Raw genomic sequence first — 144,179 nt, forward strand, 5'->3', positions numbered from 1 at the left:
TCCAGATCTCTTAGTCCAGTGACTTACCCACCAGAACGCCATTCCTCTCTATAGTCTGTGTCTAGACTACACCTCTCTGTTGACAGAGAGGTGTAGATTAGGCACGTCGAAATTACTAATGAAGCAGGGATTTAAATATCCCACATTTCATTAGCATAAACATGGCTGCCGCTTTTTTCGAATAAGCTCTGTTCCTCAAAAAATGAGGTTTACAGGATCTGTCGAAAAAAGGTTTATTTTCAACAGATCCACGTCTAGACTGCCATTTTTTTCGAAAAAGCTCCATTTAGAAAAAAAGTGGTGGCCATGTTTATGCTAATGAAGCATGAGATATTTAAATCCTGGCTTTGTTAGTAACTTTGACATGCCTAATCTACGTCTCTCTGTTGATAGAGAGGTGTAGTCTAGACACAGCCACAGTGAGGGTTACAGGCAATAGATTAAGAAGCCCTTTATTTCTAATTTATTTCAAAATAACGTGTAGATGCACACTACAATATTTCAGAATCACTGTCATTATTCCAAAATAATGCTGCTGTGTAAACATAGCCTTGCACACAACACTCCTGCTAATACATCCCAGAATGATATTTGCTTTTTTTTTTTTCAATATTGCCTTATATTTAGCTTGTGATCCCTATGACCTCCAGATCCCTTTCTGCAGTATTCCTTCCTAGGCAGTCACTTCCCAGATCTCCACAGAACTGAATCATATTTGTGGGGGTAGTGGGGCAGAAAGAGAATCCTCGAGATAGGAAAGATTCTTCCGCCGGGCAAAGAAGTGTGGTTGGATAGGTTGACAATGTTGCTAGGTGAGTTGAAGATACTGGGATTGAAATATCCTGAGGCATGTAGGAGTTTGGACAGTTTATTGTCCTTTTTTTTCTGAAGGGAGAGGAAGTAAGCATTGTAGGTGGCTTGTTGGGTTTCAGTAAAGTCCAGCCAAGGGGAAGTGTGTGTGGAAACTTGTTTTTTTATGAAGGTATCTCTACACTAGCACCCTAGTTCGAACTAGGGTGGCTAATGTAGGCATTCGAACTTGCAAATGAAGCCCAGGATTTAAATATCTCGGGCTTCATTTGCATGTTCCCAGGTGGGCGCCATTTTTAAATCCCCTTAGTTCGAACTGACTGCCCGTGGATACCCACGGCAGTCAGAAATTAATCCGAACTAAGTCCTTAGCCCGGATTAACTGTTACTTCTCCTACAATAAGGTGTAACAGTTAATCCAAACTAAGGACTTAGTTCGGATTAACTTCTGACTGCCGGGTGTAGCCGCGGGCAGTCAGTTCGAATTAAGGGGATTTAAAAATGGCGCCCGCCCAGGAACTTGCAAATGAAGCCTGTGATATTTAAATCCCGGGCTTCATTTGCAAGTTCGAATGCCTACATTAGCCACCCTAGTTCGAACTAGGAGGGCTAGTGTTGACATACCCTGACAATCTGTGGAGATCTGGAAGCCTGTTTTTGCCGCCTCTGTCTAAAGGAATATTTCCAACACACCAATGAACAACATACTGACCCTCCAGGTCCCTTCCTCCCTCCCTGGGCAAAACCCACAATAGGAAGGTATCCATGTGGACCCCTCCTGATGGACATAACAAGAGTCTTGACTTGTACATCAATTGCTTCCGCAAACGTGCACAGGCTGACATTGTCAGCAAACAACATGAAACATATCACCTCAGTCATACAGAACTCAATGCTATACACAGCCTCAATAACAATTCTATCATCATAATCAAAGAGGCTGACAAGGGGGTGCAGTAGTCATCATGAACAGAACAGATTATGAACAGGAGGTTGCCAGAAAACTCACCAACATCAGATTCTACAGGCTTCTTTCCTCTGATCCCACTAAAGAATAGCAAAAAAATCCTAAACCGTCTGCTCATGAAACTTCCTGCTACAACTCAGGACCAAATCTATACAAATGCAACCTCAAATCCCCAACCAGGACTTTTCTATCTGCCACCCAAGATACACAAACCTGAAAATCCCGGATGACCCATCATCTCAGGTATTGGCTCACTTACAACAAGTTTATCTGGTTATATTGACTCTCTCCTCAGACCCTATGCTACCAGCACTCCTAGCTATCTTTGAGATGCCACCAACTTTCTGAGGAAACTACGTATCATCAGTAATCTTCCTGAAAATACCATCCTGTCCACCATGGATGCTGAAGCTCTTTACACCAACATTCCACACCATGATGGATTACTGGCTGTCAGGAACACTTGCGCAAAAAGAAACCACAGAAAATATGCTAATGATGTCACAATTCATGCTAATGAGTCCCTCGTTAGCATATTTTCTGCCAAAAAAACTCGTAGTGTAGACATAGCCTAAGTGACAATATTCCCCCCCCCCCCCTTTTTTCCTTCTTTTTCCTTTTTTTTCCTTTTTTTTCTCCGCTATTTATTTGGAAACTAGACCCTTTAACTCCATTCATCTGAAGAAGTGGGTTGTGCCCATGAAAGCTCATGATACCATCTACATTTTTTTTAATGTCTCTAAGGTGCTGCAAAGCCATTGGGGTTTTTTTTAACTTTTTTAAAGTCAAAATAGCTTATTTCAGCTTTTGGGCCTGTCTACACAACAAGAAGTCTGAATAAGAGCAGTCTTCCTCTGACTTCCCTTACTCCTTGAAAAATGAGGTTTACAGGAGACAGAATAAGAAGTCCTCCAGTTCAACATTATTTCATCATGATGTTGAAATAACTGCTTGCAGTGTAGATGCAGACTATGTTATTTCAAAATAACTCCAGTTATTCCACAGTAACGCCGCTGTGTAGACATAGCCTCAATGTCCTTGCAGTTTGACTTTCTCATATCCTTTATATGGATAATTTGAACTGGTTTAAAATGAACAAAAATAATTAATAGCTATGCATATATTGAAGAAAGACTCTGAAACCTCTGTGTAGTAAGGAAATGTGCAATAGCATTTGTTTTCATGCACAGATGAGGTAATTGCGGGCCTAACAATCTGAGCTTCATATACAGTGATCTCTCATTTGCTTTAAATAATTAGCTGTGGTTCCTTCTGTATTTCTTACTTTGTCATGCTTACTCATGGAATTTCCAAGAATATGGTAAACAAAGAGGCAAAACAACTAGGTTATCTAAAACACATAGGAAGTTGGGTCATTTTTAAAGACTGACTGCTTATACATGCGACCCTTTGTAGATGACCCTTTGTAGATGACTAAATGACATGGTTAAATGACTTTTGTTGTTGTTGTTTGAATTTGTTTCTGTCTAGGAAGGAGTACGGCAGAAAGAGATTTGGTGGTCATAGTGGACCACAAGCTAAATATGAGTCAACATTGTAAAACTGTTTCAAAAAAAAATCTGGGTTGTGTTAGGAGTGTGGTAAGCAAGACATGAGAAATAATTCTTCTGCCCTACTCTGTGTTGATTAGGCCTCAGCTGGAGTATTGTTTCCAGTTCTGAATACCACATTTCAGGAAGGATGTGGACAAATTAGAGAAAGTCCAGAGAAGAGCAACAAAAATGATTAAATGTCTAGACAACATGACCCATGAGGAAAGAATGGGAAAAAAAATCTGGGTTTCTTTTGTCTGGAGAAGAGAAGACTGAGAGGGGACATTTTATGTATTTTTAAATCATTATCAAGGAAGAGGGAGAAAAATGTTCTTCTTAACCTTTGAAGATTAGACAAGAAACAATGGGCTTAAACTGCAACAAGGGAGGTTTAGGTTGGACATTAGGAAAAATTTTGTGTCAGGATGGTAAAGTACTGGAATAAATTGCCTTGAGGTTGTGGAATCTCCATCACTGGAGATTTTTAAAACTAAGTTTGACAAACACCTGTCAGAGATGTTCTAGTTAATACTTAATCCTGACTTTTGTACTAGACTAAAAGACTTCTCAAGGTTATTTCCTGTTCTATGATTTTATGATTCTATGTGAATGCAAAGTTTTATATATGGGTGTCTGCAAATTCTCCAACCTCATTCCGTCAAGCAGGCTGAAATTTTAGCCCCTTTACCTCTAGCATCCACTATCATCAAAGCTGCTAGTGTAATAGCCAACAAAACCATTCCAATAAAATACCATAACAAGCACAGCTTTTTCTCTCTCTGCTATGTTAGCATGGTTGGCTTTATTACCAGTAGTGAATGTCTGACTCTGATCTAGCAGCAGGATCTAACATATATTTTAAAATAAATATTAGAAGACCACAGCCAAAAATCTCAGCAGTAGCAGGAGCTCCAGTTGTTCGACCTGTCTAGCTCTGGGGATTACAACAGCTAATCCAATGCCCCCTAAAGTCAATGGAAGGACTCCCCATGGGACTCAGGGTGAAAATGAACAATCTATTTAAGCAGATTTTTGACTCTGCTTAGAGAAGAGACACTCCTTTGACTTTGTAGTGAGGTAGACTGTATATATGATGAATCTACATTGAATAAGTGAGTTAGCAGGACTCTCTTGTGACAGGCTCTTTGGTATTAGGGATGGCATTTTCAAAACTCAGAGGTGACAATGAAACCAATGCAGAGCATTTTGAAAACCCCATCCTCAAACACCATGCCCTACACCCGGAGAAAAATTTTCTGACTGAACACTATTCTGTTCCCATAGTCTGATTTAACAAAAGAGAATGGATTCTGGCAACATTTTCCACATATTGTTATTGAAATGATTCATTATTTTCAGCTTTTTCATTTTGACTTTTGTTATTAATCATCCTTTTAATAATAAAAAAGTCAAAACATTTGTTAACAAGAGGTAAAATAATAACATGAGCTGTTTTAGTACTGTCGAAATGACATATTGTTTCAGATTTTGCAAAAGGAACTTCATTTCATGGGCACTTCAATATCTTTTTCCACCCAGAAATGGGGTGGGGGAAGAAAATATCATAGAATTTTAGCAGAACGGAAATTCTGGCCTTCCACCAGCCTTACAACACATCCTTCCACCTTTCCCTTCAGTCCTGGAGAGCTGAGGGCTGACATCCCATTGGTTAGTCATTCCTCCAGTAGTTGTAAACAATCTGTGCTTCTCTACTTATTCTGTATAGTACATGTATGCCGCCAAAGATGGTAGCATGTTTGAGGCTTTCAACCCAAAATGTTTACAGCTTATAATGAAAACCATAAGTTTCTTCATTTACCCAAATCTGTATACATTCCTTTGACCCACAGGCAAATAGGAGACCAAGGGGGGAGTTCATAGTGATTAATCATTTTGTTTTTCTGACAGTTTAATGAGCTTCTAGAAGTGCCATATTGGCCAGACAAATACAAATGCAGCTTTTTCTTTTTATCTTCTTCTTTTCACCCAATCTAGCAATAGCTTTACATAGCTCTGGAAGTAAAATAGATCCTCAAGTATTATCGATGTGACTGAATGCAACTGTACTTCTTTATTTTGCAGGCTGGGTGATTGTTTCAGCCTTATCAAGGAATATGCAAAGAAACAAAACATTTAATATTTTCTCAGTAACCTAGATGTCATTATGTTTAGGAAGGGGAAAAGTTTATTTCTCTTAGGCTGTATTAATCTTCTTGGAAAGCCCAGCCCAGAGGTAATGAGGAGCAACAGAAATAATACTCCTCTATGTGAAAGAGAACATGCAGCCAAATCTACTTGCTTACAGACAGATGGCAACTACAGCCAATGTTCTGAAACTACAGCTGTGCGTCTACGATCTTTCAGATCTATGTGTGTGATCAGTAAAGATTTTTAAATTATCTAATACAGCACAGTCTCTTCGAGATTTGGTTCTCCAGACTTTTTTTTTTTTTTTGGTTGTTTTTCTTTTCGCAGGACCACATAAGACTCGCCCAGAATGCAGTCAAAAAGAAAACAGCTTGCAAGCTTTTTTTTTTTAAAGTATTGTGTGTGTGCACACCAACACAGAAATGGTCTTCATTTTCTCCCATGAAGAGCAATTTGCACACACTCCCTGCCTCACAGGGATAGCTGGGAATTCACCCACTGGGAGGAAGGCAGGAGACAGAGTAAACCATTGCTATGGCTTGGAGGGCACCTTCTGGGGTATCTCCATCCTTCTTTCTCCTCAGAAGGGTGCAGAGGATGGATGAGGATTCCCTCAGTACAGCAAGGGTTAAGCATAGCATATACCATTGTACCCACACCCCAGGGGCGGATTTCCCACAATTTAAGCACAAGCCAATGCAGAGCTGCATCCATAGGACAGTGCACGGTGGTCACCCCAAGCCCCGTGCCTGGGAGGATCCCCGTAGCAGCCACCTCTGCCATCCTATGGACAGGACCCATGGGGTCCAAGGCAGCCTGGGAGATTATGTGGGGGGCCTGGCACAATCCAGCAGCCACCTCCCATGGTGCTCCTCTCCACCCGGTTCCAGCCCCAGGGTGCTCCTCATCCCATTTGCCACAGTGAAGCAGAGCACCATGGGTTGGAAGAAGGGCCGTGGAATGGAGCAGAGCAGGCTGCCCGGTTGCTATGGCTCCCACCACCATGGTGAGTGCAGGAGGGAGGGCCGAACCCAGCTTCCATCCTGCCCTAGCCCCGCCCCCAGTAATCCCTTGGCTCACGTCACTCAGAGGAGGGGGCTTCGGGCAAAGGGGGTGGGAGGGGTGGAGCAGATACTGGAAGAGGCAGGGTGGGGGCAGAGCAGGGGCAGGGCTTAGTGGAAGGGGTGGAGTTGGGCCGAGAGTGGAGTAGAAGCAGGGAAGGGCCTGTGGATTGCCCCTGGCTCCGCGCCTAGGCACTGGAGGGGGGTTGCCTTGGGCTCTGTGCCCCCTTTGGGATGACCCTGCACAAATGCACACATCCATTTGCATGTGCCAAGACTATACATGGAAATACCCAACGTGCATGTGCAAATTGGGTTTTTGTGGGCCCAGATGGCCAGATCGATGCCTCGTTAGTCATGTACAAATGCCAAGCCTTCACCTGTGCAGGTAGATGGTGTATTTGCAATGCCTGCACGGTGCAGCTATTTGCCAATTGCACCTGTGGCTTTCACAATGCGGCCCTTTATTATTTTGCAGTGACAAATGTTGAATGGCATCTCTCTTGATTTTGTTGGGTGGGAGATAGTGAGATTTGGAGAGGGGCATGGATGAGACTGACTCTTCCTTCATACCTTCCTTGCTCCTCTGCCCCTGGAGGTCCCCTGCCCTTCCCTGGCATGTTCCATGTAACCTCTTTGGGCTGGAGAACATGGGATAAAGCTCCATTCCCATCTCTGCCTCACAGTGTCTCTCACTCAAAATATCACTGGGTCAACCTCATCCTTCTGTTCCCTGAGGCAGATGGTCCCATGCAGAGTAGATGGGCTGTCAGTTGCCCATTGTCACATAGAAGTTGTGTATCCAGGGGCCCTATCTCAGCAAGATAGGGACTGACAAAGTACCATGAGGCCTTGTCTTCACTTACCGGGAGATCGTCGCTACGGAGATCAATCTACCAGGGTTCAATTTAGTGGGTCTAGTACGGACCTGCTAAATCGACTTCTGATTGTGACCCTGTTGAATCTAGTCCTCCCCTGGGTCATGAGGAGTTAGGGAAGTTAAAAGGAGAGTTACTCTCACTGACTCCTTGCAGTGGAGATGCCATGGTAATTCAAACTCAGGACATTCGAATTCATTTCACTGGAGTTGTGTATCTTAGTTTGACTTTGTCCCCTCGTGTAGGCCTGGCCTGAGACACTGCACATACCACCCTCCATTACTGGCTAAACACAAATTATGTCAACTATATGCAAATATACATCATCTCAAAGGAAGGAATTCCAGCTGAAGGTGCAAAAGCATTAGGGGTAGATTTTGAACTGAGTTGAGACCAACACTCAGTTGGGGGGAGGAGGGGAGAGAAGAGGGAAACAATTTGTGCCCAACTTGCCCTTAAACAATTAATTGTGGATGCAAATGCAAGTAGCTGTGTCACACTGCAACTCATATTCTTCATAATGATATGATGATGACATGATGATAGCATAATTATGGTGTATTTTATGCAAGACAGGTTGAGTACAATGTCTTTGGAAAAGTTATTATTTGCAGCATATAATTATCCTATTTGGACTTATGTATTATTTTTATATCTTAAGTTATACATAATGACTATGTAGTTGCACTTAGTTTCACCTGGGCAATCCCCATTAGACAAGACGTTTTCAGTCTAGATAGCTGGTTGGGAGGGGCCTATTCAAGGTAGTGGGCCATTAGGGACACCTTAAAAAAAAAAGGTTATCTCTCACTTTGCGAACCTTCCCAAGAATACTCTAGACAGGTTATAGCTGCTATGACCCTACAGCTATATCTACACTGCAGTTTTTTTGTGGAAGAGGATATGCAAATGGCATGCTCATTTGCATATTTTCTTTTGATTCTTTTTGCAGAAGAGGTTTTGCCACTAAAAAGCCCTGTGTAGATGTGACCATTTGTCGGGAAAAAAACGCTTTTTCGCAAGATCCTGTAAACCTCGATTTTAGAGGAATAAGGGATCTTGCGAAAAAAAGGGGTTTTCCCAACAAATGGCCAAGTCTACACGGGGCTTTTTAGTGGCAAAACCTCTTCCGCAAAAAGAATCAGAAGAAGATATGCAAATGAGCATGCCATTTGCATATCCTCTTCCGTAAAAAAACCGCCACAGTGTAGACAAGGCCTACAAGGCCATGGGACCAGGTCACATGATTCTGGACTCCATCTTGAGGTATGAATATTTTTCCACTGACCAGTCTGGGAGCCAATTTTAAAACAAAAGTTTCCCATCATATGCTAAGGCTATACAAGACAGAGAGTGACGGTCATTGGTTGGTCTCTCCCCACACAGGATGACTCCTGAAAACACCCGAGGAGCAAAGATTGAACTGAGGGAAGTGCTGGATCCAGGCAAAAGGGATTTCTAGCGTGTATATGAAAGACCTGGGGATTCCAAGCTGCAAAGCAAGTGCAGGGTGAGAGATTAATTCAAATCCTATCTTTTTTTACGCTTAGATTGCGGTTTTGTTTATTTACTCGGTAATCTGCTTTGATCTGTTTGCTGTCACTTAGAAGCACTTAAAATCTATCTTTTATTGTTAATGGAGGTACATTATGCTTTCGTCTAAACTAGTGAGATTGGAGCGAGGTGTGGGGGAATCTTAGCTCAGAGGGGCTGTTGCATTTCCTCTCCACACTGAGGGGAGGTGAAGTGGATAATAAATTCATACTGGCTGGGATCTGGACCAGTGCAGGATGGTACCTCTCTGGGGTTCTAGACTGGAAAGTTGGGGGCTCTTTTGGCTCCAGAATTTCTATTGTTGGTTCATGCCATGGCTAGTCAGAGAGCCTGCAGACAGGTGTGTCCTACCTGTGTGTATCCTGCTATAAGGCCGGGAGTGGGACTGCAGCTTGTCACAGCAGCAGTGTGAAAGGGAACCCAGGCCGATGGGTCAAAACGTTCAGTGATGCCCCAGGTTTAAGTGACCCCTAGGGGAAGCCTGTCACAGGTTGCTACTCCCATTACCTGATTTCTACAGTTAGGCGTTTGGAGAGAAATGGAATCAGATGGCAGGCCTACATCTCACAGGGAGAAAATACACCTGCAAAAGAGAGAACAGAGACAGTAATGAGTTAACTGAACATAGGAATGGCCATACTGGGTCAGATGAAAGGTCCTTCTAGCCCAGTATCCTGTCTGCTGACAGTGGCCAGTGCCAGGTGCCAAAGAGGGAGTGAACAGAAAAGGGAATCATCAAATGATCCCTCTCCTGTCATCCATTTCCAGACTCAGACAAACACAGGCTAGGGACACCATTCCTACCCATACTGGCTAATAACTATTGATGGACATAACCTCCATGAATTCATCTAGGGTTGTTTTTTTTTAACCCTGTTGAAGTCCTGGTCTTCACAACATCCTCTGGCAAGGCGTTCCACAGGTTGACTGTGTATTGCATGAAGAAAAACTTCCTTTCATTTGAGTGGAAAAACTGGATCTGGGATTCACTTGGACATAGTGCAACACCGACAGGAGGAACTGAACGTGGGCCTTCTGGAGCTTAGTGCATGAGTCTCTACAGCTTGAGCTAAAAGCCAGCTGCCTCCCAGCTAAGGCTGTGAAGGACACTCATTCTTCCTTTCTGTAAGTGGTCTCAGTGCCACTACATGGGACAGACACCTGCACCCCATAGGTGTGTAAATGACACTAGCACACTTTGTTCTCTACAGGCTCATTCCTTCAGCCTGAAAAAAATAAGGGGGTCCCTTTGCAAAAGACCCTCTGCCGTTTGAGCAATGTAATTCCCATTAAGTCTGTGTAGAACACTGGCATCTTCTAGACTGACAGATAGAAAAAAAGTAGGCTATATATAGAACACATCCGGTGATGACAAAGGATTCCAGCCAACGCCACACAGCTAACAGCTTTGGAAAGAAGTTAACAGGGAAAGGTTCGTTTGGTTTTTGGAAATAGAAGAGACTACCAGAAAAATAAGAGCTTTGCAATCTATACCTAGAGTGAGTGTTTGATCAAACTCCTGGGTGTGCAGCTGGAAAACCCTGCTTATTTAGAAAGTTCCGTCTGCAGTTTCAGAGTGACACATCATTCCATCGCTTGTCTCTGGAGAATTTCTCAGTCTTGTCAAGCTCTAGAAGTTCCCGCTGGAAGGCAGGCCACATAAACTGCTTTGTATACAAAGTTTAGGCAAGTCGGAAATCCCAAACAATTCATGTCATTATTTTCCTCGACAAAGCATGCAGGAGCATACGAAAGATACAGCCGATGTGAAGAGAGGGCAGGCGGATGCTGGCTTCATGAAGCAGTGACCAACTCCAGTAAATTAAATGCCCAGGGCCTCGGAGGCTTCATCTGGTCTTAATTTTCAATCGGCTGTAAAATGATACATTTTTTTTCACTTTCATTGTAGCTTGTTTTCATCTAGTTTATGTTCCAAGACGTCCTGTTTTTCAAGCCCTGATCTGTCACATTAAACAAAAAATGGACTTAAAAATGTATACTAGCGACCTAGTGGCACCAGTGAGGCAGCCGCGCGCTTGATTTCCTGGCCTGCTGTGGAATTTCTGCTCTCCAAGCCAATGGAAATCAGGAGCAAGAGGAGATGAAAGGCTTGTCTCTGTGTGTGAGTATGGAAGGGCCCTGGCTTCTCTGCTTCTTGCAAAGCTCCCTTTTTAATCCACCGTCGGATTAGAGAGAAGAGCCCACAAGAGAGAAGCGAGGCCTTTGGTGGTGGCTTGGGGAATGCTATTTACGCAGCAACACTGGGTAGATAGCAGGGTCGGACATTATCTTTTTTCCCTTCACGTAAAAAGGGGTTGCAAACACCACCGCACTGTGAATCCCTGCGGGGCCCAGCTGCCTCAATGCTTGCTTCCCACGAGCACCTACCCCTGCCTGCCACTCATCTGAATAGCACAGCACTTTGTTATGAATTGCAGGGTGCTCAGACCCGATTCTATGCTGCATTACATGTGAAGGAGCTACCCTAAAAGGCATCAGAAGGCAGCTAGACATTCTCTAGTGGGGGCAGCCTCCCGCTGACCTTCTTAGCTCTCTGTTCCATGGACCACTGGAAGGTGACCTGACTCTGCAGGGTTTTGAGAGAAGAAGTCTCCAGCTCCTGGAGCCAGGAAATTGCTCTGCAGGCTCGCCCAAGCCTGCTTCAACACAGGGCTACAAGGGACACCGCCCTGCTAGCTGGGGAAAAGGTTCCGCGGGGGGGAACCTGTTGGAGGAGAAAGATGAGAAATGAGGGGAAAGACCTGGTATGTTATGTCACAGACAGACAATTCCCTAAAAGCCCCACTTGGGGTGTGTCTGCAGTTAAAAACTCAGGGCTGGCATATACCGGCTGATTTGGACTTGTAGGGCGTGGGTTAAGGGCTGTTTGATTTGGGCTGTAGGACCCTACAAGGTGGGAGAATCCCAGAGCTTTGGCTACGGCCAGAGACTGAACATCTCCACTGCAGTTGGCTCAATCCCTAGGAGCCCAAGTCAGCTGGCACGTGCCAACTGTGGATGTGGAAAAGCAGTGCAGGCATACCCATGGACAACTCCTGGCCCGGCTCTGCTTCCACAGCCAAGAGCAGGGGCGGGGAACCTTTTCTGGGTCAGGGCCGCTGACCCACTGAAAAATCAGTCGGGGCCACACCCAAATGAGAAGCCCTTGAGTGAGAAGGAGAAAGACACTCCACACATTCCCGTCGAACAGCAGAGCCTAGCAGGGGGCCCTGGCTAGTAGATTTTGTGTGCTCCAATCCTGTGGGTGGGTGGCTGGAGCACCAGCACTGGCACCCCAATGCTAAGCCTCAGGGGCCAGATCCAGGCAAGCCTAGGCCACATCTGGCCCCTGGGCCTGAGTTTCCCCACCCCTGGCCTAGAGCTTCTCACAATGCTGTGATCTCTTCAGAGCCGCTGGCTGCAGGTGTGAGTCTGCTGGGTCCCACACACTACCATATTACCCCACCACCTCTCATCCTCAAACCTCTCCCCAGCCAACTAGAGAGGCCATAGTTAGAGCATGCCCGATGCTCAATGGCACAGTCAGACATGGAGACCACATGTGACAAAGCTCACAGCCAGCTGCAGGGCGCTGGAGACCTCTAGACCCTCCATCTGGGAAGAGGTAAGAGGAGGGACTGAGAGGAAAAGGAAGAGGAGTTCCCTTCCTTCCCCAGCTCTGCAGGAGCAGTGCAGGGGGAAATGTAGCTTGCCAGCAAACTGCACGGCCACAGCAGATGGAAGCGTGGAAGGCGAGGTCCGGGGAAGGCTGCTCCACCCAGAACTGACTGGAGGATGACAGCTCCATATCATGGCAACTTTCCAGGTGGTTAAGTTTGCTTTTGCTTCTCGTTGGAAAGAGAACAAAATATTTTTGGAGCAACAGAATGGCCATTTTCTGATCCAAACCTGCCATTTCCCTCTGTCTTGGTAGGCCATGAGCCTGGGCTAGAGGGATCCAGGTCCAAATCCCTATTCGGTCTGATGCAAAGCAGAGACTCTTCCATCCCAGATCGCTCAGAATCAGACTGAGCAAGGACTTCACCAGGGTGTCTCACCCCAAAGGCCAGTGATCTCCCTGCTAGTGTTCAGAATGGGAGAAAGTCTGTCCCACGCCTCAGTGAGATCCACGTCAAACATCTCCACAGTATGTCTGGGCTTCCACAAACCAGGAAATTTTACTTTAGTTGAAACTGTTCTGCCCATCTCTAGATCATAGAATTGCAGGACTAGAAGGGACTTTGAGAGGTCATCAAGTCTAGTCCCCTGCCCTCACAGCAGGGCTAAGTATTATCCACATTCTCCACCCAGCAAACAGATGTGAAATCATTCTTCCTTCCATATGTAGTAATCCTGACCAGCCGCAGACTTCCAGCAGACCCAGGGGATCCTCTGGGCATGGTAGAAAGGAGTTATTACTGCTCATCATGTCAGGTAGCATAGGACTAGTATCTAACCCATTGTCTTCAATCAGAAGACTAGCACACATCTGAAGACAGCAGTGAGACACTAAGCCGAGATTTTCATCGACACCTAGGGGATTTAGACATAGTCATCTGGGGGATTTAGACACACAATCCTCATTCATTTTAGTGGGAATTGTACCATTAAATCCCCTTAGGCAGCTTGGAAATTATTAGCCCTTGCATCTCTCATCTCCTAGTAAAAGCAAAACAAAACCCCAGGAAACCGCCCATGGAAGTATCAATCTCCATGCAACTGAAAAAAGCAGAATGTGACAGGGAGTGAAAAGGCAAAACAATCAACTAACTAATGGAATGGTAACGAGTCCACAAGTGCAACGAATCCTGCAAATGTGCCTCAGCTAGCCTTACACAACACAGGGCACGGACATTCACACAAAAGCCTTTGCTACTGTCAAATCCTCCAAAAGAACCTCAAGGGACTTTGCCAAAGCTCCACCTATGCCACTATCCGAGCATCAGTTCATTACCCAGCAGACATCCTCGTTGGATGAGAACCCATTTCGACTGGGTCCAGGGAGCGCTACGGCTTTGCCGCAGGGTGAGCCATCGCTGGATGCGAGCTTCACAAGTGTGCTTGCAAAAAAAAAAAATTGTAATTGAAAAGAAGGCATTTGAGAGAACCAGAGTTGGAGGGGAAATGTCAGAACTTTTCAGGAGCTCTAGATATGTATTCCCAAATGTTAGCTCAAATGTTGAACCATTAGAAGAGGGGACATGCCTTGTCGTATCCCTCCCACCACCACTCTCCTGATGCCAAATTGCTCCGAAAGCAATTTTTAAAAAAAACAGTCTTTCCCTAATGAAATAAATGAGCTTAACTTCACCGCCTGTGGTCTTGAAAAATAAATAAATAAAGCGAGTGGCTTGCAGCCCCTTGGTCGGAGGGATCTCCTGGGATTGAGTTCCTTGGCAGTGTTTTTTAACCTTGGTTCTCACCCTCTTCGTGGATTACTCCCCCGCTCCATGCTTGGGTTGCCCATGCTGCCGATTGACTTCCTCTGCCAAGGTCCCTTCCCCCGCCTCTTTTCTCCCGGTCCGTATTCTGTGCAGGCAGGATCACCTCACTGCCTTTCTGGCGTGCCCGATCCTGGGGACAAATTCTCCGTGGGTGCAAATCCGGGGGTGTTTTATTGATCGCAGTAAGGTATGTGGGCCATGCCTCTCTCCCTGCTTCAGACCGTTCCTCATCCCGGCCTTCCCAGCCTCATTTCACAGGCCCGTCTCCCTCGGTCCCCACCCCTCTACAAAAAAAAAACCCCTCATCTCAAAACATGTTTTCCTCACTCAGGCTGGGTTCATCCTATGCCTGCGGAAGTCCAGAGCACCCCCACACTTTTATCCCCTGGGATTCTTAAGGGCCCAACTCTCAGTTCTTTTTCCCTGGTGGCTCAGATGCTCCCTTAGCCACCAGAGCACATGAACTAGAATGAAAACGATGCCCCCCAGTAGAATGGGGGCACCGTTTTCCTTCTGAAATGTCAGTTGTTTTGATACTTGTCAACGTCTGCTAACGGCCCACAGGAGACCAGCAGAGAGAACAAAGACACAGAGGCACTGGGGCATACCACAGCCTCCCTTGAGACATTTTTGAGAGATGGAGCCGTTCACCTCGCAAAGGACGTTCCGTTTCTATAGGCACCTCGGCTGCCATTCCCAAAGGGACTGGAGCCATTTTAATGGGAGTTGGGTAGCTGCCTCAGCTAGGCCTGTGGGAGAATACCAGGCTTAGCTTCCCATATCCTCACCCAACCTCAGCATATCTAAAGTCCTGCTGCTGTAAGCAACCTGTGACTAAAGTGAATGGCAAAAGTTCCATTGACACATCCATCCCTGTGAGGGTATGTCTACACTGCACTCTAAACTGGAAATAAGATACGCAATTTGCGCTACTCCAATTGCGTATCATTTCAATTTTATTTCACAATAGGCTATTTCTAAATTTGGCATGCCTACACGGCGCCAAATTTTGAAATAAAGTGCTATTTCAAGCTAGCCCTTATCCCTCATGCAACAAGGTCTACAGGGATGGTGAAATAGTGCATCCGTTATTTCGAAAAATATTTCGAAATAGCGGGCACATTGCTTGGACATGGGGTAGCTATTTTGGGATACCTCCGGTATCCCAAAATCACCTTGCAGTGCAGACGTACCCTGAGAGACAGAGACCTAGGCGTTGGAACAAAGGGGTGCAGGGTGGAGGGAAGAGAGGAGGCTGCAGCACCCCCTGGCTTGCAATGGTTCCCATTATTAACAGGATTTACAGTTTGATTCCATAGATCACAACATCCCCACTATCCAAATTGTTCCGGCACCTCAAGAGAAAGAAAGTGTTGCTTGAGGGTTTGAGGCTTTCAGGCTCAGGATAAGATGGCAGGCAAAGAGGGAGGAGAATGGTGTATTCTTCTACAATTCTGTGCTTCTTTAGACATACCTTAACAATGCTCACATTGGCTAAGCCTACCATGCATATTCCCAAGTCACATCTACTTCCGGGGCTACCCTGCGTATCTTTTGAAGAATGTACATAGCACAGCCTCGGCCCAGCTGTAGTCTTCCTCTCTAGAGTACAGTCCACAAACGGGCGAATATAAGGGAGGGAAAGGGGGAGGGGAAGCATTCCACACCATGATCACTTGGCAGTGTATATTGGTTTCTTTCAAAGGGCATTACAATACATTTCTCTCACTTGGGGAACTTCAAGAGAGGATAATTATTCTTGTCTGCCTTGTCATATATATTAAAAAATGTTCAAATGTGGCTTTCCAGGGAATTCTGCCAAATATTTTTAGGCACCAGACCCAGCTTTACTTAATTGTATATTGCCTTCTTAGTCTATTATAAAATATCCTCCCATGCCATTTGAATTTGGTATAAAGGCTGAAACGTACTCGTTTCTATTAGGAACATAAAAATGCTGCTTTCCTGGAAATGAAGAGTTTGAACTCCGAATGTGAGCACTGTTCAAATGGACACTGATTAAAGCATCTACATGAAACTTAATGCCCACCAAGGCAAACTCACGGCCACAACAAAACAAACACAAATATCCAGCTCTCTTCCAGGAAAAGCAATGTACCAAAAGCAGAAGGGAGATTTAAATATTTGGTTTTATTAGCATTTTACTAATAGTACAACAGTAGCTCCTAGAGACCCCAAAGAAGCAGACTTTTAGTTCTGTGTTTGTACAGTGCCTAGCAGAGTGGGGGTCCTTCTTGAGAATTGTGGCCCCTCAGCAGTACCACAACCAAATAATTAAGAACTTACCATCTATATGGGCAAAGGGCAGGAAGGAAAACAGAGGCAAAGAGCAGAAAGAGAACCAGAGGGAAGCAAAGGGACTTGCCCAAGACCACATGCAGTTGCAGAGGCAGGACTAGAACTCTGACCAGTGGATTCCCCATTTACTATCTACCCACTAGTCTCCACTGCTTCTCTTTGTAGAGCTTGATTATGGTCTATATACTGGTATACAAGACAATGTAACGTTATTGACTTCAGTAGAATCCGTCCTGATTTACTCCAGTCTGAGAGAGTTCAGAATAAAACCCTCCAATGTTCTAGCTGCGTGTTTCCTGGATATTTTGGTCTTTAAGAGCTAACTTCAGAAACTGTAGATAATTATCACACAAAAGTCTCTGTGAAATGTTGTATTTGTGCGAGTGTTTATTTTGGCCCCCTTCAAGAGGCTGATGTCCAACTCTTTTGCTCAGCCCCACCTTAGTTATATTTGTCCTGTGATGTAGCACAAACTTGGAGCGACACTTAAATCTGAAGCCTGTGGAAACTGTATTCCTGCTATCGCTTTATCATTAACGCACATGTTAACTCCCTTCGCAAGTGACCCAAAGGCCGACTGTTTGACATTGCAATTTTTAAGGGGCAGGTTTCACAGCAATGTTGTTTTCCTTTTTTCCGTGGCAATCCAAAGGAAGTGAGCCCAGACGGCCTGCTGAAAACTGAAGCCACTCAAAGGGCTCCTCCTCCTGCCTCTCTCTCTAGTGTTTTCATCTTTTATGGTGGTGGGCAGCTCCGAGCCAGACTCTGTAACTAGAATTTCTTATATCCTTCAGTCACTTGGCTGTTCTTTCCCATAGCCAGGCCAACAGCAGATTAATGTCAAAACGGCCTGAGCCAAATGTATGGATCTAAGTGGAGACCTTTTAATCTAACAAGAATGCTGCTGGACAGTTGCTGCTTTTACCCTGAGAGAATGGACTGACTCTGATTTCACATGGGGGTAAATCAGAAGTAATTCCATTGCCATCTTGTTACACCAGTGTAAGCGACGTCAAATTCAGGTCCTATACACAATGCAGACATATTAAAAATGCTTTGGGTGTGCATGGGAAAACATCCTATTTCAAGAGCAGCTGTAGGCACTGTCCTGGTGATTAAACAGGCCTAACATTGCACAAATTCACAGCAAGCGACTTAATTGCCCCCGACTTAATTGCCAGCCCAGCGAAATGGGGCACTTCTCCTGGGCCTGCTGATTCAAAGGGGTCTACTGTGGTGGGCTCTGTACAGTGCTGAGGGCTGGGGAGGGCTCAGCGCTGTGCGCTGAGCAGCATGGAGGGCTGGCTACCTTGGTCCTGTCCCTTCCACACAGGCTCCGCCCCTTCTGGGAGTACAGGCAGTCCCCGGGTTACATACAAGATAGGGACTGTAGGTTTGTTCTTAAGTTGAATTTGTATGTAAGTCGGAACTGGCTCCAGATTCAGCCACTGCTGCTGAAACTGACCAGGGGCTGACTACAGGAAGCTGGAGGCAGAATTGCTCTGCTCCCAGCTTCCTGGAATCAGCCACTGATCAGTTTCAACAGCAGCTGAATCTCGAGCCTGGGACAGAACAGCGGGGCTGCCAGGTAGGTCCCTGCAGGACCAACCCGGCAGCACCCCAGCTGCTCTACCCCAGGGTCCACAACAAAAGCCTGGTCTGCTGGGGGGGGCACACTAGCTGCGCCCCCCCCTCCCCAACAGACCAGGGACACAGGGAGCAAAGCCGCAGCAGCGGCAGAGTCCCGCGCCTCCCCGGCTTTGCCACAGCAAAGCCTCAGAGGCGCGGGACCCCTCCGCCTCCCCGGCTTTGCTCCAGGTGTCCCTGGTCTGCTGGAGATGGTCCCCAGCAGACCAGGGGCACCCGGAGCAGCTTTTCTCGCCCCGGAGGTCGAGGTGGCGGGACCGCTGCGCTCTGGGCGGTCCCGCTGCCTGCGAGCTCTGGGGCGAGAAACCCCCGTTCGTAAGTGCGGATCCGCCTCTTATCCCCTTTGAGTGCCCACTTACTGCCTGACCATTGGCCAATGAGGACCAGCGGAAGGGGCCTTGGTTCCGCTCCTCCAACTCACTGTCCCTCTGAATTAAAGGGAGGGAAGAAACATTTTACTTTGGCATAGCCAACTGCAGGTTAGACCCATGGGGTCCAAGGGCTGGAAGAAAGAGAAGGGAAACCAGGAGGGTCATTCTGGCTCTTTGATCGATGATTCCTTTCCTAAGGCAGCACACCAATGTACCACCTCTTACTGACCAGGCATGATACAAACTGGCCTTACACATCCATGGCTCTCTACCACCCAAATCAAAAGCAATTCCCAAATTAATCAAGACTGGAGGGGATTTGTTATTCTGTGGCATTCTGATGCTCTTCGCCATCATCTGGTGTTCGATGCGGTACAGCACAGCGTTTCGATTCAAATGCTAGACTAACATAAAATTAACATGGCCTATATTAAATGGGCTACTTGAAAGGTCTCAAAAAGCAATTGCAAATGGGGAATCGTTGTCGAGTTGGGTGTGCTTCTAGTGGGGTTGTGCAGGGACCAGGTCTTTGCCCAGTGCTGTTAGGCATTTTTATCAATGACCAGGAGGAAAACATAAAATCTGCACTGATAAGTTTGTAAGTGACACAAAAACCAGAGGAATGGCAAACAATGAAAAAGTCAGATCACTGAATCAGAGATCAAGCTTGTTTTGTAAGCTGAGTACAAGCAAACAACGTATGTTTTAATATGGCTGACTGTGAACGTACACATGCAAGAGCAAAGACTGTAGATCACACTCAGGGCTGTCCTTATCCATATGCAGAATATACAGCTGTGTAGGGCATTCAAAAATTTGGGCCCCCACTGGGTCTTAATGCCCACTACCCACCTCTTCTCTCTTTTCTGTGGCTGCTGCAACCTGGCGAGTGTAACTCTGGAGAGGATGTTTCTAAAAGCTCTGCTCTGGGAATTATTTGGGGAGACACTGCATGGATCTGGGTTGCATGGGAGGTCAGGCTAGCCAATCATAGTGGTCCGTTCTGGCGTTGGAATCTATTCACCATGGAGCCAATTTGCAATGACCAGAAAATGTGTCTGGTCTAAGTTGTCCATTCCAAGTCCTCTTGTGTGTTGCACAAACACAAGTCTGCTGTAGTGTTATTCCCCCTCCCCTATGCAAACAGAAGCAGATGCTTCAGAGAAATGTTTGCCAACTTTTATTTTTAAAAGTCCTTTCTTTTAGAAGGAAATAGAGTTCCATTAAAGACAAACACTCTGAGGGTTATGATAACTTAGGACGTGAGTAACAGCCTTTTACTCTAGATTAAAGATTGGTCTCAAATCAGATCCCTAATATGAACAGCCCAAATGTTGGGGAAGTCAAATGTCCAAAGGCAAACACCTCCAAACTTAGGAGAGTGCACATCTAGATCCAGACTTTCCTACTCAGACTTTAGATACTCCAGACTGCCTCTTGGATTCCAGACCAGGTTGGTCACAACTGATTGACTGGCCATCTAACAGCTGTTCCATGACCTAATTGGCATGGGTTGGAGTTTTGGGTTAGATTGCATAAAACGGGTGCCTACATCTCAGAAACTACCATCACACATGACACTCGTTGGCATCCTCGTTAGCAGTCTCACCGTGAATGAGCCTGCTGACCAAATTATCTTCAACATCATGAAGGAGGTTACAACAGACAGAGGCACACATTGAGATAGCTTGGCAGATAGAAATGAACATCTAAACAGCAATGATTGGTGAGCATAGGGGAGAGAAAATGGAGCTGTTGATGAGTACAACTTATTTTTGAATTTATCAGCGGCTGTTGTTTCTCAAGGTTTAAAAACCATTAAACTGATATTTAAAGTTTAACTTTAAACTGCAAACACCCCAGAAAGCATTTTTATAGACCTACAGGAGCACTGAACACCAGTGTTTTACAATTTATAATATTAGACCCTTAAAGAGAAGCCTTTATCTAGAGGCAGGAAGTTTAGCCTATTGCCCAGTGCATACTGTTTGCCTACTGCATTATTTGGGGCTATTTTCATTTTTCACACAATAAAGAGGAAATTCTAAGAACATTTCATTGCCTTTCTGTATTTGATGAGCAGCAAAGGTTTGCAGTTTGTTGACCATGAGACTGCTTTCCTAGTTTGGGCATTCAATTTCACTTCACCTACATCTGGTGGAGGATAAAATATTTGTTCTTTCTAAAAATGTTTTTTTTCCCTTTCCCATTCCATTCGAGTCCTGTTCCTAACCTCATCTTTCATTATTTCACTAAAATTGTCTAACTGCAAATAAAAATAGCAAGCTGATCCCCCTCCCCCAGTTTATTTGTCGTCTTAATTAAACTGTTCAGGTTAGAGACTGAGGAGAGAGGCACATACACCACACAACTACCTCCCCTCATAGAAGCTCTTCGGGTTTTTTTAGTAGAACAGGGACCATTTTGTGCAACAGCCATCAGTAGATACAGTGCTCACCTACTTTCATTGAACAGTACGATTGTTGATTCTGAACATCAGATGTTTAAACCAGGCCAGACACTGCATCTCAGTCACTGAGCATTAAACTTTTGTTGTCTGTATAATGTGGGTCTGTGCAGCTGAGATAAAGGAAAGAACTGGGATGCATCTACATTCATTCACTCTTTCAACACTTCACGTGGCTCTCCAAAATGGTTTTGCCCCATGTTTTCCCCTTTAGTTTAAAAAAAAATAAATACACAAATAAAGCTCTATTCCCCATAAAACAGGGTGGTTGTTTTTTTAAAAGCATTAAGCATTTTGATATTTATTGGAACCAGCATCTGAGTGTTCAAAAATGGATGATGCTGGCTGCCAATTGCTCTCTCCTGCCAACTATATACTGTGTGCAACTGGCTGGGGAGAGTCCTGTTCTTTCTCTGTGCTCATCATGCCTTACTCTACGTGTCCCACACACTGTGTGCCAACGTACATTTATTTTTATATTACAGGCTCAGCATATGTATATTAGATCAAGGCTTTGGGGACATTTTTATTGCTCAACATCAGCTACTCGGGTGATAAACAGACACATATGACTCAAGATCATCTCATCTGAAGAAGTGAGTTTTGTCCATGAAAGCTCATGATACTTCAGGTTGAACCTCTCTAGTCTGGTATTCTTGGGACCTGACTAGTTCTGAACCAGAGAATTTTCCGGACCATGGGAGGTCAATATTGTCTAGCAGCATTACCAACACTTCCACTGCTTACGGGGCTGTTTAAGGATATTTAGGGGTAAATTAGAGCTAAATAACAGCACAAAACACTGAGCCGCTAAATAACAGCACAAAACCGTACCTCGAAATAAGCTACGCAATTTGCGCTATGCAAATTGCATAGCTTATTTTGAGGAAATTTCAAAATAGCTTATTTCAAAATTTGGCGCTGTCTACACAGTGCCAAATTCTGAAATAAAGCGCTATTCTGAAATGTCCTTTAACCCTCATGGAATGAGGGCTACAGGGACACTGGAATAGCGTGCCCGTTATTTTGAAATCTATTTCGAAATAATGGACTGCTTTAAAGACACGGAATAGCTATTTCGGGATACTTCCAGTGTAAACAGTGCCACAGTGTAAACATAACCTGAGAGCTAGGACTGGTAGCTGTAAACAAACTTTATGGGACTGTGGGAAACTTGGCCATACCAATGAAAAGTGGACATCCTGCAAACTAAAATTATTGTGGACCATGGATGTTGCCAAACCAGAGTGTTCTGGACTAGAGAGGTTTCATATCTATAACATATATATATATATATATGTTAGCCTCTACGGCGATGGCTACACTACCAGGATATTTCAAAATAAGTAGTATTTTAAAATAATAAGTCCCGAAATAACTACAGGCAGTCCCCGGGTTACATACAAGATAGGGACTGTAGGTTTGTTCTTAAGTTGAATTTGTATGTAAGTTGGAACTGGTACATATTGTAAGGGAAACTCTAGCCAAACATTTCTCCAGAGCTCAGTTTTATTCTCCCACACCTCACTTCCCTCAGTCCTTTATTCTCAAGCTGAGGTGTCTGCTGAGAAAAGCTGCTCCGCGTCTCCCTGGTCTGCTGGGGGGGGGGGGGGCGCTAGCTTCGCGTCTCCCTGGTCTGCTGGGGGGAAGTAACTAGTACGGGGTTGCCTCACCCCGTTTGTAAGTAGGGATCCGATGTAAGTCGGATCCATGTAACCCGGGGACTGCCTGTATTTCAAAATAAGCAGGAGTTGTTATTTTGAAATAACAAGCCCATTATTTCAAAATATCAGATTTGGTAGTGTGGACACTCACCTTGTTATTTTGAAATAAAGGCTGTCATTTAGAAATAATTCCCCAGTGTAGACATGCTCTAAGTTGCCACAGGACTACTTGTTTATACACACGTAAGTATCCAGACAGGCATATATGTATCTAGGCCCCAGGGAAAGTCCCCAGTTGACTAAGGAGAGTGTTAGATCAGGTCCGGGTATAGCATGAGATATGGGATTAGTCTCCAGTCAACTTTAAAACTGCTTTAAAATTGACAAAACTGTGGACTGTTTCTCCATTCTGTGATACTGGGTCTCCATCAATGTAACTCCACTGACTCCCACAGAGCAGAAAACCTGCATAAAGGGGCAAAGAATCAGGCCTGTATGATTTATATTTTTTAAGTATTTTCTTAGCCTGCATGCTAACCACTTTTGCTTATGATCCCTGAGCTACCATCATTGCAAGGAACTCTGCACATCGGACCCAACGACATTAATGTGACTTTTTCTATGGCGTTAACACAGACTTTGGTCACGAGACATCTGGGAAAGAGACATTGCAGTTTAGTACTATGAGGACAAGAAGGAACTAATGAGTCGGTGGAGGAGACCATCGGCTTTTACTTAACTTGGAGATCATCTCTAAAAAAGTTCATTTTAAAATGAGTCAAACTTCTCTGATCATACTATTCCCCCTTGCAGAGGGAGGGAGGGAGGGGGAGTTTAATCACCATTCTGGATGGACTAGAGATACATTTTCCAGACTAAATAGTTTTGCTTACATCTTGTGCCATAAGGGAAAAAAAAGGGAACGTACATATGTTGCGCCCACCTTCTTTTCTGAATACGTAGCCCGTGGTGAATTCCCTGGTGGTGCTGTTTGGCTTTGGTTTATTCTCTTTTCTAGGTTCCCTCCCTAGCAGACGTGCCAGAGTCACATTCTCTCAGCTTCTGCCTCTGCACCTGTTTTCCCCTTTCTCAGGGGCTATTGGTCATCTCTCTCCTGGCAGTCTCCTGTCACTCCCTGCCCGCCTCTACGCCCCAGGTTCCCACAGTCTCAATAGCTCATGCTAGAGCACAGACAGTAATTGCTTTCATACTAGTTTCCCACAATGCTATTTTTTCTCATTCACTCATCCTGGATTTAGGATTCTCACAGGCCAGCCTCTGAATTCCTGGCTCAGTTCAGGCTCCGCCATCACTAACATTTGCAAGAATCATAGAATCATAGAACACTAGAACTGGAAGGGACCTCGAGAGGTCATCGAGTCCAGTCCCCTGCCCTCCCGGCAGGACCTAATACTGTCTAAACCATCCATGATAAATGTCTATCTAACCTGCTCTGAAATATCTCCACAGATGGGGATTCCACAACCTTCCTAGACAACTTATTCCAGTGTTTCACCATCCTGACAGTTAGAAATTTTTATCCAAGTAAGGACTGGATAACAGCTTCAACCAAGTAAGGACTGCAGGAGTCCCCCCTCCAAGGATAAGATGACCCAGTAAGCAGGGCCCGAGCTTAGGACTTGAATAGTCCAAGCTCAGTTCCAGCTCTACCAAGAATTCTGTGTCCAATCTCAGCCATGTGACTACAATTCACCATCTGCAGAATGGGACCACAGGACATCCCTACCTCATAGCAGTGCCATGAAGAGACATTCCATTAAGGATTGCGACCCTTCCAGTACAACAGTACTGGGATCCATCCACCTATAGATAGCTAGACATCATGCACTAAGGCTTCTGGCAAAATTCCCAGCCACTTCTCCAATCCTTGCGCCACGGTTTTAGAACATAATGTTTTCTGACGGAATGCAAGCTAATGAGGCAACTGTAAATGATACAAAATACAGGACTATGTAGCACTTTAAAGACTAACAAGATGGTTTATTAGGTGATGAGCTTTCGTGGGCCAGACCCACTTCCTCAGATCACATAGTGGAAGAAAATTGTTACTACCTGTGACGGCACGTTGGGGGTCCCCCGTCTCCTGCACCCCTGAAATGGCACGAACAGACTCCACCAGCCAGTAGAATAGAGGTGGTTTATTGCTTCCCCAGTATACAGCACAGCACAGATGTCATCAGGTTACAGGGCAGGCCTAGGATGCCTCAGCCCCCCTTGATATGGGGCAGGGGTCTCGGCTTCTAAACCCCCCAGCCTTTGCTGAGGCTGCTTCCTCCATGCTCCCAGACAGAAAACTAACTCACTCTCCTGCAGCCCTGCCCCCCAGCCAGGGTAGCATCCACCTTCCTTTGTTCCTCTCCATGGGGGATGGCTGGTCAGACAGGTTGACACACCCTTTGCATAATGACTCATCCTGTTTTGCTGGGCCGTGGTACCAACTGCAGCCAGTGGGGGTTACCCCAGAGCCAGCAGCATAGAAACCAGCCAGGTACCCCCACTACGGCACACTACCATATATACCAAAGGATACAATTTAAAAAAATGAACACATATGAAAAGGACAAATCAAATTTCAGAACAGAAGGGGGATGGAGGGGGGGAAGGTAAATGTCTGTGAGCTAATGATATTAGAGGTGATAATTGGGGAAACTATCTTTGTAATGGGTAAGATAATTAGATCCTTTATTCAGACTCAGGTGTAAAGTGTCGAATTTTAGCATGAATAACAGTTCAGAGGAGTCTCTTTCAAGTGCAGTCTTAAAAGGCTTTTGAAGCAGGATGCAGGTAATTAAGTTGTTGAGACAATGTCCTTTCTGGTTGAAATGGCAAGAAACTGTTTTTTCTTTGTGATCCTGTCTAATATCTGTTTATGTAAATGATACAATTATGGTGTTCAAACGCAGACAGGAAGATTCGTCTTCAGGTTGAGAGACCTGACTGGGATTCAGAAAATCTGGGATCAGTTTCTGGCTGAGCTACAAACTTCCTGTTTGACCTCAGGCAAGTCATGTAATTCCTCTGTTTCCCATTTCCTTGCCTGTCCCATGAGAATCACCACCTTCCCTTTTGCAGCCTTCTCTAGAACACACCTGGGACTGGCAGCTTTTTGCAACGTGGCGTACTTAGCATAGTGGGTATAGGTTGCAGCCTGGAGGGGCTACCGCAATTCAAATAATTTAAAATAAGAATAAAGGATCTGAGCATTGTAACTATTACTAATCTACCCAATCCCTATTTGCACAAATAGTCCAATTGACCCCTATGCACTTTTAAAATTTCACATTACCCCAAAGCGGTCAATCCAAACATATGGATACGGGGATGATACAGGATACAAGCCAGGGGTTATCTTCAGCAAGCAACTGCTGCAACATAATGGCATTGGACACAATTCCACTGTTCCCTATTCCAAGCATGGGAAGAAACTGTGATATTGCAGATACTGCAGGGTGGCGAGAGTTGGTAAACGGTGATTGTAGTCTCTCAACTTCTGTTCTGTACCTTGTGTCCGCAAAGTAAGCAGAAGTTTGCATTGACTGAGGACTCAGTCCCGTAACCTTATTCACATGAGCAGTCCTTAGTCACGCAAGCCGTCATAGGAGCATCAGGACCGGAACCCTGTGATGCTCAGCAGCTATTTGTATGACAGGGGGACTCATTGGTGGCCTGGCCAAGACATGTGATGGGATGTACAGAATCAAAACCTGTGAGCTCTGGCAGTCTTTCAGAGTCCTGCGCTTGTTCATTCAGTACAGTATGGGCACAAACAACGAGGAGTCCTGTGGCTCCTTAGGGTATGTCTACACTACAAAGTTAATTCAAACTAACAGCTGTTAGTTCGAATTAACTTTCATAGGAGCTACACATACAAACTGCTAGTTCAAATTTAAATCAAACTAGCGGAGCGCTTAATTCAAACTAGGTAAACCTCATTCTACGAGGACTAACACCTAGTTTGAATTAAGCAATTCGAATTAAGGGCTGTGTAGCCACTTAATTCGAGCTAGTTGGAGGCTAGCTTGTCCCAGGTTGCCTTGGTGGCCACTCTGGGCCAAACCAGGGAAACTCTTCTGCCCCCCTCCCAGCCCCAGAGTCCTTAAAGGGGCACGGTCTGGCTACAGTGCCCGTGCCAGTTGCAAGCCTGCCAGCACCCAGCCAGCAGACTCTGCACCTGGCATGGCATGAGCCAGTCACCCACTACCACCCAGCCCTCTGCCACTTCCCAGGACCAGGCTGCCTCCCCGGGGCCACAAGAGGCAGGCGCCCACCTGGTCTAGTGCGGACATCGTGGATCTCATCGAGGTTTGGGGGGAGGTCTCCAAAGTCCACGATCTCTGCACTAGCCACAGGAACGCAGCCATCTACAGCCGCATGGCTGACAGCCTGGCCACCAGAGGCCACATGCAGACCCAGGAGTAGGTCCGCTGCAAGCTCAAGGACCTGCGGCAGGCCTACTCCAGGGCCTCCCAGCCAGGGGCCCACCCGGAGCCATGCCCTCATTATGAAGTCCTGGACCGCATCCTGGGGGCTCACGCAGTCCGTGCCCCCCGGGTGGTGATCAACCCCGGGGCAGAGGGACCCGTCCCTGACATGTAGGAGGAGGTGGAGGACGTCGAGAGCCAGGAGCCTGCAGAGAGCCTGCCCAGGACCCAGGACCCCCGAGGCATCCCACAGAGCACATTGCCTGTGTCGTCCGAAGCCGGGGAGGCTCCACATGTGAGTGCCATCATGCTCCCCTTATGGGTATAGGAGATGTGGGGGGAGAGGGAGCCCAGGGACCGTGCATTTGGGCCTTGCCCACCATGGAGCAGCAGCTGGGTGTCATGCACGGGCCCTGGCCCGTTCCCCACACGCTGACCTCGCCTTGCAGAGGGGGCTGGGTTTCCTCCACTCCGTCCCCAGGGAGAACTGACCACTGCTCTTGTTTCACCACAGCCACAGCACCTGGGACTGCAGGGTGCACCACACCACCTGCAACAGCCACCTGCACCCGGGCCAGCAGGCGCACCCGCAACCTGGAGGACTACCAGCAGTGGCACCTGTGGCTACCGGAGCACCAGCTCCCCATCCAGGACCACTGGGTCCAGGAGGAGCTGTGGCTGCGGCAGCAGATCTTGGAGGTGCTGGAGGCACAGAGCCGTGCCCTCAGAGGTCACCTCCAGATCTTGGTAGACAGGTTCCTGCCTTCTCCTGCTCCAGCCCCTGCGGCCACCCCAACTCTCGCTCCTCGTCCCACCCCTGCTCCCCCTCCCGCTTCTTCCGCACCCCCCATCCCTCCTGCCCCACCCTCCACACCCACTCCCCTCCGAAGCCCCCGCACCCACAGTGCTGTGAGACGGGAGAGCCAGCAGGACCCCCAACCCTGAGCTTTCCCTTTCCTTCCTCCCCCTTCCAGCTCCCTCCTCCCAGGTTTTCCCCCTCCCCTCTTCCACCCTAACTCCTCCCTCCCCCCACCCCAGTTATGTAAAATAAAAAGAGATTTTTGTTGGCAAAACAGGTGTCTTTATTTGACATTAGGAAGGAGGGTTAGGGAGGGGAAACAGAAAGGAGGGGAGGATGGAAGAAGGCCCCAATGGGGCATGCAGGGAGAGTTCAGTCCTCCACATGGAAGCTCTCCCGCAGGGCTTCCCGGATCCGTACAGCCCCCCACTGGGCCTCCCGGACAGCGGCGGTGCGGGGCTGCATGTGCTGGCCAGCCATGTGCTCAGCCTCAGCCATCCAGGCTGGCAGGAAAGCCTCCCCCTTCCTTTCACATAAATTGTGCAGCACGCAACATGCTGCCCCACGGGAGGGATATTGTGCTCGGCGAGGCCGAGGCGGGTGAGGAGGCACCTAAATCTGGCTTTCAGGAGTATGGACCCTGGTCAGCCTGGCATTGAAGGTCTGCTGGGAGGGGTTGAGGTGCCCTGTGTATGGCTTCATGAGCCAGGGCTGTAGGGGATAGGCCGCATCCCCCACCAGGCACACGGGCATGTCAGGAGGGTAATGTAGGCAACCAGAGTTGCAAATGAAGCCCGGGATTTGAATTTCCCAGGCTTCATTTGCATAAAGCCGGGCGCCGCCATTTTTAAATGTCCGCTAGTGCGGACTTCGTGCCGCGCGGCTACACGCGGCATGGACTAGGTAGTTCGGACTAGGCTTCCTATTCCGAACTACCGTTACTCCTCGTTTCACTAGGAAGCCTAGTCCGAACTACCTAGTCCGTGCCGCACAGTCCGCACTAGCGGACATTTAAAAATGGCAGCAACCGGCGAGATGCAAATGAAGCCCAGGAAATTCAAATCCCAGGCTTCATTTGCAACTCTGGTTGCCTACATTACCACCCTAGTTCGAACTAGGGTGGTAGTGTAGACATACCCTTATTTCTTCCGGAATAGCTTATTCTGAAATAAGTATAGGGATAGGGATGCTAATGTAGTGTACCAAAATTGCTAATGAAGTGCGGGATTTAAATATCCTGTACTTAATTAGCCTAAATGTGTCTGGGCACCATTTCGAAATTGCATTATTGCGAAATAATGCAAAACCTTTCTCTCGAAATAACTGTTACTCCTCATTGCATGAGGAGCAATGAGGAGTAACAGTTATTTCGAGAGAAGGGTTTTCTCTCAAAATAACGCTGCTACAAGGGGCTTTTTATTTCGCAATAACACGATTTCAAAATGGTGCCCAGACACGATTATGCTAATTAAGCACGGGATATTTAAATTCCACGCTTCATTAGCAATTTCAGTACACTACATTTGCATCCCTATCTCGAGTTAGGGAGCAAGTGTAGAGACTAACAGATTTATTAGAGATCGGGGAGAGAACAGGCCCGGGCAGGCTGGGGGAGGTGGGGGGTAGGGGGGAAGACCAGTCTTCTGGTTCCCACCCTCTTGCATCCCCCCACCACACACACACACACACACACACACACACATTCCCAAGGCCATGCCCTGACAGACCCGGGCAATGCCAAGTAAGTCTGCTCATGGCCCAAAAAACAAAAAACCAACTGTAACAAGGAGAAAAGAAAAGAAAATATCACCTCAGGATAAAAAGTATGAGTCTGTGGCATATTATCACACTGTGGACATTGTGGTTAGGCCACTGCTGTATTCACAGAAGATTACAAGTTGTGTTATTCTCAGGTACTTGACTGAACTGTCAGGGCAGGATGTGTTATGATTAGGTGATGGTTTCTCTTCACATTTCTGTTGTGACTTTGGTTTCCTTTCTTTGCCCACTTCCTCTTTTTCCTGCATATGAAGGGCTGGACATCTTGGCACATGAAACATTGGAGGTTACACAGACAGGTGCACTATTCCACATAACTATGCTTCCCTTCAGCACAGTAGCCGGAATCCATTTCTGCAGGATCAAGGCATTTTTGCTTCCTTTTGCTGTGTCATGCTGGAGGGAATCTAAAAGCCTACTTTGTCCGGAAGCAGTACACTTCTCCTTTTATTTCTCTGCATATTCCTGCAACCATGCTATCATTTCCTATGGACATTGTAGGTTGCAGTAACGTTGATCATGTTGATCTTGCAAGAAGTACTGCAGGATATTTTGAGTATTGAAAAGTTATCATTGGTATATGAATGAATGCTGATATTCGTGAAAGGAAAGGATAACCCATGAGTGTCTATTGACATGATATTTTTAAGTCCTTTCTTATTGTACGAAGGTGGACAAAGGCTCTCAGAGAAATAAATCAAGGATTATATCTACAAAGATCTTATTTTGGATTCTGCTTATGCAAAAGAAGCTGATTTACCTGGTGTTGCTCGGGTCCTTCAATCAATTCATTAATTTTTTTGGGGGGGGGAATATACATGTTTTATAGAAATTATTATATTTTTCAAAAATGAAGTGTTATTTTTATGAAATTAATTGTAGTAATTTTTAAAAATGGGAATTCCATCAAATGTATTTTTTCCTTCATCCCTATAAACTCTTACCATTCACTAATGAAAAAGGGCTATACAGCCGGTCCTCAAGTTGCGAACAGTCGAGTTACGACCGAAGCGGTCGTAAATACAGTCCCCGAGTTACGAACGCGATCCGTGCTTACAAACAGCATGGTCGCCATGTAACTCAATGGGGTCCAAGTTGTGAACACTTTGAGTTACGGCCAAGTGTTTGGTCTGTAACTCATTCGTAACTCGGGGAAAGGCTGTAATCAATTTGGTTCCCAATAACATTGTCTTCAGTTTTTCAAACCTTAAGCATTGATTGAGCTGTGCCTAAACAGAGCACTGTGCCACATGTCTCCATTTTATCTCTTTTCTGTAAGGTTTATTGTGAAGCAATACTATTGCAGGTTCAAGCCAGTCAGGGTCCCCTGTCAGAGGCTCCAGGATCTACCAGTAGATCCCGACCTACTGGTTAGGGACTACTGGTCTGCATCCTATTACAGGTGAGAGATAGTGGTGCTGAGAAAGCACAGCACAGGGCAAGCAGATGTCACAGAAGAAATCTCAGCTGTCCTTCAGAAGGGATGGTAGAGCCAGCTCAGGTATAGAAGAGAGTCTGTGGAGAAGACATGAAGCAAAGAGTGAGAAAGTCTGGTCTGGACGTGGGCACTAGGCCTAGAGATTATGATGCCTCGTAGCAAAAATCTCTATCCCCACGTCTGGCCTGGCCATTCCTCCATCTCCACGACACCCTTCCTCTTCTGCCCCCTTTGTCTGCAAATCTGCCTCAACCCAGAAACCCTTCCACCCTCACCTATTTCCGTGGCTTCTGGGGACCTCTGCTGTGCTTGCAGATGGAACAACTGACTAAGCACAGGAAACAATGCTCTGGCTTAAGGGCCTGTATACATGTATGCAACCATATATGCGAGCTGTAGATACAGTACAGCCGTATACGATCTCTAGATTGAATGCTGCCTGCCTGTGGTTGGAGGTTAGAAAGAGAAAGACACCTTGAAAACAGAAAGGTTTTGCAGAACTGTTTGAAAGTTTGTTAGCCAAAGGGATAAAAAGCAAAGGGAGGGGCAGAAAGCAAAGAGTGAATTGTAATTATTTGCAATTAATTTAATTTGGAGGGTTGGAAAAATAATGCTGGAAGTGTATTTTTGCTGCCCTATAAGGGCACATGTTGTTTAAAATGTATTTACGGTGATCCTGACCTGATCACTTCTCCTGTGTGTGTGTGTACTCCCACCTGTACTTTCATTGACTTCATGGCAGCAAGGCATGGGGTAAGCAGACACATGGGAGTGTTTGTGCGTCACAAATCACTGTCCGTGTATTCCAGTCTTTCCTAGACTTCAGCTAGATAAGTCTCTCTCTCCATTCCCAACCACCCCCCTTTGGAAAATGAAACCAGTTACATCCACTTCCATTCTGCTTTGTTAGCAGGACAGCACGAGAAAACGTGTATTGCTGCTGCACTATATCCCAGCCATCCTTCCCACCCGCTTAGAAGGGGGTCCACCATCACTTTGGGAAATGCAAATTCCAAATTTCAGCCAGGTTTCATTCGAAGCAGCTGAGATGGGTGGCGGTAAAAGAAATGGTAAGTCTTGCTCCAGTGCATGCCACTTTACAAGCCTCGTTTTTTGAGGAGTACAGGATCTTTTGAGAAAGGGTTTTTTTGTTTGTTTGTTTTTTTTAAAGTACCCCGTCTAGACAGCGGTTTCACTTTCAAAAGACCTGTTTTTGAAAAAACATGCAGCCACCATTATGCAAATGAAGCACGGGAAATTCAAATCCTCACTTCATTTGCAATTTCAAGCTGTCTAATTTACATCCCTCTTTCAAAAGAGTGATGTAGTTTAGACATGCCCTACTGTAATGTTAGGGAAGGGGTATTCATAGGAATAATTTTGGAGAAATTTTAATGAATGAATAGTGGTGAAAAGGAAGCTGTTTTTCTTCTTTTTATGAGCCATTTGCAAACAGAACTATCCACCTAGGCTTAGTAATTCACACTTTCCTCTGGACATGTTACAAATGTTCTGCTGCTTTTAATTCAATTTTACACAATAATAGGGAAACATGAATTCCAAGAATAACTAGCTTTAGAAGAAGAGACAAATGATTCAATTTCCCATGAATAATAAAACCCCGTGTAATGCTTGACAACAGAAATATAATCAGAAAACAAGAAATGGAAAGTATTTGCATAACGAACAGGTGCTGAAAGGCATGCTTAGCTGAAACTGAGTAAAAGTAACATTTTATTTTTGACTTTGAATATAGTAATGTGTAGATGGGGCCAGGCTACTCTAGATTTTATTCTAAGTAAGCTGGGCACAGTATCAACATTGAAAGAGTTACAGTCACAGCTCCTAGAAGCTTACATCACAGAAGATAAGCATCACATGAAGAGAGAATGATGAAACTTACAAGGATTTTTTTACCCTTCCTTCTCTCCCTTTGCCTTTCTCCTCAGTCACTGTTTGGCTTTCTAATTTATTGCAGACTTCACTGAATAGGTGGGTTGCAAAGACAAGGGGGTTGAGGCATATGTTAAAATTGAAGCACCCGCCTAACTACTCTTTAAAAGGAGAGTACAGGTTTAAGCTCTCTAGTCCAGCATTCTCTGGTCCAGCAACATCCATGGTCCGGCATGATTTTAGTTAGTCGGATGTCTACTTATCATTAGCGTGGGCAAGTTTCCTGCGGTCCCATAAAGTTTGCTGACAGCTACCAGTCCTGGCTCTCAGTGTTCTGTGCTGTTATTCCACCCTAATGTGCCCCTAAATGTCTTCTACGAGCTTAGGAAGCAGTGGAAGTGTTGGTAATATTGCTTCTTAAAAGTGTTCCTTAAACTGTGCTCCATGGAACACCCGTGTGCCACGAGGCAGTCAGAGGTGTGCTGCGGAGAACAACAGAGTTCAACCTTTTTTTTTTTTTTTTGCTCAATAACTTCCCCTAGACCACCTTTTTTTTATTTATTTATTTTACTTTTTTCCACCTCCTCTCCCCTTTTGTTTTTTGTTTTTGCTTAACAAAAAATCCTTGGTGTTCCTCATTAAAAAAAAATTATTATTTGGTGTTCCTCGGTCTTAAAAAGTTTAAGAAACACTGTGCTAGATAATATTGACCTCCCACGGGCCAGCAAATTCTCTGGTTCAGCAGCAGCCAAGTCCCAAGGGTGCCGGACTAGAGAGGTTCAACTTGCAGGAAAATTCAATTCAACCTCAGCACATTGGGATCCACGAGAATATTTCCAATCCACTACTTGGATGAAGAATTCTCTGCAAGGGATTCCTCTGGCTAAGGCATTGCCAGCCGTCGAGTAGTGCCAGTGTCTCATAATGCCCAGACCTGGTACCCAACAGTAAGACATCATGCAAGCCTGCCATGCTCCTGGCTGTTTGCAACCGTCAGCTCCTCTCGCTAACTCAATCCACATGCCTATGGAATTGAATGTGTAGTAAAGTGACGTTTCAGGAGCAAGTTTCAGATCACCAGCCCCATTTCCTATAAGTTCAGATTAGAACTGAACAGCCCTTGACCTGACAGTCCTGAAATGTACTCATTAAACCACATCACTCCCTATTTCCTGACTAATAATCCATAAAGCTTCACAACTGGTTAACTCTGCAGGCAACCTTTAATCTTGTTTAGACTTGGGAGGCAGTCGTCATAAATTTTCCCTCCTAAAGTGTGACCAGACCTTTACCTCACTTGAGATATTCCGAATCCAAAATATCCATCTTGCTGAGGCGATTTCCTCATTATATCAAAGACTTTGGGAAGCAATTTTTTTTTCTTTCAGGAAGAACAAGGGCTGGTCTCCAAAAATGGCGCACGCTAGCTAGCTTCCTGGTTGGTGGAGATAATGATATCTGTAAGCTCTGGTGTTTTATTTATTCTGTTCTTTTGCCATGATGAAAGTACCCTTTATTTGTGAGAGGGAGTTTTAGTACTTGTTTGTCACGAGATTTTTTTTCTCTCTCTTGAGCTAACTTCTTGCCAATTAGGGCAATGAGCAAACATTTGTAGCCTGGCACAATACTGAGAGAATGTTCACACCAGACTTTACAAATGTGTCAATTACCTGGAGCTGATTGGCAACCAATTAACCCGAGTAAAAACATTTCATGCAGACAAACCAAGAGAGGGACAACTGGACATTCTCAGGGCCTGGGACTGAATGGTATTGAGCAATCACACCCGTTGCCAGCCAAAAAACTGGAATTTCCAGGTCATGAGGAATGTTGATCTTTCAGAATGTGATTTCTCACCTCTTCCCCAAACAAAATACATTTGGCGCAACCAACATTTGGTATTCCTGGAGTGAAATATGCTCCTCTACCCAGGACCCACTGTCACTGTCTGAAATAGACTTTCTCATTGGTTTCACTTGGTAATTGGAATGTCAAATTTGATCAAAAGCTCCCGGCACTTCCAGAGTCTGCAGTTCTGGCAGGGTCTGTCCAGGGGCAAGGTAGTTTAGTGCTTCCAGAGTCCTAGGCCAGCTGGCTCACTGGGCTGCCCAGGAGCAAGCAGCTAGAGCTGACACCAGCAGGACTTTCAGGCGCCATAAAAGAAAGCCTGGAAGACATGGCATAGCAGGTCGGCCCCAGAGCCATGGACCATGGATGTTCAGGAGCCAGAGAAGCTGGTAAGAAGCCAGGCCAAAACCTGCTTCACAAGCAGGGTTCTGTGGAACCCTGGTAGGGATTTAATGAGAATTCATCGAACACAACTTGCTGTCACAGGCCATTTCAAGTTTGATGAACTGGCATTTGGGCCATGTCTACAAGAGGAAATGATTTCAAAATTAGGAAATTCGACTTAATGACTCCCAATTTAGCAAATTCAAACTAGCATGTCCACACTCTGGGGAAGCCTTGAAATTAGTCTGAGGCAGGTTCCATGAATGTGGACATGCTAGCTTGAACTTAAAGCCCCAGGAAGCACTGGGGAGTAATTAGTTCGAATTACCCTGGGGATCAGTTATTTCAAAATAGCGGCACCAAAGCGTCCACACTACCATTTGAAATAACTATTTCAGAATTAGCATTACTCCTGATGAAAACCAGGAGTACAGATTTCAAATTCCACAGTTTGTTATTTTGAAATAACAGGGTTGGTAGTGTGGACGCGCCACTTATAAATTCGCTCTTGGGGGGGAGTGTTATTTCAGAATAAACTCATGGGCTATGTCTACACTGCAGGCTTCTTGTGCAAGAATGGCCGATCTTGCGCAAAAACTTGTGGAGCACCTACACTGTACGCGCATTCTTGCGCAAGTAAATTTACAGTAAGGCATCGGAACAGAGGGCTTCTTGTGCAAGAGTTATTCCTCTCCCCATGAGGAATAAGCCTTCTTGTGCAAGAGCTCTTGTGCACGAAGGCAGTGTAGATGGGCAGCAGGGGTTTCTTGTGCAAGAAACCCTTATGGCTAAAATGGCCATCAGAGCTTTCTTGCGCAAGAGAGCGTCCACACTGCCATGGATGCTCTTGCGCAAAAGCACATCTCTTGTACAAAAGCATATGGCAGTGTGGAGGCGTTCTTGCACAAGACCTTTGCACAAAATCTCTTGTGCAAAACTGTTCTTGCGCAAGAAGCCTGCAGTGTACACGTAGCCCTAGTGTATACTGGGGTTTGGGGATGAATGTGTCACTGAAAAATGTCTATCCTGCACCAATCACTGAAGCCACAGGGAGTTGAAACTGCCCCTCTCTGGACAAAAAGCCCACAAACCCAGATCCTCAAAGGAATTGAGGCATCACATTCTCTCTGATTTCAACAGGAAATAGCAATAGGAGTTAGGTACCTGAATACCTGTTGGGATCTGGGCTTAAATCTCTTACAGAACTGGGGCATTTAGGTATTTAAAGTCCATGCAATGACTTCAGATATTCTACCATACACATACAAAGCACTATTTACATATGAGCTGTTTTTGCCATAGAAGAGTTCTTACCATGTTGAGTATAAACCCATACAGTTCTGACTCAGGTATATGCAATAAATGTTTCTAACTAGAAATAAATGTTTCTAACTGGAGTGGAGATCCGCATAGATAAAGCGGCAGACAGAGGCATGTTGTAGTACAAAGGTTTAACTGGCATAACTTTGAGAAGGCTGCATATTACTCACAAGGAGCAAGTTCTGCAAGACTTCTGCAATGAGCCCCAGTAAAACCTGTATTCCCCCACGCACTGAGGTGTGCTTGGCTGTTGCTATGCATTTTACAGACAAGCTATTATAGACATCGTAACTGATTTATTTCATAGGCACTGCTTTTTGTAGCCCCTCTATTTGTGAAGCTGAGCTGACTTTGGATTATGAATCTAAGGGTAAGTCTACACTATGCAGCTTCTAGCAACTGTTGCTAAAAGTAATCTTGTGTGAATGCTGTTTGTCAGCACTTTTCTCGGCAAAAATATTTCTACCCTCTCACGGCGCCTCCTGCTGACAGCTCCAGGGAATTAGTCCTTTAGTCCACAGGGTGCCTCCTGTGTGTTGGTGTCTCCCCCATCCTCACTCCATGCTCCTGTTCCAGATCTGTGATGCTCCCCGACCAAGGCTTCCTCTTCTATTGGCCACTTCCTTCCAGCAGTACCTACTCCATGGGGTCTTTTGTCCCCCTTCTGGGGGGTTATCAGCAGTCCTTCATCTAACACGTGCCAGCATGGCCAACTGCAGCCTCAGTCTAGCCCCTCACTTCAGGAGCAAGCCAAGTCCTTCCAGGCCACGGGACAATGGTAGCTAGATATGGTGCAAGTGGGAAGGAGAGGATCCAGGCCCATCCACTACTCTGGATTCCAACCCAGCCAGCAGCCTGGCCAGTATCAGACTGGAGCCTCCCTCTCCAGCCCCCATGAGCCTGCCCAGTGTGGCCCGGGTGGGGCAGTCACCCCATCACACACACCCATAGCCGGGTTACACTTTGTCGGCAGGAGAGTGCTCATGAGGGGCATTAAGCACCTGTGAGTGACAACAGTTTAGTTGATTAACTGCAAGTGTGGACGTGCCCTAACTCTACCAGCCTCAAGGGGACAGAAAAATCCATCTCCGGGGGGTAGCCGTGTTAGTCTGTAATTATAAAAACATCGAGCAGTCCTGTGGCACCTTAAGACTAAGAAAAGTATCATGAGCTTTCATAGGAAAAACATTCATCAGATAATGAGCTGGTGTTAAAATAAAAGAAATAAGTTATTTATAACAGAAAAAAAAGGATTAACTTAAAAACCAACAAATGGTCAGGTAGCACTTTATAGACTAACAAAACCTGTAGATGGCATTATGAGCTTTCATGGGCACAGCCCACTTCTTCAGATGATGGGAGTTTTGAGTTTAATCTGTCAATTGTAGGTCTGGTGCTAATGAGACTAATTAAGTGTTCAGGAAGTGTCCTGTCGGTATTAATGTAAATCAGTATTAGGGTACGTCTAGACTACTGAGTTTTGACGACAAAAGTGGACTTTTGTCGACAAAACTATACCTGCGTCTACACTACTGCTGAGTTCTGTCGACATAATGTCGACAGAACTCAGCAGTTTCGTTGATGCTGGTAAACCTCATTTTACGAGGCATAGCACCTTCTGTCGACAGAGTTCTGTCGACAGAAGGTGTTATTGCCTGTAGGGTTGCGTCTAGACTACAGGGTTTTGTCGACAAAGCAGCTTGCTTTGTCGACAGAACTGAATGTGTCTAGACGCTCTATGTCGACAGAAGTTTTGTCGACAGTATCTGTCGACAAAACTTCTGTCGACAAAACCCTGTAGTCTAGACGTACCCTTAGGGGTGCATCACTAAAAACACCAAAAATCCTCTTAACACTGAGGTTTTTCAAAGACATGTCCTCCGATCCATAATGTCATGTACCACGTGCTCACATTCACGATCCCATGGCGTCGCTGTGCCAACACCAGAAACTGCTTATGCAGCAAAGTGAAAGTAATCCCAGGAAGTGTGCGTGCAATGGAGGAGGTGGAATAAAGCCAGAAGCGTGAGGAGTTCTGCACTGCACACTTGCCAGACAAACAGTCAGGCCTGCTGAGCACACAGGAGCTTCTGTTAGGTCCAGCTGGACCTCCTTGGGTGCTCAGTACCTCGGAAAACCCACCCGCTCATTTAGATGCTTGAGTATGGATTTAGGAGCCAGTGTTGCTGGCTCTTTGAAAGTTTCACCCTAAATCCCTAATAATGGCAGTGGCCTAAGAAAAATGTGCAGAACTCCAGCTGTGCCATAAAGAGGGTTAGGAACAACATTTCCTGACACTGATTAGTTTGGCTCTTTCAATCTTACCACCCGCTTTCATGTTCTTTCAATCTTACCACCCGCTTTCATGTTCTGTCAGTCCTAGATTCTGATAGGTCTACTCCTTTATGTTGGTTACCAGTGTTTCATTATGCGCACTAAGCACATTTCTGTTTGCTGGAGGTTTACCAGAGGCATGGAAGCATTTTTCAAAGATAACTCAGTTAATAATATAAGTCAAAATATTACTCACCTCTTCAGCAAGACCATGCAGCTGCAACCTGGAGAATTAATTTGAGATTGTGTCTCTGTGGATTTTAGGGCGTTGGCCAGACCATACCTTTTGCTAAACAAAACAATCATTGAAAAACTTTACAAAGTTAACACACTGAATGAGACTAATGGAAGGGCAGGAACCAACAGCTAAGCACATGAAGGAAACCCCTTTTTAAGCTAGAAAGGTTATGCTTAATTATGGATAAAACAATCAGAGACTAAGGCAGAAACGTAATTCTATTAACTCGGTAGCGAAGTATGCTGATGATGATTATTATAGGTTTACTTAAAAGGCTCATCATGCTACCATCTAGGCACGTCATAGGCATTAATGTATTGTTCCTCACAGCCCCTTGTGAGGGAGGGATGGATGGAAGGATTATTAGCCCCATTTTACAGATGGGAAACTGAGACATCATATTGTGTGTTTGTAAACAGAAAACATCGCACGGTGATTAATGGAGAGACCTATTGTTTTCTTTTGGTAGAAGTACTGTTTATTACTATATGAAACTGGAAGATTTGCCTTGTGTTGCTCAGGTCCTTAACTCAGTTAATTTTTGATTTTTGGAAAATAAAATGAAAATGTCCATGCTTTCCGTAAATCATTTCTCTGGCGTGGGACTGGGGGTGAGGGGATCAGTATGCAGAGAGGAAAACCCCAGCCCTCTGTCACCACAGCAGCTTGGGGCCAGGTGAGAAGCGTCTCTCCATGGCTGCTGCAGTTCCAGTGGGCACAGCTGGGGGAAAGGTGCATGGCTCCTGGCTGGCTCAGGTCCAGGTGTGTCTGTTTCCCACGCTCCTCAACCTGAGTGAGGAATGCAGCAAACTGTGCACTTTCCCCTTGCTCCCTGACGAAGGGGAATAGTTAGTAATATTCCTGTATGAATCAGGGGGGACTTCAGCCCTCCTACACCCTCCCTAAAGGGCACCTGGAGAGTGGGAGATTCTGGGCAGGCATACCTGGGTGGTCGACAAATGCCTTTGATGTCGACACTCGCGCGTCCAGACTACCGCGCTGAGCCGACAAACAGCTGATCGGCTCAGCACGGCAGCCATGTAAATTTAAATGAAGCTGCGATTATTTAAATCGCCACTTCATTTTCCTATGCCTGGTAGCCTCATCTACATGCCTCTGGCGACAGAGGCATGTAGTCTAGACGTACCCTCTGTGCATGGACCTGGACTGGGTCAGAGGGGAGATGTTAAGCAGAACTTTAATACCTCCTCTTTCTTCAGAGCGGTAGGTCCTTTTACTCTGCCATTTGCAAATCTACCCGAAATGGACTGAAAAGATGTGATTTTAACTTTACCCTGCTGGAAGTTGAGTTTTCTTAATTCAGGAACCATAGTAATTTTGTGTAGTCGGACAGTGTGTCCATGAGGACATGATCAGTGGCAGCGAATTTTGGTTATAAGTACAAAGGGCCATCTAAGCAGATGAGCCAACAGAACATCAATAAAGTTCCCAATAATAGCAGAATTTCTGTCCCATTCTTCACAATTTTCTTTAACAAAACAATTAATATCAACTCATCTCATCTGAAGAATCTACCATCCCTTCCTGAAAGCCAAGACTTGCTGCTTGGCCTTTCCTTGAGCCTCATTCATTAAATCTCCAGCCATTTCCTACAGGTATATCCCAAACCAGATAATCGTTCTGTCTGGGACAGTGAGCATAGATTAAGACCTTCCCTTAGCACAATGTCTCCCTCTTCCATTGAGCAGATTCCACTCTTATGGGAAGTGCTACCTCTGGGCTGTCATGTGACCTTGGTCACCAAACTCAGCCAGAACCTTGAAATCAAGTGGAAAGTTTGGTGCATGCACCCAAAGTCCAGTGTGCTGGTACATGCCCAAATGAGGAAAATGAAGAGTGCATGTAAAAATAGCTGCCTGCCTTTCTGTGTCTTTTAAGCCTCTTTCAAACCCCAGAATTTGGTAGCTGGCCAAAATATCATCGGTTTGAAACCCTCTGATTTTAAAATGTGTCTGAACAGATGGCATTTCAAGCACAACCAGCTTTATGTGCCAGCACTGATCCACCAGTCCTATATATCTTTCCAGCCTTTCCCCAGTTTTTGCTCCATTTTAGGGCTCAAAGCTGCCCCTTACCCATAATCTCTAATGCAATGACCACTCTCTTTACTCCAATACTCTCTCCAGCATCTGGATCCTTTTTTTCTTCCAGTCAGGTCTGCCCAAATACTCACAGCACTGGGCCAGATGAAAAGCAATCGTTTTCCTGGCTGTGTCAAGGGCCTGATTAGCCTTGTGGGGCCCTTGGATGCTTTAGGATCTTTGAAATCCCCAAGACCTCCACTGAAAATTCTTCATAATCAAAAGGACACTGCATGGCCTGGGAAAGAAACTTACAGAAAAGTCTTTGGCTGCTATTACCAGTGGTGGGCTGCCTAGGCAGATCCAGAAGGGGAAAGTTGGAAACAACAGCTCTGGAGGTAAAATAGTTTTGGTTTTAGCATTTCCAAATCGGTTTTGTGCTTACCAGGAGCTTATTTTCCTCTACACTTGAGAGCTAGTTCTATCCTGAGATATGAGCACACAGTTCCCGCTAACTTCATTGTGGGGCCCTGAGTGTCGATTTCAGTCCTCTGTGCTTAGCCACACTCTCTGCCATGTTATTCTGCGTCTCTACATACTCTCCTCTATCTCCTTTATCAGACCCTCTGACTCGGAAAGAAAATAAATATCTCAGGGTGTTCTTGAGATTTATTCTACAGCTCCCCTCCGTACTGGCCCTCAGCCAAGAGACTAGGTGGGGCCCATAACCCCAGGATGAACTAAGATAAAGTTTATGTAAGTAACCAAATCACAAAACCAATACAAGACAGATGCAGCACTAGCACAGAGAGGAGTTTGGGAATTAGATTTTTCCTTTAAGGTCAGTGAATACCAAGTGCATCTAAAGGTACCAAGTGCATCTAAAGACGACATTGCTATTTCGGGGTACCGGAAATATCTCACAATAACAACGCTGCATCTTTAAAGGTGTGTCTAGACTACAGGGTTTTTTTTTAAAGTGGCCTTTTTTTGAAGAAACTTCCCCTGCGTCTAGACTGCTACCGCATTCTTTCAAAAGTAAATCGAAAGAATGCAGACGTTTTTTCAACCATGGAAAACCTTGTTTTACGAGGAATAATGCCTTTTTTTGAAAGTGCTCTTTTGAAAAAAGGGGCTATGTGATGCAAACTGTGCTTTTTCGAAAGAGCATCCAGACTGCCTGGGTGCTCTCTTTCGAAAAAGTGGCTTGCTTTTTTGAAAGTACTGGTTGTACTATATGCTCTTTTTCTCTAGGTGCTCTTTTTCTCTGTACTAGACGCTCTTTTTCTCTAGACACTCTTTTTCGAAAGAGGCTTTTTCAAAAGTATCTTTCGAAAAAGCCTCTTTCGAAAGAGGATTGCAGTCTAGACGTAGACTAAAAGTGCCTGCTATTTCCCAAAATATCGGGCGTGCTATTCTGGTATCCCTGTAACCCTCATTTCACCAAGATTAAGGGATTTGTTGGAATAGTGCCTTATGTTGAAATTTGGTGCAGTTGAAGCTCTTTGGACTTAGACTCAGAATAAACTACGCAATTTGCATAGCACAAATTGTGCAGCTTATTCCGACAGGAGGGTGCTGTCTAGACACACCCTATATGAGTATTTTTACTTCTGTAGGGAGATCTGATATTCATTGTCCGACCTAAAATTTGTCTTTCACTTGCTGCTCCATCTGGGGTAACCCTGTAAGTCAAGGTATTCAGATACCATGGTGTCAGATGTGGTACTGATGGGTTTCTCTTTATGTGGCCCACACTAATGAGATGAGATGCTGCAGGTTGCTTTTCACATGGGTTTTCTTTCTCCATAAAAATAGTGGGAATTTTAAAACAAAGCTTTTTTTAGCCAAAACTATTTGTGAAATGGGGTTGGCTTCAATTAATTTCCCAGCTCAAAAATAATTCTGGAGGAAAAATTCAAATTGTAGAAATATATTAAAAAAAATCCAGTCTCCCAATTTGAAATGTCAGCTAATTAGATTTTTAAAGGGTTAATTTAAAAAAAAGAAACAAAGGTCAAGTTCCAACTGAAATGTTTTGATGGACCTGAACCAAAAAAAGATTCTGGTTTCTCAGTTCATAATTAGCTTTGCGATTTTGACTTTTCATCTTGTTGCAAGATGGGAACACATTTTTGAACTCTTGAAAATACTTTTAGGATGGGAAAATGGTTTCCCTTCCAACTCTACTCTCTCTTGCTGCCAGCTGCCCCATAACCCTAAGACTTCCCTGAGGACTGTGCCATAGAAATTCTGAGAAGTCTTTTCCATAACACACAGTTACTAGGAAATACTGGGAGTTCTCTAGTTCCTATTCTAAAGATCATGGGTGTGGGGGTGCTCTTAGCTCATCAGAACTGCTTTCATGCTTTTGCTGATCCATTGGCTATGTAGGAGAGGCTTCCTCCACAGAAAATGGTTAGGGATTGAGGGGCAGGATCCTTTACATTGAGATATACCCATATACCTTGCTAGCAAAACCAGAAACCTAGCATACCCTGAAAACTAGGTAGGAGGGAAAGATGCGGAACAGCTATGCAATGCCTGATCTGAAGAGCTGGTTGCAGTGTTATGCAAGGACTATGGACTGGTACAGGGAAGCACAAACCCAACACACTGATATCCAATGGGTTCATAGCTCTTTGCCAATCTTTCACACAGCCTTACTAGTCACACATACTTAATCCAAGGCAGTTAGGAAAACGCATGGTCTCTTTCCTGCCCATGACACTGATAGGTGGCTGCTAATGTTGGCACTTCCCTTGTAGCTGACAAGGAGCATTACCACACCCTATAAAATACTTTCCACAGCACACGCTGACTGGGCATGCAAAAGAAAAGAATCATTGCTGCAGGAAACATGAGCTGTAATGTCACTGAGCAAATAATTTGGAACCAATTTATTAAATTCGGCGTCTTTCTGTTCAAATTCTCAAATTGTATTAATTATTTGAAATTCTCCCTGAATATTTTTTCCCCAATTATATGAATATATCTCATGAACAGTCATTGCAAATATCCAGTACTTAAAATGCCAAAACTCACAAGCTGGTCATTGCTGTAAGTTCCCAATGTTTTGATTCTTTCCCATAGGGGGTCTTACACTATGTTCATCTCTACACTATCTAAGCATCTTACAGTAGAGTATGAAACCATGAGGGTACACTTCTGTCAACTGTATGTTCTCTTAGGCTACGTCTAGACTGCAAGCCTCTTTTGAAAGAGGCTTTTTCGAAAGATACTTTCAAAAAAGACTCTTTCGAAAAAGAGCGTCTAGACTGCAAGCAGTACTTTCGAAAAAGCAAGCCGCTTTTTCAAAAGAGAGCACCCAGGCAGTCTGGATGCTCTCTTTCGAAAAAGCCCTGTTTGCATTCAAGAATGCCCTTTTTCCAAAGAGCACTTTCGAAAAAAGGTGTTCTTCCACATGAAAGAGGAGTATCACCATCGAAAGAAAAGCCGCGTTCTTTCGATTTAATTTCGAAAGAACGCGGCTGTAGTCTAGACGCAGGTGACGTTTTTTCAAAAAAAGGCTACTTTTTTCGAAAAAACCCTGCAGTCTAGACACAGCCTTAGAGTGCGTCTAGACTACATTCCTCTTTTGAAAGAGAAATGCAAATGAGGGAAATCGAACATGCAAATGAAGTGCAGATTTACAAATCACATGCTTCATTTGCATAATTGCGTCTGGTCGCTTTTTTGAAAAAGTTTTTTTTTTTTTAAAAAAAGCATTCTAAATGTGGTTCTTTAAAAAAAAAAAAAACAAACAAAAAAAAAACCTTTTTTTGAAATAACCCTGTAAACCTCATTTTTTCAGGAATAAGGGTTCTTTCGAAAAAGGGGTTTTTCGGAAAAAAACGCACCTAAACTGCTTTCCTTTTCAAAAAAACCTGTTTTGAAAAAGGAATCGGATGCGATTATGCCAATGAAGTGCGAGATTTGTAAATCCGTGCTTCATTTGCATTTTTGATTTCTCTTGTTTGCATTCCTCTTTCAAAAGAGGAAGGTAGTCTCGACTCACCCTTAAAATCATGGGGTTGGAAGAGACCTCAGGAGGCCATTGAGTCCAACCCTTCTTGCTAAAAGCAGGACCAACTCCAACTACATCATCCCAGCCAGGGCTTTGTTAAGATGAGACTTAAAAACATCTAGGGATGGAGATTCCACCACCTCCCTTGGTAATCCATTCCCGTGCTTCACCACCCTCTTAGGGAAACAGTTTTTCTTAATATCCAACCTATGCCTCCCCCACTGCAACTTGAGCCCATTGATCCTTGTTCTGCCATGCGTCACTACTGAGAACAGCCTCTCTCCATCCTCTTTGGAACCTCCCTTCAGGTCGTTGAAAGCTGCTATCAAATCCCCCCTCACTCTTCTCTTCTATATCCTCCCCCAGGCAAAGAAGCCCATGTAGTGGAGAGTCTAGTTTTGGTTTTAGGTTTAGTTTGGTGCCTGTTTCCTGACTGGATGACTTGGGAACACAGCAACTGCCAGATGGGGTCAGATCTCCAACTGATCCAGTCAGAGCTGTCTTATCGATAGTTTCAGTATGGCCGCCCCAGGCCCTCCACTTTGGGGGGCTCCAACTGCCCTATGGATGGGACAGTTCACCATGTTGATCTAAGTCCCTGTGGCCCAGGATGGCCTGGGGCAGCTGTAGGGGGCAGCGCCTCCCCCCCCCCCACACACACACACACGCGCATACACTTTTACCGCTGCACAGTAAAGAGGAGTAGACTGTGTCAGGTTGCTCCGATTCCCACCGCCATAGTGAAGCAGAGAGACCTGGCTGGAAGCTGGCAGAGCGGAGCAGTCTGCTGGGTTCCTCCATTTCTCATAGCCCCCTGATGCTGCTGTGTGCCAGACCGCTCCTACACCCCCAATCTCTGGGGGGAGGGGGAAAGCGGCTATAAGGAAGAGGTATAATAGGGGCAGAAAGGGGAAGGAAGACACAGGGAGGGGGTGAAGCAGGGGGTAAGGCATGAGGAAGGGATGGACTGAAGGCAGGGTGCAGGGATGTGGTTCTTCAGGCCTCACACTCCCCTAGAGAGGGCCCTGAACCCAACCCCCTGTCTCTGACAGTAGCCAGTGCCAGATGCTTTAGGTGAAGGTGTAAGCACCCCACAGTTGGCAGATTTAAAAAAATGGCCACTCACAGCTCTATCTCATCCTAGTTCAAGACCATCTTAAACCCTAATGCATGAAGTTTTTGTCATCTTTCACTCTGGATATTTTTGATATCCGTATAAATAGTCTAGATATCCATACAAACATCCAATCCCTTTTTGAATGTTATTAACACAGAATCTTGGTTTATATAATTAACATGGTGTGAACTGTAAATGGGGCATATTAAAATCAAACAGGCAATTTGATTAGTTTTCGGCAGATATCTGAGCACTCAAATTTCACCTTCATTTCTTGTGAGTGTTCATGCTAATGAAGCTTGACCACTGAATGTTCTCAGAAAGCAAATATAAATGGATTGTGACCACTAATGAATTTGAAATCCATTTCCAAAGGTAAATACATTTTCATAGGAAAAATATTCCCACTGATCGCTCAGACAGCATCAGACTTTAATTTCATTTTTATTTTTTTTTAATATGTGACCAAGGAGTTTTTCAGAGCCTGGTCTTTCATGGAGAATTAAACTACCATACTTTGAATAATATGGCCCCATAGAGAATTTGGATTTTATACAATAACATTCTACTCCATGTGTTTTATTGTATTAATAAACAAAGTATACATTCAAATGTTAGCCCACTGCTGCGTTTTACAATGATTTATTATCAGACATGTCTTCAGGGGTACTTTTGCCTGACTAAAATATATGATTTGGCCTTAAGTGTGATGGTACTTTTACCTTTTGAGGGAGGGGGACTTCTGTCATGTTGTGTAGAAGCCTGCTATGGCACAATGAAAGTTGCAACAGTAAAGATTGATGGACTGATTGATTGATTTTGCTTAGTACTATATAACAATTGCTGTAGTAGAAGTGTCCCAGATTTTTTTATTTCTTCATAAAATAAAGCATTTGCAATAGAAAATTACTATATAAAGTCTAAATTCTATTTGAATCCACACTATTCAAAACACTCCTGGGCTATGTCTAGACTGCAAGCCTCTTTCGAAAAAGGCTTTTTCGAAAGATAGTTTTGAAAAAGCCTCTTTCGAAAAAGAGCGTCTAGACTGCAAGCGGAACTTTCGAAAAAGCAAGCCGCTTTTTCAAAAGGCAGTCTGGATGCTCTCTTTTGAAAAACCCCTGTTTGCATTCAAGAACGCCTTTTTTCCAAAGAGCACTTTCGAAAAAAGTCGTTCTTCCTCGTAAAATGAGGTTTACCACCGTCGAAAGAAAAGCCGCGTTCTTTCGATTTAATTTCGAAAGAACGCAGCTGCAGTCTAGACGCAGGTCAAGATTTTTCGGAAAAAGGCTACTTTTTCAGAAAAAACCCTGAGTCTGGACATAGCCCTGGGGAAAATGAACTACAAAGTGCAGTGAAGGAACAACTTTCTCAATACTAGATTAAACATTAATTGGACACCTCCAATCTTCCTAATTAAAGCTCAGCCCTCATGACTCATGTATGTCACTGTGAAATGTAGCAATATATCAGGCTAGGTTGTGGGTGTGAACTGATACCACGATTTACTCTTGATTGCTGGCCACACTTATCAGTCAAAAATTAAAAGCACATGAGATTTGTTTTTAAAACCAGGGACTAACAGGCATAAGCTAATTGGATTTAACCCCTGCAAGTTTTAGAGTTGCACAAGATTCAGTCACACAGCTCCCGTTCCAGTCCACGGAAGTTCAGATCAGTGGCTGTGGTAGGGCAAAAGCTTATGCAGTTCTTGGAAAGTCTAGAAAGAAAAAAACGGTTTTGCATGACTGTATGGGCAAGACTGTGGGACAGAATCTCTCCTAGTATAAATCAGTGCTGCTCTATTGATATCAGTGGAGAATCTGACCCAATATCTCAGGGTATGTCTACACTACAGCGCTAGTTCGAACTAACTTAGTTCGAATTAGTTAATTCAAACTAAGCTAATTCGAACTAACGCGTCTAGAACTAAAAACTAGTTCGAACTAGCGTTTTGCTAATTCGAACTAGCAAGTCCACATTGAGTGGACTCTGAACAGGGCTTAAGGCCGGCCGGAAGCAGTGCCGGCAGGGCATCAGAGGAGGACTTAGAGCATGGAGATGCTGTCTCAGGCTAGCCGAGGGCTGCGCTTAAAGGGTCCCGACCCCCACCCCGGACAGACAGTTCTAAGGGGTGCCCCGCTTGCAAAGAAGTTCTGGCTTGAAGTGCCCGGAGTACCCACACTGGGCACATCACACCACTCGGCCATCAGACCGGCTGCACTTGCCGCAGGCTGCCATCTGGGGAGAGGGGGCAATCGGGGGGCTGCAGGAGAGCTTCCACCCCCAGAAGCCCTCAGAGCCAACCCAGTCCTCCCCATCGGGGCTCGTACCCCATTCCTCCCTCACCCCCTTCCACTTATCCTTCCCTAGCCCCCCTTCTTATTGATGTACAAAATAAAGATAACGTTTCTTCCAACATTGACTCTGTCTTTATTGAACAAAACTGGGGGAGACTGGGAAAAGGAGGTGGGAGAGGGGAAGAGAAAGGCTGGGAGAGGGGAGGGCAACTAACATGATCAGGGGTTGGGAACAGGTCCCAGATGAAGAGAGGCTACAGAGACTGGGACTGTTCAGCTTAGAAAAGAGGAGATGGAGGGGGGACAGGATAGAGGTCTCTAAAAGCAGGGGTTGGGTGGAGAGGGTGCATTCAGAAAAGTTCTTCATGAGTTCCCATAAAGAAGGACTAGAGGACACCAAAGGAAAGGAATGGGTAGCAGGCTTCAAACTAGTAAGAGAAAGTTGTTCTTCCCAAAGCAAATAGTTAACCTGCGGAACTCCTTGCTGCAGGAGGCTGTGAAGGCTACAACTAGAACAGAGTTTAAAGGGAAGTGAGATCAAGTCATGGAAGTTGGGTCCATGGAGTGCTATTAGCCAAGGGGTAGGAGTGGTGTCCCTGCCCAAGGTTTGTGGAAGGCTGGAGAGGGATGGCACGAGACAAATGGCTTGGTCACTGTCTTCGGTCCATCCCCTCCAGGGTCCCTAGGGTTGGCCGCTGTCAGCAGACAGGCTACTGGGCTAGATGGACCTTTGGTCTGACCCAGGACGGCCATTGTAAGCTCAGGGCTCAGGGTCGGGGGTCTCAGTGGACCCCCTTGATTTTCATGCACACCTGCTCCTGGGTGGCCAGGCTGGCAGCTCTCCTACCCTAGACGGCCACTTTCCTGTGCCTAGTGCGGAGATCGTGGACGAGGTCCACGATGTCCGCACTAGCCCAGGAATGTGCCCGCCTCTTGCGGTCCAGGGCAAGCTCCCGGGAGCCGCCAGCCTGGTCCCGGGAAGAGGGGGTGGGCTGGGGGACATCGGGTGGGTGGCTCTGTGCCGTGCCAGGTGCAGGGTCTGCTGGCTGGGTGCTGGCAGGCTTGCACCTGGCACGGGCACCGTAGCCAGCCCATGCCCCTTTAAGGGTTCCGGGGCCGGGAGGGGGGCAGTAGAGTTTCCCTGGTGTTGGCCAGAGTGGCCACCAGGGAAAGCTGGGGAGGGCTAGCCTCCCACTAGTTCGAATTAAGGGGCTACACACCCCTTAATTCGAACTAGCTAGTTCGAACTAGGCTTAATCCTCGTGGAATGAGGATTACCTAGTTCGAACTAAGCGCTCCGTGTAGCGCCTATGAAAGTTAGTTCGAACTAACTTTTCAGTGTAGACATACCCTCAGGGAATTACCACCCAAATCTTATATTACTTTTAAGGTCACAATCAACACATCGAATCACACAGAGCAGTAAATAAGGAGCCATGCAGCCTATGACATTTGGGGACAATACACTCTCTGCAGCCAGTCTGACTAAGCGAGGGGCCACTCACATTCTGTGCTGGGGAAGTGTGGGGGAAATCTTAACAAGTAGTCTCACATGGAGCACTGTAGAATCAACCTGTTGGGTACAAAGGCCAGATCTACTGGAGAAAGATGACTTAAGATATACAACTCCAACTATGAGAATAGCTTTATTGGAGTCAACGTACTTTCAGTCAAATTTTTGCAGCATCCCCACTGTGATATACCAGGTCGGCAGGGTCCATCAGTGGTTGATTTAGCAGGTCCTTACTAGACCTACTAAATCAAACTCCAGAAGATCAAACTCTGGAGCATCAGTCTCCAGGTCAGCATAGCCAAGGCCAAAGGCACACAGGACTGTGGCAAATTCTCATGGGGGAAGAAAGATCATGTGCAGAGGGGAAACTAAAGCCACCCTGACTACAGGACTAATAAAGGATCTAGCATCATCTCATAACTCCCAAGCTTGTTAACAAAAGGCCAGAAAACACTCTTGTTCACGGTGACTCACTTGCTTTGTCAAACTGGTCATCACAGCATATTTCCTCAAAGCAGCATAAAATGCTCTGGCTCCTTCTCTAAAGCCGTGTGAAATTCAGTGTGTTGACATTGATCAGTCAAAGCCAGGGGTGAAATCCAGACCCCTTTGATGTCTCTGGGAGGTTTGCTGTTGATTTCAACAGGACTGGGATTTCACCCAATATGCGCTTTGGGACCTAGCCACCGGCAACTCTACATTTTCCTCAGACATACTTTCCTAGAGGGAAGGTGGATCTTGACATTTGGATGGGTTCAGACTGTTCAGATAATTTGTGCGAAGTTCTTACTAATTCCTCTTTGCACGTTTTCTCATTACTGAAGATGTCTTGGCCAAGACTTTCAAGTAGTGGTATCTACAATGAGGCTCTTCATTCCACTGCTCCCATTGATGAGTGGTCTCATGGCTAAGGTGATGGAGATGGCTCAAAAAAGATCTGCATTTGCCTCGAGACTCGATCATAAACTTCCAATGTGACCCTGGGTAAGTTGCTTAGTCTCTCTGTGCTGCGATCCTACAGAATAATGCTGCCTTTCCCTTCCATGTCTGTATGTCCTAGTTCTGTAGGCTGCACACTTTTAGGACTGGAAGATTCTATGTTCCTACAGTGCCTAGGACAATAGGCCTGTGATCACCTCTAAGGCATCCAGGCGCAATTGTAGCACTGTTTGCTGAGAATCTTGGTCTTAAAGGCTTTTTTTTCCCCCTCACAGACTATCGTATCCACTTACTTGACCCCATGGGAAAGTCGAAGCTAAAGCTATGATGTCACAGTTGCTCCCATGCCAGCCAAGTTCATTGCAGGATCCAATGGAGGTAAAAGCTCAGGGATGGGGAAGTGACTTTATTAAAAAATGAAATATCTGCCAGAACAGACAAAAGGCAGGTGCAAACTGAAATAAATACAATTCTATAAATTGCCAGAGTTCCACGGATGTCCACGCACTACACCACCCCCAGCTGAGGGCCTGCTTCTTTCTGTCTCCAAAAAACAAAAATTCCAATTAACGAGCCGGGCTGCAATTTCACATTAACTCTGAAGCCTTCTTAATTAACGTAAAAGGAATGGAAAAATTTACTGAGCTGTGCAAAGCACCTTAAAGACGTACATAGCTGAGCATGCATGAGTGGGGCTGGGAGGCTACTCACGTGCTCGAAGATGCACATGTGCTTAAGTACGTTGCCTCTAAATGAAATCACCAAGAGCCAGATAAGTCCCAACACTGAAGTGGGGAGGGAGCAAACAGCATCTGCCAAAGTCTACCTATTTCTTTTTCTGCTCAAAGCTGCCAGGACTTTAGTTCCATGTATTCATAACTCAAGTGCTTGGCAATAAACAAATCCAAAACATACAGAGAGATCAGTTTCTTCCAATGAGGAGGGTCAGTGAATTTCCGTTCGAATGAGTCACTGATGTTCCCAAACCTTTGAAGGTGGAGAAGAGCAAGTGAAAATGAGGTTATCTTCAGAACAGAAACAGATCTAAGGCACACAGAGAGTTTGTTCTTCATTTTATCCTCCATACGTGGCTATGAAACATACTTTTTTGGATGCAAAATGCCTAATTTCCCTCTACAACAAAGGCAATAAAATGTTTCATTCCCAAACAAGCATGTGAGAATATGAACATGATCTTGCACTTCATCTAAGACTACCCACCCAGCAAACCAAGCTGTGCTCTTTCTGGGTGGCTCAGAGAATAGCATATTACAGTGGAAACACCCATTTATTTCATTTACTGCCATTTATAATATTTTCCACTATTTGTAGATAATGATCCATTTTTTGCCAAGCTTACACAGCCTCTTTTAGAGCCAAAATTATCCAGAATCCTTCTGAAAATGTGTTACCCTTCTTTTTCCATGATTGCTTCGTGGTTCTGCTGGAGGGAGCCCAGAATCAACCATAGTAACAATGCATAGCAACATCTGAACTGTCATGCTTGTTCTCCCTTAACGGCAGGGAGAGTGCCATCCAACTGGTCCCTAAAGTGCACATGATTCAAGAACACAACTGCTCAGGTTACTTCAAAGCAGTAGAGAAGAAATGAGGACTTGCCACCAGCGAGGTTTTTTTCCCCTATAGGCATTCTATAGTGACTCTTGCAGAAACAGCTATGTTGCAGATTGTCTGATATTTATTTGGCGCTGGTTACTCCCTGTTTCTCTCCAGACTGTATTATGTAGGATACAATACCACAGAGGCCTGTAATGTGGAACATGCCTGAATATATTCAGTGCCCGATTTACACGTCCTTCACTTACACACTCTGACCTCGTCTACTCTACTGCCAGCCATCGCTCTAAGTTACACAACATCAGCTATGCGAATAGAGTAGCTGAAGTCGCCCTACTTGGATCATATTACAGCTCTCCCATCGACTCCATCTACCTTTCTCAATCTGGTGGAACACCAGAGTCGACAGAGAGCGCTTGGTGTTCATCTATTGCTTCTACACGCGATGCAATAAATTGACTCCCGCCTCCCCTCTCCGCCGGCTCACACGCCACCTGTCATGCTGGTGGGTAGTGTAGATATGCCTTGTGAGTGGGTCCACTGAATTCAGTGGGGCTACGGACAGGGGGCTGGATTGGCACCTTCCGATCCAACCCAGGTAAAAAGCAATGCATAGTCGCACTGCCCCAGAAACAAGCCAGGGTAAGAATTGTGACTCGGTGTGAGACAACCCCAGCTGCTTCTGCCTTGCTTTAGTGGGGAAGTGTAAAAAGGCTCACCCTTTGCCTAGTGCAGTAGTTTTCAAACTACAGGTCACCACCCAATACTGGGATGTGGCATATGTCAGGCCCTGGGTCTCATTGCTGCAGGGGGACCAGGTGACCAGTGGGGATTTCTAAAGCAGCTCCCTGCCTGTCCTAGCACTGCAGACTGTGTATGTCCTAGAAGGGGCTGGCAATTGGCCCGGCTCCTAGGTGTGGGGGAGGAGAACGCACAGGGCTCCGCACACTGCCCCTGCCCCGAGCACTAGCTCTGCACTCCTGTTGGCTGGGAACCTGCTGCCGGCTGCTTCTGGGGTACAGCCTGGTCTGCGGTGCCAGGAGAGGCAGGAAGCTGCCTTAGTGCCCCACTGAGCCACTGACCGGGAGCTGCTCGAGGTAAGCCCCTCCTGCCACAGCCCTGCCCCCCAAAAGCTGAAGCCACCAAAGCTCTTCTCGGCCCCACTCCGGAGCCCGCACTCTCGTCAAATTCTGTAGGGTCACAGGCATCAACAATTTTCTTCAACTGCATCATGAGAAACAAAGTTTGAAAACTGCTCACCTAGTGTAATCTGCTGCCCCCCTCCTCACTAACTCAGCTCTGCTGGCATGGGACTCCACCCGCTCACTCCCCTGTTCTGCGCCCGCACTCCCTACTCACCAGCAAGGGAAAGCGAGTAGCAGTCCGGCCGCAGTGGCTCTCCCTTCATTCAGCTTATGGCAATGCGAGTAGTCCATGCATACCTAGCCCTCCTCTGTAGATATGCAGCCGCACTCACAGATGAGCTCAGCATGTAAAACTAAGTAGGTGCTTTAAGTCTTTGCAAATGTCTTTCCCTTTCTCCTGTAAGGCCATGTCTACATGACATGGAAGTTCGGGGCTACCACGGTCGATCTTCTGGGGTTCGGTTTAGTGGGTCTAGTAAAGACCCACTAAATCAAACTCAGAGGGTGCCCCGTTAGTGCGGGTACTCCTGCTTCTCACAAGGAGCAAGGGAAGCTGATAGGAGCATTTATTCTCGTTGACCTCCTGTTGAATGGACAGCGCGGAAGCAAGATTAAAGATACGTCCACTCCAGCTATGTAATTAAATTGCGTAGCTTAAGTTGACCTTCTGCTCTAGTGTAGACCAAGCTTAAGGGTAGGCTGACCCTTTGATCCTACATCAAGGACCTCAGAGGGAACAAAATCAGGCCCCAAACCTACTGCTTGCCCCAGGAGTCCACTGCTGGAAAATGTTAGCTGTAATAACAAAATAAAGTCACTGCCATAATTACAAACAAAGACGAATAAAACAAGTTTACTTTCATTGTACAAGTTAGTACTGAAGGAAAAGTAGGGCAATAAATGTGCCAACAGTTAATTCTTTGTTTCTGGACATTAGCACTGTTTTCTTTGGCACCACCTGAGACTAGGGAGGGGGTTAGAGGTAAAGGGAACTTCTGGATCAGTGACAGAGGCAGCAGCACTGCCAAGACCTGTGCAACACCCAATTCCCATTGATTGGCAGGGCTGAAGCAGGGCATTTGGCACTGAATGAGTTAATAAGCTACCGTTTGTGATGCTGGAACTGGAGCAGGCGAGGAAGCCACAGAAAGAGTTGAATTATGGCACTGGAACGAAACAGATTGTCATGATAGCACTGAAGTGCTTAGCATTGACAATTTACAGGATTGCAATAAATATTAACACCCCATATTCCTGCTTGACCTCCCACAGAGGCAGCGGGGCTTGCCAACATCTTCCTCTTTCTCAGGCCTTTCCATTCGACCTGACGCAACTGCCTGAGAGCTTTTTAATTCTCCCTCCCTCTAAATGCTGCAGTCCCACCAGATTTCCCCCTTCTTCCTCCATAGGCCTCCCTGGAATCTATTAGGCCTCTGTGGTTTCGACTTCACAGCTGATCTAGGCTTCTCGCATCGACCCAAGCCTCTCCAATGTTTGCAAGAAAAGCAAACATGATTCTGGGATGCATTAAGAGGAGCGTCGTGAGCAAGAGAAGAGAAGTCATTCTTCCGCTCTACTCTGCGCTGATCAGGCCTCAGTTGGAGCATGGCGTCCAGTTCTGGGCACCACATTTCAAGAGAGATGTGGAGAAACGGGAGAGGGTCCAGAGAAGAGCAACCAAAAATGATGAAAGGTCTTGAAGACATGACCTATGAGGGAAGACTGCAATAATTGGATTTGTTTAGTTTGGGGGGAAAAGGAGAGGGGACGTGATAGCAGTTTTCAAGAACCTAAAAGGGTATTAAAAAGAAAAGGGAGAAAAATTATTCTCTTTAGCCTCTGAGGATAGGACAAGAAACAATGGACTTACATTGCAGCAAGGGAGATTTAGGTTGGACATTAGGAAAAACTTCCTACCTGTCAGGGTGGTTAAACACTGAAATAAATTGCCTAGGGAGGTTGTGGAATCTCCATCACTGAAGATATTTAAGAGCAGGTTAGACAGACATCTATCAGGGATGATCTAGACCAGTGGTTCCCAAACTTTTCGGCATCACACCCCCTTTTTGATTTTTGAGAAACTCTGACACTGCCCTCCACCCCCATAGCAGCAAAACTTGAGAAAAAAAAGGAACTGACTGGGGCAAACCATTGCTCTGGTGTGGGGCTGGGGAGGGGGGGGTTCAGTCTGCAGGTTGCCCCGGGAAGAGAGAATGATCCCAGCCCTCTCTCACAGCAGCAGCTTGGGGCCAGGTGACAAGCACTGCTGTAAAGCTGCTGCAGCTCCAGCGAGCACAGCAGGGGAGGGGTGCATGTCCCCTGACTGGGGCAGGTCCAGGTTCATCTGCCCCCTGCGCTCCCCAGACAAAGTGAGGAATGCAGCGAACTGTGCACTTTCCCCTTGCTCCCTGACAAAGTGGAACAGCTAGTAATGTTCCTGTATGAATGACAGGGGAGATTCAACCCTCCCTTCCCTAAAGGGGCAGGTGGGAGGTGGGAATGGGAGGCTCAAGCTTGGGGCAATCCTGGATGGGGGACAAGCCCCCCCAGCCAGACCCTTTCACCTGCCTAGTGATTCTGTCTCTTTTCTATATGGTTTTCTGAGAAGCAATCCCATTCTGGGCACATCCCATTTTCCTGGCACCACCAAACCCTGACCTGGCTTTAAGTTAGAAGAAGAAGCTGTATCCCGAATTTGGTGGTCCTAACTCTTACCCTTTAGTAGGAATTCTTGAACAGCCTGACACATGAACAGACAGACTCTACCAAATATATAGTGCTAGCACCTACAAAGCCCAGCCATGGCCCAGGGCCCCAGTGTGTTAGACACAGGACTGGAATCAAAAGCCTACCAGCCCCTGTCATGGGACAGGTGCATTTACCTTCAGAGTAATGTTTCAGTTTTGGACCTGGGTGACAGACCCTTGCGGCAGCTGCTTTTTCCCTGGCTGGTCTCTTAAAGAAGTCTTAAGCCATTCCCCCTCTTGTCTTGAGCTAATGGATGTTGGGCGTGTCCTGGCTGAATAGTGCCATCCAGGACATGTAAGAGAGAAGGGTTATGAGGGAATAAACAGCTTCAGCTGGTGATTGAACACCAATGACAGGCAGCTACTGGCTATGGAGTTTCTCTCTTATCTGAACCTCCTCTCGCAGCCTTGGCATGTTCTCTGCTTGGAAGGGGTCTGTCTGGCTTTCTGCCCATTAGGAAACAATAAAGAAAACAGGACTCAGTCTATGGAAGCCACAATGCAGAATGGCAGGACTGCCTGACAGGGTGGAAAATCCAATCAAAGTCAGTCAATTAAAGCAGAGACAAGAGAGCTGAACGTTCAGCCTTAGACCTGGAACCCATCTGTAGATAATGGGACTCAGTTGTGGCTTTTCCAGGATCCCTGAGAACAGGTTGGTGTGTCGTGAGGCGCAGAGTATGACCTCCTCGTTCAGAACTCCCTGGCTCTGAGTGGAGTTGGTGGACCTCTCTGGAGGATCCCAGCCCCAGATCTACATCTGATCAAATCAGAAAGGAAACTGAGGGCATGTCTACACAGCGGGGTTAAGCCAAAATAAGCAACGCAACTTGAGCTACGTCAATTGCATAGCTGAAGTCGAAATAGCTTATTTCAGCTTTTGGCACTGTCGGGAAGTCAAAGGAAGAGCATTCTTCCTCTGACTTCCATTACTCCTCATGAGATGAGGGATATGGGAGTTGAAGTAAGAAGTCCTCTGGCTTGACATTATTCCGACATTATGTTGAAATAGCTGCTTGGGAGTGTAGATGAGGACTGTGTTATTTTGGAATAACACTGTTGTATAGAATGTACCCTAAGAGGAGAAGCAGTTTACTTAACATCACAGAGAAAGTCACTTGCACAACTGGGACAGAATACAGATCTCCTGGGCCCCAGTCCAGGGTGTTATACACAGGTCCATGCTGTCTCTTCGTAGTGGATGCTCTGAATTGCTTATATTCAATATTCTCTGAGCGTGCCAGAAATCTACAAGCTTAACTTGTTCACATGCAAACAGTTGTAATCAAATTCATGGAAACACTAATTTGTTTAGGGACAATACATGAACAGGGAAAAAAAGAACCAAGGTAGAGGGGAAGTTATCTGAGATTAATATGCCTGTCTCCCCAAAGGCCCTAGAAGATCTTTACAGTGATTTCTGCAATTTCTAATTTTCAATGATGTTAATTCATTTAGAAGTGTCAATTGGGCAAATTCTGATCTCACCTTTACCCAATGAATTCATTGGAGTTACCAAGACCTATAGGAGGGCAATATCCAACGTAATGTATCTGAGAAACACAGTCCTACTATCACCAAAAAAAAGATATCTTTATATTTTACGAGACAACCAAACTTGTTTTTTATTTTTGTACAATGCCAGAGGAATTTTTTTCTTGGAGCAGTAGATAACCACAGCCCATCTTTCCCAAGTTTCCAGCCTCACCGACATTTTTTTTTTTCATTTTTGAAGGAAGAACACTACCTTGGCTTCACACTGTTACTCAACTTGCCGGGATTAAGAGCCCGTGTCACAAATATCCGCCCCCATGAAATGGAAATGGTCTAACAACTTTGAGCCGCATCCTCTGGTTTGACCAAGCTGCTCTCAACAGGGGGAGATTCACTGGGGGGCAAAGTTGGCTCCTTCGTGGCTCCCCACTCTTGAGGCCTGGTGAGAGCCACTTCAGCTCCCAATGCGACTTACAGCTGCTCAAAGTTACACCCATTCCCCTGGAATCCACAGGGACATTCCCACAGCCAAGGATCACTGGACCTCAGCTACACCGTGCCTAGCCATGGGACCTTGGAAAGGTGTATTGATGTGTTATCCGGATTTTCATGCCAGTGAGGTCAGGATCCCATAGTGCTAGGCTATATGCATGTGTACAATGACAGTTCCTGCCCAACAGAACAGACATTCCCAATGAGCAAAGCATGCTCCCCCCCTTTACTACTGGGGAAACTGAGGCACAGAGCATTAGTGACTTGCTCATAGCAGAGCAGGGAACTGAACACACATCTCCTGAGTCCTAAGTCACTGCCCTAGCCAGCATGACATTTACCCTCCCTTTCAAAATGCCCCATACTTGAGTTTGTATAACATCTTTCTTTTAACTTCCCTTCCCCCCCCCCCCCCCCCCCCCGCCCCACACACACAGAGGTTTGGGAGGGAAATCCTAACCCTACTGAAGTCAAAGGTAAAACCCTCCACTAACTTCAAATCCAAATTCAAGCCCGGGGTAGGGTTTAAAAGCGAGATGGGTAACTATGAACTGGCCTTCCTGAAATGAATGGAGAGTTAGCAACGAGAGATTTTTTTTTTCAGGTGGGGAGATGCAGTTACTTTTAGAAGCTCTTTCCTTCCCTTTCAGGCTCCATAAGCCTTGCACACTTGGAGCGGGCTGAAAAAAGTTAAAAGCTAACATACTTGAAAATGGTTTGTAACTCATTCCCTTGCATCAGATTCCTCACCTTCTGTGCCAGGATGTTCCTGTAATGCCTTTCATATTTCCATAGAAAGACTATAAGCTCCCTAAACCCTGGCATATCTGTCATCTCAGCATTATCAAGAAAGAGCTGATGAGAATGTGATCAGCAGTGATGATTACAAGGACTTTGCACACACAGGAAATCATGTTCTGCAGTAATTGCTAATCTATTTCAGCCAAATTTGGCACCCTGACAAAAGCAACTGGTCGTATCTAACAAGGCCGGGGATCAGAAATGATTCTACTTCAGAACAGCATGTCCAGGGAGACGTATCAACCATTAATCCCAGGTGACTAGTTTCTTTATAAATATGTTCGCAACATAATGGAGGATTCTTTAATGGGATTATAACTACACGGGCAGACCCTCAGCAGCTGCTCTGCTAGTCAAAGGCAACATGGCCGACAATAAGATTTAAGAAAGTGAATGGGCGGGGGGGAATGGCAAACCTCTAGTACAGCACATTTAATTGACCTCGTTGCTTAAAAAGTAATTGGATCACGTTGCATATGTGAAAAGAAAACCAAATAAGCTTAAGGCAATCTCTTTGGGCACGCTCATCACTGTCTCCCCGACTGTTCTGGCCTTGACGGGAGATAGAATGGACCAACACAGAAGCCCTCATCTTTTCACACACCGGGGGGAGATCTGAAAGCCAACAGGGTGTCACCTGTCACATCGAGTAATTGAAGGGACATTGTCATGGAGGAACCCGCCCCTCAATTTTGACACTGAATTTGTCTTCCCCTCTCTGCAGAGCTGGTGTAATTCTTTATGGTTCTTTGGTTGTTGTTTTTTAAAGACAGACACCTGTCAACCCTGCACTGGCAAACCAGCGTGCATGTGCAATGGGAAAGGGGGACAAAACTCATTAAGGAATCCATGTGTATGCACTGGACAGTACAGTGTTCTTAAAAGAACTTGGTCCAGACTCCCCCTCAGATTCACCCTGTCCCCCGAGTCTGCGAGCAACGTATTTAGGGATGAGAAAATATGTAAGGAAAAAATAAAATCTCCCCTTTAAAGTCAGTGGAAAAACTAAGGAAAGAATTGGGCCTATTGTCTGTATAAATGGGACACACTTTTCAAATGATACAAAATGCAGGTCTTGTAGACCTCTTGGTCCAGGGATACTAGAGAGACATGGTAGGTGAGGTAATATCTTTCATGGGACAAACTTCTGTTGGTGAGAGAGGCACACTTGCCTGCTTACAGAGTTCTTCTTGAGGTCTGGCCTATAAAATATATTACTTCACCCAGCTTCTCTAAGGGTATGTCTAGACTGCAAGCTACCCCGCGTCCAAAGAACGCGCCTGCTCTTTCGAAATAATTTTCAAAATAACAGATGCGCTATTTCAGCATCCCTGTAAACCTCATTCCATGAGGAATAAAGGATGTCTAAAACAAAGCACTGTTTTGAAATGTGGCGCTATGTAGACATGCCAAATTTCTAAATAGCCTATTTCAAAATGACATTGAAATAAGATATGCAATTTGAGTATCTTGTTTCGATTTTAGAGTGCAGTCTAGACATACCCTAAGTTACAGAAAATACTTTTAAAAAATCACTTCTCACTCTTGTCTGCAGTTCAGTGGTTTGATGCTGAGAATAGATCTGGACCTGTGCTGTGTAGAATAACGCATCCATATGACTCTTCCTGTGAAACACAGAACCATAGCTAGATTAGCATGTGCTGGTTAGGCAGCTTCATCACCACCAAGTCCAGATCGTGTTGCACAGTCTTGGAAATCTACTGCCAGAGGTCCTGATTCAAGACTGCACTTAAGTACATGCCTAACTCTGAGGGTGCACTTCAGTCCCAATGACAAGTGCATTCCTGAATCAGGCTAGACTGAGAGAAGCAGAGTCATCTGACTGACCATACAGGCTGTGCCAAAGCCCAGTGATGCTAATGGAAAGACCCTGATCTTTCCAGGCCCTGATCCTAACAGTGATTTAGGTGCCTAGCTCTCAGGGGAGCCGACAACCTCTGCGGGCCGCTGGGCAAGTTGGGGAAGGAGCTGGATCCACATTCCAGGAAGGGGCAGGGCTTCAGACAGAAGGGGTGGGGCCGGGTGCAGCTAGTCCTCCATGTCACCCAAAACACAGCACGCACTCCTCAGCCTTCAGAGCCGCACGGAGCATGCAGTGTGACACTCTGGTGGCAATTAAAAGGGCACACGGATCCTGGCCACTGAAGCTGATTGAATTACCGGGCCCTGGGGCAACTGCTTCCTTTCCCCCCTCCCATTGACAGGCCTGCAAACTCCTATTGATGTCAATGGTGCCTAAATATCTGTGAGGATCTGGGCAGAGACATGGCTTCCCAAACAGTGGTGCCATCTAGACCTTAGTTTGCTGCCCTCGCAACTTTTTGTAGGTCTTATATGTTTCAGCTGCCCTGCACACACCTACGCAAGGTATAACATAAGCCCTTACAGTGCCTTGTAGAATCCTAGACTACTAGGACTGGAAGGGACCTCGAGAGGTCATTGAGTCCAGTCCCCTGCCTCATGGTGATCCAGAGTTCTAACTAGGGAGGCCATGGCACCATTTCAACAGAGAGATTTTCCTTCATTTAGAACACTATGGAACAGGGAAGCTGATTTCCTCTTAAGTTAGCCCCAAGAGTCCATCAGAATAAAACTGGGAGTGTTTAAGGCTATGTCTAGACTATGGAGTTTTTCCGGGATACCAGAGGTAAACTCCACCGCATCCAGCGAACACATCTTCTCTTCCGACATTTTTGCAGAAGAGCAGATGTGCTCTTTCTGAAGCCCTGTCTTCCTCATTTTATGAGGAAGAAGGACTCTTCTGAAAGAGGAGGTTTTTCCGAAATTTGGCCTAGTGTAAATGGGTCAAATTTTGGAAAATCCTCTTCCGAAAAAACAATCAGAAAAAGGTACGCAAATTGTGGAGCACAATTTATGTACCTTTTTCTGATAAAACTCCGTAGTCTAGACATAGCCTAAGAAACATGAACTTATTTACAGACAAGGGCAGACATGAATACACACGGAGTGGCTTGTTGTGGTCACTGGCGAGAGATTGGCTATGTGGCTGGCAAGTGTTGATAAAGCATTTCTATTCCACCGTCTTGTATTCTACAGGCGTCACCTCCGCGGCACAAAATCTCACAGCGACATTGCATATGAACCCCACTGAAATGTCTCCCTGAACAAAAGATCTTTTAGTGAACCAGCTTCTTCAGCTTCAATCCAGCCACATACTCTCATACTAATTGCCTAGACTGGAGAGAGACAGCTTGAGGCTAGTCAGTGAAAATAATCTTCCAGTACAGCAACACAAAGGGTATGTCTAGACTGCATCCCTCTGTCGGCAGAGGGATGCAGATTAGGCAGGTTGACATTGCAAATGAAGCAGGGATTTAAATTTCCCATGCCTAATTTGCATAAAAATGGCCATCGTTTTTGCCAACTCAGCACTTTGTCGGCAAAAAGCAGCAGTCTAGAGGGGGATCTGTTGAGAAAGAAAGTCTTTTTCAACAGATCCCTTATGCTTCCTGCAAGGAGGTTTACAGGATCTGTCGAAAAAGGCTTTCTTTCTTGACAGATCCACCTCTAGACTGCTGTTTTTTGCCGACAAAGTGCTGAGTCAGCAAAAACGGTGGCCATTTTTATGCAAATTAGGCCCTGATCCAGGAAAGCACGTCTGACTGTGATTAAGACAATCCCTATTCCGGACTAAGCAAGTGCTTCAAGTTAAGAGTGTTCTTAAGTGTTGATACTTTTTTGACTCAGGCTGGCTCAAGACTGTGAACTCCTAACAAGAACTAAGGGCCATCACAAAATTCACCGCATTCCACTCTACGTAAAAGGCACACTTCTGTTACCTTCCCTTCTTTACTAGAAACATATAGTAGCATGTGGTATATATGCTACAGATTGAACCTCTGTAGTCTGGCACCCTTGGGATGTGAGCAATGTCGGACCAGAGAATTTGCCAAACCCCAGGAGGTCAATATTGTCTAGCAGCATTACCAACACTTCCACTGCTTATTGGGCTTGTAGAGGACACTTAGGAACAAATTAGGGTATGACTACACTACCACACTAGTTCGAACAAGGGTGGTTAATGCAGTCATTCGAAGTTGCAAATGAAGCCCAGGATTTAAATATCCTGGGCTTCATTTGCATCTTGCCGGGCGTCGCCATTTTTAAATCCCTGGTAGTGCAGTCTCCGTGCCCGCGGCTACACGCGGCACAGAGTAGGTAGTTCAAATTAGGCTTTCCAAATGGAACAAGGTATAACGGTAGTTCGAATTAGAAAGCCTAATTCAAACTACCTACTCTGTGCCGCGTGTAGCCGCGGGCACGGAGTCCGAACTACTGGGGATTTAAAAATGGCGGTGCCCGGCAAGATGCAAATGAAGCCCGGGATATTTAAATCCCGGGCTTCATTTGCAACTTCGAATGACTACATTAACCACCCTAGTTTGAACTAGGGTGGTAGTGTAGACATACCCTTAGAGCTAAACAACAGCACAGAACACCGAGGGTCAGGACTGGTGGCTACAAACAAACTTTATGGGACCGCAGGAAACTTTGCCACACCCATGATAAGTGGACATCCGGCTAACTAAACTCATGCCAGACCACGGATATTGTCAGATCAGAGTGTGCCGGACTAGAGAGGTTCAACCTGTAATAGCATGTGGTATATACACTACAAGAAGGCGCTCAGCTGCTACCACAATGAGCATGGTTTAAGAAGCTGATAGAATAAGAACTGTTGGGATTGAAAATGAAGGATTTGGGGGAGACAGAGTTTTGGATTGTGTAATATTTCAGTTCATCTTTCAGTCTGAAATGGATCAGCAACCATTTCATTTTTATCAAAACACAGTTAGGCTGTGGTGAATGACAGCATAAATCTTAACTAGGAAAGACACAGAAGAAAGACCACCAGGGTGGAACATAACTGTAAACCTGCCCATAAAACTATATTTGAGTCCTGATCCTATATTCAGGAACTCCTTTAAATGATCCACCAAGAGGCTTAACTCTCAGCCTTCCAAAGAAAGTGTTACCAATTAAGCAAAAGAAACTTTAACAGTCAATTTTAATTATGCTAAGAGATTTACCAATCAACTCCCAGTTCGAGCTGAAGTTTTTACTAGAGATGACTGGAAACAATTTACATGCTTTTATGTTGCGTCTAGACTTTAATAAGCGGTTTAAGCACTAAGCAACTCTGTGCCAATATCAAACTAGCTTTGCAGCTCACAGAGACGCTTACCAGCCTTTCTAAAACGCTTCATAACATTTATCTGAAAATGGTTTCAAAGGTTACAGAATGCACTATATGAAAACCACTCTGGGGGCTATTACTGTAAGCACAAAGCCTCCCATTGCACGGCTATTTTTTCTCTAACTAGCTGCTTTAAACACAGATATTGAGCCAGGTACTCAGCTGATGCAAATTGAGGCAACTCCACTGATGACCACAGAACTATTTACACCAGCTGAGATCAAACTCATAAGATTTATGTCTAAAAAGACCCAGAGACTTCAAACTAACAATTCAATAGAGCAAAATCTCTGTGATCTTTTGAACACCAAACACCATACCAATGTCCCACTGAGGACTTAGTCTTGTACAAACTAAGGCTGCCATTGTGTTGATTAAACGTTAAGGTATCCCTCCCCACCATATACGTCTGTACTGTTTAATCAACATGGAAGCACCTAAAACATCGGAGAAAACAAAGCACCTTTTTCTTACATTATTGAAATTGTATGGTTTCATCTCTGGTAATACTGAACTGCGACTAAGGCAATCACTTTGATCATTGCTGTAGGTCATCCAATCACTCTGAAGCCAAAACAGTCTCGTTAAAAAATTAAACAGAATTACCATTTCGGGAACTCTGATTTTGTTAAGTGCCTGCCAGGAGTGTGAGCCTATATGTGTTAATCATGACCCCATGGACCAAAGCTAGTTAAACGGAGTGAGATGTATTTAATTAAATGTCTCTATAAACATTCACACATTTTCATTCTGAGAGTGGCTGATGTAATTTTAATTCCAAAGACAGGAATCTGCTGCTTTGGTGATTCAGAACCTCTTAAGATGTTTCCTACAGGATGATGTCAGAGTAATAAACCTGCTAGGAGCTCAGCATACCAGAGGCCTGACAAGGTGGTCTCATGGCAGCCATAAGGAAGACTTACCTACTATTGTACTTTAGAAGAAGCAGCCATTGACTCTAGAAATGCTCCCCCCATTCCTGCTACAGATGACAGCCTAATTAACATTAAAACCCCTGTGTTTTCACTGTTAGTCTTTGGATCAGAATAGCCCCAAGAGGCCCAAGCTGGGACCAGGGCCCCATAGGTGGGTAGCAACAGTCTCTGTCCCATGGAGCTTACAGTCTAAGTACACAGGCCAAAGGCCAGAGGAGAGGGAGAAGTGACGCAGATATAGGATATGATTTGTCCAAGAACAGACAGCAGGCCTATCCCTCTCCTTGGGTATGCCTAGAGTGCATCCCTCTGTCAATAGAGGGATGTAGATTAGGCAGGTTGACATTGCAAATGAAGTGGGGATTTAAATATCCCGAGCTTAATTTGCATAAAAATGGCTGCCGTTTTTGCCGACTCAGCACTTCGTCGGCAAAAAGCAGCAGTCTAGAGGGGGATCTGTTGAGAAAGAAAGACTTTTTCGACAGATCCTGTAAACCTCCTTGCAGGAGGCATAAGGGATCTGTCGAAAAAGTCTTTCTTTCTCAACAGATCCCCCTCCAGGCTGCTGCTTTTTGCCAACAAAGTGCTGAGTCGGCAAAAACGGCAGCCATTTTTATGCAAATTAAGCATGGGATATTTAAATCCCTGCTTCGTTTGCAATGTCGACCTGCCTAATCTGCATCCTTCTGCCGACAGAGGGATGCAATCTAGACATACCTCTTGTGACTAAAAGTTACTTAGGGGCTCTTAGCAACCAATAATACTTATAAGAAATGCATACCTAGACCTTTGATTTAACTTACTCTGATTTGCAGAGCATGCCAAGAAAATATCACGCCATAAAAGCTTTCTTGAAATTCTAACCAAAACATTCAAGTCCAAATGAACAATGAAATACCCTGGCTACGTCTACACTGGCCCCTTTTCCGGAAGGGGCATGTTAAATTCAGAAGCCGTAATAGGGAAATCCGCGGGGGATTTAAATATCCCCCGCGGCATTTAAATAAAAATGTCCGCCGCTTTTTTCCGGCTTTTAAAAAAGCCGGAAAAGAGCGTCTACACTGGCCCCGATCCTCTGGAAAAAGCGCTCTTTTCCGGAGGATCGGGGCCAGTGTAGACGCTCTTTTCCGGCTTTTTTAAAAGCCGGAAAAAAGCGGCGGACATTTTTATTTAAATGCCGTGGGGGATATTTAAATCCCCCGCGGATTTCCCTATTACGGCTTCTGAAATTAACATGCCCCTTCCGGAAAAGGGGCCAGTGTAGACGTAGCCAAACACAATAATAATGGGTATGGTTATTATTCAGCATAAGTAATATCTATCCACACGCACACGGCCATAAGGTCTGATCTGCTGTTTACACTAATATAACACTATAGACGGCAGTAGCAATGCTCCTGATTTACACCAGCACGAGCGATAGGAGAAGAAGGCTTGTGATGCTATAGTCTTGAATTCACATCTAATTCTGCAAGGGGTCCCTTTCCCCCAAAGGTGAACGTTTTGTAAAAAAGCAAAACAAAACACTCCCGTCCTATAGGATGGGAGAAATTGTGAGGGTCCCTGCCGAGATGAGGCTATGTTTTCCACACTGGGGCGCAGCTCTTTGCTGATTTCAGTTCTTTGTGGCAAGTGATTTCGGTCCTTTTCAGTGACTGTGCATTAGCAACAGATCCGTGTCAACAGAAACAAGAGCTGCTCGAAGCATTCTATGATCCTCAAAGAAGTAAAGGTTTTGTTCCCTTCTATCTCCTTCAGAAAACACAAACAACACAGGCAAGTTAGAATGAGCTCAAAGGACAAGAATAAATTACTGACAAAAGACGCCAACAGCTTCTGTCTCTCATACACTTAAGTCTCCATAAAATAATGTACAATACATAGATTCATGGATTTTAAGGCCAATGGGGAGCATTCTGAACCTTCAGTCTGACCCGCAAAACACAGGCCAGAGCATTTCACTCAGTTATTCCTGTATCAAACCCAATAACTTGTGGCTGTCCTAGTACATTTCTTTCAGAAAGACATTCAGTCTTGATTTACGAGGACCAGTCTTGATACGGGAATACCACACATAACAGCTCCTACGCAGCCAGAAAGTTAAAATCATTCATGGATATGAGCGGCTTACATCCCAGAGAGATTCTCACTCCAACTTTGGGCGGAAACAGTGCGGAGGCGGTTAATAAAACTTCCTTTCTGCAGTGACCCCAAATCTAAGAAGAAGGTCAAAATAATTTCTGTTGCTTCAAAGGCTCAATTGTCATGCAGGCCAATAATTTGGTGGTGAAGAAAGCATGTTCATATCTTTGGTCTATGACGTAGCTAAGACAAACACAGGAAAAGACTGGTATTGTTTACCCAGACTGTATCTCTCTACTGAGGCCTCTGGAAGGACAGTCTTTTGTAATATTTCTCTCTAGAATATTATTGCTTACCATTTTCACCCATTGGCTACTGAATCTCAGATGCTCATAACCCACCTTATGCTATCAGATGCACGTGTGGTCACTAGGTTTCTGTGCAGGGAATCAAAGGCAGAGGTGAAATCCTGGCTCTGTTGAAGCCAACGACAGAACGCCCATTGACAACCATCATGCCAGGACTTGACCCAGAATCTCTAGTTGGGAAGATAGTCAAGGGGAGCAGTTTGGAGGCAACAGCAATGCTAATACACTCCATAGGCAGTAAGGCATGTCTCTCTGGGTATGTCTACACTACCCCGCTAGTTCGAACTAGCTACTCCGTGCCGCGTGTAGCCGTGTGGCACGGGGTTCGAACTAGCCGGCATTTAAAAATGGCGCCAGCCGGCTTCATGCAAATGAAGCCCGGGAAATTCAAATCCCGGGCTTCATTTGCAACTGCGGATGACTACATTACCCCCGCTAGTTCGAACTAGCGGGGTAGTGTAGACATACCCTTCGTTACATTAAATTCATTCCGTGGAGGTGCTATGTTACCAGCATATCCTCTTTGAAATGCATGCCCACTCTTAAGAGGCCAATCTCTCTAGTCTGTCATCTGCCTCTCTGCAATAACATGAGGAACGCAACATGCTAGAACCCAAAATTTTGGTTTAAATAAAAATATAATACAAAATTATTTGTACTAATACTAACATGAATTAGGAGGAGCATTGCCAATAGACCTAGAGAAGTGATTATCCTTTATTTGGCACAGGTGAGGCCACATCTGGAGTACTGTGTCCAATTCTGAGGCCTCCATTACAGAAAGGATGTGGACTCACTGGAAGGCAACCAAAACGATTGGGGGCTGGAGCACATGACCTATGAGGAGAGGCTGAGGGATTTGGGCTTGTTTAGTCTGCAGAAGAGAAGAGTGAGGGGGGATTTGATAGCAGACTTCAACTTCCTGAAGGAGGGTTCCAAAGAGGATGGACAGAAGTTGTTCTCAGTGGTGACAGATGGCAGAACAAGGAGAAATGGGCTCAAGTTATGGTGAGGAAGTCTAGGTTGGACATTAGGAAAAACTATTTCACTGGGAGGGTGGTGAAGCACTGGAATGGGTTGCCTAAGGACATGGTGGAATCTCCATCCATAGAGGTTTGTAAGTCTCGGCTTGACAAAGCTCTGGCTGGGATGATTTAGCTGGGGTTGGTCCTGCTTTGGGCAGGGGGTTGGACTCGATGACCTCCTGCAGTCTCTTCCAACCCTAGGATTCCATAATACTATACACAGAGCCCAAACGCTCTTACAAAGATCAGGGCTCCATTGTGCTAAGCGCTGTACAGATGTATACTTGAGATGCAGTCCTTGCCCAGAAGAGCATATCATCCAAACAGACAACACAAGTGGGGAAGGAAACAGGCAGAAGAGGTTGAAAAAAACTTACCAAAGGTGTCACAGATGTGTGGAAGAGCCAGGAATTGACCTGGATAGAATGGAATACTAATGAACTTTATCCCGTTTTCCAGCATTTTTAAAAGTAATGCAAATGCCCCAAAAAGTAGCTCCCTTTCATTAATGGTAGGAGGTCATTCAGTTACAGAAGGTAGCAATACCAGTTCAACACACTCTGGTAGGAAACTATCAACCGTGCACAAAGCCAGTATCTTCAAAAGCCACTGAAATTTCATTTCAAGCCATGTGAACCTGAGAATAAATCCATCTGTCACCCTATCTCCACTAAGGTCATGACAAAACCCTCCCTTTTGTTTGCAAACAGCTTAGCAGCTACCGAAGAGCAGCCACCAATAAACTTATTTCAAACAAAAGATTAATTCCTGATTAATCGTTTGGAAAGGTAAGAGCAAAAGGTAAGAGCTGCACTAAGCAATGCTCCTGCCACTGAACAGCGAGGAGGGCTGCTGGGTGATTTATTGCTTTGTTGGATCTTGAGGCTAATTGGAGCCAGACAAAAGAAGATAAGGAAAAAAACAAATAAAAGTTGTGAAAAGTGAAGTGAAAGCCATAAAACTCCAGTAAATAATATGGAACAATGGGACCCTAAGCGAAGGAGAAAAGAAAAGAAGCAATGAAAAAAAACTGCAAGCTCTGAGTACTTTGCCAAGCAAACCACACATTTGGAGAACAACCAGGGAAATGGGAGAAAGGCACAAATCTCAGCTATGAAAAGTCAGATGAGGCCTGAAGACTTACTCTCAAAGTCTGACCCCATATATATACAAAGACAGAGAGACAGAGATAGTGGAGCAATATAATAAAATAGCTGTATCAGGAACGAGTAGAGTGCTGTATTTCTATTGCATAATTTATTTGCCTCCAAACACACTGTACAAACTATCTGTGATATGCAGACACATATGACCACATACACTGTGCTTGCGATTCCATTGGTAGAATTTTTCTCAAAGGGGCTTCTGATTTGGCAGCAAGTTTCTCTCAGCATCCTGCCACTAACTTTGGCACAGTTACTCCTGATTTTCAAGCAGTGTAACTAAGGCCAAATCTCCACTTGCTGGAGGATCCACGCTCTGGCGATCGATCCTCCGGGGTTCGATTTAGTGGGTCTAGTAAAGACCTGGTAAATCGAATGTTGAGGGTGTCCCTATCGGCACTGGTACTCCTTTTAGCAAGAAGTAAGGGAAGTTGACGGGAGCATTTCTCCCCTCAACCTTCCACTGTGCGGCTGCCCCTGAAAATTGGTGCAAGATATGTTGACTCCAGCTATGCACTTCATGTAGTTGGAGTTGAGTCCTTGCATTGATTTTCTATGCCCATGTAGACATGGCTGAAGAACAAAACCAGGCCCATATTGTAAAAGGAATATTTCTGACATGTGCATGACAATAAATGGCCTGCATAGAGTGTAGATTTAAGTTTGCTTGCGAGAAACCAAATCTTCCTTTCGATGCCTTTAAATGTCATGCAATGGAGGAGGACATGGTTGCTAAGCTACAGCATCCTTTCTAGGAGGCAAAGGCAGCAGTGCAACAGACCTGGATGCAGGAAAGGGTGCTGACATTGCAAGTCACAGGAGAAGATCCATGACCCTCTGCACTCTCAATTATGGCCGTGGTAGCCCTGCTGAAGATCTCAGCCCATAGAGAAGCACGGGGACATGAGGAGAAACCTCCAACCCCCCATTTTGGGCCTAAATCTGTCAGTTTGCGGTGACAACATATTCTGTCAAACACCATTTTCTGCAGAAAGCTGACACTTTTTGTGGAAAAGATGCATTCCGTCCAAAAGGATGGGAAAATGTGCGACCGGCCCTGCTTGTAAGCTCCTCGAGGCACAGCCCAGGTATAGGGTGTGTACAGTGCCCAGCCCCATGGAGTTCCGTCCTCGCTATGCAGCCTGATGGTGCTAGAGCAATCCAGATAGCAAATATCAATGTATCGTGTTGCAGCCACAATGGAAGGAATAGCAACATCTTAGTTACAAGGGATTAGCTCATGCCCTGGTTGAAGGCAGCCAGGAAGGGGATTAGTAGGCAGGAAAATCCACCAAGATTAGGGCTCGTGTGCTGCATGAGAATCAGGCCCACACGCCCAATGCCCACATCTACTGACCAGCGCATACAGGTGGGATGGAGCCATTGCTCCCTCTGTACGTACACAGGATGCACACAGCTGCCTGCTACGTCACGCGAGGGGGCTGTGATATAGCCTCGAAGCAAGGCAGCGTGCAGGCCACCCCTTAGCCTGAGGGCCCAAAGCACAATCTAACACTGTGGAGCAGCGTGGGGCTGGCTCCTGCCTGGATACACAAGAAGAGGGAGGAAGAAAGCTCCCCCATGACAATCCCTTCCCAGGAGGCTGCCACAATCCACACCCTTGAATGCAGATACTTCCTTTGGAGCACTAGCTCCTTCAACCGGGGCTAGGACCCTCCAAGCCAGGCTAGTGAATGGGTGTGCACAAGGGAGCAAACACAGCATCTCCAGAAGGAAGGCAGCCGGGGCTGTTCTCCCTAAGCACCTAGGAGCTGAAGGAGGGGCCATGCCCCCGAGGCATAGTCCCTCTTGCAGTGGCTGTGGCAGCACTGTGCTGGCCCAAAGCAGCATCCGGCTACGAGCCATTCTGGAGCCCTGCGAAGCAGCAGGGAGTTGGGCTGGGAAGAACAACTGATAAGATGCCTCAGAACACGCCCGGCTCTCGTCACCTTCCACAGGCTTTAGAAACGCCCCTCTTCACGAGTCCCTGCTGGTGCAGGTAGAACCTGCCGCGCACCGAGAGGGGCAGCTTCCTGGGCTGGGAGTTAATCCCCAAGGAGAAGGCAATTTACAGCAAGGTCAGGCTCCAGGACAGCCCCCTGGGGAAGACGCCGCGGGTGTGCACAGCACCTGCCCAAGGCCCAGTCCTGACCCACACAGGTCAGTTGTGAGTCCCCCAGTGCAGCAAGCCTTGTGAACAGCCAGTGATGCCGTAAGCACCCCCAGCCAGGCTGGGGGCTGGGGCTCCCTGCAGCCACTGCTGCTACTTTGGCAGCGGCCAGAGCCCTGGGCCCTTTAAATTGCCCCTGGAGCGCTGCACTGCCGGCTCTGATGGTAGGGAGGCCAGCACTCTGGTGGGTGGCGCTGAGGACTGGCTGCTTGGGCCCCATCCCTTCCTCTCTTCCTTCCATGGGGGTGGATCCAGCCCCCCACACCTGGCCCAGAGGCCCATGGCTGCTGTTGGACTCCCCTACCTCCAGGAGACTTGCCAGTGCGGGGAGGCCACAACCTGTGTTGCATGAGGGGCGACACGAGGGTCAACCACAGCCATGGACTAATTCAATGTGGGATTTTCCAAAGCACTCAGCTCCCACTCATGTCGGGAGCAGGTTGACCATTCCCTTCAGAGGTGCAGAAAGCAGGAGTACAGGGGAGCTCCAGCACCCCCAAATGTTGCACTCAGCCTGGCCGTCAGCCCGTGAGTGGTAGCACCACTGCCACCCGGGATTCCACTGCCGGCCCCAGGGTCTCAGCCACCTTCCCTGTTGCCACCACCTGCAGCCCATTCACGGTCCCAGCACTGGTTCCAGGATTCTGGCTGCCCCTCCCTCTCTCCCACTGCTGCCACCAACAGTCCTGGCCACTGCGCCACTACCACCTCCCTCAGTCCCAGCCACCAGCCTCAGGCTGCCCACCCTGCCACTGCCACTGAGGGTCCTGGCCACCAGCTTCTGGCCTCCACTCCTGGCCCTGGGCTGGAGCTCTGCAATTAGCCTCAGCTGTAGCCCCAGACTGTGGCGGAGTGGGAGGGGGAGTGCAAACTGGGTAAGGGGAGCACACTGCCACCCTAAAAATTGTTCCAGCACCATGGAGTCACTTCAGTGGAGCAGAGTCAGGCGAAAGCAACATGCCTTCAAAAATCCCTCCCTCAACGTGAGTCACCAGCACGTTGTATGAGGGATTGGGGAGCAGTTACACTAACAGGCTTGCCTGCTTTCTCCTCAGCTGACTTGAATGCTAAGCACACCTGTCTGTAGCAAGGCAGCGTTTAGGTGCTGGGCAAAGATCCCCTTTTGCTTGGCTCATATGCTTACGTCCTCTCTCGCTCGCCTTCTGGTTTTGCAAGAGGGCAGCAAGCGGACAGGTGGTGCTGGAAGTGAGCAGGAATCTCTCTCATTTTCTCCCGTCTTTCAACAAATCCCCGTCGCAGTACCGTGACATCCACAATGCTCACGCAAACAGCTTTACTCTCGGCCTCCATTCAGACAGCAGTCCGGGAAGCAGGACCGCAGGCAAGAGACGCCGGTCGCCTCAGCCCGCTCGCCCTCTAATTGAATCAGAAAAGCAAGCGTGAAGTCAATATTCATTGCGCGGGGCTGGGATTGTGCAGCACAATGAAATGATCATGAGCGCGTTGACAAAGGAGACAAGCCCCATAATAGGTTTTGAAAGAGGCACGGCACCGTGTGACTGTGTCTACGCCTGGCAAACGCGCATAGGCATATGGGGCTTCACCCTCTGGGATTTAATCCGCTCCCCTGCCAGCTGTATCCAGGGCAGAAGGCTGGCTGTGAATATACTGTCTTACGTCGCTCCAGTCAGCTTGTTCCGAGCCCTTACGTGAAAAGAGATTGGCTTCTTGAGCATACGTATGCTGGAGAATATGGAGACCTCTTTGGGTGACTGGCAATCGGATTTCAAAGTGGCATGTTGATGCAAATGCTTAACACCTCAAGTAAGATGCTCTGGCAGTCCCAGGTGATTGTGAGTGCAAGGAGCAACAACGGTTAACGTGGGAGAGAGGTGCAACTTTCAGCACCGTGCCTGGAAAGAACTAAATCCCTTTTATCAACTCACTAGCCCATTAGTCCGTCATAAGACGGGATTTTCAGGTCTCTTCTCCACGTTGCACTTCTCCCCTGAGCCTCTGGTTCACGGCCAGGGGGCGGAGCCTGGAGCTGCTGTCACGCCGCACATCACCATCTCGCTCCCCCTCCCCTTCCACCGTGGCGCTCAGCTGACTTCTGCACCGCTCAGCCAGGCCACCACAGGGGAGCAAGTGGCCGTTTGGGCCCAACACTCCCCATGCAGCATGGGCCGCCCAGAGGGAACAGCCAGCATTCCAGCATTACAGACTCACAAACACTGGGCTACTATATATATGATTAGCTCTATGGTTTTCATAAGGCCTTGCCTCTGTGTCAGTGAGGAAGAAACTTCAGTTATCATTAAGAACATAAAAGCGACCATACTGAGTCAGACCAAAGGTCCATCTAGCCCAGTATCCTGTCTTCCGACAAGGGGTAATGGTAGGTGCTCTCAGAGGGAGTTAACAGAAGAGGCAATCGTCAAGTGATCCCTCTCCTGTCGCCCATTTCCAGCCTCTGACAAACAGAGGCAAGGGACACCATTCCTACCCATCCTGGCTAGTAAGTATTGATGGACCTATCCTCCATAAATGTATCTAGTTTTTTGAACCCTGTTAAAGTTCTGGACTTCACAACATCCTCTGGCAAGGAGTTCCACAAGTTCACTGTGTGCTGAGTGAAGAAAAACTTCCTTTTGTTTGTTTTACACTAGCTACCTATTAATTGATCACATTCTAGTGTTGCAGCTCTGTTCTCAGCTCAGGTATAACTCCCACTGAAAAAATAGGCTGCCAAATGTTTGCTCTTGTTCTTGTATTAGTTCTTTGCTGGTGTCATGCAAACCTGGTTAATGGTTAATTCATCATTTTTAAGTTTTAGAAATAGTGACTGACTGAAGTTGCGTTTTTAAAGACAAAAACAAAGGCATGTCAGGTATACAGGAGTGGAGCGGACTTGACACTTCCTGAAGATCATTTCGATATTTCTTCAACTTTAAACATAGGTTGCTCCTGTTTTTATTGTGGTCACACTGAGAGACTCTAACTGACAGATTGTGACCTTGTGATGCGAGGTGCCATAAATACACTGAGCAAGAGACACACACTATCCCAAAGAACTTACAATGTCTACAGAGAACACAACAGGAGAAAGGAAGTGTTTTTAGCCCCACTTCACAGATGGGAAAGGCACTAGACAGAGATTAAATGGCTTGCTTCAGCGCACACTGGAGTCTCTGGCAGTCTCAAAAATTCAACTCAGATCTACCCAGCCCCAGTCCTGCACCTTTGCTGACAAACCAGTCCTACATTTTAGTGAATTAGTCAGAAATATTCTGGCATTATTCCACTTCCATTTCCACTAACCCCTAACCGATTTTGGACAGCTATATATTTTCCTGTTGTTAGGAATGCCTGGGGAGTTTATTAGTGCATTTTTTAAATGGGCAATGTTAGACATCTGTCCTGGCAAAGCTACATTTCTATTAAAAGCTGCTTTTTCAACCCTGTGCAAGGCAAGGGCCGGTTTTGCCTTCAGGTCCAGCGGAGAGGAAGTTCGTTTTGTCATTCTTCCTGCTTCAGAAGCTTCATCGGCTAAGAATAGACGGGAGCGGTGAATTGCTTCATTTTCAGTAGGAAGCTCTTCATGGACTATTGGCCCAGACCGTCAGCTGCTGTAAATGAACTTAGGTTCCTTGAACTCAACAGAGCCACGGCAGCTGATCCAGCCCTGCTATCATTTCCCTAAACTCAGCATCACTCCATAACTACTCCATGGAAGAGTCAGCGTCACCCACCATGTGGCCCAAATTCTGTTGGGCACGACCGACAGTCCAAACACTCCTCCACCAGCCCACAACCATGACTGTGTCACAGTGACCCTCAAGGTGGAAGGGCACAGCCAATGACATACTTGCTTGGGCACTGGATTCAGAGCTGGTTCTGTGGCCTGGCTTGACACATGGCATATGACAATGGTAGAAAGCCATGGAAAGAGCTACTTTCCAACAAGGGAAGAGTTTTCCCCCTAAGGCCGTGTCCAGACTCAGGGGTTTTTTCGGGAAAAGTAGCCTTTTCCCGAAAAAACTTCCCCTGCGTCCAGACTCAAGCCACGTTCTTTCGAAATTATTTCGAAAGAACGCGGCTTTTCTTTCGATGGCGGTAAACCTCATTTCACGAGGAAGAACGCCTTCTTTCAAAAGTTCCTCTTTCGAAAGAAGGCGTTCTTCAATGTAAAGAGGCCGTCTTCGAAAGAGAGCATCCAGACTCGCTGGGTGCTCTCTTTCGAAAAAGCGGATTTCTCTTTCGAAAGATCCGCCTGCAGTCTAGACGCGATCTTTCGAAAGAGGCTCTTTCGAAAGATGCTTTCGAAAGAGCCTCTTTCGAAAGAAGCCTGCAGTCTAGACATAGCCTAAGGTTACTGTCTCTCTCTGCTTCACAATGGCTTTTGTCCTGGCACCTTTCCTTTCCCGCCCACCCTGTAGCCACGGCACTTTTACACAGTACACGTAGCCTCCCACAGTCCCTTAGCCCTCATCATAGCCAGTACAGAGCAGCACCTCTTCCTACCATAGACGAGTTGAAGCTCCTACCCTCTGGGTCAACCCCTGTCCATACTCAAGTGGATGCTGCTGACCATTCACTGTCAGTGCCAGAGCCACTCTCTTAAGAACATAAGAACGGCCATATTGGCTCAGACCAAATGTCCATCTAGCACAGGGAGTGAACAGAACGGGCAATTATCCCTCTACATTATTCATTTCCAGCCTCTGACAAACAGAGGCTAGGGATACCATTCCTACCCATCCTGGCTAATAAGTATTGATGGACCTAACCTCTATGAATTTATCTAGTTCTTTTTGGAACCCTGTTAAAATCCTGGTCTTCACAACATCCTCTGGCAAGGAGTTCCACAGGTTGACTGTGCCCTGCATGAAGAAAACCTTCCTTTTGTTTGTTTTAAACCTATTCATTTCATTTGATGACCCCTAGTTCTTTGTTATAACCACATCTCCTGCAGACACTCTTTACCAGTGATTGCTCAGCTTCCACCACTTCAGTTGCCAAGGATGTATCTAAATAAGATGCACAAATCCTATCTCAGGGTACTTTCTTGGGTGTGGAAATGCTAATACATACAGGATTTGGGTCTCCTGGAACAGCTCTCCTTGAAAACTAAGTCCTCTCTGTTAAAACAGAGAAAAGATCCAGTTTCCCTGTGCAGGCCCTGCATGCCGCTGTCAGAAATTAGTACATTAACTTCCCCTTTCTGGTCACTTATTTTAGAGGCAGCGCTGTTATTTAACAAGGTCTAGATCTGTATGTGTCAGGGATTCAGCTACAGCAGCTTCATCCACTGTCGCGCTCTGGTCTCTCCTTAAGAAATGTTGAGAACATCCGTCCATGCCACAGGACCTCTCATTGTGACGTCACGTGTTCATTCACTGGAGTCCCTGACCCTGCAACCTGCCCGGAAGTCAACCAGCTCCACAGGGAAACTGCAGCATTCCTCCACCCCCTCCTCACTGGAAAGGTCAATGAAGCTCTAGAGCCACGCTTTTCTGGCCTATTTCTATAATCCTAGAAAGCTGGGACATTCTTCCACCTCTCCAAGAAGTGCTGAACTTATCAAGTGGAGATTTCCAGGGTGCCTTGCCACTGGTGCTCACTTCCCACTTTTCTTGTCCCACGTTACTTTGCTGCTAGTGTGCATTTTGGATTCGTTGCTCAGAAAGAATAATTGAATAGGGCTGGTACCTAAACAAATTGTACTCATGTGACCATTAAAGGACTTTTTCCTTCATTCACTTGGTTAACTATGAACCTGCTGGGATTTTAACCTCTAAATCCAAGGACTCTAGGGATATGTCTACACTGCGGTGCTATTTCGGGATACCGGAGGTATCCCGAAATAGCTACCCCACTTCTTTTGAACGTGTCTGCTGTTTCAAAATATGGCGGACGTGCTATTTTGCCATCCCTGTAAACCTCGTTCTATGAGGAGTAAGAGACGGCTCGAAATAGCCTATTTCAAAATAGACTCAAAATAAGCGATGCAATTTGTGTCGCGCAAATTGCGTCTCTTATTTCGAGTTTCAGGTGCGGTGGAGACGCACCCTAAATGTTTCAAAACTGCAATTTACCTACTAAGGCCTGATCTACACTGGGAATTTAGGTCAATTTTGAGGACGGGTAACGCTATATTCAACCTGGCATGGTTAACTTTAGGGTGGTGCAAGCACAATCAATGTTCTTGGCCTCCAGGAGATGTCCCACAGTGCCCTACTGTGACCACTCCGGCCAGGATTTTCAACTCTGCAGCTCTCCAGTTGCACAGGAAAAACCCTGGGAAAATGTCACTTTTATTTCCTGTGTAGCCAGAGTGGGAAGCAGAGCTCAGAGCAGACAGCATGCCTCAGCAGCACACCTGACCTTGAATGACCAGCGTCGCAAACGAGCACCAGCTTGGAACACATGGGAGATGCTGGACCTCATTGCCGTGTGGGGAGATGAATCAGTTCTGGCAGAACTATGAAGCAGCAAAAGAAACGCTGATGTCTATACCAAGATCGCACAGGGCGTGGTGGAGAAAGGATAGGCCAACAGTGTCATGTGAAAATAAAGGAGCTGAGGCAGGCGTACAAGAAGACAAAAGAGGCAAACAGATAGTCTGGGTGACTGCTGCAAACACGCTGCTTCCATGAGTAGCTGCATGGGAATCTGGGGGGGGGGGGAGAGGGGAACCTGACCAGTTTCCGAAGCCAGTCCATAAAGTCTTCCCAAGAGACTCCTCAAGCGGCAGCATGGAGGGCAGGGTGGATGAGGAAGAGGAGGAGGAGAATGGTCAGCAAGCATCCAGAGCATCCAATTACATTGACAGCCAGGACTTTTTTATAGCCTTGGAGATAATTCCCTCCTCCCACGACGCCAGGTGCTAATGGTGGGGAGGGCACTTCTAGTGAGTCCACATTTATAATCATGCTACAAGTGAGATACTTGGCTTCCTGGTTTACTTTGGATAATCCGATTGGCGTATGAACCATGATTGGGCACCAGCATCCTTGGGATAAGTGACTCCATACGTCACTCCAGGAGAGAGAACCCTTACAGAACATTCCCCACTGCCTTGTGGGTAGGTTCGGGAGATCCAAAGGCTGTGGGAGTAAACCCAGACAGCTAATCTGGAGTGGAGACCCTAAGGCGGTTAACAGTGAGGTTTCATCCAATCTATTTTTCTGGCATCTCCTGCAGTCACCTCAGTTCCTAACATACTGGCTTTTGGCTTTCCCTTGGATCTCACTGGGGTGACCGAGAGGGGGATAGTGCCGGTTGGGCAACACACTTTCCTCAAACACTAGCCCAGGCAATGCAACGCGCAGTAGGAGACACTTACTCACACACAACCATACACAGCTACTACAATAAGCCAACTTGTCTCCGGCTTGGTAGAAGTAGATTGGCATGTAGCTATTGTAATTGCCTGTGAAAATCCAATATCGGACGCATAAGCCATGAAAGAAGTTGCAGATCCAGGCACAACTCATAGATTGTCACTGCTGCTGCTTACTACCGTCTCTCGAGACGAATGGGCCACATATACAAGTGAGATAAGGCAATTGGGTTGACCAGAGGTGGCACTGGGTTGGCACAGACCGGTACAGCATACCTGTAAGAAGTGGCCACCAGTAATGGCCGATACACCAACTGGTGCTGACCACCTCATAATAGGGCTGTCTGCGGTGGAAGAGAGATTGTTATTAGACAGAACTTGTCTTATCTAAAGTCTCTCGGGACATCTGCACAGCAGCATTATTTCGGAAGAATGTCCGTTATTCCAAGATAACTATGCGAGCGTCGACACAGCAATTCCGTTATTTCAAAATGAATTTGAAATAATGGGCGGCTTATTCCAACTTCTGTCAACCTCATTCCACGAGGAATAGCGGCTCTGAAACAGCTATTTCGGAATAGCAGCAGTGTGGACGCTCCACTGCTGCTATTTTGAAATAGCTCCTCCCCAGGGCCATTCAAAGTAATTATTCCCCAGTGCTTCCTGGGGCTCTGAATCAAAGTAGTGTGTCCACCTTAGGGGAGCCTGCCTCCGACTAATTTTGAGGCTTCCCTGTAGTGTACACGCGCTATTTCAAAATAAACAATTTTGGAGTATTTCTTCCAGAACAGCTTATTCCGAAATAATCGTGCAGTATAGATGTAGCCTCAGAGTCATTGAAAAGGAATGAGTTAGAGATGGGTAAGGACTGCGAGGGCACAGAAGCTATATGTCTGGATGGAATTACACATATTTATGCCAAAAGTAAATTGGGCTCCTAGAATGCAGAAACATAGAACAGTGTGTATTTATGCTATTAATAATAAAGGTAATGCAGCTAGTGAGTTCTGAGCTATTCAAATACAAGGAGACATACAGTATACACAATCCTTGGGAATCCTTATCAGATTGTTTGGTCTATCTTACCCATTTAAAAGTGGTGTTTAAACTTCCCTTACAGACAAAATAATTGATCGATGAGGATGTCATTTGGTCCTGAATAACATGGACCAAAAATTAATCAACTGGTGAAACTATTGCTGTTTCATGGAGGGAATTAACTTTACTTTGGGCACATGTTTAACAGCAAAGCCAAACATTATGTCTTTAGAATCTCCCACCATGATACTTGTTGAAGCTATTTGGAAAAGGTTTCACCTAAAGTAAAATGTCTGAAAAACCAAAACAAGACTTTGCTATTATTTAAACTTTTTCAGAAGCTCCCTTAAGAAAATAAACTCAGAGCTAAACAAAAATGCCAATGTTTCCCCAAAAAACAAATAACAGTAACATTATAGCCACTAAACAGGAATCAGCTGTCTAAATAGTTTACCTGCCTCTGACAGCACCCTCTATGGAAATAATCTCTGGATGGCTGTAATTAAAGAAAGAACAACAAGCGTTAGGGGATGCCATTGCAACAGAGCCTGCGATGAATATTAGGAACAAATATGAAGATGAGTACGTAAGAAGTGTTTCATTACTGCTAGGCACCTACTAATTTTATTATTCTGATACTATATCAGGGATAGGTGAAGATCACATGTATTACAGGCAAAGATAGTAGTCACTGCTATATCAGAATTACTTAATACTTCAGATTTTAAGCTCTTGTTGTCAATTCCTTAAAACTTTTTCCAAATTTTAACTAGCTTCCCTTTCCCAGCATTTCCTAACTTTTGAGTGCCTGATATTGCAACATTAATAATTTTCTTTTAACATATGCACATAATACATCAGCAGATACTCTATGTAATTACTGAATAACATACAACCCAGAAACAAAAGCTATGGTTTTCTCTAAGATATTTCCTGGCTATGTGAATTGGATTTACTTCACTGATGTAATTCTAAAGAGATGACAGGCTTTAGGACTCAAAAAGGGAGTGAGAAAACACAATCGCTTGCCCAAATTCACTCTTTGCATCCTTGAGCTGAGCTAACTCAGTGATGAAATGGTTTGCAGCTGTGACAGACATGTGGAATCCTTTGAAATAGGTAGCTCTCCCCTTCCAATGTGTATCACATTCTGGGGCTACCTTGTCTAGTTGTCCCCAGAATATGATTGCAGTCAGAAGACCTGACTGCGAATATGTGCATGTCAGTAGGTACTTGTTTGCCTAAGAACTCAATGGCTGTGTCTAGACTGCATCCCTTTTCCGTAAAAGGGATGCAAATTAGACACATCGCAATTGCAGATGAAGCGGGGATTTAAATCCCCCCCGCTTCATTAGCATAAACATGGCTGCCGCTTTTTTCTGGCTCAGAGCTTTGCTGGAAAAAAGCGCCAGTCTAGACGAGGATCTTTCAGAAAATAAAGCCTTTTCCGAAAGATCCCTTATTCCTCTTAAAATAAGGAATAAGGGATCTTTCAGAAAAGGCTTTATTTTCCTAAAGATCCGCATCTAGACTGGCACTTTTTTCTGGCAAAGCTCTGAGCCGGAAAAAAGCGGCAGCCATTTTTATGCTAATGAAGCGGGGGGGATTTAAATCCCCGCTTCATTTGCAATTGCGATATGTCTAATTTGCATCCCTTTTACGGAAAAGGGATGCAGTCTAGACACAGCCAGTATGTCTTTGCTACACAGTAAACAGGGGCTCTTTTATGGTTTTAGCCCAACCCCCTTATCATCCACACAGAGAAACATCGGACACAGGTTTGGAGAGACTTTAAACCTGGACTAGCATATTTAGTTGGAGGTGTGGGCTAGAACTCAGGCTCCGGTTTAACTCAAGTTGGAACCTGCCTCCTTTGTAGTGAGGGCATAGGCTAAATCGCTTCAGTGATTTTAGTCCCCCAGTGGCCTTCCCACAATTCCCCTGGAAGGGACAGATAAACTATCCCTCAACTGACACAGTGGAATGGGAGAAAATCCTAGTCTGTGTCATCATAAAGAACCAAGGGATAGGCCTCTAGATGCACCGGGGCGAGTGCAGAAAGAGCGAGCACAGAGTAACCGGTGCAGATGTTCTAACCTGAGAGCCAATCACCCCAGTAAAGTGTGGCGTCAAGACATATGTTGAGAGTATAAAAGGGCACAGAGTTTGCAGACACAAATTAGGGACTGAGGGGTTACATTGATCTCTTAGGGTGTGTCTAGACTACAGAGTTTTGTCAACAAAAGTGGACTTTTGTCGACAAAAATATACCTGCGTCTACACTACCACTGAGTTCTGTCGAAATAATGTCGACAGAACTCAGCAGTTTTGTCGACGCTGGTAAACCTCATTTTACGAGGCATAACGCCTTCTGTCAACAGAGTTTCTGTCGACAGAAGGTGTTATTGCATGTAACTGTCCTTTGCATCTACACTACCATGTCGACAAAGCAGCTTGCCTTGTAGACAGAACTCAATGTAGTGTAGACGCTCTTTGTCGACAGAAGTTTTGTCGACAGTATCTGTGGACAAAACTTCTGTCGACAAAAGCCTGTAGTCTAGACGTACCCTTAGTGGGACAGATTTGGGCCGCCTAAGCAAGCAATCCTAGCCTAAGCCAATGGTGGACAACCTGCAGCCTGAGAGCCACAGTTGGCCCATTAGCACCTTATGGTCTAACGGACGTATTGGAGCATAAGCTTTCATGGGCAAAGACCCACTTCATCAGATGCATGTAGTGGAAATTTCCAGAGGCAGTTATAAATAAGCAGGCAAGAATCAGGCTAGAGATAAAGAGGTAAATTCAATCAGGGAGGATGAGGCCCACTTCTAGCAGCTGATCTGGAGGTGTGAATACCAAGAGAGGAGAAAGTGCTTTTGTAATTGGCTAGCCATTCACAGTCTTTGTTTAATCCTGAGCTGATGGTGTCAAATTTGCAGATGAACTGCAGCTCAGCAGTTTCTCTCTGAAGTCTGGTCCTGAATTTTTTTTGCTGCAGGATGGCTACCGTTAAATCTGCTATTGTGTGTCCAGGAAGACTGAAGTGTTCTCCTACGGGTTTTTGTATATTGCCATTCCTAATATCTGATTTGTGTCCATTTATTCTTTTGCGTAGGGACTGTCCAGTTTGGCCAATGTATATAGCATAGTATATAAACATGAGCCCCTCTGCTGTATACATTGGCCAAACTGGACAGTCCCTATGCAAAAGAATAAATGGACACAAATATCAAGCTATACTTGGAGACCCTGGCTGTACTGGGGCGGTACGTCAATACTAGCAATGAAAAAAATACTATCCTTGTTCCAAATCATTTGTCGTATAAATGAAATGAAATTAACACCAGATCCAACAGCCACCACCAGGAAAAGGAAACAGAGGGACAAGGGTAGCAACCAGTAAGAAGCATTTCCCGTTGACTAAGCCTTTAGAGTATCGAGACCTAGCTAGAATTGGATCTGATCGATAGGCAACAACCTCATAGGCACCTTTATAGCTGCCTTAAGCTGCTCCAATGCCTACTGCAGGCCATAGCAAGATTCCCATTGCCTTTGGATCAAGCCCAGTTGCCATCACTTACTTCTATCAGCCTCCCCTCCACTACCCCCCCACCTAAGCACTGCCAATCTGCTAGCAGGCTTCTAACACCAAGCCTGGGATTCCTTCGTGGGTACCCTGCTCAGTGTCATGTAAGCTGCCCAGTCGGCAAGGCCACCAAGGTCAAGGAAGTATCAGGAATAAGGTTTCTTAAGTGCCATGTGTGAGACACCATCTGACACTGTTTATAGTTCGAGTCCGCGTCTCATTGACCACAGGATAGCAGTTAAAAGCATTGCTTTCGGAGTTCAAATGCGTTAACCTCTGGAGTGATGTTTGAATGAGAGCTATAAAGGGGGCCTAGCGTTTTGATCGGGTGCTTGGAGAAGAAAAAAGGCTTGGAACGTATTTCAACAAGGAAATCGGAGCAGCGAAACTGACTCTGCCAACTGCTATATTAACATAGATTCCACTGGCCCCGTCTATCAGATTTGTGCTTTATGTGATACGGCTCCATTGGCATTCACCTCCTGCAGCTGACAAAATACAGGCTGTATACTTCAAATGCAACTTTAAAGAAGTCAGTTGCAAAACATGTGGGCTGCTCTAGAGATCAATAATAGGAAGGGCGGCGTATGTTGGATTCATTCCCAAACAATTATATATTTGCCAATAGAAAGCCGAGAAGGACACGGGACTACACCAAAACTTTGTTCGTGTCTTGGCACCCCCTTCTATCACAAACACCGATGGCGTAATAATCAGGAAAAAGTCACATTGCTGGAACAGTGAGCAACATTCTCTGCAAAGTTTTCAGATAAAAACACTGACGATGTAACAGATAGACCTGCCATGAACATAAGAACGTCCATACTCGGTCAGACCAATTGTCTGGCTAGCCCAGCGTCTGGTTCTCTGACAAAAGCTAGTGCCAGATGATTCAGCGGGAGTGAACCAAAGAGAGAAATGTATCAAGTGATCTATCCAGACCTCAAACCCCAGCTTCTAGCAGTCAGAGGTTTACATACACCCAGAGCATGGAGATGCATCTCTGATTACATTGGCTAATAGCCACTGATGGACTTGCCTCCATAGACTCCTAGAATTTAAGGACAGAAGGAAGGATCATAATCATCTGGTCTGACCTCCTGCACATTATGGGCCACCAAACCTCACTCACCCACTCCTGTAATAGACCCCTAACCTCTTCCTGAGTCACTGAAGTCCTTAAAACATGATTTAAGGAATTCAGGTAATGGAGATTCCATCGGTGACACTACACGTTGTACCTCCTTAAATCAGGACTCCCTGGTCCAGCAATATCCATGGTCCAGCAGGACCACGGATGTTCCCAGACCACAGAGTGCAGGCTCAGGGAGGTCTGGTTGCAGGGCTGGGAGTGTGGCAGAGGAGGCCAACAACTCAGCCGGGAGCCCCGTGGCAAGGCGGATGGGTGGCACAATGCAGAGCTCTGGCCCCAGAAAGCTTTGGCCAGGCTGACAGCAGGAGGGCTGGTGTTGTTTCCTCACTGCTCAGGAGTGCTACCTTAGTACAACAGGATCATTAAGGCCTCCCCTGATATTGGGGAGTGGGGTCAACCTAGGGCCTATTCCTAGGGGCAGCAGACAGGGCCCCTGTTGATGATTCTAGAGGAGGTGTCTCCAAGGAGTTTGGGATGTGTATGTTCCTGTATGTTCGGTGTCCGTGTACCACATGAACCCACAGGGATGGCGAATGGCACTGGGGAGAAGCAAGCTCTATCAGTCTTAGCAGCTGAAGCCTCGCTGTGTGGGCAAACTATCCTAATTCCTTATATGGTCCCCGTTACCAGGGCTGTGAACAGGGAGGGCTAAACAGGCAGCTGCCCCAGGGCCTGGCAATTTAGAAGGGTCTGGGATTGTTGCTCTGTAGGTCACACAGTGCTGAAGGGCTAATGGGGGAGGCCAGTCCCGCCTCTTCCACACAAGGCCCCGCCCCTTCTGGGGACCCAGGGCCACCCTACCACCTTGCCCAAGGGCCAGAAATTCTGTCAGCAGCCCTGCCCATCACCACAGTACCTGAGTCCCTCACAATTTGCAATGTATTTATCCTCACTGAGGAGTTATACACTATTATCCCGGTTGCACAGATGTTAAAATGAGAGCCAGAAAGACAGGGGAACTTGCCCAAGGTCACACCAGTGACACAGAGAATTAAACCCACCTCTCCTGAGCCCTAAGCAAACACTCAAGTAATTGGAGAACTCTTTTTCTCCTGTGGCGAGTCAGGCGCCCACCCCTCAGCCCTGCGTATTTTATAACCTGGGTAAATTCATCGTTCCCAAGGCCTTGTGTAAAGGGTAGGCCATAGAACTTCCTTAAGATAATTGATAGAACAGCTCTTTTGGAGCAACAGTGATAGAGAATGACCAGTGATAGAGAATCCACCAAGCTCTCGGTAAATTGTTCCAATTGTTAATCACTGTCACCCTTAAATGGTTACATCTTATTTCCAGTCTGAAAAGCTCTTTTCCCTGCCATTTGGCCCTATCTTTAATCCAAAAAGTCTTTGGAATCTTAATTGTTAGAAGAAACAAACTGTTCAATACTGGCCAAATTCTTATCTGTTTTCACCTCTCTTGTTCTTTTTTAACATAAATGGGAGCAACCCGTTCCAGAGGACAAATTTGTGATTTAGTTCCTATTGTATCTAAAATCAGTGAAAAGCATCTCACCTGGATCATCTTTAACGTGGACACTTGAACTGTTAACATTTTGGATAGATTTAGGCAGATTTCAACACTTTAAGAACCAAGGTAGTTAGATAAAGATGGCTAAATTCGAGCTTTGGTCCTCAGAATTATCTGTCAGATCTTTAGTACGGCTCATTCTGATATATATACTTTGGAAGCAAGGTGACATTTTTGAAATTTTCTTCAGTCCAGGAGAAGTGAGATTTTAACAACAGAGTGAAGGTTTTTCCAGTTCATTCTCCTCCACCTATCTCAGACGTTTGCTGTGAAAAATCTGCAGTAACCAAGACTGGCATTGGATTTGAATTATTTCATGACCCTGAAAAGTGGATGGCAGATGCAACGTTAGTTCTTTTGCAGTCATTTTAAAGTAAATTTACAGACAGCCACAATAGTATTTAACTCATATGATGCATTGGTGCTAAATCACTACCATTTTTAATCAAAAGCTTATTTGATTTGGTAGATGGAGTAAGCTCTGATTCTAATTTACACAAAGGCAATTTCACACTGCTCTAGCAATGCAAAGGAGCTTTAAAGTGGGCATAAATTACATTCACACTGTCAGAGCTGTGTGAAAGAGGCCTCAGCAAAACTAAGAATCTGGCCTATAAGGTTTTCATTATAGATTTTTTATAAGACTTTGATGCATGTGATGGAGTCATACATACCAAATGCAAATGAGTGCAGCATTCTATCTGTGATCTACAGAAGGGCAAAAATAAACACTTGTGGATAGAAACTATTTTCTGTGTCTTATGCTTTAATAGCTTTCTCCTCTCCGTGGGAGCTGTTTTTCAGTGTTTTGACTTGGATGATATTTACAGCATGATTTTCATTTATATTTGGGCTACTTCACACTGCTTTACTAGTATAAAGGGGCATTAATGTGAAAGTAACTGAAGCTGATGCTCATTTTCAGGCTGTGTGGTGGTGTATGTGCAACCCGTCCCATAAGGAGGCAGATGGGGGAGGGTGTAGGGGTTGACACTGAGGTTACCCCACATGGAGTGATCTCAGACCTGAAAAACCCCATGTTCCAAGATCTAAGCCTAAAGCACCCATCCCTGTGTCCAAGGAGGCATGGCCCAATAGCCAGAGTCAATAAAGAGTCCTCCACAACAGGGCAGTATGGCCTAATAGCCAGAGTCTAAAGAGCATTCAGCCCAGGTAAGGGGGTCTGGGCCCACCCAACTCCACAAGGCCCCAATCCAGGGAATCCCACTGAAACACATTGAGCTCACCCGGTGGGAGATACCACTCTCACATCCTCTCTGAATCACTTCCTGCTGTCCTCAGTGATATGGCAGTGCATGCAGTCATGGGACCCCCAGCTTCTACAGCCAGTGGGCAGGGCCAGTGGGTTTCACTTCTGGTTATCCTAGGCAGGAGATCCCGGTGCAAGGGCATGGATATTAGTGGGAGTGTCAGGGTGAAGACTCAGTTTCATGTCTCTTATAGGATCCTGGTCTTTGCCTGGGCTCCAGGACACGGGAGGTGACCCCATTAACTCACATGTGCTGTATTGCCAACCCCAAGCATTCAAAACTCACGAACCAGCCCCCCAAAAGAGAAAGTCTTCTTGAAGTCAGAGATAAAAACACACTCGGGGATCTTTGTATTTGGCATCTGGTGTTTGAGGCCTTTGGCTGAACGCAGGGCACGTTTTCTAGCTTTTCTCCAAAAAACATGAGACCTAAAGTCTGCCCTGAGAAAAAAAGGGGAAATAAAAAGTGGCGGTGACTGGGATTCTCTTCTAATGCCCTGCACCAACAAACAAGCATAATCGACTGAGTCACAGCGATCACAGTGGATAGCGGTGCATGAGGCATCAGGAAGGAAAGTTCCCAGAACTGGCTTAATTCTAATAACATGACTGGGGCATTCCGGGGGCGGGGGGGGGGGAAGAAGTTCCAATGATCAGGAGGCTTGTGATCAGGCCACAGGGATGTGCTGGCAGCAGAATGGAGCTAGCAGCAGGAAGCCACTCTAGCCCCACTGCTCTGCCCCTTGCAGTAACGGGGCCCCCAGCAGGTTTTAAATCTCCCAGGGACAATAGGTGGGGCCAGGGCTCAGTGGCACAGGCGAACGCATAAGCCAGCAGGAATGGCCAGGAGACACATGGGGGGAACACGCAGCCACACCCACCACACATCCTGAGCCCTGCCAGACATGGGTGTCCACTGGCTCGCTCAGAGGACTGGCACTGGCCCTGAGGTAAATTGAGTTTGAGACCCCGGTCTATAAAAAGCAGTCACATCTTGACACTAGTTTGCTTTATTTCAAAGGCACTTCAGGGAGTCCTGTGTGCCGGGGAAGGGCAGGGCTTTGAAATAAGGTAGCCAGCTCCTTCTTCCCCCAAATTTCTTAAAATGTGTGCAATTTATTATGTCCATTCCTATCTCAAAGGCAGCAGGAGAGAGAACATTTTCCCTGTGTAGAGACGTTGCCAGATTGCAGACACCGGCTAAATGGATCCTGTTAAGCCTGAACTTAAAATTCAAGTTCATTTTAATGGTACATGTAAAGAGTTTTATGAACTGATTTTAAAAAAAAATGTACTGAAGGGTATTTAAAGTGAGAAATACCATTTTCAACTTTGTGCTGACGCTAATGGTAATTGCATTGCATATTTGAGGGGAGTAGAAGTACACCCTTGAGAGGAAAACATAGATACATAGGGTATGTCTATACTACAGGACAAAGTTGAGTTAAGCTACGCAACTTCAGCTACGCTGACGACGTAGCTGAAGTTGAAGTAGCTTAACTCAGTTTTTGGCGCTGTCCACACTGCAGGAGGTCAAAGGAAGAACACTCTTCCTTCGACTTCCCTTACTCCTTGTGGAAGCAGCATTACCAGCATTGACCGGAGCCCCCCTCTCACTTCGAATTAGCTGTCTTCACTAGACCGCTAATTCGAACCCTGGAAGATCAACAGCAGCAGCTTTGCTCTTCCTCTGTAGTGTAGATCAGTGTTTCTTAAACTTTTTAAGACCGAGGAACACCAAACAATCTTTTTTTTTTATGGGGAACACCAAGGATTTATTGTTGAGAAAAAGAAAAGGTCGGGGGGAAATTACTGAGGAAAAAGAGGGTCAGGAGAAAGTTACTGAGAAAAAAAAAGGCCCCTTTAAGGATGGCCATTTTGAATTCTGTTGTTTTCTGCAGCACACCTCCAACTACCTCGTGGCCCACCTGTGCGCCACAGTACACAGTTTAAGAAACACTGGTGTAGACGTATCCTGAGAGACATGGTGTTTCTCTAAAATATCCCTTAACCAAAGCATTGCGCCTTGATATTCATGTGTTTTTCCCTTATTTCCATCCAAGAAAGGTGGCCTTCCTCTCCAGAGTACAACAGAAACTTTCACCCTCCAAAATAATCGTAGTCAACTAGAATCATCAGCAAATATCAGTGAAGTGAGTATTTTCAACTCGGAGCCATGGCTGTGTGTATTTTCATGGGAACTGGGTGATGAGAGTCAGAGATATTTCACGATGATAAGTATCAGTCAGGTATCTGGGTTAGTTTGTATCTGCAAAAACAACAAGGAGTCCTGTGACTCCTTAAAGACAAACAGATGTATTTGAACATAAGCTTCCATGGGCAAAGACACACTTTGTCGGATTCATGGTGATAGAATCCCAAACCGATGGAGCTGCAGACTTTAGAAGTTGCAGCTACAGAAGTTGACTCCACTGTGCCATAGAGAACGGAGGGCCCTGCCCAAAGGTTAACAAACCCAGATAACACAGAACACAGATTCCAGAATGGAGGCTTTTAACGTTAGGTTGTCGTTCAAAGGCACATGAATCCAAGGCCTGGTTAGTAGCACGCTGGGTAGAAGCTTCTCTCTAGAGGTGTCCGCTGTTTTGACACATTACAGGGCAAGAGGTGTGTGGCATAGTGGGGGTGCTGTCTGCTCTGTAACCCGGTTTACCCCTGCGCGGTGATGTGAGATTCTCACTGACTCTCCCAAATGTGGAATAACCCAGACACCTAGGCTCAGCCTTCCAGGGAGAGAGACAAAGGGAGGAAGGCGGAGACCCACACCTGGCTGGGGGACAGGACCTGGGAGGGAGGCTGTTGCTGTCCGGGAAGCATGGAGAGAAGAGGCTAAGCTGGGGCCTAGGGGCGATGGACCCCTAACCCTAAGGTCTGAGGCATCCTGGCCCTGGCCCCTGTAGCCACATCACATATGTGCTGTGTTATATCCAGAAGGAACAATAAACTCCTCTCGATTCTATGACTGGCGGAGTCTGTTCTTGCTGCTATGGGGCTGCAGGATTTGGGGGAACCCCGACTGTGCTGTCATAAGGTGTTCTCAGGAAATCAACCCACAAAACCATCCATGTCAATGGATCAAGGAACTCAGGAGGAAGCCAGCGCCATTTTGGAAGAGCCAGTAATAATACGCATCCTGGAGCTAGAGCCTCAAAGAAAGTCACCCGTCCCATTCTGCAGTGGTTGCCTATTTAGCATGGGCAACCTCAAAGAGAGGATATTACAGTATTCCAGCCAGTGGACACCAAGACATGAATAATTGTGATCACAATCATCTCACCAAAGGCAGGTGGAAAACAGTGCTGAAAACCAGGGACATTGACCTGCATGGGCCACTGGTCAAGGGGAGGGTCCCTGCTCTGCACTCCCAGATGGGGTAGGGCCTCAGGCTGAAGGGAGGGGACTGGGGTGGCCCGTGAGCCTAGGCAAACTAGGCAGTTGCCTAGGGCACTGCCGGCCCAGGCGCCCAATGATGTCATCTGGAGAGCATGGCGTCTCCCCCAGGCAGTGTTCAGCGCCCAGGCACCCGGCAGCCCCAAAAGATTGGGGACCACTGGACTAGATCAAGGGTTGATTTACAGCTTACAGGGTGTTTCATAGGCTGAAAATACCAGATACTAAAGGGCTCTTTCATCTAACAGAGAAAGGCATAACAGGAGTCAATGGCTGAAAGTTGAAGCCAGACACATTTCAAAACAGAAATAGCTCAGCTATCATGGGAAGTGGTGGATTCTCCATCACTTGATGTGCTCAGATCAAGATTGGATGCCTTTCTGGAAGGTAAGCTATAGCCAGAGATGAGTTACTGGGCTCAGTACCAAGGTAACTAGGTCAAATGTAATGTCCTGTGTTATACAGGAGGTCAGACGAGGGCAGTGGCTTTCAACTTTTCCATACAGCTGTACCCTTTTCCAGAGTCTGATTGGTCTTGTGTGCCCCTAAGTTTCACTTTACTTAAAAACTACTTGCTTACAGACTCAGACATAAACCACAGACGTGTCACAACACACTGCTCCTGAAAAATTGCTGACTTTCTCATTTTTACCATACAGCTATAAAACAAATCAGCTGGAATATAAATATTATACTTACATTTCAGTGTATAGTATCTAGAGCAGTATAAACAAGACACCGTCTGTATGAAATTATAGTTTGTACTGACTTTGCTAGTGCTTTCCATGCGGCCTGTTGTAAAACTAGGCAGATATCTAGAGGAATTGATGTACCCAGTGGAAGATGTCTGTGTACCCACAGGATTACACATATCCCTGGTTGAGAACCATTGGACTAGATAACCTAATGAGCTCTTCTGGCCTTCAGTTCTTTGAATCCATAATATAATTTGATCGGTTGATAAGAAGGAGGGAAGTGCAGGTTATCTGTCTCCCAAAATTTATCCCCTACCCAGAGTTAAAAAAAAAAGTTGCATGTCATGTGTTCACAGTAGGAGTATTGATCTCTAAATCAGAGACAGCAAGCAGAGCAGGGGAGCAGGAACTGGTTCTGGGAGGGATCCGGCTTAAAAACCACTTCCTCCCAGCACCAGCTCCATGGTGCCACTTGCCTTCCTCCCCACGCTGCTGCCTCTATTAGAGGCAGTAGTGCGAGGGGGGGGCAGGGAAGGTTGCTCTGGCAGCAGCCCCTGTCCATGGTGGGGTCCCAGCACAGTGTGACAGCCATTTTTATTTTAATGAAGCAGGGATTATTTAAATCCCCACTTCTTTGACTATGCTGAGTAAACTACTTTCCATGGCTCTCAATGGAGCCATGTAGTCTAGATGCACCCACACAGTCAAAGGGCACAAGACAGTAGAGGCACACAGCACCTGGCAGGAGGTATGCAGAGCTGCACCATGAGATGTGGCCAGTCCAATAAAAAGCTATTCCTGTTAAACCAGTGGTTCTCAACTCATTTCAGTCCATGGACCACCAGGCCAATCAAAACATTTTCGTGGACCACCTCTTTTTTGAGACATGATAAAAAAGAGCAGACAACAAACATTTTGGTTTGAAATTTATTTCTTACTAACAGATTTTTTTGGTGCCTGGCCATGCCGTGTGACTTTGGACAATGTTCCTGTGGACCACTGAAAAAGTCACCATGGACCACCAGTTGAGAACCACAGCGTTGAACTGACGGCATAGGCTGACTGAACCCCACGAGACTAGCGCACGCCTCCTGCAGAGAAAGCACTGCACATTTCTTCTATCCCAATAGAAATGCTCTCTCACCGAAGAGGGAGACAACACCGCTTGGCAAACTGAGCTCCCCGAAGTGCCTTTGCTGGAATTGTTTATCCTTTGCAGCTGAGAACTCCCCTGATTTTATTGATAGACTCAGCACTGTGCGTGGTTTGAAGGGGGCAGGAACTGGGGATCAGGATGGGGATCTTTGGACGGGAGCTTGAGGGCAGAGTCTCCTCTCCTGAGAGGTTCTTAGAAAACACCTGCCATAGAGGGAAATCTGGTCCATTCCCAAGGCAAAACAATTTGCTCTTCTGAAGTATTTCTGTGGGTACTAAGAATAGGCCATTGCTGGGCTTGGAAGCATCCAGGGTGGGATGAAAAGGGGAGCAGCAGGGAATCATCCCACCAGTTTTTAGTTTAATGGTTTAGTTTTAACAGGAGTCTCACTCCAACATTTTTTATCAGATCAGCCACACAAGCTGGGGCAAAGGGATATTCAGACGCCTGATCATCCCTGTACAATGGCAGAATGTGTCTCTCCCATTAAACCCACAAACAACGTCGAAGAATTACTCTGAGCAAAATGACCGGGACTTCCCACGTCATGACAGCTGTGACTGTTCATGTTATTCTGTAATGACAGCAACTCATAACACGGCCTGGAAGCAAACCCCAGTGCGAGATAAAATACGACTCTTTGAATGTAATTTTCTCAGCTGTGTAGCCCTTTTCTCTACTACCCCATCCCGCAACCTTTACAGCTTCTTATTTGTTTTCCAGCAGCTTGTCAGGGCCCAGTCATGAACCAGGGTCCCATTGTGCTAGGTGATGTAAGAACACAGCATCAAAAAACCCCACCTTCATACATTTGGTAATGGGATTATATCAGCAATGGGCAACCAGGACTGCTGAGTGGCCCTCCTTTGGCCCAGCGTTAGGCCACCTGTGGCTTATTGGGGTCCACCTGCAGCCAGTGAACCCCCTCTCTGCCCCTTCCCTCATGCGTCTCGCACACTCGCCAATTCACAGCACTTGGAAAATTTTGGGAGGGAGGAGACAAGTGGGGAAACAGCAGAGGGGGTGCACAGGCCACAGGTGGAATCCCAACGGATTGCCCACCACTGAATTATATAATATGGCTACTGTACTCACGAGCCAGGAGGTCCCTTCCAAAGCTATGTTCCTGCAAAGACATTCCCTGCCCCAGTCTAAGCAAGCATGTAATCTCTGCCTTGATAATTTAGACTGTGAACATCTAGGGTGAGTCTAGACTGCATCTCTCTGCCAACAGAGAGATGTAGATTAGGCACATAGAAATTGCTAATAAAGTGGGGATTTAAATATCCCATGATTCATTAGCATAAAAATGGCCGCCGCTTTTTTTCAGCACGGAGCTTTGTTGGAGAAAAGCGTCAGTCTAGAGGCTGATCTTTCGGAAAATAAAACCTTTTTCGGAAGATCCCTTATCCCCCATGAAATGAGGTTTACAGGATCTTTCGAAAAAGGCTTTATTTTTCAAAAGATCAGCCTCTAGACTACCGCTTTTCTCCGACAAAGCTCCATGCCGAAAAAAAGCGGTGGCCATTTTTATGCTAATGAAGTGCGGGATATTTAAATCCCCGCTTCATTAGCAATTTTGATGTGCCTAATCTACATTTCTCTGTCGGCAGAGAGGTGTAGTCTAGGCACACCCCTAATGTTTTTCACTATGGCTACATCTACAATGTGGGGGATTTTTGAGGAAGAGGAAATGCAAATGGAGTGCTCATTTGCATATTTTATGCACTCATTTGCATATCTTCTTCCGATCCTTTTTGCAGAAGAGATTTATGTGAAAAAAAGCCCTGTGTAGACAGGGGCCATTTATTGGGGAAAAAAACCCTTTTGCTCAAGAGCCTGTAAACCTCATTTTTGTTAAGGAATAAGGGATTGCGCAAAAGGGCTTTTTTCCGACAAATGGCCCTGTCTACATAGGGCTTTTTATCGCAAAAAGCCTCTTCTGCAAAAAGGATCAGAAGAAGATATGCAAATGAGAGCGTGAGATATGCAAATGACTGCTCCATTTGCAGTTCTTCTTCCGCAAAAAACCCGCAGTGTAGACATAGCCTGTGTATTTGTGCAATGTCTAGCGCAGTGGGGCCCTGACCTCAGCTGAGGCCACTAGGTCGTAAGTCTCGTACAAAAGCCTAAAGGAATATTCACTAACTGTTATTTGCAGCCTTCTGCCTCCCCTCGTGGAATCGAAAACAGAGCCTTCCAGCTTCCATGCTCTCGCAGAAGAAGCCCCGGTTGTGACAGATTCTTTTGTGGTTTATTAATCGTTCAACCAACCAAAGGAAGAACATTCCAGCCAAGGGTCTTTGCGTGTAAACTTGCTACAATACAGAACTCGTACTGCTCTACTATATGTGGCCACTAAAGGATCTAGTGGAAAAGAACACGCTTTAATGACCGTGTGTCGTTGAGCTCTGGAGGGTGGGCTACACCAATAGATGACGGTTTGCATGTTTCCCTCCTGTGGCTGCTGTGTCATTAATCCAGCCTGTGCCTAGGTACTTACAACCATTCCCTTTGCCGCTGACTCTAACTCTGAAATTTTGCATATGCCCACGTGTGAATGTGTGTTTTTAAGGTCCTGTTATCTCAGAGCCTTTAGCTCCCTCTTGTTGGAAGGCAGTGAGCTGAGGCAGAAAATCTTGCTTGGTTTGTGGCCTTTTAAAAGTAGTTTATTTGCTCTTGCTAAGTGGATTCGGGTTCCTGTAGAGGCTCTTGGCTTTAGTGCAAAAGAAGCAAGATAAGATCTGTGAACCTAATTAGCCCTGCAGGGCCTGTGAAAAGGACTCATTAGAAAACAGTCAAACATTTATATTTAAGTACCTTATTTACTGGAATTTATATGGTATTTCGGAACAGATTTACATGCTTCGCATTCATGCCTGTAACCACATTGAAACATTTAAGGAGAATGATGGAATCTTTAAAGGCTGAGCCCCCAACCCACTGGATTATCAATATAAATAGTCGGGGGCAGGAGAGACTTCATAATAATACACTCCAGCACTAAAAATGCCATTTGAACCTCTTGGTTTGCAACATACTGTTATGAGCTGAACTGTTTCCCCAGTCCCTCAGCAGGGTGTTCTGGCTCCCATACCACGACCCCTGTTGAGGACCCGTCTATTGGATTTTAAGGACACAGATAATCTAAGGAACAGTAAGTCGCTCTCACAAACAAGGTAGGGACCATACGTGCCAGGCAGGGCCATCTGAGGCTCTTCCTCCTGTGAAGAAGAAAGGCTAGAAAAAGGGTATAAAATTCTCCGTCCAGAATGACTCATCTGTCTGCAAGTTTTCTAACGGGTACCCACGTCAGATGACTTCAAGGCAGATAGGATGTCTATGGCAGAAGGAACTGGCAGTAGGTGCTTCAGGAATATACACCCTCCCCTCTAAACCAAGGGTGGAGTCCCTAATGCCCAGGGCCCAGATGTGGCCCCTGGCTTGTCTGGATCCAGCCCCTGAGGCTCTGGACTGATTTTTCTGTGGGTCAGCAGCCACTTGAGTCAAAAAAGTTTCCCCACCCCTGCTCTAAAGCCATTTGAGAACAAGACGTCTCCTCAGTGATTCTAACTCGTTTCCTAAGGTTCACGTTTCCTAAGGTTCACGTTTCCTAAGGTTCACGTTCTTCTGATTGAACATTAGTCTGCTGCACTGGGAAGTAAGAATCCCAGCTGAAGGGGGTCCATGCGAATAATGGGTCTGAGTCTAGACTTCAAAAATGGTAAAGGACTTGAATAAGCCCAAGAAGTGCTAGTCACAGATTTAACTCATTCTCATATTCCACACCCTAGCTATAACAAAAGATAGGACTATGAAGTACTTTGAAGACTAACACGATGGTCTATAGGTGATGAGCTTTTGTGGGCCAGACCCACTTCCTCAGATCAGCAAGACCAGACTAACACGGCTGCATCTCTATTACTATCCTAGCTATAACAAACGCCTTGGTGCACCTCTGATCCAGCACAGGACCTGAGCACATAAAAGCTGTGTCTAGCCTGCATCCCTTTTCTGTGAAAGGGATGCAAATTAGACACATCGCAATTGCAAATGAAGTGGGGATTTAAATCCCCCCCGCTTCGTTTGTATAAACATGGCTGCCGCATGGAATAAGGAGTAAGGGATCTTTCGGAAAAGGCTTTATTTTCCGAAAGATCCCCGTCTAGACTGGCGCTTTTTTCCAGCAAAGCTCCGAGCCGGAAAAAAGCGGCAGCCATGTTTATGCAAATGAAGCGGGGGGGATTTAAATCCCTGATTCATTTGAAATTGCGATGTGTCTCATTTGTATCCCTTTTACGGAAAAGGGATGCAGTCTAGACACAGCCGAAGAGTATAAATGACCAATGACATAATGGTTTGTCTCCATTATGAGTTATGGCTAGGGTTGCCAGGTGTCCTGTTTTTGCCCGGACTGTCCATTATTCGGGTCCCCCACCCGGTAAAAAAAACAGAAAATACCAGACATGTGAAATGTCCAGTATTTCCTGTTTCCCTCGGACAGGAGCCCGACAGGGACAATTATCCCCGCCGCATCTGGTGGGGATGGAGAAGCGAGGAGCGGAGCAACATTTAAAGGCGCAGTACCCTTTTTTTTCCTCAACAACTTTGGTCTCCCCTTTTTTTCCCTCAACAGACTTTCTCCCGGTGTTTTTTTGCGGGGGAGGGTGTTCGGTATTTTTTGTTAAACCACCTGGCAACCCTAGTTACAGCATGGAAAGCTAGAATATGAATCTACACCATCACACCAGCTTGCCACGCAGAAACATCCAGTATGGTCACTGCTATGGTGCAGTGGAATTCAGAGTGTCAGGCTGGGCAATGACTAAGGAAAACAAAGCAAATGGGACTTAACTTAACCCCGTTTCTTAGAGTTCAGTGTAAGCTTAAGTGTTTTTCTGACAGGAGTGAATGTAAGTGCACACTTAGAATCAGAGCTCTGGAAGGGACCTCAAGAGGTCATCAAGTCCAGTCCCCTGCCCTCACGGCAGGACCAGGTACCATCTAGATCAGATGTCTATCCAATCTGCTCCTCAATATCTCCAATGATGGAGATTCTCCCTCCCCCACCCCCGCTCCTCCCCTGCCCCCAGCATTTTTTTCCAGGGTTTAACCACCCTGACAGAAGTTTTTCTTAATGTCCTACCTAAGCCTCCCTTGCTGCAATTTCAGCCCATTGTTTCTGGTCCTACCATCAGAGGCCAAGGAGAACAATTTTTCTCCCTCCTCTTTGTAACATCTTTTAGGTACTTGAAAGTGGCTGTCGTGTCCCCTCAGTCTTCTCTTTTCCAGACTAAACAAGCCCAGTTTTTTCAGGCTTCCCTCACAGCTCATGTTTTCTAGACCTTTTCATTCCCAATGCAGGGCCTCTTAAACTGCAGATTCCCAGCAGAGGGAAGCCCCAGATTAGACACCTACTGTGTCCACAAGATAACGTTGCATTTGATATTCTGGACCATATGTAGCATTTGAGACAGGCCACCCCTCTCCTCAATGGGTGGGGGAGGTTGATGGGGCTGGCAGAGAAGGGCGACAAGCCCAGCTGGCAGCCGGGAAGAGAGTAGGTAGTTCCTCGCTCTGGGAGTCTCTGGCATCCATTGGCCACTGGAAGAGAGGGATGCTGATTGGCCAGCATTTAGCCCAGCCTCAGGGTCATGTGGAGCCTCTTTCAGCTCCATTCTAGCAGCTCCACCTCCCACCCAAGCTAGGAATGGGAACCCAGCTGGACAGATGCTGTGGGTCTAGCCAATTGTCTATTTGGGATGGGAAAGGAATTTTTTCTCTCATGGGCCAGCTGGCAGAAGACCAGGGAGTTTTTCGCCTTCCTCACAGCAAGCCCCAGGGGGCTAAGTAGGCATGCACATGGTACCGATCTGAAGGACTGCATCACAACTCACGGCCAGTTTCCAGTGCGGTAAAGAAAATGAAATGAATAGTTCTCAGAGGTAAAAGGCCTGGGATTTTGGTGATGGGCCTTGGGCTCACGGGATGAGATGAGACCTTGCAGCCTTCACAGCCAAGGTTCCGACCCTTCTGCATCCTCTGTCGCCTTCACAAGGGGAGGGTGGGAGAACTCAGAAAGTTGAATCCCAGGGGATAGGCTAAGGAGACTATCCCCTACATTATGAGCTATATGGTAAGGAGCTCTGTAATCCTGGCCCAATCATGGGTTACTTATTATAACCTCCACACTGGAATCAATTAACTGCCTGGTATAGCAGAATATGGGTGCTGGGCAGGTAGTGATAAAGTTTAATAAAAGTTGCAGCCTGCCATTTAATTCCATGCATGTGTCCGTCCTCACATCTATTCGCTTGCTCTTTCACAGGATAAAATCTTTGGGGCAGGGACTGCCTTTTTTTTCTGTGTTTGGACATTGTCTGTCACACCAGGGTCCCGAGCAGTGACTGGGGTGTCTATGTACTACCACAACACCAATAAGTAATCACTGTTTTAAACCCCTCCGGTTAAAACTGAAACCAAATTTTTCAAATTTGCTTTAAAAAGCCCAGAGTTGAGGGAAAAAAAACCATGATTGTGTCTGCAGGAAGAGCCCAGATTTACTTCTGAATGACTTTAGCAACAGTCGCAAAGACCCAATACTTCAACACAGAATTTATTAGTGTGGGCTATCAGAATTCTTTTTTACAGTATTCCGGTTTTTTTCTTACTACTGCAAAAATATTCAGCCTTGTTGTTTCCTCTTCCTATTCATTGTGAAAGCGATGTTTCTAAGTGCATCATAAGCAGTCGATGCAACTAAAACGCAGCACTGAGACAGAAGTATCTCTTGAAATCAAGTTTAATGAGATGTCACAATATTATATCTGCAGCTCTTGGCTGCTGGTCAGTCTTTAGCAAGTTCCTACTCCAGATTAGTCAACATCAGATTCATGTATTTAACATCTCACAAAACATTTCCCACATTTGTCCAACTGCGGTTTGAAGGTTGAAGTTGACAACATAAATGTGCCCTACGGTGAAAATCCCTAAACATTTCCCTTGGTGATCTTTGGGTCTGGCCATTACCAGCACAGATGCCTGTAATCAAGAGATCTCTGTGGACCTGCTAATTACTCCCTAGACTTTTCCACGAGCAATAAAAATCCCATTTGTCGCAGCTTGTTTGCAGAACTGCACTCATTTCCACAGAAGTGGCATTAATTAGCAAAAAAACCCCGTGAAAATGGCTGGAGTTTATAGGTTAAAAAACAAAACAAACAAAACACCCACTAACAGAGTACCTCCTAAATATTCCTATAAATTCAAACATAGCAACCAGAGTCCTGAAAGCTCAACTTTCTCATCTGGAGTAATTTTTCATGCTTGTAGCAAGAAGAGGGAAATAATGGGGGTCTCGGCTTCACATTAAGGATGTGGCTTCTCTGAACTCTATATGCAGATGGAGGGTGAATTTCTCAGCTAATAAATCAAAGTTTCCCGATGGTGCCATAGCATCTCTTGCTGTGGCCCTGTAGTGCTGCTGGCTGCCCCCTATTCAAAGGCAGCAGGCCTCTGCCCTGCAGGGTACTTTCTCTACAGATCCTTCAGTTAAGACCAGAAGATATTTGGGCCTCTATAAACTTCCCAGGCACTTTGGGGAACAGCCAGGATCCATGCTGGGAAATGGACACTTTTCAACCTCATTGACATCAGCCACACACACAAAGAATGGAAACTGATCAGGAAAAAAATATGATGACTTTCCCATCAGCGGGGCTAGTGAGTTCTTTGTTCCTACGAGCTATTTTTAAGGCCCATCGGAGCTACCTTGTTTTGCAATATCTTAACCAACAGTTCTTATTCTTGTATGAACATGGGAACATCTCTCTCTCTGTCTATATGCGTTTTTGCTTTGGGCTAGTACCTGGAGCAGCCTTTCCTTTAGGAATTGAAAACAAAAAAATAGTGGTGATGTTAGTATTTCCATGCAGGTTTTATTCACTTTCTTCCAGATAAAGTCCCAGCAACCAGAAGCTGCTTTGATTTTTATCAGATATTTGTTTTAAGTCATGTACTGCCTCTCAGGGTAGCAAGACATCAGTCTTTTCAGAATCCATGCCTTTTCACAACGCCACTCACACAAGCATGGGGAAGAAGAATTGTAAATAGATAGAGTAATTCAGTTCAAGTTAATATACTTGTCACGTATATGTAAAGAAACTACGTAGATGCTGATTTATTTCACTGGACTGGGCTAGCGTGCTCCCATTCTCACATGGCTGAGCCCTTACACCAGTGCAAAGACACTACCAAATTGAAATGCTGCCAGATCAGGGGAAGAGCAACACTGAATTGGGTCAATAGTAGTTCTGAGCCACATTCATTAGAATGAACGGTTAATTAATATCTTCAGATGTTGGTATTTTCAATTACATCTCAAAATGCTCATTTTTAAAAACAGGAAACAACTTGCTGAATGAGTCCTATTTTTTTAAACCAGCTATAGAGTTGGTAGACATGTTTCAAATATTTGTATTTTGAAAAAAGGGGGATTTTTTTCTTCCAAAATACCCTCCCTCCCTCCTTTTTCAGCCAGACACATTTTTCACCGGTTTGGATAAACAAATATTCTTGGTAGCTCATTAGAAACATAAAGAAGAATCACTTGATGTTACAATAATGTGGATAGTCCAAGATAACAGAAGGTTCTTCTGTCTAGCAGGCAAAAGTAGAATAAGATCCAATGGCTGCAAATTGAGACCAGACAAATTCAGACCAGAAGTAAGGTGCACAGGGGAGCCGACAGCTTCGCCGGGCTCCTGGACAATGTGTGGGGGGAGGCAACGGGGACTCAAGCAGAAGGGGTGGGGCGGGGGCAGCGCTGTCTGGTCTATGGGAGAGCCCCCCGGCCCTCAGCACTGCCTGGAGTGTGTCACACAGTGCTCCAGTGGCAATTCAAAGGGCCCAGGCTTTGGGTGCCACTACTAACACAGTAGCAGCAGCATGGTCGGGAGTTCTAGGCCATTTTATGTCACCAGGCCCCAGGGCAGTTGCCCCCTGTCAGTGGGCCTGAAGGTGTACATTTTTAACTCTGAGGTCAATTAAAGATTGGAATAAATGACCACGGATTGTGGTGGAGTCTTCAATGCAGGAAACTTTTCAAATAAGATTGGCTCTTTTTGCTAAAAAAAAACGTGTTTTATTTCACGCAGGAATTAATGAAGCAACGTCCTATGACCTGCCTTTTATAAGCAGTTTATTAGATGACTACAGCACAGCACTCTGTGGTCCAGCACCGTTGTGGTACGGCAACATCCGTGGTCCAGCATGATTTTAGTTAGATGTCCACTTATCATGAGAGTGGCCAAGTTTCCTGTGGCCCCATAAAGCTTGTTTACAGCCACCAACTCGGGATCTGTGTTCTGTGCTGTTACTTAGTTCTAATTTACCCCTAAATGTCAAGCAATGGAAGTATTGGTAAGGCTGCTAGACAATATTGACCTCCCATAGTTCAGCATATTTTCTAGTTCGGCACCGGTCAGGTCCCGAGGGTGTTGGACTAGAGAGGTTCAACCTGTAGTCCCTTAGGGTACGTCTAAACTACATGGTTCCATCAACGGAGCCATGTAGATTTGTTTGTTTGGCAAAGGGAAATGAAGCCGCGATTTAAATAATCGCGGCTTCATTTAAATTTACATGGCTGCTGTGCTGAGCCGACAAACAGCTGATCAGCTGTTTGTCGGCTCAGCGCGCTAGTCTGGACGCTCCCCTGTCGACATGAAAGCCTTTTATCGACCTTCCCGGTAAACCTCATCCTATGAGGCATAATGGGGAGGTCGATAAAGGGCTTTCAGGTAGGCGCGGGAGCGTCCAGACTAGCACGCTGAGCCGACAAACAGCTGACCAGCTGTTTGTCGGCTCAGCGCGGCAGCCATATAAATTTAAATGAAGCCGCGATTATTTAAATCGTGGCTTCATTTCCGTTTGCCGATCAGCCTAATCTACATGGCTTCATTAATGGAGCCATGTAGTTTAGACACAGCCTTAGTGTATGAAACTATGGATAACCATATGTTTTGAATAAGAGAAGCACATTAAATATTATAAGGTCACCAATCCATATTTAAAATCTTTAGCCAAATGGATTCAAGAAATAGATGGTGAAGGAATGGTGATCCGAAACCATATCTTTTTAAAAGTTTGTTGATCTGCTATGGTGAGGTTCTCTTTTGGGTATTATTTTATCCCTGTTCCAAGAAGTAGATAGCTTCAAAAAATGACCTGCTCCTACTTCTATAACTGCTGTACGCTGGAATATAAAATTGTCAAATAACTGTATTGGTCAGCATGTGGAAGGAATAGCTGATTTTCCAAACTAAGGAAAATCTTGAGGGTTGCCAAATTTGTGTTGGTGGACCCATTTTATTTTAACACAGTTTCATTTTAAAACACAAGACATTTTTATTCTGTATAGTGGGTTTTTTTTTCTTTTTTACTCCACCAGGTTTATTTCTTATACTTTAAAAATCTTGCTGTCTTTCCAAAGGATTCTATGAGGAAAATGGAAGATGGTTGTACTCCATTACTGCAAAGGGACAAATTCATTCATCTTCTTCTGACAGCTCTAGGCACTATTCCGTTGTTACAGAAGATAAACTAATGACCTAAGGTTTGAAACTGGAATAGCTTCATGCTGAGAACCTTTGCTATATATAGGCCACATGGAAGGTTTAATTTATTCCATTAACTTTCTTGCTATCAGAAGATTATTGTATAGTACTTTTCTCCTTCAGCTTTTACAGTTTATATACCTCATAAGATACATGAAAGCAAGCCATCAAAGTTCCAAAACTTTAGAAATCTTCCAGTAACCCTTTAGATTGGACTGAAATACAGGAATGGTACACAGATGCTTCACAACAGCATGCAGTGTGACATGACAGATATATCATTCTTTGTACTGTGAACAAAAAGTAAGTTAGGAGAAAACTAGTTATTTTTTCCTGAAACAGAAAAATCTCTCTTCCTTTTTTAGAGCATATTTACTACTTCAGTGGACTGCCCTTTGCTAAATAAGTCCCCATTCCAACCCTACAAAAAGCAATGAGAGTCTTTCCATTGACTTTAGTGTGTATTGGATTAGGTTCATATTCATTCAAGTACCATTGAGTGCATTTTCATTTAATGTACAGAAATGCACGTGCCATTAGGCTAGAGTCTGACCTGATATTTCAGTTGGGTAAATAGCTGTAAGGGAGAGCTAAATTTCTCTAGCTTGTCCAAAATGGTGTAATACAGAGATCAGTTCAAACAAAAGGAAAAACTATGTAGCACTTTCAAGTCTAACAAGATGGTTTAATACGTGACGAGCTTTCGTGGGCCAGACCCACTTCCACAGATCAGTTCATTAATGCACTCATATGTCAATTTTTAGATCAAAGTCTGACAGAAGCCCAAGTATTTGTTTAAGATGGGAAAGTTGAAGAAATCCATTAGGTATTTGAATGAGAACTCTTGAAATACTTGTAGGTATAATTCCAGAATCTGCAATGAACTGGAGAAAGGAGTCTTGTTTAACCAGAGTGGAAACATATTGCTGGAAAACTGAAAATTAACATGACTATAAAGCTAACTAGGAATCCAGGTTAACGTTAGATTCCAATACGCTCTTGCAAAACCAAGACCACTTCTTACCCACCCACCTCCTTCACCTTCTCTCTGTTCCAAGGAGGGAATCTTTTATCCCACAGGTATTTTGAAAAGCTAACAAAACAACAGCACTGGCTCAAAAGAACTACCTCATAAACTTCACCGGAATGGCCATACACAAGCAATGTTATTCTGGTCAATATGGGTTCTTATACAGGCCGTGTTACCATAGTAACTGAGCATCTTTAAGTAGTGTAGTAAGCAACATCTGTTATGTAAGGTTTGTTCTCTCAGCGTTGCCCCCTAAAATTAAATCCACTTTAATTAATTCTCGTCACCTTCAGCGAACAAGTGTCTTGTGGAAGCCGTTGATTGACTTGCCATCCAGCGGTGGGCATATGACCTCACCATCTGAATGAGTAGCGCCCTCAATGCAGTGTTTTGTCCTATAAACAATAAGATGTGTAGGGCACAAGTGTCATGGCCATCACGTTTGCAGTTTGAGCATCTTCTCCCCTTGACATCAGCTATCCTCAACCCCTCTGAAAACCAGGCTCATTTGAATCTGCTTTTTCCCCTTCTGTGGAGATAGTTTAAATTGAGGCTAAGTGGTGCAGCGATCACTTATCAAGATCAGTATCCAGGGCGGCCAACAAACTTGCTTGGCCCCTGGACAAGGAGCCCAGAAGATGTGGAGCCTCAGGTAGAAGGGGTAGGATCTCAGAGCCACCCAGAATGTGCCGCCCAATGTTCCAGTGGTGATTTAAAGGGCTCAGGGCTCCAGCTGTCACTACTCCTGGCAGCAATACCAATGGCAGCAGCCAGGAGCCCTGGGTCCTTTTGAATTACTGGGCCCTGGAGCAACTGTTCCCTTTGACCTTCCCTCAATCAGCTCCATTATGCTCAGCCCTGCACAAATGGATTAAGAAACCATCTCTGGCCTGACAACCTAACAGTCTAACCAGGCAGGCTGGAGGAACTGTGGGGATAGTTCTCTGAAAACATCCATGCAGAGGGCAGCGGCAGTCAACAACAAAAAACACAATGTTAAGAATCATTAAAAAAGGGATCAAGAATAAGACAGAGATACCTTTTTGCCTCTATATAAAACCCTGGGACGCCCACATCTTGAATACTGTGTACAGATGTGGTTGCCTCATCTCAAAAAAGACATACTGGCACTGGGAAAGGTTCAGAAAAGGGCAACAAAAATAATTAGGGGTTTGGAATGGGTCCCATATGAAGAAAGATTAAAAAGACTGGGATTTTTCAGCTTCGTCTCCTCTTTATTAAGGGGGGATACCATAGAGGTCTATGACGGGTGTGGAAAAAGTGAATAAGGAAAAGTTATTTACTTGTTCATAACATAAGAACTAGGGGTCACCAAATGAAATTAATAGGTAGCAGGCTTAAAACAAACAAAAGGAAGTTTTTCTTCACACAGGGTGTGTCTAGACTACATGCCTCCTTCGACGGAGGCATGTAGATTAGCCAGATCGGAAGAGGGAAATGAAGCCGCGATTAAAATAATCGTGGCTTCATTTAAATTTAAATGGCTGCCCCGATCTGCCGATCAGCTGTTTGTCGGCAGATCGGGGGAGTCTGGACGCGATGCCCCGACAAAGAAGCCTTTCTTCATCGACACAGGTAAGCCTCGTGAAACCAGGTTTACCTGTGTCGATGAAGAAAGGCTTCTTTGTCGGGGCATCGCGTCCAGACTCCCCCGATCTGCCGACAAACAGCTGATCGGCAGATCGGGGCAGCCATTTAAATTTAAATGAAGCCGCGATTATTTTAATCGCGGCTTCATTTCCCTCTTCCGATCTGGCTAATCTACATGCCTCCGTCGAAGGAGGCATGTAGTCTAGACACACCCACAGTGCACAGTCAACCTGTGGAACTCCTTGCCAGAGGATGTTGTGAAGACCAGGACTTTAACAGGGTTCAAAAAAGAACTAGATAAATTCATGGAGGTTAGGTCCCTCAGTGGCTATTAGCCAGGATGGGTGGGAATGGTCTATGAGAAGCTGGGAATGGGTGACGGGGAGGGATTGTGATGATTCTCCATTCTGTTCACTCCCTTTGGGGGATCTGGCATTGACCACTGTTGGCAGACAAAACACTGGGCTAGATGGACCTTTGGTCTGACCCAGTATGGCTGTTCTTATGAAAGGGCTGAGGGAAAGGATATAATGCACAGGCAGAAAGGCCAGTGAGATGGCTTGCAAATATCATAATTCTAAGATTACTTTGATGGGAAAGGATTATCCAAAGAGAGAGAAAGGAAGAGAAATGGGACACTGAAAAGAGGGGCAGAAGAGGATGAAGAACGAGTACCCTGGTCTATACAGTGGTCAGAACCAAGTTCAAGAGACTTTAGAGAAGGCAGTTATGAAAGGGAAGCTGTCTTCCTAATCTTCATTAGTCAGCGGTTGGTTTAAGTCTTGCAGCAGAAGGGTTTATGCCTCTGACAATATTCCTAATTTACATTAATCAGCATGTGCGTATGCAAGTCAAGGAATCAAATTAAACCAAGTAGAACCACCAGCTTTGAACGGCCATGTGTTTGAGACAATGGCCCTTTGTTACTCTTTACCCACTCAGGAGACCGGTAAGGTGTCTGCACCATTTATTGTGTGGTCCTGTCGCACTCATATGAAACAACTGTAAAAACAAACGGGAAGGTTTTATTGGTTTTCGTGGGAGAGGCACCCTCAGCTCTTCCAGCTGCCACACCGGGCTCTTCGCAGACCAAGTCTGGGGTTTTGGCTGCAACATGTGTTTTCTAAGTGTACACATAAACTAAAGCATCCCCATAAGGCCACAGGAGGGCTTCCTTTACGTTTGGCAGTTCTAAGCACCATTCCTCTTCTAGTCTTCTATCACCATTATGTTTGAGCAACTTCCTCTAGTCCAGTGGCCTCTTCATCTTACCCTTTTCTGCACCCTCTTCACTCCCAGCTGCACTGCCATGCTGCCAAAGGCAGCAGCACCTTGAGAGGGAGAAGGCAAAGAGTAAATCCTACAGCCAATCCTGAAGCTCTTCAGCATTGCCCCCTCTGTTGTTGAAGAACACCATAAATGTTTGCTTCTGGACTGGATGTGATTTTTCCCAAATTAATACATGTGCATGCAGCGGGGCTGACAGCCATCACCGGCCCTAGAGCAAGGTATGTGTAGGGGGGAGTGGCTCCATGCCTCAGAAGGGGCAGAGCCTGAGGTGGAAGAGGCGGGGCTAGGGACAGCCAGCTCTCAGCACCGCCAAGGCCACAGTCCTAGGTCCCCTCCCACTCTCAGAGCCCCACAGAGCGCCTTATGAGGTGCTCTAGTGGCTGCCCCTTTTGGCGGATCTGTGTGCACGCAAGTGAAACCACTTTCAAAGTGAACATTAATCAACATTATCCAACCTGTTTCTAACCCACAAACAAAATCAAATAGCCAGGTAACAGCAGCAGCTGAGGACAGAAGGGCTCTAATCTAACGGTATGTAGCGCTTGTGTGCAATCAAGGCCTTCGCTTGCAGATTAAATGTGATCATGCACTTATATTGTTTAGGGATGGTTTCATAACTAGCGCATGGTGGATTCTTTCAATACCGATTCATGTTCCATTCCATACATTAAATACGTATCCAAGGATTTCATCACTTTACACCTTTAGGACAGAGAGCCTTTTCTTTCCCTGTTATCTGAACCTTCTTTTGAGGGGATTACACTAGAGATAAAGGATGCCTGGAAACTGTCTTATTTGAGAGGTTTATTTGTCTGTTCTTCACTTTTTAAGAGTGAGTTCCTTGCAGGAACTCAAACATTTTCATTCATGGGCAGGCCTTATTTTTAAAAATTGGTTGACCACTCACCCACAACACTTTGCTTCCAACACGTGACTGAATGAACAATTCCTAAAAGGCTAAGTCTACACTGGCACTTTACAGCACTGTAGCTTTCTGGCTCCTGGGGTGTGAAAAAACACACCCTTCAGCGCAGCAAGTTATGGCGCTGTAAAGCACCACTGTTGACTCCCCTCGTGGAAGTGGTTTACCTAGAGCAGGGGTGGGGAACCTCTTTTGGGTTGGGGGCCACTGATCCACAGAAAAATCGGTTGGGGGCTGCACACAAGTGAGACGCAAACAAGAAAAAAAAACCCACGCCTCCACTGACATGGCCCCTGACTGAAAAAGCTGCTCCCCACCTTCCCCTCTCACACCAGAGGCTAGGGGGGCCCAGCTGGTAGATTTTGTGTGATCCAGCCCTGCGGGGGGGGACCCCTGTGACTCAGGTCCCCCACCCCTGACAGAAGATTGCGAGAGCTCTCTCCTAGCATCTTTGAACTTTTAAAGTGTAGACCAAGCCTCAGTAGTACTTACCTGAGCCAAAGTGAAGCTATATGTGGGGAACCAACTCTCACAGCCTGATAATTTTGTTACCCAGCCAAGAGCTCTTCCTGCAATCCAGGTGCTACTTACAGGAGTTAGTTCATTTTTAGTATTAATTATTAGTCATGTTATCGTCTACTGAGCTGTTCATTTCCTGGGCACATAATCCAGTGGTTCGGAGAGCTGTTTTGCTCGCCAATATTTACTGCATTTAGTTGCTTTGGCACTGAGCATCCTGAGATCCCTTGGACTCCACCTACCCAGGTTCCTCAGTGCCTCTCTCAGGAGTGGTTCAGCATTTTACAGGATTAAATCAACAAGCTCAAAGTACCCACAAGGATGCTTTTCTCTGAAGGACCAAGCTACTGAACTACCTTGGCTGGACAGAGCTCTTAGAAAGTGGGTCCTACTCATTTGGAGGTAGGCGGCCTTTAGTGCACACCCACAAGCTTCCAAATACAGGCAGTCCCCGGGTTACATGGATCCGACTTACATCGGATCCCTACTTACAAATGAGGTGAGGCAACCCCGCACTAGCTGCTTCCCCCCAGCAGACCAGGGAGACGCGAAGCTAGCGGCCTCCCCCCTCCCCCCCCCAGCAGACCAGGGAGACAGAGAGCGGCTTTTCTCAGCAGACACCTCAGCTTGAGAATAAAGGACTGAGGGAAGTGAGGGGTGGGAGAATAAAACTGAGCTCTGGAGAAATGTTTGGCTAGAGTTTCCCTTACAATATGTACCAGTTCCGACTTACATACAAATTCAACTTAAGAACAAACCTACAGTCCCTATCTTGTACGTAACCCGGGGACTGCCTGTAACCCTTGGAAATGAGCAGGTGAGTGCACACAGGAGCATACCTGTACATTCAGTAAAATATATTTAAATGGAAGGATCTTTGAAGGAAAAAATGGTAAATGAGTCACTAATCCATCCTGCCTCCCCCCCACCCCCCCGAGATTGCCTCTCGGAAATATGCTCTGTGGCCATGATTCAGGAAAGCCTCCGTACCCAGGAAGGGTGCTTAAGTTAACGCTGAAAGTTAAGCAGATGGTTACGTGCAACTTAAGTAGGTGCCCAAGTGCTGCTCTGAGGCAGAGCCTTGGGTTTGTTCACTTTACAGAAGGCTCCCCATATTCGTTTGAACTACTAATGAATATTTCGATTCATGGGGTTTGCTCCATTTAAACCACCGCGGAATGATGCTGCAGCTCCAAAGGGTCGCTCTGGGGACCCTTATACACCCCGCCCTGCTGTATTCAACGTGTGGAGAAGGTACCTGGTTCAACCTTGCTCACGGGCTCAGGTGGTGCCTTTTTGGTGCCTACTGAGCGATGATTAACTGGCAAATATTTCTAAGTTAAACATTGATTTGCCCGTGCCTCCTTTCAGTCATGTCTTGAGCGACCTTTCAGACCGTGTTATTACAAGAGAAATAACATGCACTCGGTGCTTTACATTTCACAGTGTATAAAGTTGAGACAGTTCTGAGCAAGGCCTTCAGCTGATGCAAATGGGTATAGCTCTGTTGAGATCAGTGTTGCTCCCTCCATATATGTGAGCCCAGGAGCTGGCCTACCAGGCTGTGAGAAATACATATTTACTAGCCGATTTACCCAGTGTTAGCCAGATCAACTCAGCTAAGCTTTTTCTTTCGGAAAATAAAAGGAAAATGTACATGCTTTATTGAAATGATTGTATTTTTCAAAAATACAGTGTTATTGTTATGAAGTTCATTTTTATTTTGGATTTCTTAAAAGGGGGGATTGTTAAAAACTTGTCCACTTTACTTTTGTAGGTAATTTTTTAAAAATAGGTATTCCATTAAGGATATTTTTTCTTCGTCCCTATAAACTCTTATCATTTGCTATATTTTAACAAAAAAGGGATATAGTTAATTTGGTTTCCAATAGCATTGACTTATAGTTTTCAACACTGAAGCACTGATTTAGCTGTGCCATAACAGAACACTACTCCAAATGTCTCACTTTTAATCCTTTTCTGTAAGGCAGGGGTGTCCAAACTTTTTTCAAAGAGGGCCAGATTTGATTAAGTGAACATGCGTGAGGGCCGACCATTTTGCCTGACATTCTTTGAACCATTAAAATTAAATGCAAATTAACTATTTTATGCAAAGTTTATTGCAAACGGCATACTTTTCATTTCGTCACATGGATGACAAATCTAAACAGGTGTTAAATCACTCTGCCTTTCATATCTGAAGGCCAGATGAAAAAAAAATCCAGGAAGCTGAAATATATGTCAAGAACATTGTAAAGTACATTACATATTATTGGTAATAAAGGTTGTCTGTCAACTTTTAAGTTCAAAAACTATGAACAGGAACATAACACCAAGTGTACATGTTGTGTCCAAATATATTTATAACTGATTTAGACCAACTGACATTAACTGAGATTTTACAATGTATTCATCTCAATACATATGGATTTGTTGGGGGCCATAAAAGATAGATATTGCCAAATTACCTGTGGGGCCATATTAACCGGAACACGGGCCGCAATTGGCCCGCGGGCCGGACTTTGGACATGCCTGTTGTAAGGTATAGAAGCAATCCTAGTCCAGGTTCATTCTATTTTTTCTGGCTCATCTTGTTCAGTCTCTTTCAACATTCGCATCGTTATGTCAGTTTTGAGGACTGTGTTTGATTTGGCGATTGTCTCTTTTCTGTTTGGGTTTAGGAGAAGCATTCCCATTCCGGATACATCCTGTTTTCCTGGAACGACCATATCCCTTACATTGCTTTAAGTTACAATAAGACAAAGATGTATGCTAAATTTGGTGGTCCGAGCTTTTACCATTTAGTAGTAGATCTTGATGAAATAGACAAACACTCTAAAATATATAAAGGTTGAACCTCTCTAGTCAGGCACTCTCTGGTGTGGCAACATCTGTGGTCTGGCATGAGTTTAGTTAGGCAGATGTCCATTTATCATGGCCAGAGCCAAGTTTCCCTTGGTCCCAAAAAGCTTGTTTACAGCCACTAGTCTTGGCTCTCAGTGTTCTGTACAGTTGTTCAACTCAAATTTATCCCTCAACGCCTTCTCAGAGCCCAGTATCAGAGGGGTAGCCATGTTAGTATGAATCTGCAAAAGCGGCAAGTAGTCCTGTGGCTCATCCAGATCAGCTGCTAGAAGTGGGCCTCATCTCCCTGATTGGATTCACCTCGTTATCTCTAGCCTGATTCTGGCCTGCATATTTATACCTGCCTCTGGAAATTTCCACGACATGCATCTGACCAAGTGGGTCTTTGCCCATGAAAGCTTATGCTCCAACACTTCCGTTAGTCTATAAGGTGCCACAAGACTCCTCGCCACTTTTTCTAAGAGCCCAGTGAGCAGTGGAAGTGTTGGTAATGCTGCTAGATAATATTGACCTCCCATGGTTCGGCAAATCCCCTGGTTCGGCACCGAGAACTAGAGAGGTTCAGCCTATAATAGATGATTGTGTCCCCATCACTACTCTTTTGCCATCATTTCTCATTTCAGCATTGTCCCAAGCTTGGTTGTATGAGCATGATAAAAATGACTTAGCTCTGAGTTTTGCTTCTTTCTTTGAAGTCACTTACAAAGCTGATCATTAAAGCGCACAGAATACATGTAACACACCCTATGGAAAAACATATGTAACCCGGAGGCACTGAGAGGCACAGTGAAGTCTGCTCTTGAGCCTTAGTTATGGGGCAGATCACTTTTAGCTCATGTGATTAGAGGCTCATGGTTTTAGCTTCTAAAGTCCCAAATTCAATCCCACCTGTGGACTATCTAAGTCCATCAATGTCACACATAGAAACATGTTGCATACTAGTGCAAGCACAGAACCAGAGACTCGTTTTTGTCTCAGGCTTGCTACTCACTCTGTGACCTTGGATTATTTGCTTGATTTCCCTGCCTCGTTTTCCTCCTGCATAAAATGGGGGAATAGCTGCCTCCTAATTTGGCTTTCAGACATAGTGGGAGGATTAAATGATTTTCCTGGATGCTTTAGTTAGTTTGTTCCGATTTAAGAAAGCCTCGTTCCATCAAAGCACCTACACATGTTCTTAACAGCAAATGTGAGTAGTTGCACTGATTATACTGGTGAAATCTAGGAATATATTTTACAATGCCTGAAACCTAGCCTATGCCTTACTCCCTCCCCCCGCCCCATCTCCCTCCCCCCACATCTTGTCCTTTCATCCTTTAAATTGGGTTCCCTGTTTGACAAGGATAGTGGAGCACTCCCTGAATCATGGTAGCTTCCATCCACCTTGGCTCCACTGGAAATTAGGAAGATGCGTCCCATCTGGGTAGGTTATTCCATAATGGCCTGCTGATAAGACTTTTGGACTTGATATTGGCCACCGTACAAACCAGGTTATTGGTTTCTTTTCCTCTTCTTGCCATGTCATCATAGGAAAAATGAGGGGCGAAGGTTAGTGGGTTATAGATTGTTCTGCTAAGCCATAAATCCAGTGTCTTAATAAGACCGTGATTTTTAGTGCCAAGCAAAGTTGTGAATTAAAGTTCCCAGACTTGCCTTTTGAAAGTCCTATGCAGATTTCATTTTTCTGAACCCCCTGTTCTGGCTTGCAAATAACCCCTGCCCGAGCTCATCATGAGAAACCAGCTCCCCGCAGACCAGGGCAGCAAGTCAAAGCAGCACCAGACCCTGCCAGAACAGATGCAAAACATGCAGACATCCCTCCACTCCCGTGATGATCAACATTCCCCACAGCACACCCCGCAAGACCCATGGTGCCTACACATGTCTATCGCGTGTGGTCCTGTTCATCTAGTACACTGAATGCCCCAGCAAAAAACGCTGTGTCAGGTTTCACCCCATCCCTACACTCTCCAGTAAACTTGTCCAGGAAAATGATAAACCAAAAATAGCACATCATCTGCAGGTGAGCACTTTCCACCTCTCAGTCCTCAGCCGCAAAGGAAACCTGAACAAAACTTTCCAAAGATGAGCCCAGGAGCGTGTTTGATCTTGTATTCAGCTGTGACACTGTAGCTTTGCCAGACTTGAAGAAGAGCTCTGTGTTAGCTCAAAAGCTTTGCATCTCTCACCACCTGAAGTTGGTCCAAGAAAAGATATTACCTCACCCACCTTGTCTCTACCATTTTTCATGTAAGAGTATCCCTTAAGAGAAGCTGAGATATTAAATCAAGATAATAAACCTAATGTGAAAGGGGTAAGGGGAAGGAGTCAGAGTTAGAGTGGGTGTGTCGTGATGAACTTACACATTTCTTTATACCTGGCTGGCTGTTCCACGTGGCTTTCTGCACTGTGGGGGGAAGCCAGATGATCAGCTGGTATAAATCTCCATCACCCTGTGAAAGTCAGGCAATATGCTGATTTATTTACATTACCTAAAGATCTAGCCCCGTGTGCATGTTACATGGAAAGTAAAGGTAATATAGGACATCTATGCCCATTGAGGCTAATAGTCTGGAAATCTGAAGGGTTTATGTAAAGCAGGGGCGGGGAACTTCTTTTGGGGTCGGGGGCCACTGATCCCCAGAAAAATCAGTCGGGGGCCACACACATGGATAAAAAACTCTCCCTGTGGCCCCCAACTGAGAAGGAAAAAGACACTCCCCACAGTCCTCTTGCACACCAGAGCCTGGGGGGGGCCCAGCCTCGTAGATTTTGTGTGTGCTACCTCCCAAGGGGATAGCAGGGGGGCTGGAGCACCAGCACAGGCTCCCCAATGCTGAGGGGTTCTGAGCCTCAGGGGCTGGATTCAGGCAAGCTGAGGGCCGCATCCGGCCCCCGGGCCTGAGGTCCCCCACCCTAATGTAAAGTATGTATTTGATGAATAGGCATTTATCTGAATGACACACTATGTCTACGTCTAGACTGGCATGGTTTTCCGCAAATGCTTTTAACGGAAAAGTTTTCCGTTAAAAGCATTTGCGGAAAAGAGCGTCTAGATTGACACGGACGCTTTTCCACAAAAGCACTTTTTGTGGAAAAGTGTCCGTGCCAATCTAGACGCAGTTTTGCACAAGAAAGCCCTGATCGCCATTTTCTCCATTGGGGCTTTTTTGCGCAAAACAGTTTGCAGCTGTCTACACTGGCCCTTTTGCGCAAAGGCATTTGTGGAAAAGGGCTTTTGCCCGAACAGGAACATCAAAGCATTTGCGCAAGAAGCACTGATTTCGGACAGTAGAATATCAGTGATTTTGCACAAAATCAAGCGGCCAGTGTAGACAGCAGGCAAGTTTTTCCACAAAAGCAATTGCTTTTGCGGAAAAACTTGCCAGTCTAGACGCAGCCTATGGGTATGTCTACACTACATGGCTCTGTCGACGGAGCTTTGTAGATGAGCTTTGTAGACATAGCAAAATGAAACGGCGATTTAAATAATCGCCGCTTCATTTACATGAAAATGGCTGTCGCGCTTTGCCGATCAGCTGTTTGGTGGCACAGCGCGGTAGTCTGGACGCTCAGCGGTCAACATCAAAAGCCTGTGTTGACCGCTCCGTTATGCCTCGTGGGATGAGGTTTACCGGGGCAGTTGACAAAGGCTTTTGATGTCAACCGCCGAGCGTCCAAACTACCACGCTGTGCCGACAAACAGCTGATTGGCAGCAGCCATTTTGATGTAAATGAAGCAGCAATTATTTAAATTGCTTCTTCATTTTGCTATGTCTACAAAGCTCATCTACATGGCTCTGTCGACGGAGCTATGTAGTGTATACATACCCTATGTGTGTTGGATCTTGTATTTAGCTGGGACAATTATAGTTTGATATATGTAATGTAGGTCTCGTCATGTTGGTCCCAGAATATTAGCGACCAGATGGGTGGGGTCCAGTCTTTTATTGGACTAACTTCTCTTGGTGAGAGCGACAAACTTTCAAGCTACACAGAGCTCTTCTTCAGGTCGGGGAAAGGTACTAATGGTCACCGCTACATACAAAACCCAACACGCGTAGTTTGTCATTCAGGCAAAAGCATATTCATCAAATATGCAATTTACATATATATATAAAAGCAGCCTACTATATATTCCACTGACCAGCCACTTTATACATCATTGCTGCTCATCCTACACAGATGAGCACCGGGATGAGCCATATCACACCTGCTGATATCAATGAGCTTTAGATCAGGCTGGGAGGCATGGAAGGACCATACCAACATGCATATGCACAAGGGGTCCAAATTAAGGTAGCATGGGCAGCTTTAATTCTGGCATCTCCTAAACTCTGAGCATTTAACTTTTCAATGTCAATTTTCTTTTAATGTGGTGGGCCCGGTGTGTGGCATGAAGTAGCAAATATTCCAATACTGCCCCCTTTGCACTGGTAGCTGAAGTTTACAAAACTCCATGAGCTGCAACTTTTGCTGCCAAATGGGCCCCACTGCTCTGCTCATTTTATACCTGTATTGTCCCTCGGAGAACATGGGAATGCAGAGGGCTGATGTAGCATGGGAGTTTGTCCAGTTACTCCACGCCTGTGTGCAACTGTGTTTTTATTATTATCAAAGCCGATTTTCCCCGCTCCCTGTATTAGAAATCTTCTTCTCCAAATATTTGTTCTGGGTAGCAGTATACAGAATAAGTCTCCTGTTGATTTTGTGCAGCCAGCATTCCTGAAATGTTACAGCTACGCACAGAATTTGACCTGTAGCACAGTGGAGGAGAAGTTCAAACACAAGCTGAGATATCCATCCGACAGTACAAATGCCAATAAGCAATTTCCTCTTCCCAGTCCACCATAGATTCTCATCAGATAGGCAAGAACAGACACTTGCCAATTTTTTTTATTACCCATAAAATGTCTTCAAGCAATTGTGCAGATTTCAAGCTCCCCTTTGATCAGTCTTTGCAACAATGATTCCAGGCTTTTGCCTAGGTATGATTCCTAGATCCCAATATATACAATAGACGAGTCCCAGCCTACAGAAAACCTTCTCATTAAAGTCCTAATCTGTTCCACTACATTCTTGTAAGAGAATTATTCAGCTTTAGAGCATGCCTCAATAGTGAGCAGTAATAAGACTGATAGAAACAGCTTAAGTAATTGGATTGCTATATGGTATTGAATGTCTGACAACAAAAGATATCAATCTCTATTCTACCACCAAATCTTTGTTCCAGCAATGAATTCATTTAGTAATGCACTTGGAGGCTTGAGGTCCCTGCAGGAGAAATAACAGACTAGGGACACAAAAGGCAGGACCATCTGATGAGCACAGAGAAAGCAACTGTGCCATTCGAAGAAGTTAATTACAGCCAACAAAAGCAGCAGACTGACTTGTTGATCATTACCATAATCACATTACTACACTCCACTCTCATTCCCAGCAGCGGCTGGCCTGGTCTCTTTTTGTTTGGGACATGAGCATCATATTAATTTTGTCACCTCACATATACCCCCAGTTGGACCCTTTTCTGAGGATATTTGTGAATGTTGCAGTTCATATGTTTGGGGGTTTTCCTTTATTTGTGAAAGGAGCCAAAAGAAATAACTTCAGAAGTTTATTTAAACTTTGATCAATGACCACAGTCTTCCACTGTTTCTGAAAAAGAAGATTTATGTACAAAAGGGATTGTCCATAAAATTGTCTGCTTCTGACACACGATTCTTACTGAGCCTGTACTTTCACGGTGTGTACTTTCTGGGTTACAATAATATATGTGTAACCTTTCCATGGAGTAGTGCTTACACAAGAGCAACTTACTTAGATTTGGCCCTCACACTAGTTTTGCATCAATAAAATACCATTAACTCCTTCTGAGTCATTCCTGATTTACCCCAGTGCAAGTGATCTTGGCCCCTTGTTACTAATATAGAGTGATTTTTGTCTTTTTGAATAGTGGCATGTGGAAACTATTTTGAGTTTAGATCACATTTCTGGGTAAAATCACTTTCTAAAATGTTTAGCGATGGGTATTCCTAAATAAACCTGGTGCTCTTAGTACATTGTTTCCTATATTGAATAAACATCATTATGTCCAGTAGAAACAAAAATACATTCGATTTGAGCAAAGTTTTTTAAAACAGCCAATGGATGCTGGGCAACATTTGTGCTCTTAGAAGTTCCAGGCCCCATTCTTCCAAATCTGGGACTAGATTCTTTGCTGCTTTAAGGCCACGTCTATACTTACTGTGCCAGAGATCAAACTTCTGGCATTTGATTTAGTGGGTCTAGTAAGGACCTGGTAAATCGAATGCTGAGGGCATCCCCGATTGGCACTGGTGCTCCTCAGTGTGCAAGGTGTAAGGGAAATGAACAGGAGCAAATGCTCCCATCAACTCCCACTGTGGAGACTGTGCCAAGCTCTTAAGGGAAGCCAACTCTAGCTATGTTATTTACCTTGTTGTGTATCGTAAGCCAACTTTCTGGATCTAGTTTATATGGGTATGTCTACACTGAGGTGCTATTTCGGGATACTTCTGGTATCCCGAAATAGCTAGTCCGCATCTTGACAGCATGCCCATTATTTCAAAATAGCTTTCCGCGCACTATTCCAACATCCCTGTAAAACTTGTTCCACAAGGATTAAGGGATGTTTCAGAATAGTGGTTTCTTTCGAAATTTGGTGCAGTGCAGACTGCACCAAATTATGAACTAAGATATTTCAAAATCAACTCGAAATAAGCTATGCAATTTGAGTCACTCAAATTGTGTAGCTTATTTCGAGCTAAGGGTGCTGTGTAGACACACCCTTAGTGGCCTTAGTCGGCCTGGTGCCACTGAGACCAGATTCATTGGCTTCAAGAATTGTGTGCATCTCATACAAAACATAACCAGGGTAAAAACACAGCTAGATTTCCACATTAAAATTACTAAAGCGGTATTTAGAATTATTTAAATGACACCAGGCCAAAGACTACAGGGAATTTAAAAAGGGCGAAGCCCAGTTTGAATCGAGCAATAACCACCTGGAAAAAGGAACTTAGGAAAACTTAGGAAAAAGGGGATGATGATAAGAGACTGACACAGAAAACATGGCCTGTTCTTCCTTTCAAAAGCCCAGTGCCCTCTATCAATTGGGTGTATGGTCAGTAAGATAATAGACTGAGTCTTGCCTAAGGGCTTTGGACATTCAAATTAAAACTCTGGATTATATGAATACTCAATAAATAGCCAGAGAGCCAAATGTCAAGCATGTAGAACTTGCCTACCAGCAACCCCTATGATAAACAGGCTTCCATTGCCTGCAGCGAGGGCCCAATCTAGCTACTGTACGTGTGTCATAATCCAAAGTGCTGGTCTGGTGGCTAATGGGTTAACCCTCCCTAGCCAGGTGAGTGGTCAGCCAATAGAGATGCAGGTAGGAATTTTAAACTGGGACAAAGGAATTTTTGTTTTTCCCTCCTTTGTCTCTGGGCAGTTGGCTCTCTAGATACTGACCGAGACAGAAGACCTGTCTCTCTCCAAGAAAAGACTCTTCACCATCTGTAAGCAGGGCAAAGTCTAGATAAATCCGTCAGGTGTTATTGTTTTCTGGTTTGGGAATTTGGATCTAAAGTCTGTGCTATTAGAAATGGTTTTTTTTTTCCTCCCTTCTGTAACTAAGTCTTGAGCCCACAGGAATCCTCCATGAATGTATTAATTTGTGACTCTTACCATCCAGTCACTTTAATCATGTTTGCAACTGTAATCTTGTTTTGGTAATAAAAGGTTATCTTCTTTTTCTAAGTAACTGGTATTGGTTCATTTTTGTGTTCTGGAAGGTCTGTGTGTATATCTACCTGTCTGACAGAGAGGCAGACACAACAGACTGTAGTTTGTTTTTCTCTTTTTCAAGCTCTTTTGGGAAGAGATCTTGGGGTACCCCGGGTACTTGGTTTCAAGTATCCACCCCTGTTTGTGGGTTCAAAAGCACTTGATGGTGGCGGCAGATTCCCCAAGATCTGAGTATTCGGATTTGGGGGGGGGAGTTTTTGTACCAAAGCCTGTAGAGATCAGGTTTTGGGGTGCTTTTTCAGGCCCCCACTTCTGCCTTCATCATACCAGAGTGGGGACCAGCCTTGACAATGTGAATGGAAAGATCAGGTCTTAGCTAACCAGCTTCCCTTCTAGGTAGACAACTACAGAGCGCATGGCAACATCCAATCCCCAAGTGTCAAAGAGGAGCTCCAGCCTATCAACATTTGTGCAATGCTGAAAACCTACTGTGGCCATGGCTGGCACCCGACGTAAGTCAGTTGCTGATTGAAGCCCGCCCCCCGCCTCTGTACCAAACAGGGGTGCTAAAGCACAACCCCCTCCCAAACACAAAAAGGTCTGAGGACACGCAACTACTCTCCACACACCTCCAGACCAAACCCACCCAGCACAATTCACACTGCCAACTATTCACTATAGCCACGCTGATCTCTGCAGCCATCTTTTCACACCCCAGAAGACCCCTTATATATCCTGGGCTGAGAAACCAGACCTCTGACAAATCTCAACAACAAAGCAGCATGGGCCCACTAACAGAGGCAGATAAAGGGGCAATTTGCTCCGGGGTGCAGTGATTCTAAAGGCAGTAGTGGCATCCAGTGCCTTGGGCCCTTTAACTCATGGGCTCGAGTCGGCTCTAATGGCAGGGGGATGTGCCACACTCCAGGTGGTGCTGAGGACTGTGGGGAGGTGGGGTTGGCATGACATGACACACTCACTGCCCTGGATCCACCTCTTCTGCCCATGGCCCCACACCTACGGAGAGCAGAGCCAGGCCCCTGCCCCCATCTTGCCCAGGGTCTGGTGTGGCTGTCGGTTCCCCTGAAGCAGTAGGTACCATACATAATGCAACTTGCTGAAGCCAGAGAGCAGATTGTTGGAAAGTACCACGTGTGACCAGAGTGGTTGGATAAGTTACCCGCTGTTGCCCGGAATTGCTATCCAAGGTATGGTTTGAAACAATTCTGCCACTTCCTATTATGCCCAACCAATTTTCCAGCAAGAGCCATCAACACCAAGGCTACGTCTCGACTGGCAGGATTTTCCGCAAATGCTTTTAACAGAAAAGTTTTTCCGTTAAAAGCATTTGCGGAAAAGAGCCTCTAGATTGGCATGGATGCTTTTCCGGAAAAGCACCTTTTGCGGAAAAGTGTCTGAGCCAATCTAGATACAGTTTTGCGCAAGAAAGCCCTGATCGCCATTTTCACCATCGGGGATATTTTGAGCAAAACAATACCACATTGTCTACACTGGCCCTCTTGCGCAAAAGCATTTGCGCAAGAGGGCTTTTGCCTGAACGGGAGCAGCAGAGCATTTCTGCAAGAACACTGACAATCTTACATGAGATCGTCAGTGTTCTTGCGGAAATTCAAGCGGCCAGTGTAGACAGCTGGCAAGCTTTTCCGCAAAAGCTGCTTTTGCGGAAAAACTTGTCAGTCTAGACACAGCACGAGAGAAAAAGCTTCCATAGCTCTGTACACTGGCCTCCTACAGAGTTTCTAATCAAGTTCAAGATTTCAAGCCCTTATCTTCAAAGCTCTCATTAGTTTGGGTGCAGGACACCTAAAAGGCCTAAATTGCAGCAATGGAGGGTTAGGCTGAACATCAGGAAAATCTCCCTACCTGTCTGGGTGGTTAAACGCTGGAATAAATTGCCTAGGGAGGTTGTGGAAGCTCCATCACTGGAGGTATTTAAGAGCAGGTTAGACACACACCTGTCAGGGATGATCTAGACCAAAGGTGGGGAACCTTTTTGGGGTTGGGGGCCGCTGATCCACAGAAAAATCAGTCAGGGAGGGGGTGTGGGTGCTGGAGTGCCAGCGTGGGCTTCCCAATGCTGGGGTGAGGGAGCCAGATGCAGGCAACCTGGGGATTGCACCTGGGCCTTAGGTTCCCCACCCCTGATCTAGACAGGGGTTGGCCCTGCCACAAGGACAGGGGCCTGGCCTTGATGACCTCTCAAAGTCCCTTTCAGTTCTCGGATTCTATGATCGAAGGCTCTGGGACAAAAACCAGGACCGGCAAGTTCCCTCCTCTGGCAGAGGGAATTCTCAACCGTAAGAGCCTAGCTCACCCATGCAGGAAACAGACCCTTCTCCCCAGGGGTGGTCTCGGACCATGTAATCAGTTCCCGGAGGGATAACTCAGTGGTTTGAGCATTGGCCTCTGAAACCCAGCATTATGAGCTCAGTCCTTGAGGGGGGCCGTTTAGGGACCTGGGGCAAATCTATCAGGGATGGTACTTGGTCCTGCCGTGAGGGCAAGGGACTGGACTTGATGACCTCTCAAGGTCCCTTCCAGATCTAGGAGATGATGTCTCCATATATTATATTAACGCCAGGCCCTAGCCAGCCTCCCTGCATTCTGCTCCAGCGATATGCCTTGATCTGGCCTCCTCTCCAAACACACAACAAGAGGTGTATTTATTGAATAGAGGCCACTGTCAAAACAAGACGCTGGCCTGAAGACATTTCTCCCTCGGCGGGGAGAGCGGGAGAATAAACATGTGACAGATGTGCAGTCCCCTTGCCTGGTGCACTGCTGGAAGGTGCTCCGACGCTACAGTGAACAGGAAAAAAAGACTTACAGAGAAGAGACGATTGCAGATAGTCAGCTCTTCTAGAGCACTTCTCCGCCACCGATCTCAAAGCGGGGATGTTAACTCGGTTAACCCTTTTAACCTAGATCCTGCCACAGCCATGAGGTCCCACCCGGCCTGCTGGCGCCACTGTGGCCAGGGCAGCTCCAGCCTGGCACGGCTGGCTGCCCGCAGAGTTAACCGGTAAGGGCCAGTTAACCAGTAACCATACTGGTAAGCCTCCTGTTTACCAGTTAACCAGATAACATTAGGGATGTAAAATCCCGGTTTGTCAGTTAATGTTTAACCAATTAAATAAGTGAAGCAGGATCCAGAATGAGGACCGCTCTAGCCCAGAGGGAGCAGCCCCTAGCCCACGGGGCTCCCGCCTCTAGTCCCATGCTGGGCTGGCTCTGCTGGCTACTAGCCCCCATGTAGGGGCTGGGACTGCTGCCAGCTCCCAGCCCCCGCTGAAGTAGCTCCGGTCTGCCAGGCACCCAGACCCGCTGTGGACAGGAGCAGCTCTGGATGAGACCAGCCCTTGTCCACAGTGAGGGAGCAACCCTCTGCCCGCAGCAAGCAGTGAGCTGCTCCAGCCTCCACCAGTTACTGGTTAACCTTTCACATCCCTATCTCAGGGCACTTTACAAAAAGAGGCCGGTATCATTATCTCCATTTCACGGGTGGGGAAACTGAGGCAGCAGGCAAGGTTCAGGAGTTCAGGCCTCCCCCACCCGGTCTGTTCAATCAAGTCTCTCCAACGTGCGCGCTCAGAACACGGCGCACTCAAGCCACGCTTGAATTCAACCCAGAGGTCAATGCTGTTCCCCGCTCTCCGTGCTGCGGCCATGCTGCAGGGCATGATGAATGTAAGCAGCAGTTTGCACTCTTGAAACTTGCAGAGGATGGACTGTTTTGGTTTTTTAAACAAGAGATTGATTTATCCCACCCAGGATCTTCGGCTGGATTCAATGATGTATTTTGGTCACTCTAACCACCACAAACATAAAGATCGCTGGGTGTCAGTCATGGAAGTTCTGCGATTCTTTGAGACTGAGTCAGCACTGACAGCAACTAATCCTAGTTCAGGGGAAGGAATTGTCTCTTTCCCATGGCCACAAAATGCCATTTCTGCCCCGCTCTACCATTTGCTCAAATCCTTTGGCTTCCTCTTACTTGACCCCTTGCTTCTTACAATGAACATATAAGGCACATGGCTTCCAGAGAGTCCAAGGAGCATGCACGGAGCTGGGTAGAATGATAGAAGAGTTAGGCTCTGAAAGGACTGATTGGTTGCAAGCCAGATGCCCCAAAGCCATGGAGTTTCTTAAAAGAGTATCTGCTTTAAAATACTTTAAAAGAAGAACAACGTATTGAAGATGTGCATTTCAGTGGGAGCAGAAGGACCCCGACAAGGATATTGTGAACTCTTAAAGGAATCCAATTAAAAAAGGCTTTCCTGCATCTTACAGATGGGACCATAACCCCAGCTAGCGATCTAGGAATTTATTAATCATCCATGTAGGGTTAGTTTTTGGCTCTGAGGAAGCAGGCTAAAAGTTCAGAAGGAGGGCGTCAGGGAACTTGCACTATGGAGTCAGATTGTAACAGCCAAGACTTGCAGATCGAAATAAAGAGAGTCACCGCATCAGGCCAGGTTTCGAGGGAGACACTCATATGGGTCTCTGAAATGTGGTGAGTGGAAGCTTGTCCCTTTCCTGGAGAAGATCCCGTAAGTGTTAATCCTTCCCCGGCCTCCCCACCCCAATATTTCTATTTCCAGTGATTTCAACTTTTGCTCTCATGTCCCGTTTAGTTTTTCAGCCCTGACTCAGTAAACAAAAGCCAGTTGTTCTGCCTGGACTGGAATTGTTCCTCTTCTTTTCACCACAGACCAAGTTCATTTGAAATGAGCCATTCACTCCAGCTATCGCTCAGTGCCCACAGCCAGGCACCCTTAAAACACGGACAGTGAAAGTGATCGTACAACATGTGCTGCAGAATGAAAGGAGATCCAGCTCTACAGGCCCCTCCAGCCAAGCAACATGACAAACGGGATCATACCGGAAGACTGCTGGCCCTGAACCAAAGAAAAATCAGCATCTTTATGCCATAAGGCACTGTCAGGTTACCTACAGCGGCACTTACACCATGATCTCAGTCGGGTTGAACTGGCAAAGTTCTTGTGTAATTTAAATGCATTTCTTCACTCAGACACACTGAAAGCTAAAAATAGCCTTGAATATGAAATGTAACTGAAGCCTCGACTCTTGTTGATAATACAACTATATTAGGCTCAAGTTGTATTCCTTTCCTATTGTAATAATGTCATCATATAAATCTCTCATCTGAAATACAATGTTCACTTCAGGCCTCCCCATCTAAAAAAACCCAAAAAACAGACCCAGAAGGGATCCAGATCCATTCAGAGGTCTGCAAAAGTTTCTGTTTAAAGGCAAGGTGAAAAAGTTTGGGAGCGCCTAGTCTAAAGACAAGTTAGGGAACATGACCGAGGATTATGAAACGTTGAATGGTATAGAGAAAGTGAATCAGGTTCTTCCATTTATCGCCATATGAAAATGAAAAGCCGACCAATGAAATGGAGAGATCAATTTAAATAAAGACTTTTTACACAGTGCATGTCAATTAGTGGATTCTCCAAAGCATTAGCATTTATATGGATAATGCAAATACCAGTAGCGATACTAGATAGGAGAAAACAAAATTAAGGATACAAACCCATAAGCTTCCAGAGATAAATCACTAACTAAATGGGTCAAGAAAAAATGTCCATGTAGCCTGGGAATTAATAATTGTTCACTCAGAGATTTTCGTCCTTTTATCTGAAGCATCTGGTATTGACCACTTCTGGAGACAAAATATTGGTCCAGCTGACTGCTGGTCCAATATGGTATGGCGATGTTTATGTTTCTGTATTGACTTGTTCCTTATAATGAATACACTACGGGTGCGTCTAGACTGGTAAGATTTTGCGCAAAAGCAGCTGCTTTTGCGCAAAAACTTGCCAGCTGTCTACACTGGCCACTTGAATTTGCGCAAGAGCACTGATGTTCTAATGTAAGAATTCAGTGCTTCTTGCGCAAATACTTTGACGCTCCCGCTCAGGGATAAGCCCTCTTGCGCAAGAATACTTGCGCAAGAGGGCCAGTGTAGACAGGCACTTTAAATTTTTGCTCAAGAAAGCCCCATGGCTAAAATGGCCATTGGAGCTTTCCTGCGCAAAAGCGCGTCTATACTGGGCACAGATGCTTTTTGCGCAAAAGCGTCCGTGCCAATCTAGACGCTCTTTTGCGGAAATACTTTTATCGGAAAAACTTTTCCGATAAAAGTATTTCCGCAAAATCATGCCAGTCTAGACACAGCCAGTATGTTTATATTAATAGGATTCTCCTTTTTAGGTGCTATCACTGTTTGCAGTTTGAAATAATCCAAAAACCTTAAACACAAAGCTAGTACTGTGACAGTGTTACTTACATAAAATTATTCTGCATAATAATTTACTGACAAAAAGCCAAGGGCTATTTTGAGCAAGTCTATGAGTCTGCTAACATCTGCAAACGTAACCAGATACTGCAGAGCAACTGTAATAAAAGGAATCACTACGCAAAAGCAGCTGGTTCTAATGTTTAAAGATCTTCTTTAGAAGATTAAAAGCTTCTAGGCATTTTTAGAAAGCTCACATTATGAGCTGATCATTTAAACTGTGGCCCACATTACAAGTTACCAAATATTTCATCATTTTAGAGGGATGCCTCCGTTAGGACACATCTGTCTAATGAAAAATTACAGCATAGAAATAACTCCAAAGTTAATATTAAAAACTATCAACCATAATTGGGTCACTAGAGTGAAAACTTGGTCACAAGGGTATGGAGTGAGCAAGGTACTTAAGCATGTGCTTAATTTTAAGTACGAATGTTATTGAAGTAAGTACAGCTTTAAAGTTGGGTACATGCTTGAGGACTGGGTCAGGGTTCAACTGACTACTCTGATACAAACTTCCTTTACAACTTTGGGCAAGTCAGTCTCTCTTTGCCCCAATGCCCTGTGTGTAAAATGAGGATAATACAGTCTCTTCCTGTCCTGACAACCTCAAATATAAAATCTTTAGGACAGGTACTGTCTTACTATGTATATGCACAGCTTTTAGCACAATGGGACCATGATCTTAGTTGAAACCTCTTGGCGCTTCTGGAATAATAATAATAATAGGGAATTTTACAGAGATAAGCATTTGAAAAAAAATGAAAAAAGTTTCAAACACTTTGAGCCAAACTGTTTGCCTCCCTTGCACAACTTATCCCACTCATTTGACCCTTTCTCCAAAGTCCTCAGTATTCAAGCCCAGCTGTAGTCAGCAAGACCACAGGCCTGAAACAAAGCCCATGAAATTAATGGAAAATTGACCATGGTCATTGAGGCACTTTGCATGTGACAGAGACTTCCTTGACTAACTCAAGGCCACCTTCCATCTCTGTTTCTACTCATCTCCACTATTTCTCTAGCATTTAGCATAGTTTGATTGCCCGGTGGCTAAGTCACGTCTAAGTCCACCCCTTTCAAGCATCAGAGTCCAATACACACAAGCATCTTTCACCCCAGTCTTAAGCTGGGTACCACCGGTCCTTCCTGTGGACCCAGGCTGTCTTCCATGGCTGTCTTCCAACACTGGCTTTCTTTTGAGGTCAGCCCCAGCCTCTCCCGGGCTCTGACAAGTTTCTGCCCTTGTTAGCTCATTGCAACACCTCAGTAGGTAGCAGTGACATGCCTGGTCAGTCCTCTCCTCAACAGCAAGGGTCACTGTCTCTCACAGGACGACAGTGCAGGGAGGACCTCACAGCCACCCTCTTCTCTGGGTTCCTGGTCTTGAGAGTTCTAAACAACCCAGCTTGCTACCCTCATAGCCTCAGTTTACCCTGCTTGGTCCAGGACTTTTTCTGTGTGACCCAGCCCTTCTGACTGTTCTTTTATAGAGCTACGGCTCTCCCTGGAGTTCCTCTCTGCTAAGCTTCCCACAGGCTCCCCCTCAGCAGGCCTGGTTTGGTCATAACCTCATGTCCATCCCCTGCTGAGGTGAGCTAAACATGCCACAGGCACAGATCGCTCCGGGGGAAATCCAACTCAGCCTGTGACAAGGCCCTTTGAATGCAAGGCCCCCAGTTTCGGTTTGTAAAGGCCAGCGCACGCCCCACCACATCATGCATGTGACTATCCATAAGAGAAAATACTGCCCCAGGCATAGAGAACACAAACAGGGCTTCTGAGTTTAAGTGTGAATGGTTAAAACCAATGCAACCACCCTGAGACCAAAAGGAGAACACACCACAGAAATGGTTACTCCGTGCCAATGCTGCCATGACGGGGCAGTCATGCCTAGTAGTCAGAGCAGAGGGTCTAACCCAAAGACACACCAGGTGCCAAGGTCAGAGGTGATGTCGGGGCAAAGTAGAGAAGCCTAGAGTGGTGCAGGAGAGCAGGAACTGCGGTCTGGGAGGAGAAAACAGGAAAGAATGCAGGGCACGGGGTGTCCATAGATCCCACTAAGGATTCCTGTGGTTGCCTCAAACAGCTCCCCGGTTCATATAGCATGCCGCAGCCACACAGCAACTGTTGAGGCCAAAGGCCTCTGTGAGCTAACCCTCCCTTGGGCCCTTTCCTAGTTACCCAGGTGAGCTGTGGAGCGGTAGCAGTGGGTAGACCTCTGCTGAGGGACCCATGGGCCGGGGTCGGAGGCCTATGATCCCACCCAGTTTTCACCCTTTTCTGAGGCCAATTAGCCTGCACAGGCAGCATCCCTGCACTCTTGGCTTGCATTTCAAGGCATGCACACAGCTAGCAGCCATAGAGGTGTGACCACTAATGTGCTGCACATTAAGCGGTGTGTATAGACACAGCTGGCTCACACTAAGAGCTCTCCGGGGGTGTAGTGTGATCCTATTGGAAGGAGTAACTATGTGATGTTACAAAGAACTCCTGCCTGCAAAAAGCCATTTTCAGACCTCCACGGAGGACTCTATTGGCTGAAGAACCCCCCTTACACACAATGAAATTAATTAGCCACAACAGAAGCCCTAATTACACAGAACCCTGTGCTCATAAATGGCTGTTCCAAGGCAAGTTCACCTTCAGAATGGGTCCCTACCTCATTTCCCCCCCTCTCCTTCACCAACCTGCCTTTCAAAGCCCTGCAGGGTAGTGACCATCTCTCTAAGGCAGTCGGCTGCACCCCTCCCTGCTTCACCAGGGGCTTACTGAATTGGCCAGTGGGGACAGAGCATGGAACCTCAGCTAGGATTCTGCCTAGGAGTAGATTGAGGTCCCCAGACCTGTAAGCCACACAGCTTGACACCAAACACCCAGCTCAGAGCACCTGTCCTAGAGGCACCAGCTATCCTCAATACAACCCCAGGACAGTCTCCAGAGCCGTGGGGAGACCCTCCATAGCATAGCCCTGTGCTAAGCCCTGCATAGCGCTACGTGCTGCTACTGCTCAACCCACAGCTCCATCCTGGCACCAGCCGAGCCGAGAAGACAGAGGCCCAGTCTACAGGCAGAAACATTTTGCCTGTCCTGGGGCTCACACCCTCAGAGCAGCCCCTGGCTTTGGGGTTGAGTATTATCACTACCTTCAGCTCCAGCACTCATACCAGCTGCCTGCCTCAGGCCTCTTCCAGAGTATTGGAAGTCCCAATGAAATCTCACAGTTCTTGGATTTTTTCAGGCTACTGAAATCTTTTCCTCTCTACTCACAAAGCCTATCCCAGGGAGTCTCTTACAGGGACCTGTCAAACCCCCACAGCAGCCTGCCTGCCTGCCTGCCTGCCTGCCTGCCTAAGCATCACTCAGCCAAAAAGAACAACCTCCTCCACCATCCATCTTCTCACCCTAACCTCACTCAGTCTATTTATTGTGGCTTAGCTTCCCCGCCCCAGCCCCCACCCCACTGCCAGGAGCCAATTAACCACTCACCTCCCCAGACTCAAAGCATTACTAACTGGATGCATTTGCTAGCCTCACAGGTGATGGAGGTTAAATCCTACCCCACCCTCACTGCATGATTTTGCAGCCTGTTCTGACGTCATGGAAGGTCCTTTGGGCTTTCCTCCAGCTCATCAGCTTCAGTAGTCTGCTCCCAGCAGGTGGAAGGTAAAACATGAGACGGAGACTTTGTTGGGAAACAGAACTTGGAAGGAAGGGTGGAGGGAGTGCAGCATGAAAGAGGTGAAGAAAAGAGAGCTGGACACAAAGGGAAGAGGAAAGGGGAAACTGGGGAAGCAGAGAAGATAGCATTCCCCTATTGGCCCTCTAGGATGTGGGTAACACAAGATTTTAGCATGTAAGGAGGCAGTAGGGAAGCCTACGGAGGAAACTGAGCAGAAAAGAAATCTGATTTCCTCATGAATCTGTGCATTCAGGCCACCCCCAGGCAGTTTCCACTGTCCTACTGACCCCACATCTAAAAGGGGAGCATTATCGGGAGCCCCTTGTTCCCAAAATCTCTGCTCATAAGTGCTCCCCTTTCTTACATTTTTCCACATGAAGAATAGACTCCAGTTATGCTGAGCCTATCCAGGAACAGATCTGAAATGCAGGGAAATTATATTTGTCCCTCTAAAGGACAGCACAGAGCTCTTATCCTCAAAATCTAATCTAAATGTCCCCCTCAATGGTTTACTTGTGGATAATCCCCTTTCCTCTCCCTAATGCAAAATGTTCTGCTGCCCCTGGGTCTAGTGACAGTCTGGATAATTGGGTGTGTATGTAATTTTCTCCTGCACAGGAAAGTATTACCCTGAGAATAGAGAGTTGCACAAATCTCTCTTCTGGCGAGTTTTCCTTAGGAACACTAGCTTGAGCTTTAGGGGAATCTTCCATCAACAAAGAAAACATTTTTTTTTTTTTTGCAACCTGAAGTTACAAAAATAAAAACCACATTTCAAAAACCGTAAGTCAAATAATTTTTTCTGTGTACGCACACATGCAACATTTTATTTTTCCTTTTGTTGGAGAGAGACGTAGCTATGTTTGACAAGATAGTTTGAAAAAACCTAAGACCATGCTGCTTACCACTTTCCAATAGCCACAGATCTCTCCAATCCTGTCCCATTAATGCCTGCAATGCATACACAATGCCTACACAACATCTTACACACTGTTTCTAAACAAAACATCATGCTTAGAATCACAGTGGAGTGGAACTGTCAACACTGATTTCCTTTCTTAATGTTTTCATTAAATGGTCTAACATTTTTTACAAGCATCTAACTTGTCAATTGATCGTGTTTATTCTTGGCTATTATTTTTAAGGCAGCCTGCTTTGGCCCCAGTACAAATATCCCATTTGCTGGAAGCTGCTCTTTTGTCTAGCAATCTGACATACCGATCCTATAGACCGACCCACCGCTCACGCAGAAATGAGCTTTTCCAGACCCAGAGATCAAACTTTCCCTGGACTGTAGTCATGCTAAAGGGCCAGTAACCACTTTGTAAAGAAATCTAATCCTATCCAACATGATGACAAACTTAAAAATCATCGGGCCACCTCCTCAGCGAGTGCAAATCAGCCTAGCTTGATTCAATGGAGCTACACCGATTTGCACCAGCTAAATATCTAGCCGGCTGTATAGTCTTCCAGTGAAAGACCTGGGTGAAGGCTTGCTGATCTACACCAGCTAAGGATCTGCCCTCCTGGGTGCAGTTTTTTTTCCTTTAAAATACAACAAGGCCGTGAAGAAAACCAGTTCTATTGCTATGGAAGTGGATGACAAGACTCCTAGGCTGTGTCTAGACTGGCCAGTTTTTCCAGAAAATCAGCCGCTTTTCCGGAAAAACTTAACAGCTGTCTACACTGGCCGCTTGAATTTCCACAAAAGCACTGACTTCCTACTGTAAGAAATCAGTGCTTCTTGCGGAAATACTATGCTGCTCCCGTTCACGCAAAAGTCCCTTTTGCGCAAAGCTTTTGCGCAAAAGGGCCAGTGTAGACAGCTCAGATTTGTTTTCCGCAAAAAAGCCCTGATCGCGAAAATGGTGATCGGGGCTTTTTTGCAGAAAAGCACGTCTAGATTGGCCACGGACGCTCTTACGCAAAAAATGCTTTTGCGGAAAAGCATCCATGCCAATCTAGATGCTCTGTTCCGCAAATGCTTTTAACGGAAAACTTTTCCGTTCAAAGCATTTCCGGAAAATCATGCCAATCTAGACACAGCCCTATTGCCTGCCATGGGAGCAGGATCAAGGTCCCACAGGAAAATGATAACTCCAAGCAGGTCATTTGCAGATTCATTCTGGAAGGTGCAGAGCATCTTCTGAGAGTTACCACTTCCCCTCTACTCCCACTGGGTTTGGCTGGCATGCAGCACCTGGCAGGACCAGACCCAATGGAAAAGGAAGGCCTGCCGCATTTCATCCTCCGGTTTTGTGCAAAGTGCACACGGGGGACTAGAGCAGACCCTTAGCAGGTGTAAACAGGCATGGCTTCAGCGAACCCAATGGAATGCACAGGGGCCAGTACAGTGAAGTCAACAGCGCTGAGCTGATTTACCTCAGCCGAGGATTTGCCCGGTTTGTGGATCCACTAGGAGCACTAGTCAGCCTGCTCCTTGTTTTCATTTCATTTCCATATTGAGCTGTCCGTGGCCATGTGCAGACAAAACTCTGGGCATGTGTAAGTTCGTGCTCAGCCAATGGAAGGTTGGGCTAATGCCTGGACGAAAATAGACCCCCAGGCACGACGTGGGCCAGCCCTTCCTGAGATGAGATTGCCAATGGGGACTGGCCCTGAGTGAAGACTGAGAACTGGCCTTTATCCAATTATCCACTGCAAGAAAAGGGAAAGCAAGGGGGAATATCCGCACCCAGCACAGCACATGTCCCCCCTACCTGCCCATCCGCCTGGGGAGCCCACTCTGTGCCGATTTCAGCCGCACTTTGCAGCCATAGGAAGCAGAAGAGAGCAGTCGCTCCTACCTGCAGACTCCCCAAGTGGCTGTGCATAAATGAATGCTGCTTGAAGAAATGTTGATTCCAGATACCTATATGGGATTGGGAGCCCAGCACTGCATGGTGCCAAGCTCCCTGCCACAACGGGCAAAGCATCTCCAGGTCCTGTTAAAGCCAAGGGGTGTGGAAGACACCTGGAACTTTCCCCAGCATGCATCAGGGCAGAAGAGACAGAGCAGCAAGACAGAAATCTCAGCAGATTCTTACCTGGCTTCTATGTGCCCCTAACGCCTGCAAAGACCTCCCCCTTATTCCTAGTCTTCTGGGAAGTGAAACTCATCTATGTTTAATCCCTCCCTGCTCATGGGTTTGTGGTGGGACAGGGTATAAAGCTTTTGGCTAGGTTTTCATTAGGGGTGTGTCTAGACAATATGGCTCCGTCGACGGAACCATGTAAAGTAGTTTACTCGACATGGTCAATGAAGTGCGGATTTAAATAATCCCCGCTTCGTTAAAATAAAAATGGCCGCCAGGCTATGCCGACAATCAGCTGATCCGGCACAGCAGGGCAGTCTAGACGCGGTGTGGTTGACAAGGGAAGCCTTTGTCGACCGCTCCTGTAAGCCTCGTTTCACAAGGTTTACAGGAGCGGTCAACAAAGGCTTCCCTTGTTGACTGCACCGCGTTTGGCTGCCCCACTGTGCCGGATCAGCTGATTGTCGGCACAGCTCGGTGGCCATTTTTATTTTAATCCCTGCTTCATTGACTGTGTCGAGTAAACTACTTTACATGGCTCTGTCGACGGAGCCATGTTGTCTAGACACAACCCTACAGGCTAAGGAGTGTGAATCTGCTCCAGTAATATTTGAAATAGGATAAATATAGATACAGATCCTATTAAAAATTTGATTGGAGTAGATTTACACACACATCATTCAGTTATATATTATAAGTATTTTATATATTAGTATTGAATATACAGGCTTTTATAATAGCACTATACATACATGTATATTTTAAAATATTTGAAGTTATTACTGGAGTTTTAAATATTTGTTTAAAATGTCTATTTACATTTCTATTTTAAATATTATTAGAATAAGTTTATAGTCATTAATCTAAGTATATGTATAAACACATACTGATTTACAACTGCCAAAAATTGTTTTGTTCCTGAAATACACACACACGTCCCACACAAACCACACCCATTGTAATTAAATATGAACTACTTTTAATTTTATTTTAATTTCAGAACTGAAATATTAATGATCTTCCCTGCTGTAACAGAATAAGGCCCTGATCCTCCACCATTGAGATCAAAGGGAATTTGGCCGTTGCCTTTAATGAGCACAGGATCGGGCAGTAAAAGGGGGAAGGAAAATAAGAAGTAAATTGCAAAAAGATGAGCAAGTATTGGAGAGACCACTGAGCACCAAATACATTCTTTATATGTCATATTATACATAAAAAAGGGGCATGCAAAAAACAATGACTGAAAAACCTCTAGGCTTCTATGCCCTGGCTCATGTATCTTCTTTCGCGCTCTTGCATTCGGCATCCATGTAATATGAACAGACCCTATCCGTTTACAAAAGCTCCGCTCTTCCCGCCGGTCTTGTTTGTTATTTTATGTGTTTCTGCATCATTTGCAACGTTTGCTTTGATCTGCCTTCCTCCTCGATGTGGGGTTTCCTTGTCGGCTACCAAAAGAAAAACTGTTGGGTTTGAAAATGTGCTTATTTAGAAGCATCGCTGGCCCCAAATGCCTATTTTAAATCACAAGGAGCAAAGCTCAAGGTTTGCCATCACCAGCTGCCTTTCCTCCAGGGAAGTCCAGTTTGAAAGAACGTGGGGCCTCCTCATACATCTATAAAAGACAGGGCTAGATTCCCAGCTGATGTGGGAACAGCTCCACTGACTTTGACAGGGGGTTGCCCTTTTACACCAGTAGAGAGTTTGACCCTGGGCTTTTATTTAAGAGTAATCATGACAAGTTGGGATTTCATTCCAGATGGGAAACCTTACAATGTGTAAGTAGCTGATTGCACTAAAAACACCAGGAAACTCGGCTTTTCTCTGCATTTCTCTGTTGTAGGCCTGATCTTTCTCGTGTTGAAGACAAGAGCAAAATTCCTATTAACACACACAGAGGGAGACTGGCCCTATATTTTTTGTAATCTGATCAATAAACCCCTTGTGAACAGCCCGAGCCATTGTAGACCTCGTTTCTTTTTCTAACAAGGACGGCCTGTTATCAACAGATTAGAAATAGTCCTTAGACACAAGGTAGTTCATAAATGACAAATAAACAATCTTCAGATGGGAATAGAAGGCACAACACGCTATGAGACAGCCTTGGAATGACTCTTTGGTGGGAAAACAGGATGCGTGCAGTAAGGACCTTGCAAGACTAGGGTCTCGGGGGACAGCCAGTGATTAGACCTCCTTCTCTATGGGGTAGGCAGCAGGAGGCAGCTTGGGAAACTGCTTAGACAAACAAAGAGCGAGAGAGAGGCAGGACAGTAAGAAATTGCCTCTGTGTCTTTAACAGAACCCTGCCATCATGTTGAGCTTTGCTGTAGGAACTTTGTTTGGAGTTGGATAGTTGGTGTTCAGAAGCAGCTCCTATGATGACAATCTGTCCGACGGCTCCGAATAATCTCAATGCTTTAGACGAAGGCCAGAATATTATTTTGAGGCATGTTCCCTCCAGTGAAAGTGACCAAACTCCTGGGTATATCCACATTTATCCCCCGCAGCTGATCTATAATGCACGTTAGCCCAGATACCCAGCGTTATCACCGAACAAAAAGCTATCTATTTCCCGTCTTAGCAGGCTCAGGGTGATAAAGGTGTGCCTTTGTCAACCTGCGACCAAAGGTGGCGATGTTGCGTGTTTAAAATAATTGTCTTAACCAAATAAATATTCATATTTTATAAGGAGGATGCTATTTTCCACGAGCAAAGAGGAACCCTTATGTAAAAATGTCTTTGTGAGAAACTTCCAAACACAAGAAGGTAAAGTAGAGTGGCTAACCTTGCGGGCTAAACACCCCCTGCAGGCACATTGGTACTAAAACAAAAGAACAGTCAGAAAGGCTGGGTCACACAGGGTGGCTGTGTCTAGACTGGCAAGTTTTTCCGCAAAAGCAACTGGTGATTCCCCCAGAGCGATCTGCGGTATGTTTAGCTCACCTCAGCAGGGGACGGACATGAGGTTATGACCAAACCAGGCCTGCTGAGGGTGAGCCTGTGGGAAGCTTAGAAGAGAGGAACTTTATTTTATAGAGCTACGGCTCTCCCTGGAGTTCCTCCCCCCATTCTGCAGCCAGAAGGGGCAAGGCTCTGAGGGTGCTGGCCCTGGCCTCCAGCAGTCTCCTGAGGCCTGCTGGCTCTGTGTGCAGGAGGGGCAGGCTCTGGGAGCTGCCCCCAGCCTAAGGCAGCCCCCCATTCCCTGCAGCCTGTCTGAGGGGGGCAAGGCTGTGAGGGCTGGCTCTGGCCTCTAGTGGCCCCCCCACCCAATTTCCTGCAACCTGTGGAGGGAGGGCGAGGCTCTGAGGGCTGGTCCAGCCTCCAAAAACCCCCCTCCACCTGCATCCTGTAGGCTCTTTATGAGAGGGGCAGGCTCTGGAGGCTGGGCCAGGCCTCCAACGCCCCTCCTCCCCCCGTGACGTGCAGCCGGTGCAGGAGGTGCTGTGGCCAAGGGCTGGAAGGGAAGAAGGGGTTTGGGGCAAGGGGGCTACTTATTGGTGTGCTGGCCGGCAAAAGGGTGAAACCCCAACCCATCCCTTGGTGGTGCAGCTGCCTCCAGTAGATAGCACTCTCCTGCAGGCTCGCTGCCCCCAGTGGCCACTCTCATACTGCGTCCCTCCGCACAGCAGCCCCTCCCTTTGCATGTTATGGAAAACAGTCCCTTTCCCGGGACTTCCTGTTGTCCTGGCACAACCAAACCCTGCCCTTCTTTAAGTTAGGAGAAGAGGAAGCTGCCTATCAAATTTGGTGACCCTAGCTCTTACTGTTTAGGAGTTCTTGAACAAACAGACTCACAGACAGACACCCAGACAGACATACTCTACTATATACATGTGGATGGAAGGTTGACAGCCATTGCTCTAAGCTGTGTTATTCTGCCATAAAGGGGTTGCTCTGTTTTACTTTGGGAGCGCTGAAAACAATTATTCCTCCTTCACGGATTTTAGTATTATTAGCTGCATAGTCCTTTGAGGTCTCTGTCCTAGATCAAGATCTCATTGTGTTCAGCTTTATATAACTAAAGACCAGTCATCGCCCCCAAAGAGACATCTCATTCTATGATATGGGGAAATGGCTTGAGGAAACCCTCTCGAAGATAAGGAAAGTGATATCATGGAACACCATGGGCCGGATACATAAAGGATGAATCTACACCCTTAGCTGGAAATAAGCTATGCAATTCGCGCTATGCAAATTGCATCACTTATTTCGAGTTAATTTAGAAGTAGCTTATTTTGTAATTCGAAATAAACCGTTGTTCTGACACATCCCTTAATCCTTGTGGAACGAGGCTTACAGGGACGTCAGAATAGCGCACCCGTTATATTTCGAAATAACGGGCTTGCTTAAAAGACGTGGAAAAGTTATTTTGGGATACCAGAAGGATCCCGAAATAGTGTCGCAGTGTAGACATACCCAAAGAGCCATTCTTTCTTTGGGGGTTGGGATAGCTCAGTAGTTTGAGCATTGGCCTGCTAAACCCAGGGTTGTGAGTTCCATTCTTGTGAAGGCCATTTAGGGAGATGGGGCAAAAATTTGTCAGGGATGGTAGTTGGTGCTGCTATGAAGGTAGGGGACTGGACTTGATCACCTTTCAGGGTCCCTTCCAGTTCTAGGAGATAGGCAATCTCCATTAATTATTATTATCTTCCCCCACAATCCATACAGCAGGAATCTCCACCCACCTCCTTCTGCACTCTTAGTACCACAGTTTGAATGGCCCAGACTGATCCACTTGAGTGATTAGGTGGATTCAAGGAGCGATGGAGGAGCAGGATTTAAAGGGGAAGGGAGAGGAAAGGTATTTTAGCGCTTCACAATGTATTAGCTGGGCAGAAGGAATTGGTTGTTCAAGGGATTAGTTACAGAATACTGAGCCTGTCAGCTGGAGGTGACCAAAAGGAATGTGACCCCAGGTCAGGAGATGGTTGCTATTTGGTAGCCTTTATGCAATAAGTTGGTGGTCTTATTCCAGCTCTTACTAGACAAAATGTCCAGGCCCTTAAAACTGGGACTAGCTAGCGCCGTTGACTAACGAGGCCAACGAATGAATGGGAGTAAAAACCAAGTGACTCAAGGAAGGATAACCTAATCTTAGTCTGGCATTTGGGAAACGTGGGTTCAGTTCATTGCCGCACCACAGGCTTCCTGTCTGAGACTTCGCTTATCCTCTTGATGCCTCAGTTCCTCATTATCTGTCGAATGGGGAAATGGCACTTCCCTCTCTCGAAGGGGCGGTGGGAGGAGAAATACCTTTAGGATGAGGACGTGCTCAGTTACCGCAGTGACGGAGGCCACATAAGTATCCTAGATAGCCCTTCACTTGGACCTAGAACTAGTCCACCCAGATCAGGAGGAGTATGTGTGTATGAGCTGTGACGGCACATGGAAGACCCCTCTTCAAGGCCGTCCATCCAACTGATCAAGTGCATAAAATGCACTTAGTAAAAGGTCTCTTCCAAAATGGAAGTGCTGACTCTATACTTCGGTGAAGTGGTAATCAGGAGTCAGGCTGCCACCAGCTTGTACAGAGAATCCTAGAACTGGAAGGGACCTCAAGAAATCATCAAGTCCAGTCCCCTGTCTTGCCAGGACCAAGCACCGTCTAGATCATCCCTGCCAGATAGCTGTCTAACCTGCTCTTAAATATCTTCAAGGAGGGAGATTCCACAACCTCCCTGGGCAATTTATTCCAGTGGTTAATCACCCTGACAGTTAGGAAGTTTTTCCTAATGTTCAGCCTAAACCTTCCTTACTGCAATTCAAGCCCTTTGCTTCTTGTCCTATCAACAGACATTAAGGAGAATAATTTTTCTTCCTTTTCACTGTAACACCCTATTAGGTACTTGAAAACTGCTATCATGTCCCCTCTCAGTCTACTCTTTCCCAAACTAGACAAAACCATTCTTTCAGTCTTTCCTTGTAGGTCATGCTTTCAAGACCTTCAATCTTTTTTGTTGCTCGTCTGTGGACCTTCTCCAGTTTCTCTACATCTTTCCTGAAATGTGGTGGACACAATACTGCAGTTGAAATCTAATCAGCACAAAGCAGATGGGAAGAATTACTTCTCGCATCTTGGTCACAGTACTCCCGTGAAACATTCCAGAATGGTATTTGCTTTTTTTGCAACAGTGTCACACTGTTGATTCATATTTAGCTTGTGGTCCCGTGACCCCCCTATATCCCTTTCTATGTAAAACATGATGCACATGAAAGATATCTGGGATGAACTTCTACAGCCGGCGTTAAGCAACGTGAAACCAGATGATCATACCAGTCCCTTACGGACGTTACCTCCATCAGTCTATGAAATCGCAGAGTGAATTGTGAGGCATTGGGATCAGACTGCACAGCCAGCCACGGGGTCTGATGGGGTAGAGCAATTTCCTATATTCTCCTCCCATATAAGGTTGGGAAATTGACATTTTGCCTTCTTTGTTGCTCCTTGGGGATACAGAGGGAGGTGCAGGTTACTCATACAACAAACCCAAGCCACTCTCTGGGCTGCCTTGGAACAGTGCCCCGTACGCATGCAAGCGCGTGAAGGATTCAGAAACACTAGCATTTTCAAACTGGATTAAGTCTTTCAAAGGCTAATAGGTTTCCAATGAGCTGTGATGCGGCTGCTGCCGCAGCTGCTCTAATTTGAGAATAAAAGAATGCAGGCTTTGTGCCTAGGGACATGCTATTGATCCGAGCGGGAGCTGGGGGGGGGGGAGGTTAGCCCCCTTTGAGCTGGGGTGGGGGGGCATTCTTTTCAAACTCACATTATCTAGTAGTAACCACAAAGACGACGAGCTGCTCTATACAGGATTGCACTTGTTGAGGACTAAAAGCTTCAACAAAAGAAAGTCTCCGCTGCCTGGTGCAGCTCTGGCATTGTGGGTCCGCGAGACTCAACAGATGGGTCCCGGGGCTCCCTGATTAGGAAGCAAGTTCCTCCCCTTGCATCTGGTCCCCTGCCCTGCCTGGTGCTCTTTAGCATGCCAGGCTCAGGGATTCCTTAGCATGTGCTCCCAAGACATACACCGGGGCAGCCCCTGACTTGAATGGCAACACGAGAGAGTTGTCTGCGTGGCTGATAAATCCTTCCCACCCACACATCCGTCCCACCCCCCGCCCTCCCCAGGGAGGGGAGGGGACAATGAAAGGCAGCCAACCAAAACCTCATTTTTAAAAGGGCAGGTGTGGAATTGCTCCTCTGCAAAATCAAGGCAGGGAACCCCTTTGTTCCCCTCTGCCACAGTAAATAAAATTAATCCTGATGGCTATAAAATAAAAGCCATGCACAGATTAGAGAGCTGGGCGAATGGGGGGTTTTCTCCTGCCTGGAAGTTGGAGTCCTTGGCTCCGATACTAATCTCATGTCCATCCATGTAACCCCCCCGGCTTCAATGGAGTTGCTTCTGATGTAAGCCCCAATTCAGCAGTCTATCACTGCTCAGGACAGCAGGCTGTCTTGAATAGGGTGGATTTAATCATGGGTTGAAATGCTTTTCTAAGTCGGGACCCTGGGGTAGGCGAGGCGAGAATTGGCTCCCGTGTATTTATAAAGGCAAAGCGGCCAAGAGGGAAGAAGGAACACAAAAGATTCAAGGTGTTGCAGCTGAGGTCTGTCCGACAAACAGGTGGGGTGGCTTTGTCATCTCACCCATCCCTCCCATTTCAGAGGTGTAGTCCTTCCCCGGGTGCTACCCGACTTTTCTCCCCTTCTTCATTTCTCCACAGTCCTCCTCCCAGGCACTTTGAGGCCAGCAGCTGTCAAAGCAGGGTGAGAAAAGATGAACAACAGATTACGTTGGTCACCCAGAAGAACCTTTATAAAGATGCTTGTCAAATTACAGAGCTGCTCCCCTTGAATTCAATGGCAAAACTCTCAGGCCAGGGCTACACTGAAGGTGTGCAAGTCCAGCTACGTAGATTTGAAGTATTTTAAATCGTGGTTTGGTGTTGTCCACACAGCGGGATGTCGATGGGAGCACATGCTCCCATCAGCTTCCCTTACTCCTCGTGAGGAGCAGAAGTACTGGCACTGACCAGAGAGCCCTCTCAGTTCGAATGAGTGTGTCTTCACTAGACTCGCTCATTCGAACCCCAGAAGACTGATTGCAGCAGCCTCCATCTTCTCTGTCGTGTAGACAAGCCCTCAGTGAGTTCAAAGAGAATGAGAGGAAGCCCTACTGAATGCAGCTGGCTCTAGGCGGGAGTTCAACAGCCAACTAGCACACTGCTTAACACTGAAGGTGGGGGAAGGGAAATGTTAACTAAGGACGCTCAGCAAATCCCTCCTGCTATGAGACCACGGTTTCCATCCTCATACAGATCATTCCTGTGTATCTGGCATTTTTAATATCCATTCGGAATGGCATGATTTGGGGTTTTAAGCTCCCATTACACAGAGAGAGCTGCATGGAACTTAAGTTATGTAAAGTGGCCACGACCAGCTGTGACGGGATTTGGCCTGGAGTTGCAGGTTGAGACCACTCATATGATCCCTCCACTAACCTTGGAGCGTCAGTGCACACTGGAAATGGTACAGCCCTCTGAAATGCTGGGCTCTCGCTGAACACATTCTGCTCTACAGTTGGGGCAGTGCCATTTTTCAACTCTTTGCCCGACAGTCTAGTGCTGGCCATGCCATCCTGGGTGTCATATGCTCACTGGGGTCAATGCTTTGGTTCGAAACATCTACCTCGTTCCCAAAGTAGCTTCTGCCAGCCCGCTGCTTGCAGCCAGTGTCAAAGGGTAGAGCCCCGCGCGGCTACAAACTTTGTATCCACATCTGGATCTGCAAAAATGAGTCGCGGGTATCCACACCTGCAGATGCTTCCAGAATTATCCTGCAAGCTGTGCAGAGCAGGGGTGTGTGTGTGTGTGTGTGTATGTGTGTGTGTGTGTGTGTGTGCGTGTGTGTGTGTGCGTGCACGCTGGAGGGAGTGCTGAAGTCAGGATGTTCCCCTGCCCCTGTACCCCATCTCTGCAGAGAACGGGGTGGGGAGAGGGAGACACACAGGGGAACTGCTCCAGTCTGGATGGTAAGTGACTCAGAGGGGTGCCCGTCTTTCGAGGCCGTGCACTATTTCTAAGATTTCAGCACACACACACATTCTCTCTCTCTCTCTCTCTCTCTTTCTCCCCCCCGCCCCATGCCCTATCTCTGCTGAGCAGGGGAGTATGGAGACCACAGAGCAGGACAGCTTTCCCAATCTTAAAGAGACAGTGCATGACTCCTTTCAGAAACTTACCCAGCAGCAGCCAGCTCACACACTCTCTGTGTCACTGTCACACACACCCAGTCTGCACCACACTGTCTCTGTGGCACACACACAGTCACTGTCACACACACACTGCCTCACACACTCTCCCGTCTCTGTGCCACACACTCAATCTGACACAATGTCTGTCTCTCACACACCAAGGGTCTCCCTTTCACACCCACACACTCTTTCTCTCTCTCTCTGTAGCCCCCAGGCTCCCTTTCTGCCTGAAACCCCTTCCCATCCAGAGGGCCTGGAGCCAGCCCATGACGACGCACCAAAATTCATGATGTGGCCTCCCTGTGAAAATTATTGCCCACCCCTGTTCTAAATCCCTGAGATAACTCCATGCACATCATTCAAGAAGCAATGGGCTTAAACTACAGCAAGGAAGGTTTAGGTTGGACAGTAGAAAAAACTTCCTGTCGGGGTGGTTAAACACTGAAATAAATTGCTTAGGGAGCTTGTGGAATCTCCATGTCTGGAGATATTTAAGAGCAGGTTAGATAGACATCTATCAGGGATGGTCTAGACTGTGCTTTGTCCTGCCGTGAGGACAGGGGACTGGATTTGATGACCTCTCCAGGTCTTTCCAGTTCTAGTGTTCTATGACTCTATGATTCATGAGAAATAAATGTGAATATTGTAATATGAATCTTGTAATCGTGTAATATTGTATCAGCCACAGGATATTCTAGAAACAGCATGGACAAAAAAGTAACAGAACAAAGAATTGTCAAATTGCTAGCTACAGCCCTATGCTTTATGCTCGTTCCCTCAGAAACGAGGGCTAGCATTAAGAAGCACTCCAGTATCGTTGAGGTGACCAGTCCTCAGGATATTCTGAGATGAAGAGAGCCCACACTAGAATGCCTCAACAAAACAAAAATTTAACACTAGAGAGAGAGAAAAAAAAGGAAAATACGGGAACCATTTCTCACTTCAGTTACCAAAAACCAGGACTATGTAGCACTTTAAAGACTAACAAGATGGTTTAATAGGTGATGAGCTTTCGTGGGCCAGATGGGTCTGGCCCACGAAAGCTCATCACCTATTAAACCATCTTGTTAGTCTTTAAAGTGCTACATAGTCCTGGTTTTTGTTTCAGCTACACCAGACTAACACGGCTATATTTCTATCACTATTCAGTTACCAATACAGTGAAACTTAATCTCAAAGAACTGATAGGACTGGCTAAGAGAGGTGATCTTCAAAAAACAATTGGTAATTAGAAACTCCGAAAGCAGGGGATGTTTTAAATGAGGGAGCTGCTTATTGGAGACGGTCTTTACTGCAGGTTTCACTGCAATCACATTTATAACGGCCCAAGAATAGTTGAGGTTACAGTTTATCAAATGCAAGTGTCATCTTGTCCCTGATAGAGATGCTAGTACTGCTTAGTGTCACAGTCCTGGCACCTACGGTAGGCTGGTCTGATTTGATAAGATGTGCCCCTCACCAGAGCGAAGACTTTCGCCTGGTCTCTTCTTTGGTTTTAGAACACAGGGATTGGTGATCAGATCACTCATGTGAAAGAATTCAATTGTGGGTGAAGAATAACATGACAA

Source organism: Pelodiscus sinensis, chromosome 3, assembly GCF_049634645.1.
Source record: "Pelodiscus sinensis isolate JC-2024 chromosome 3, ASM4963464v1, whole genome shotgun sequence".
Classification (NCBI taxonomy): domain Eukaryota; kingdom Metazoa; phylum Chordata; order Testudines; family Trionychidae; genus Pelodiscus; species Pelodiscus sinensis.